The 135,596-nt window shown below is 36.3% G+C and overlaps 6 protein-coding genes and 1 long non-coding RNA gene across 10 annotated transcripts; 2 read left to right on the top strand and 5 right to left on the bottom strand.

Moving 5' to 3' along the window:
• Positions 1–24,250: 24,250 nt before the first annotated feature.
• LOC121323420 (homeodomain-only protein-like) lies at positions 24,251–32,204 on the bottom strand. The gene is made up of 3 exons (XM_041264486.1): positions 32,060–32,204; positions 31,411–31,587; positions 24,251–25,559 (listed from the first exon to the last, which is right to left on the bottom strand). The coding sequence occupies exons 2-3, from the start codon at positions 31,582–31,584 to the stop codon at positions 25,482–25,484; spliced, it is 252 nt and encodes an 83-aa protein (XP_041120420.1). The 5' UTR covers positions 31,585–31,587; positions 32,060–32,204; the 3' UTR covers positions 24,251–25,481.
• A 12,237-nt stretch (positions 32,205–44,441) lies between these two features.
• LOC121323413 (gonadotropin-releasing hormone II receptor-like) lies at positions 44,442–50,251 on the bottom strand. The gene is made up of 3 exons (XM_041264475.1): positions 49,700–50,251; positions 45,507–45,711; positions 44,442–44,922 (listed from the first exon to the last, which is right to left on the bottom strand). The coding sequence occupies exons 1-3, from the start codon at positions 50,249–50,251 to the stop codon at positions 44,606–44,608; spliced, it is 1,074 nt and encodes a 357-aa protein (XP_041120409.1). The 3' UTR covers positions 44,442–44,605.
• A 6,061-nt stretch (positions 50,252–56,312) lies between these two features.
• Positions 56,313–91,832, top strand: LOC121323396 (ubiquitin-like modifier-activating enzyme 6). Of its 3 annotated transcripts, none has more exons than XM_041264453.1 (33): positions 56,313–56,399; positions 57,390–57,462; positions 63,468–63,562; positions 63,877–63,905; positions 64,541–64,635; positions 66,254–66,365; positions 67,413–67,493; positions 68,504–68,626; positions 69,241–69,364; positions 70,104–70,207; positions 72,388–72,450; positions 72,938–73,014; positions 74,805–74,871; positions 75,208–75,351; positions 75,526–75,593; positions 76,401–76,479; positions 76,579–76,659; positions 77,128–77,205; positions 78,789–78,970; positions 80,491–80,596; positions 81,195–81,284; positions 81,376–81,456; positions 82,336–82,464; positions 82,616–82,667; positions 83,910–83,973; positions 84,353–84,422; positions 84,857–84,928; positions 86,038–86,158; positions 86,740–86,933; positions 88,488–88,615; positions 89,483–89,570; positions 89,698–89,792; positions 91,044–91,832. In XM_041264453.1, the coding sequence occupies exons 2-33, from the start codon at positions 57,422–57,424 to the stop codon at positions 91,174–91,176; spliced, it is 3,066 nt and encodes a 1,021-aa protein (XP_041120387.1). In that variant the 5' UTR covers positions 56,313–56,399; positions 57,390–57,421; the 3' UTR covers positions 91,177–91,832. The 3 variants fall into 3 exon arrangements, with proteins under 3 accessions (XP_041120387.1, XP_041120378.1, XP_041120395.1); XM_041264444.1 differs by having other exon boundaries at positions 86,035–86,158; XM_041264461.1 differs by lacking the exon at positions 63,468–63,562 and having other exon boundaries at positions 86,035–86,158.
• Positions 91,833–92,354: 522 nt separating this feature from the next.
• On the bottom strand, positions 92,355–96,644 carry LOC121300309. Its single transcript, XR_005947511.1, has 3 exons — positions 96,263–96,644; positions 94,185–94,220; positions 92,355–93,022 (listed from the first exon to the last, which is right to left on the bottom strand). It is a non-coding gene; the product is annotated as an uncharacterized LOC121300309 (long non-coding RNA).
• A 3,002-nt stretch (positions 96,645–99,646) lies between these two features.
• Positions 99,647–115,728, bottom strand: LOC121323384 (signal-transducing adaptor protein 1-like). 2 transcript variants are annotated; one of them, XM_041264422.1, is made up of 9 exons: positions 115,577–115,728; positions 112,698–112,769; positions 112,464–112,580; positions 109,998–110,054; positions 106,188–106,345; positions 105,102–105,233; positions 104,932–105,001; positions 103,943–104,045; positions 99,647–99,962 (listed from the first exon to the last, which is right to left on the bottom strand). In XM_041264422.1, the coding sequence occupies exons 1-9, from the start codon at positions 115,685–115,687 to the stop codon at positions 99,733–99,735; spliced, it is 1,050 nt and encodes a 349-aa protein (XP_041120356.1). In that variant the 5' UTR covers positions 115,688–115,728; the 3' UTR covers positions 99,647–99,732. The 2 variants fall into 2 exon arrangements, with proteins under 2 accessions (XP_041120356.1, XP_041120365.1); XM_041264431.1 differs by lacking the exon at positions 115,577–115,728 and adding an exon at positions 112,860–113,009.
• Positions 115,729–116,429: 701 nt separating this feature from the next.
• si:ch211-175m2.5 (uncharacterized protein LOC568697 homolog) lies at positions 116,430–123,476 on the bottom strand. Its single transcript, XM_041264410.1, has 5 exons — positions 123,333–123,476; positions 121,779–121,949; positions 121,123–121,222; positions 119,780–119,910; positions 116,430–118,406 (listed from the first exon to the last, which is right to left on the bottom strand). Exons 1-5 carry the CDS (start codon positions 123,399–123,401, stop codon positions 118,128–118,130), a joined length of 750 nt encoding a protein of 249 aa, XP_041120344.1. The 5' UTR covers positions 123,402–123,476; the 3' UTR covers positions 116,430–118,127.
• Positions 123,477–125,539: 2,063 nt separating this feature from the next.
• smim19 (small integral membrane protein 19) lies at positions 125,540–131,219 on the top strand. Its single transcript, XM_041264399.1, has 3 exons — positions 125,540–125,755; positions 128,245–128,369; positions 129,929–131,219. Exons 1-3 carry the CDS (start codon positions 125,625–125,627, stop codon positions 129,982–129,984), a joined length of 312 nt encoding a protein of 103 aa, XP_041120333.1. The 5' UTR covers positions 125,540–125,624; the 3' UTR covers positions 129,985–131,219.
• The last annotated feature ends 4,377 nt before the right edge of the window (positions 131,220–135,596 follow it).

Below are 135,596 nucleotides of genomic sequence, written 5' to 3'. Positions count from 1 at the left end.
GAGACCGCACTGGGTTGATCCCCAGAGCCAGCATCACAGCCGTTGTGTGTGCTGCTGCTGCTGATGCGCTGGGGAGGCAAAATAAGCTGATCCTTGGAGCCAGCATTACACCTCAGCAATCAACACCAGACAGAAGAATATCTACATTATCAGATGGAAAGCAACACAAATGGATGGAGATGCAGATGGATCACATTAGTTTACTGTAAAGCTACGTTTTAGTTGGTGCTTATCTTGGAGAGAGCGTAAAGTTTAACATCTACTCTCATGTAATGGAAATCAAGAATAGATATCATGGAACCAAATAAAATCATTTAAAATTCTGTTTAAATTCTCCTTTTAGTACGTATGCTGATAGTTCCTGTTATTTCCTGTTAATACGCACGCACCACAATGGCACGCAATGGTCTGTGCTGCACATATTGCGTACTCGTAGCCCTACTTCTTCCTGTTTGAACTTGACCTTGCTCTTTATTACTATAATTTATGCAGTATTACGATGGCCCGCGCTAAACACTCATCAATTTTACTTAAGGACAAACTGTGCATTATTGGAGAAATCGTAAAGGGACGAAAGCAGTCAAATTATGTTGTCAAAGAGCTCAAGTTTAAAAAGCAGCAGTTGCTGAGGCAGCCCTGTCCACATTAGAGCAAAAAAAATGACAACCAAGTTAAAAAACAATTTTCCTGAACTCTAGCCCAACAGTGTTAAAGTGTCCAGATTGTCGTAATGAAACTGGGTTAGTTTAACCTAGCTGTTGTTGAAAAAACACTTCGCTGGATGGTTGTATCCCAGAAACCAATGTAATGTATACATGTTTTTCTTTTTCCCCTTCGTAAATGTTGTTTTTTTCATTAAACGGAGGAGTTACGAGAAAGTGCCATTTTAAGTTTTGTGTACTACAGTACATTAACATATCTGACTGTACCAATGGAATATGACAAGAATAATTCGGGCTCGTCTTTTCTTTACTCTTGTCTCATGTAACTAGGGGGATTATGACAACGTACTACCACAAACATTAGGGGATATAAGAGGATACTGTGTAACCAGACTTGAACATGATTCACTTCCAGATTACAGTTAAACCAATTTATCTAGCCCAGTTATGCCGACAACTGAGTTCAAGTGAGTAGGTTTCAAACTCTGTTGTTGAACTCAGTTATGAACCGTGTTTATTGTGGATACAAATTGATTTAAGCACTGTTAAACATGTTTTGAACCCTTAACTCGGTTCTAAAATGCTAATGTGGCCACGGCCTAAAAGACTTCTTATAATAGCGTACAGGCAATGGTTACTGTACTGTACCTGAACTGGCAGATTCTATGGTAATGATTATTGTTATTTTTATTATTATCAGTTTTATTATTTCTATAATTTATTATTACAGTATTGTATTTTTTGTATTCATTTATTTGACACTAATTATGTACATTAATTACATGGGTTTTTTTTTTTGTTTTTTTTTTTTAATTCTTTTAGCTGCTCGTGACCATCTTTATCCAAGGCAGCATAGCATTATTGTATTAAATAATTAAAATACAGAATATTCCTGTATAGTAATGTACAGTACTAGTTACATGTTACACTGTTTTATATTGATTCTTCTGTAATAAACCTGTAAACTACATGCATTGTATATGTACTTTAATCAATTTGTACTGTACTAGGTTTAGATTTTTGTGCTGGTTTGTCGGGTATGTGCACGTATCTGGTTATTACATACCTTGGTTATAACATACTGTTTTTACGGTCCCAAGACAGTACGTTGTATCAGTTTCAGTGTGTGTGTTTGTGTATATGTATATAATGTACTTATTTATTTATTTATTTATTTATTTTAACTAACCAGAGACCTCTGGTGGGTACATTTGCAATTACAACCCCCTGCTACATATAGTGACTTGATGTTTTCAAGTTTTGCTACATTGCCCTAGCAGCATAACAAAAAAGTTAAATCTGTAAAAGATTCAAAGGTTTTATCTTTTGTTCATGCTACACTACCTGGTGATTTATCAGCCTACCAGATTTTTGTAAAGAGAATCAGCTGGTAAAGGTGATACAGCAAATAATAAATTCCCTTTCTGGCAACTTCTGTGTTTGTTGTACTTTTATTTAAAAATGTGTGTTGATATTTTACTTGTTCTGTGACTGATAAGTCAGATGCTGATTTTCTTTTCCTTAGAATACCTATTTGGGAAGACAGCCCAGTCATGCCTTCATGACACAATAAAGTCCAGCTGCTACAATACTGCTGTAGCAACAAATGTGGGTGTAGAAACTAGTAAAATTACCAGATATTACACAAGAGATAACTGACATCTACAGAAGCGAAGGGAGGGCAACCTTAATGGACCATTTCTTGAATGCATGCAAGCCCTGCACTGTTGTTGCAAGCTGTTAGTAAATTAATAATTGGTGACTGAATTCAGATGAATGCTTTAGCACCACAGTAACCAACACCTCCATGTTGGTCAAACTATTTATTTACATATGTAATAAAAGGTTATATAAAATGTGTAGTGTCATTAAAGCACCCCTACAAGATGGCAAATTGACCTCTTCAATGGTAGGGTGCATATTAAGACTGCTCAGAGTTGTCAGGCCTGTAGGTGTACTTCAAGCTCCTGGGAGCTTGCTTTGCATTAACCCTCAGGTTTCAGTTCCCAAGGAAACACCCCATGTGATCAGTTGCTAGGTCGTTTTACACAGAATGATCACAGCCCCTAGCAACAGCAGCAACATTATTACCAAGGTGTACTTCATCTCTGCAGTTGTTACTTTATTTGAAAGACATCTTTCTTTGGGTATATAATGGCAACAGGTAAGCATGTGTAAAAATGATCTTGCCTGAATGAAAGTAACTGGAATATTTACATTTATCAGCACTTTTTCTTTTTCATTTTATTGTTTGCTTTTATTTTTCATTTCTATAATTCTGTTATTTCATTCATTTTTTAAACATTTCTTACAGATGGTTAGGTGTTAGAGATATAAATATACATATTATATTTAATGCTTAGCCTTAGTGCAATTTGCACCTTTGTTTTAATGTAACAAAACTGTTAAGAATCACCATGACTTTGATTTTAATTTGTTACTAGTTTTGTAACATTATTATTTTGTAACAAATCATATCTTTTGTTATTATTTTGGCAGTTGATTACAACAGACCATGCCCAAGTTCTAGGTATAGTAATTAATTCTGTCTTTTTGTTAAGCATGCATTGATGTGTGAAGATCCATACTGTGTATAGTGTCCAAACCAAAATATATTCCTATTGGCTGACGGGTATTTATATGTCTACTTGAGAAATAAATAGTTTTGGGTAAAACATTATATAAGAGGAAAATGTTAGCAAATGAACATGAATGCTGCCCCATAACAATTTTATAATAAACTGTAAAGTAAGCACAGAATCTTTTTTGTAATGTATGTTATAACCAAAAATTGTGGTTTGATTTTTGTATGTAGTTTTATAATTTCTATATTTGATTCATGCCAGCTACTATTAATATACAGTGCACTCCATTTATAAGAATCACATCCGTCCCAGATGACTTGATTCTTATAGACGGTTGATTCATAAAAGTGGACCAATATGATTACAATTAGCAAAAGCATGCCTCCAAGCATCAGCAGTTTAAATACAGTATACAAATGACAATGGTGCTCAGTTACTGAGGACCACACTTCAAAACAATCAAAACAGTCCTCGTGGGTAAGCAGCTTATTATATGATCACGATTATGTTTACTCGAGGTTGCGGAATCCTATTTTACTACAGCATACTTAAGAATCGATCGTTTTGTGAGGGTGTCTAGTTTTACTGTCGTGCAGTGCTACGTGTACTGGGCTTTCAATTAAATTATTCAAATGTTCACTAACACAGAACACACACAAAACATACCTGCACAATGCAGTGGCACAGTCATTTTTGATTACAAACAATGTAGTGTTTTCTGCATCATTGCATGATCCATGTTGCGTATATACCTAATCAGGCGAGATGTGATCAAATTCAAAAACAGCTTTATCAGCTGTGCATGTCATTGCACTTGATACAGTACTGTATTACATGTAGTCAGTTTGCCCCGAAATGATTCTTATAAGCAGAAGATTTTATATTGGTTGGTATAGGAATGATTTTGTCCCAATGGTTTTGATCACTATATGCAGTTGATTATTATAGCAGTGATTCTTATAAACGGAGTGCACATATTACCTTACGAAATATTTTAAAAATAAATGGTGGTAGAGTGGTTTAAATGTTCTTTGTACGATACCTTTTTTGGTACAATACAGTTTGTCTAAATTACGTTTGATATTGATCATTTTTGCCTCTGCATGCCAAGCAATGTTTGTTCAAACATTGCCTGCATAACTATTCATGAGATGTATATTAGTGTGCATCAACACCCTTGTTGCTGTGATGTTGTATATTTAATTTTTAAAAGAATATGATAAAATCATTAATGATTGTTTATTATTAGGATACCAGAACTGGCCAGACCAATAAAGTATAAAGAAGCATGTAAAGCAACAAGGCCTTGGTAAGAACTGGTAAATAAACTTCTTATGTAATTCATATTATATATATATTATATATATATATATATATATATATATATATATATATATATATATATATATATATATATATATATATATATATATATATATATATATATATATATATGGGAATTGATTGTTTTTCCTGTTTCTAAACATTGTGCTGTTTACAAGCTCTACGTGTCTCTGTCCAGCAACCATCATGGGGTAAAGGGTTATTCTGTGAAATACAGAAAATGCAGCAATTTATATAAATACAGTGAAACCTGAATACAGGGTGGTTGTAATATTTAGAATGGCTTTCTATTACTGTCAATAGGACTAAATGTGGAATATAAAAAGTGACCATAATTGCAAAGTTTTGCTGTCCTAACTTTCTGACCCAATGAAAAAGCTCTACTACATTTTGTAACTGCTCAGTGACAGTAAAGGTGGCTACACACCAGACGGAACGCGATTTTTCATCAGACACCAAGACTTTCGCAGTGACGATCAGACACACCAGAAGCGACACAGATGCGATGCATTTGAAAACTGCCAGATCTTTAAAACCATTAAAATTGCTATTCACAAAGCTATGAATGAGACCGGTACATATTCGACAATATGCTGTGGAAATGATGAGTGTCTTCTCTGGCAATAAATCACTAGGCTTATCCAGTTCCTTAGAAATGGACTGCCATATATTATCTTTCATCTCTGTATCTTTATAATTGCTACACTCTGTCATAAAGCTCTGGGTATTTTTCAACGGCAAGTATTATTTTTTCCTCCATCATTTTGGATATGCTTCCCCCTGGTGGACACCGTGCTTTCGAGCTGTTCTGGAATCCACAATTTCCTAGTTGTTGTGCGAAGAAATTGCAAAAAAATTGTATTCAATCCTATTTATTTTGCATTGCTCCAGTGTCACCCCAGTGTTGCCTGTGGTGTGAAAGATGCTTATCAAAAATATAGGTTATATTCATATATGTTGCATCGCTACACATTTTCGCTTGTTACATTTCGTCTAGGGTGTCGTAGCCTTAAAATGGGAGGATTCAAATTTAAAAAATCAAATAATCACCAGTGTAGATTTCAAAGAATGTCACAGTAATGGTGATTTATAACGATTGTTGGTAGCCTTAACAGTCATTATTTTAAACTCAGATGTTACATTTGAAATGCATTTTTACAACAAGACAATGTTTTTCTGTACATTCAGGAGGAAGCTGGTGTGGGGAAACCAGCAATCAATATGGACTATCAGTAGAGCTGCTAAGACTGCAAAGCCAACAGAAAGAATGTTATACCTTGCTAAACCCACGAAAAACCACCATGGGGAATTAGTACAGAACAGGTATCGTATTTTTAGATTTGTATGCTTTTTCTTTATTGGTATTATAATAGGATAAAAAGTGTTCAAATAGTGTAATTTTTTAATATGTTATGAAAGCAATGTTGCAGTTGAAACACACTACATATCTGAACACCCTAGAATGTGTTATTACGCTTATAAAATGGCACCTCCAAGTCTACCCCACTCCTGCCAAAATGGTTGTCAAGGTAATCTAAAGAGGTTGAAACACTAGTTAGCCAATGAGATTGCTCCCTCTATTCTTGCCATTTGATAATGACTAATTTAAAGTTTTTGCCGTCCTTTACTATAGGGTTTTAATAGTTTAAACATTATCAATGTTTAATCATTGTCAAATAGAGTGTGCATGTCAAATATAAATGTTCTGAATGGTTACAAATATTGCACATATGTTTCAATGTTTAAACATGTTTAGGTTTGAGAGTATTTAAAATGACTAAATGTGAGGGATAGGTGAAAGCCCACATGTACAAATTAACTAAATAATAAATATGCATTTGTGCATTACATTGCTATGGAAATACAAAAAACAAATATTCAATTGGCAACTGCAGTTTATTCCATATACAATAGAGGGAGCATAGATATTATACACCAACAGAAGTCATTTAAAAAGACCTTGGGAAATGACAGAAAGGTTAAACCTTGCTGTCATCACCATGCCATTATAAATACAAAGACACATGATACCGGTTTGTATTCCGTTAAGGATTAGGTGTGGATGGTGGTTGAATACACTAACTAAATGGTCTTCAATGGACAATGAAGGATTAGCCATTGATGGAATGATGAGAACATTCAAATTGCATGACCTGCCAATGGCATTTAATGATAGGAAACTCCACAGTGTCTGGTAACATTTTGCAATTCCATTGTACACCATATCAGTACCAGTGAGCTACTGTGTCAGGACCCTAAGTAATCAATTGTAATGCCATCTCTGTAATATTGGGGTGCAGGTAAGTGTTAGTGGTACAGATAAGGTTTCCTTGGGATAATACACTGGTATGATAATTATATCTTAATAGTGAGTTCTAATCATAATAATGTGGAAGGGCTGTTCTATAGATGGCATGTCTTGTTCTTTCCATTTTAAAAAAGCTACTTTTCAATTAAAAGACTAATTAATAACAGCTTTCCTGTATGTTTTGGTAGATTCAGAATAAGATATATAATATATAATATTACTAATGCAGGGGACTTATTATTGCAGAACTTTTCTATAATAACTTGTGTGTGGTATTGTTTTAACAACGAGTTAATAATGAAGCTGTTATTTATTGCTTATTAATTAAACATTTTTATATTTAAACAAAAAAAACAAACAAAGAAATGTATATCTGCTGCCTGGAAATCCTCTACCTTTTCTCATCTGTCTGTTTTAATGAGCTAGACCAGAGGTGACCAAACCACAGCTCACAAGCTGTATGCGGCTCTTGGGCAGTTCAAGTGTGGTCCCATTGAAATGCTCGGTGACACTCACTTTGCAGCTCGAATGAACTGAAGGAATAATAATAAACAAAAATGAAGAGAGAAAGTAAAAATAAACTACTTATTGCAGAGTGCTGAAAATCGGTAAACTTGTTGAGGGATAGTCCAAGATTAACTTCTGTTCATATGAAGCTGATAGGTTGTGTGGTATAGCGGCCATGCTGCATGATGTCAAAATCGCACAGTACAGACGATAATTACAAACTACAAAGATCTTCTTCTCCCAAACTGCTAGACTGATTGAACCAAACATTGGCACATGTGATCCTAGTATGGTTGTGTGACAAAATGGCTTTAGTGGTGACGTCAGACCAGAAATGAACACACAGCACTGTGAATGAAATTGTGAATGAAAGCGCTGCTCCGCGGTTTATTAAGTATGGAAAATAAAAGGGTTGAACAGACACAAAAACACTTTGTAAAATAAAATGGCACAGTAGCCAAAACGAACAGACAATAAAAACAGACAGACAAACGAGTGGACGAAGAGACACAAACAAGTACTGTGCTGGTTCTCTCTCTCTCTCACCTGTTCTCCACACACCGAACACTCAACCCTGAATGAGTGAAATGGTGCCCCTTTTATGTAGCTGTACTGAGACTCAATTGCTAATCAATCATTCAATTGGAATCTCGGTACATCTGCACATTAACTAATTTATGTCCTTCCTGTGCTTCCATACAAATACCCCTTTAATTAGCATGTGAAGTAATTTGTGCCATCCTCATGTCTAATTACAAATTACACTTTATATCACCTGTGCTCATAACCCACATTATAACCTGTACAATTTATACATAAACACCAACATTTACACGTTACATACAACATAAAACATAAGCATACACACAGGGGCGGGGCATATTGCCACAGGTTGTCTTTTAAGATTTGGTCAAGGGCAGTTGCTACAATGAAAAACATGGCGGCCAAGCTGGATGACTTATAAAACTGGCTAATAACTCCTTAGCGAGTGCAGATAGTGCTATGGTTACTATGGAACACATATATAACCCAGGTATGCTCTATAAAAAAATGTAATTGCCTGTGACCTTTGACCTCTCCTAAAGGTCAAATGTAAAACTGGCTTAGAACTCCTGACACAGTGCAGATAGGGTCATGGTTCATATGTAATAATGGCATTCTACACTATTTGCTAAAGTGTTTGGTACTGTTACTGGTACTGGTACTGGGAGCCGTAAGGTTTCTAGCAACTCTTATTATTATTATTATTATTATAATTATATTATTATTATTATTATTATTAGGCTTCCAAGCTTTTTTTATTATTATTATTATTATTATTATTATTATTATTATTATTATTATTATTATTATTATTATTATTTATTCCCAAAACTTTAAACTGCTGCTGCTTCAAAGCTGTGTGACTGATTTGGTTCTGACTTGACAGGTAACAAGCTGAATACATTGGCTGTCAAATGCTGAAAAAATTTTGATGCTGCGTCCTTGCAATTGGTGCCATGACACATTTTTCGATAAAACCTTTCAAAATCTTCTTCTTGGGAACTGGTGAAGCGATTGCTCTGAAACTGAACATATATCATTAGCATCAAGTTTGCGAAGCAGAAGTTGCTGTGATAAATTTTCATGTCAAAATGGCTGCCACAAATCTTATCAAAACGCGCCCCTAACAACAAACTGCTGCTGTTTGAAAACCATTTGTCCAACAAACTCCAAATTTGGAAGTTATTGTCCCAGTAACAATGGGATACAAAAATGGTGATGTTCTATAAAACAAGATGGCTTCCACTTATATTTTTACATTTGAAATTTAAACCTGCGTCAGTTGACAAACAGTTTACTTGACTAACTCCAAACTTCACAAGCATCTTCCCTGATACGGTATCAATATAACTGACTTTTAAAAAATTGTGTTGACCGGAAACCAAAATGGCCGTTTGACGCCTTTTTTTAGAAACCTTTTGAAATCTTCTTCCTGGGAACCGGTGAAGCCATTGATCTGACACTTGGCATATATCATCAGCATTCAAACCTGCATCAAGTTTGCGAAGCAGAAGTTTCTGCGATAAATTTTAATGTGGAAATGGCTGCCACAAATCTTATTGAAACGTGCCTGTAACAACAAACTGCTGCTGTTTGAAAACCGTTTAACCAACACACTCCAAACTTATATAAATGAGACAGAAATTCAAAATTGTTCTTACCTTCCACTATATGGAAGTGTAGTTGTAGAATACAATATAAAAACAAGGGCTGTTAAAGGTAGACTTCTGATTAAGACCAAATAGTAACCACGCAACTTGTAGTTAGCAAGTCGAGTGATACTTGACTGGGGTTTTATCTCTGATTTTATGGCGTTTTTTTCCATTTAATACGTCAGAAGATCCAATTATATCTAATTATTTGCTTTGTTTTGACAGCTCTTTGTGTGAATAATATATTTTTAAAAAAGTACCGGTGACTCCCTTTTCAAAATTAACTGAATGTGAGCTCATGGTTCACTATCTTCCACCCCTCCTTTCCCTAAAAATTAGATGAACTGGAGTTCACAGGGTGCTTGCTACCAAATACAATACAAGTATATGTGTATATATGAGATATGTTTTTAATATGTAACACCAGTTCTATCTGATTATATTAACCTAGGTCAAAAATATATATTCCCTCTTAGCAGCATATTATGTTACCTTTTCAGTGTGTTCTCAATGTGTTCTTAGTGTTCTCATACAAATGTGTGTTAACAAAATATTGGACAAACACTGTAGGGGTTTATCATACATCTTTCAAATAAAACCACTAAGCATACTGTGGCCACTCCAGTTATTTTCATTTTTACCGGTACGCATACCAGCTCATACTGCCTCACTTTAATCCCTGTTTATTATGTATTGATAATACATACCGTGGCCACTAACACAGCACATAGACCATGTTTGGCACACAGAGAAGAGTGTTTCAACATGCAGGTCATACAGCTTGCATAACGCTTCATTGGGCATGCGCCGGTATATCTGAGAGTACATGTGGAAGTCAACTTTTTTGGCTCAGCAGAGGTCCTCGGGAAGTATGATTTTGGACATTAGCAGTGTGGCATATGCAGATGTTTGGGTGCATACGGATTATTATACAATGACCAAATACATTTGGAACAGCAAGGTGGGATAGTTTATGTTTTATTTTTCAAGTAGTACTGATGTAACCATTAAGACTTCTGTTGTTATTGCTATGTTTATTACACTAAAGCTCCAAACAGACTTATTAGTTCAAATATTCTGTTTCTTATTAGATCAAAATACTTTTTTAAACCTTAGTTGCAATAAAACCAAATAGGTATACATAGCTTTTTTTAGTTTTAAACATTGTTTTGTCTAGAAAGGGTTAATTTTTCCTTTTGTTAATTTGTAATACCTAGCCTCTGTGTTTAGTTCCCCAAAAACTCTGACTTAATTTGCAAGCTATTTAATCCAGGTGTCTGCTTCTGCCAATGCTATTTTTTTACAAACTCGGCATGGATTGATCAGGAGTTGTCTTCATTATTATATACATGCTTACACTATGTAGAATGTGACAGTCATGAACAAAAACAGAATTTTTGTTATTGAGCATTAATATCCTTTTAGCAAGCAAGCATGCATTCCTAGTCTTTTGTTCCTGTCTGATGGGTATTGTAAATTCCCAGTGTTTCAGATATTTAAAGGATACACAGAGGGTCTGGTGAGTATCAGTCAATAACCACCAAGTTGATTAAACCAGTAGGGTACAAACTCTTTTTTTATTGATCTTGTTTCTCATAGTTTTACCTCAGGCTCATTACTTTTGAAACTGTAATTCCCTCTTGTTGATTAATTAATTATTACCTGAAGAGAGAATCAAAGCTGTGTATCCAATATTCTCTTTTTGTTCAAAGGGGAAACTTTTTGCCTAGCTGTGGTCAAAGGTCGTCCATTTGGAAAATTCCTCCGTCTGCTTTAAATTGTAAACCATCTGAGAGATTGGAGAAGCTGGCGAAACCAAAGAGTTTCTCCAATTGTTATCAAGAAAACAGGTAAAAGAGAAATTGTACATTTGTGTCTGGTAACAAAACTGCTATACATTTAACCTTGTGATTCAGAAATTACGAAAAAAGTAAATAAAAATGATCTGATGGTTGATCTAAGGGAATAACTGTCTCCCCAGAGATTAATCACCAAGGTTGTTTTTAAGGTGTTAATTATTTAGCCTAGCAAAAGTCTTATTGTTTCCAATTAACCTAGCATACCGGTTAGCTAGCCCTGGTCTTAGGTATGTCTCTATATATTTTTTGTACCATGTATTTCCATATACACTATTTCATTTGTTATTGGTACACCAGTAATGCTTAAATTAATTTCATGGCATGACTATACTTGGTTCCTGTGGAGGAGTAGCATGTGTGTATGTCAATCCAATCCTGGCAGCATTGACACATAGACCTGATCAGCCCCTGGATAGTCTGCTGTGGGATGTTTGTCCACTCTTCTTGTACAGCTGCAGCCAGCTGGCAAAGGTTGGCTGGTCACAGTTGTCTCCTGTGGATGGCACTGGCGATTTGGTCCCACAGATGTTCTATTGGACTCGGGTCAGGAGAGAAAGCTAGCCAGGGAAAGACCTCGACATTATTCTCTTGAAGTTGTGCAATTGTAATCTAACACTATGTGATCTTGTAATATCCTGCTGGAAAGTCGATCCTTCTGGATTGGCTGCATGAATGGAAAAAAACTGTTGCCTCAAGGACTTTGTCAATGTATCGCCGAACAGTAAGGTTGCCCTCAATCTGCACCCCAAAGGCGTTCTTGTGTTAAAAATTCCTCCCCACATCATCACACTTCCACCGCCCCACCAGTTGGCTTGAACAATGCAGCAGTCATCATAACGCTCCTGGGCTGGTTTGGTGACCCTCTGCCTTCCAGGACGTGGCCTGTCCCTCACATAGCCGGTTTCCTGATTTCTCTGGATTAGTCTGCAGATAGTTGAAAGAGAAAATCTCATTCTCCAGACATCTTCTCTTACAGACAGGCCACCTTCAATAATGCCGATAGCAACCAGACGATCTTCATTCCTCAAACGGGTCATGGTCATGTCTTTCACTGTTCTTGCATTAATTCAAATCATGTATTTTCAAATGGCTATTTATCCAGTGCCTTAATCAACTCATTTTGTCAATTTTAACTCAACTCAAATACCAAACACTGAGCACCTGGTGTTTCTATGAAATCACATGACTTGAGCTCAGTATTTCATTATCCCAAGGAACAATACTACTCAAATAATCAACAAACCTATCTGCTCACTATTTAAAATGTAAATAACATTATGTATATGCCCAATGAACTAGTGATGTAAAACTTAGGTTGTTTTTTCATTGAGCATTTGTGTGTGTGTCTAATATATATATATATATATATATATATATATATATATATATATATATATATATATATATATATATATATATACACACACACACACACTGTATATAGTGATGGATTGCCCTCCAGTCACACATTTTTCTTCTCCAAATGAATGCTTTAAACACAGGATGTCAGGAAACGCCATAGCGTGTGTTTATTGTTTACAACAACAAAAAGAAAAATAAACAAACCAAACCTAACCCGTTCTCGGGCCCTATCTAAACGGTTCTTTCTCTAACTAATAACAAGGCAGGCTAATCCTGTTCCCTCGTCGTCAAAACCCATTCACAATCCAAAGCCGTAAACCAAATACCTTTTCCCATAGTTCGTTTTTCCACTCTCACAATAATCCACTTGCTCTCCAACACTCCCAATCAAACTCCTATTATCACCCACCCGAAACATAGACACTCACACCCTTTAAAACATTCTTAATTAATCTGCTAATTAGTCTAAATAAACCTGGAGTTGGTCCCGACTCCTGTAGCCACTACCGGGTCCTAATGCCCCCAATGTATTGTCTCTGCACAATAACAACGATTTATTTTAAACCTGATTTAATTACTTTTAATCTCCTTTATTTAACAAACCATTATAAATTAACAGTGTATTCATTAACCCATCTTTAGTTTTGATCCCAAACACTTTATATTAATTACTTTGTTTACCAACTAGTTTGTTTATATTGTCTTTTCCATTTTTAAATCTACCAATCCCTATGTCTATATATATATATTATATATATATATATATATATATATATATATATATATATATATATATTATATATATATAATATCTGTATGTGTGTGATGTGACTATTGATACAACGCTCTCTATGTTTGAACACATAGGAAGGAAGGGGCCTGAGGATTAATTTTGGGAAAGGTCAGAGTAACCCATGCAACTGACTAGGGTAATGGGGATTCCACTTTTTATAAAAGTGACCTTTTAGTTTGATTTGTTTCTTGAATACAGGCCTGCGTTTGATCTAGGATGTAGTCATGGCTCCATCATATGGCATGTTAGTCCAACAGCCCTGTCCTATGAAACCTCTCCACGTGTATTACACCTGGCACATCCAAAAACATGTCATTTAGAATTCAAGTATGACAAACAGGTAAATTAATTAATACATTATAAGTTAGATTAACACAGATAATAATGTTCAATGCTTAATTTATCTTTACATAAATAAGTTTTCTCCTTATTTACTTCAGGTACAGTTGAATTTACACAAGATTATTGCATATCAAGCATTGATTGATCCAGTTATGTTACATGTTTGGATTATTGTGAATAGCACACCAGAACAACATTGACATTACCTTAAATGTGTGTTAACATAACCTGCTGCCACCTTTCTGTGGCGCTGTGGCAAAGTGTTTTTCAGTGAGCAGGTGTATGGATGATGAAATGCTCAAGACAAGGACAAACAACAAAGTACTGGTGAAATGATGGTTTATTTATAATCCAAAGTCAACAGTAAAGAATAATGAGAACTGGCAATACACTATGATGTGTATTGCTCAGTTAAATCCACGGGTTCAGTCCCAAAACATTAAACATGGTATTTAAACACACACAGCTCCGGATCGTGTTAGCCCTCTAATAACAACAAACAAGTAGATTTTAGACAAGTCAAAACAAACAAAACACGATAACAATTACTTTCTTCCGGTTCAGCATTAACCATGCAAAGGAACAGATCACCTGCTACGTCCCCTTGTGTACCATCAATCACGCCCCCTTCGTTAACGATTGCAACCACTCCTCCAATCCGCAGCTGCCACATCGCTCCCCTTCCGGGTCGATGACTTACATAGCTCCGTCCTCTTTCTAATTGGCTCACTGACTTTCACCTAACCCTGAGAATGAATTGTCTAGCCATCCAGTCCAGGGCACTCTGTTTTCTCTACACAGCGCCCTCATAGGTAGGTAGGGAGATTTATCACCAAGAATCATTCTGTCTCTGTCACAGGCGGCAATGTCCTTTAGTATATATACACTCTGAAAACAGCATGACTGGGTCAATACAGACGTCCAATAACCCTTGCTTTAGGCTTTGTATATTGAGCCCACATTTCCTATTGTTACAGTGCCACCCTTGGCTAAAAAGTATATGCCTCATTCTTTGCCTGCTGTGTAAAAATGAATGAAAACTCAATACAATATAATATAAATGAATACATTTACTTTCAAATAACATCTATTCATATGGATTCCTATCCAGGTCATTGTTCATAGATTAATGCCAGTCATCCTTTGACTATTTTAACACACTGATACATAAACTAAGTATTTGAATACTTATATATACTGGTGCGTCTCATCAGTGTCTAATTAAGCTGGTCCTACTGTGGGATATGATCTTTCTGTAATAGCAATAGTGATGTTCATCAGTTGCTTGTCTTATTCTCATATTTTCAAGGTGGAGACATATATCTCCCTTGGTACAAGAATGACAAGCAGTACTCCAAGACTGGAACGCCTGTCCATTCCAAAGATTAAAGAAGACAGTCACCTGTACTTTGATAGGGGTCAACCAGAGCAGCCCATACGTCCAGTAAGAGTTTGTTAAGTTGTGTTTGATTTTAATTATTGATAGAATGGGGGTCAAATGCAAGGGCTATGATGATATTGATAATGATAAAGAATGGAATCATCATGGGTAGTATTTCATCAAATAAACTTTAGTCATAGGTACATGTTCCAGTCTTAGTTATTTTATTATTATTTTAATGTGCAAGCATTGGCAATGTTGTAAATAGTTTATTTTGTTATTTTTTATGCTTTGTTTCTGTTATTAACAATAAAATAATTTTAAAAAAATGATCCAAAAAAAAATAGGTGCACGTTGCAGTTGAATAATAAAATATAAATATCCTCTTTTGATACAGGTCTCAAAACCTGCACGCAAAGCAATGGCTACGTCTCGAATTTAACAACTAGCTAAACAAAAAGAAATTCCTAGTAACTATTTGCCTGAACGAGATGTCATGTGGGTAACTAGTGGTGCTGGAAATTCATCAGCATCCCCAAGAACAGAGGAACTAGCTAAGCCAATAATGAGGTGGGTACAGTACAAAAAGGATACACGGTTCCCAATATAGAAACTATTTCTATGATATGTAGGATGAGAACTATTTTCCAATATTTTTAAATGATAACAAATATATGTACTTTACTAACAGGTTAACAAATTAAGCATTCGGACAATAAACCCAATTAGCATTCCAAGCATTTTTGAGATTAATTTCTATTAAAACTGTAAACTTTGAAACAATGTCAAAGTGCCTTTAAACAAGTGTGTTCCAATGTCAACAATATGATCAATATGGAGTTGATTATACTGAAGAAGGAAGTATATTTTCATGACAGTATGACTGAAGAAAATCCCAGAGTGTATCAAAGAGTGGTTTTCTTATATTATTACTAGAAACAGTATTACTGGTCCAACTTGTTCTTATGTATAATATGTTCTTATTTATACTTCAGTTTGGAATATGCAAGTATTTCAAAAACAACACTGAGGTTTTCCTCTCTCAACTGTAAACACGGCTTGGTTGGCAGGTGACAAATAGTGAAATACAGCATTTAAAAATTTTTTTTTTAAAAAAATACTTTGCAAAGTAACACTTGGGAATAAAATTGAGAAAATGTTGCTTGTGCAATCCTGGCGATCCTTGATGTGAAAATAATATTTGTAAGGGAAGATAAACTGTATTGTTTGTCATGAAAATGAACAAACGGGAATGCACTGTTAACCATTTTATATATGTGCACACAGTACCGACACAAATTATGAAAACAACAAAGCACTTACAGAATTGGGGGTGGGGATTTTATTGCCTATTTTTTCCTCACTCAGACCCGTTACTTGCAAATAGCTCAGTATCCTGCAACAGATAATCATCTCCACTTTAAAAATACAGACATATGTTTAATGAGCAAGACATATCACAAGTAGAATGGTACCACAAAATATTCTGCTTTTTCTAGAATAGCAGTTCACCTAGGGATGGGGAGTTATTTGCCAGATAACCTCACTCTTCACTTGTTCACTAAATGTCTTAGTATCCCTGAATAGATAATTGTCTCATTTTTCATAAGGATTTGCAATCCGTCTCACAAGTTCAGTGGTACCCTAAATATGCTCCATATACGGACAATTTGTTGTCTATTTTATCCCCAAAAAATGATTTTCTGGAGTGATGACTGCTAAGACTGGTACAGCATTCAATGCAATGTTGTCCTTAGCCATGCTCAGTCAGAAACCTATTTGACATAAAGAGACAATGCCATATCCAGCCATTCCACATTGGTAGTAAGTGGGTCATATTTGGAATACTACAGCACTTGTTGGACAGTCTGCTCATTAAGTCATTTGCCTATTTTTAAAGAGGAAATGATTCCCAATTCCGGTATAACAAGATTGTTAGTAAGAAACTCGTCCGAGTGAAGTTATCTTATATTGCTTACCAAGAAGAAGGAAAACATTGTGGGTTACTTTATACTCTACTTGTGAGATTAATTGTTCATTAAAATCTTTTGCCTATTTTTAAAGAGAAGACAATGATCTATTGTGAAACCAAGGTATTTGGTAAGTAAGGAGTCTGAGTGAGGAAAGAATGGCAATACAACGTCCACCCCTAGTCTTGCTGTAAATCATTTGTTGTTTCCATGTATGTGTATGTACAGCATTCATTATTTTATGGTCACACTTTATATCGGTATCTATTATATATATATATATATATATATATATATATATATATATATAATGTGTGTGTGTGTGTGTCAATCAATGTTTTTTATATAGCCGCTTTCATAGTGGACCACCATCACAAACAGTTTTACAAGATAGTGAGGGAACAATGCAAATATATATATATATTATATATATAGCACATATTCTAGAGTTTCGGAGGACAGCTGTGTGTTCTTCTTCGTCGCTCACAGAGTCAGCACAGGGGTGGTAGTGGTGAGCTGAGCCTAAATAATTATTGGCCATTTTAAATAAAAATTAATTTGCATTTACAAATTTCTAAGATATATAATATATATATATATATATATATTATATATATATATATATATATATATATATATATAGTGAGAGTCAATGAGAAGTCCCCACAAGTATAGGAATACAAACGTGTGTGTGTGTGGCTATATATATTTTTAATATGTATTATTTCTTAGACAGTCTATGGACATGCTTCAGTATGACATAGAGGCCTTTAAAGTAAGAGAAGCAGCCAAGAAATCAATGTGCACACAGAGGATCAAAGAACTTGCTGAACCCCTTCAACGATGACCTGGGCGTAGTGTACTGTGTAGTGACGGAAGGAAGTAAATTCTGACTGTGTAATCTTTAAAAGAAAAACTGTGGATTTCTGTGTTTTTTATCTATGCATGTATATGGTTGGTTGCTGCGGTTCTGTCATGTTATACAGTAGTGCTGTCACAAGAACATTGTCAGCTCAACTGTACTGTAAGGCTAAAACCTAATAGGACAACAGCTACCGAATATATAAAGCCTTTATAAATCATGTGGAAACCAAGTTTACAATTTAAAGTATTTTGTTGAATAAATCGTATCTGTCAGGAGGTTTTTTATAGTGCACCTGTACACAGAACTATAAGTCCTCTCGTGAAGTAAATGCAGAGCTCTGATCATAAACATATGATTTATACTGTAATGATTAAACCATGAATTTAACTGGTACAGCATTTATGTTTGTGGTGTTTTAAAACTTGAATGAATCTGTGGCTAGATGACCACAGCTCCCCGCTTTAGTGAGACTTTGCTTTCATTTAGTTCTTTAAAATCTATATTGTTTTTGATGTTCATGATTTTAGGACAACATCTTGGGTCAGAAAACATAACTGTGACAGCGGCCAATGAATGCAGAATAAGAAACTTGGTGTAAAAGCAAACAGCTGGAACTAAAAGGGCAGGGTGACAATGAAGGGAGGGGTACAGTAAAAATCCTTCTGGTCTAAGTCACTCAGTTAAGAAAGATGGGAATGAGATACTGCAGAGGGTAGGAGAGGTTTTTTTTTTTTTTTAGCCAAGCTCACTTACTATTATAACGATACTTGCCACCATGTAGCCAGGGACTCTCAATTCAACAGGGACAACAGATATATGACAAAGAAAACAATTGCAGCCTTTGTAAATGAGATAGGAAATGCTTATTGTTACAGCACAATGGAAAACAGGCCTGTATTACATTGCAAATCAGTCGCTTTGTCTCTTTGTGGTAGATTTATGTGTTAAGAATTACATTTGTATCCAAAATGATCCATCAACACAGCACCTTTGAACAGTCCATAATGCAAGCCATTAATAATGAATACACTTCAATAAATAAACCCTTCTGGACACTACCAGTTGTTTTAATGGTAATATAATTAAAGTTGTTGGTGCAATAAATACTTTAAAAACATATAATTGAATGGACAAAATATTGTTGCTATTTCTTTTTTAAGGTGGCAGGGGGGAGGGTCAGATTCCTCCCTGCCTAAAAACATGTGTAAATGCACTTTTGTTTAATTTAATTGTTAATTGTTTTGTTAATTATCCCCTGCACCTGGAGATAATTGTAAATTGGAACCAGGTGCAGGGTATTTAAAGAGTGCAGCCAGTTTGTTCTGGGCTGCTGCTGTGGAGTGAAGAGCCTGACTGGAAGCTGTAAAAGGTCTGTTTAAAATGTTTTGGTTTGTATGTCAGGTAAACAGCTTAGCTAACCTGCACGTTAGTCAGGGACCTGCATGTGTTTAGTTAATGCTCCATGGGAGCTGGGTTTTGTTTGTTTTTGTGTTTATTTTTGGTTGTGAATAAGTGTGCATAAGCAATGAAACTTCAAAGTTACTTTTATCTTTTAGACTTCTACTTTTAGACTTCTCAGTCATGGTTTTTAAAGGGGCACGGATCCAAACTATGGCCTAGCCTGTTTATACTATTAACGACGCATACAGATTTGCATTTTTTTAACTTCATTTGTTTATAAACATGGGGGAGAGAAAGAGAAATGCATAATATAGGAACTATGTTCCACAACTTGGCACAGTCACCTGAATACTTTGTGATTATGTTCGCCAAATTTAGTAGACATGAGTTGCTGTTCAGGTAATTTGCAGGTTGCAATCAAAATTATATATTGTTTCAATATTGCAAATAATGGCAAGAATATTTAAGAATGCTTTACAATATCCCCCTGATTAAACATTTACAGCTAATTCCATTGGGTAACATTTTAAAGTGACACTGAGATGATCCAAACTGAAGTCTCTTCCAATGGTATCCAAGCAAACACACAAATTCTAAGTACAAGGCAGCTGATGTCATGCAAATTAAAAGGAAAGGTGAGTGTGGCTATTCAAATACATTTAAATACAAACAAGCTTAAGTGTCTTGTGTGTATTTATTCCTTCAGTTAATTCACAGAAACAAACTAGTTGGGTTGGATGGGCCTCGGGTACCTGGCGGGCGTGTGAGGCTAGTAGAAAGGTGCCGGTTAGTCCTTGAACTCGTTTGTCATTATTTGTAAGGCCTACAGGTTTATTTTTTATTTTAGTTCACAGTATTTTGAACAGAAATGTACACATTATTCCCCCCTTTTTGAAGTGTGAGTGGACCCAAAGGCTCATGGGCCCTGGAACAGCTGCACCACCTGCACCTGTGATAGTTACACCCCTGGGCAGGTTCTACAAAGTGTTATCTATGAGAGCTTTCTTTAACTTGGTGTAGTGCCAAGTATCATGTTTTAAAATTAAACTACATTTGCTTTAATGTTTCTTTCAAAACTGCATGTTTTGCATTCTGTACTAGTGAACATAAGTGTGTAATAGGTGTCTATGAAATTATTTTGTTAGCTACAACCATTAAGACAAGTTTTATTTTTAGAAGTACTATCACAATAATATTCTATTTATAATATACACATTTTAAACTTCCTGTGGGGTTCAACATTTTAGCTGTTGCTAACAATGGTTCATTGAGATCTTCAAAAAAAGAGAATTCATTATGTCTTGCACAACATAATTTATCCCAGGATCTCTGGAAGAGCCATTAATTCCACTTCCTGAGATCATTTATCCCAGGATTTTGACAGTGCAAATTGTTTTGTGAAGATCATGGGCTTAACTAAATTATTTCAGGAAAACGGAAGCAATGACTTCCGTTTTCTCTAGATCCTAGGTTAATGATTGTGTGAGATAACAGAATGGTAATATAAGAGATGATGGGATAAATCCGATCACGAGATAAGGAAAGATATCCTGAGGAATGATCTTGTGATCTCCAGATCAAAGATTTATTTTTTTCCGATGGCCTCAACTAGCCACCATGTTTGCTTATTTGGATCTCGGAGCTCCACACTAAAACTGCACTGTTTCAGATATGGGGAAACATTGACTGCAGTATTTGCTATCAGTTGGTACTGCCAAATAGAATAAGGAAAAAATGAGTAAATTGTTGGTAGTCTACAGTATCTTCATTGCTGTGAGTCCTAGTACAACTCAACTAGCTAGTGGTTCCAGAATTAGTCACATTGTAGTGTAGGTGGCAGTCTAATGAAATAAAAATCTTAGGTGAGTACTAGATGCAGATAAGGAGGAGGAGGGGGGGGGGAATATCTAGGGAACTGGAATTTACAATCCCCATGGTACAGCTCTTAAAATGTGGCATGTTCCTCAGCACAGCACTACCTCTAAGAAAGATTATTCTGTGGTAAGTTTAAGAAACCATATATCTGTATTGTCAATTAGACTGCTTTGGCCTTTTTGAACAATACACCCTGTTTTACGTGAGCTATGAGTTAAACCATGCATCGCTGTGGAAATATATTATGAAGACCAAGAGAAGTTTTCAAACCAGACCATTGTGCATGATAACACAAAGACAATATGTAAAGTGTTGTGCATATACTGCAGATCGAGTGACTTGACACCAAAATGCGTACTTGTAAATGTCATTGGTTAATACAAAAACTAAAATACAGTTTTAGGGACTGAGATCATTTTTATATATATATATTTCTGGTCTAATATGTTACAGAGAATGTGTTTTAATACATAGTCGACCTTGATATTATATCTGATACTGTGGAAACAAGGTCCCATTGAAATTAGCTACACTATTACACATTTAAACTATATTATGAAATAATATATATAGTACCTGATGCTCTGTAAGATACAAGCTGATTTAATCCCACTCAAGGTCAGACCTGTTGTGGAGTGGATATCAGTTGGTATTGTGTGTGTATATGAACATGATTTAAAAAAAAAAAAAAAAAAAAAAAAAAAAAAGTGAATGAAAGCATTTTTTAATAAATGGAAAACATTGCTTAGCTCTTCATGGGGTATAGTCATAGATATAAAATACTAAATAATAAAGAAAGGTTATACAAATTGATATTGCAATTTAGTGTTGTATATTTTTATCTGTAAAAATATTAATGATTTCAGTATTCTAGGGGTGGGCTCTTGTAGAATATTGTTATTATGTAATGTACAAACAAATCTATAAATAAAATAGTGTCTGCTGTATGTTGTTCATTGGTGTGTACACAACATTGAAATGATCTGGACAAAATAACAGAAACACCTGGTCGGCAACTATTCTGTGTCAGGGGAGAACACATGACTGTTCCTTAATGATCATTTCTGAGTCTTTCAGGGCAGGTGTTGGTGCAAATCTGTTGTAAAGACTATAGTGTCATCACTTTTGAGACTGCGTCTGTAAAACATTCAAAAATTGTCCAATGACTGTGACAGAGAGCAAATGAATCCTAGTCAACACGCTCCCTCCGGACCTGTGAGGGCATGGTGTAACAGGAACAGCCTTCTCCGGACTGGATGGTTGGCAGTTCGTTAGTGTCAGTTGGAAGTCGGCCATCCAGAAAGGAGGCAGAGTCACAATACCAGATGTCGTCATCAGTGTCAGTCATGGATTGGAGGATACATGATTGCACTTGCTACCAAAGGTGGTGTGACTGAGGGTATGTCAAGGGATGTGGCAAAGTAATCTGTTTCTTAGTTATGGTTATGAAAGGACCCATAAAGGATTACTTTGTTTTAAAAAGAACCTGTGAGTTTTTGTGTTTTGTTTTGTTTCTCTATTAAACTGTCACCTTTGTCATTTATAGAAGGCTAAACTCCAGGAGATGTAGCTAAACAGCCAGCAAACAAACCCAGACTACACTTCACCATTGTGCATGTTTAAACTTGTAAATCACCACTTGTACTAAGTGCACTCACAATGGACTTGTGACCGTGTTGTGTTTGTGTGTGTCTTGTTTAGTGTCTTATTTCGGAACTGAACCCCATGGTTTAACTGAGCAATACACATTGGTGTGTAGAGCCAGTTATTATTATTTAAGAGTTGCAAGCACGTAACCCAGCCAAGTAAAAAGAGCTGTTTTTCACTGTGAACTTTCTTGTGTCTGTTATTACTGAGCACTGCATTGCCTCTACACCTGCACATTGCAAACCACTTTACCACAATGACCCACTATGGTTCTTCTATCTGTCAGATCTGCTTTGTTGCCCATTGTAATGAACATGTGTGGGATTTGCATTGTAAAATAATCAGTCCAGTGTTGGGTAGCCCATTTACACAATATTTCAATGTTATCAAAATACGTTCAACATGTATTTGCTCTGCCATTGCACAACCATTCATTATATAGTCTCAAATGTGCAGTTTTGAAATAAACACAAGTTTTAGCTAACATGTATTTTCATTTTCAAACATCTGGTACTCCACTATGTTAAATCTCTGTTTGCAAGCCATGCTTTTTAGTCTTGTACTTCTTGGGCAATTATCCCTACTCCTTCATTGGCTTATTTCCTATCAACCAGTCAGCTGCTTCCCCTATTGACTGACATGCTTTCATCCAGTAATATGCTTTAACTGAGAAGACGCTGCTGGGGTAAAATAACCAAGGAAATAAAGCAGTAACAGACTTCCTGGAAGGCAAGGCAAGAAAATTGAGCACTTACGTGAACTTAGTATTGCACCTGATGTCATGTTTCAAAATAATCAATTTTTTGTAATAACATGCATTTCTTTATAATCTGCACATTTTAGACCTGTGTAGATAATGGGAGTGCAAAATGGGGAAGATTTATGGAATTATTTTGTTAGCTACAATTACTTTTAACAGGGTTTTCAAATCCCTGTCAGTTATGTTTAATGTATTGACAATGTTTATAAAAGCTTAGGAAAGTCTTGTGTGCCCCATGCAATTATTTTTCTATACAAATTCTCTAAATATAATGCATTTGTGTAGTTGAGTAGAGTATTAGATGTTGTTCTGGGAGCAAATGTCTTCAACCAAAACTGCCTAGTTATAATACTGAAGGTGTAACACAGTAACCATCAAACCAAAGCCTGGGATACACATGAGCGGCGTGGAAAAAGCACAATTTTGCCACGCATATCGCTCACCATTTATTTCTGTGAGACTGAACTCGCATTGATGAAAAAAAGTACTGCAGCAGAAAAGTATCAAAGGGGCAGAATTTTAGAACAGCAAAATAATCGCTAGGTGAGCGATACTGAGACATTTTCCCGCAGCTGTAGCTCTAGTTCTAACCAATCAGATGGTTGGTTTGGGATTGTATGATATGTCATATCTGGACAAAATCTTCAGAATATCCATCAACAAGATTTTGTGATTAATACCTTATATATAGTACTTTATCACATACATAAGTAGCACGAACACGTTAATCTCAAATTACATTCCAAATATTTTGGCTTGGTTTTATTTGGTGCCTGCTAGGGGTAATACAGTTCTTGATATTTAATTCTGTAAGAACAGAAAGTTAAGGGGTAGAAAAGAAGCTTTCAGAAACAAAAAGCTTTTTTTTTTTTTTAAAGCATAATGAAAGGTTGCCCTACTAAATTAACAGAACTTTCATTGCCCTTTGTTTTAAATGTAAAAAAGAAATCTGATAAACACAATGAAGCAAGAAATGTACATTTCAATTTTGTAACGTTTAAATAAGCTCACTATTCATGAATAACAAGATAGCATTGAGCTGATGGGAAACACACTGTTGCACAGTACAATTCCTCCCATTTCTTTCCTGGTCCGTAAATAATATTATTTTCTTTAATAAATGAACTGCATACTGGACTTACACTGCTAAACAGCATATACTGTAATTTAGTTTGAAATTGCTCTTCCTTCTCATCATCACTGGAACGCCAGACCATAATTTGTGGCCAGTTTGGTTGTATTGGTAAGGCTTTGATTTACTTTTATGTATGTCCACCAATTTTGCAGTATCGCCCCTCTCTTGTCCAGGAGTTTCATTGAACCATGACACTAACCATTAATCTACAAAATTAACAGAGACTTTTAAACATAGATATGTCAGGCACTTTACTTGATCAAATTGAAGTTTGTAAATAGCATTATGTACATCATTTCCGAAGATATAATATTAATAAGGTTATACATTACACTGGCTTTTTAAAAATCCAATTCACATTAAGGAGACAGAAACAACTAGGGAGGCAGAAGAAAAAAAAATATGAATCTTCATAATTTTACAATGATAAATTCAATAGTTGAAGGGTAGTTAACTTTTCAGCAAAAGGAAGTTGGTATCCAAGCTGTAATTAATCTTTGACAGATCCACACATGGCAGGTAGGCCTTCTGATGTTCTCCATTTTGAATAGCGAAGTTTGAACCACTTCTAAAAAACAAAAAACAAACAGACATTCAGTACCAGGCTAAACGAAAGGCCTATGGCTGGGTAGGTGGCCAATAAAGTATAATGTTATTTTAATTAATCATGTCTGGATATCGGTTACTTCTTTGGGGTATGGAATGAGTCCTGCATCTCAAGGGGAGAAGATTATTTTACAAAATACTACATATAACACATTTTTTTTTTTTTTTTTTTTGTTTGGTGACACTAGCATTATATTACTTGTTCTTAACCCTAATTTATTCATCCCGCCACATACACCTGGATTACAAACAACCAAGAAGAGGCAGGAATGCCTACGTCAGTAACTACTGAACTTGAAGTAGCCTAGTGGTATTTTTGTTTGTTGCTTTATTATATAGGTTTTACTATCTAAAAAACTATTCAAAATATGTTTTCTATTTGTTATTCATTTCTGTGAGTACCGTTGCCGATATTGCATTTGATAAAGTAAACAGCAAGTGCTAGCCGCCAGTACTGCATGTATCGTAAGTGCACTGCACAAGACAATATCAGAGTGAAGGTTAGTGGTGGCAATCTTAGGTGGGAAAATAAGCCGTTGTACAACATCTGCCACCATTTTCTAGTCTCTAGCAGCTTCCAGTTGTCCTAGATTAGTTTTAGTTTTAACATCTTTTCTTGGAGGTTGCTCTCCTGAACAGAGGAATATTGCCGGAACTGGTGGTAACCTGTTGGTCTTCCAAGGCTAAGTCCAAACATTGCAGCACCTGGTCATGACACCAAGTAAACCGTCCTTGGCTAAGACCCACCTTACATCCTGTCAAAATGTGTCTTAATGTAGCTACTGATGAACACAAAGGGCACCACGGATTCTCTCCTACACATAGATTAAGGTTCTGTGGTGATGGGAGAACATCATAAGTTGACCTGAAGAGGAAACTGATCCGTCTCTGTTCCATCGTCCATAGATCTCACCAGCCGATCTTGCGCTGTTCCACATTCTCCCATCTCCTTTGCATCTTCCACAGCTTCTTCTGCCGCCCATTTTCTTCCAGTTTGCAACACAGGTGCTGCCTCCATCACATATTTGTTGTGTGACTCTACCAATGTAATTTCCAATCGAACCCTGGCACACTTAAATTCCTTGGTTAGCGCTGAGACTGGCAGCTACAGTATCCTTTACCTTACAGTCCCACTCTGCTGAGGCAGCATGGAACTCCTAACCATTTCCTCACTTATTAACTGATTAACGCTTATAGCTTCGCTACTGTTGTCAAAGAAACCTCATACAGAGTGAATGGCTGCTTAAAATTATCCCAAAATAAATCATAGTGTCACATTAACTCATTATGGATATACATAACCTTAAATATCTGCCATTTCAAATCGGTACAACGTCTTCCACCTATGCTCTCCGCTTTGCGGCAGCATTCAGCCAGCAGAATTTCTGAATGTATGGCAGCTCGTTATCTGTGTTTAACATGCTGCTTTGCATATGCAGACATCATTAATTCAATGCAAATAAGGCTGCGCTATTCCGCCCCTTTCATTTTGCATCCGCTAAATCCTTGTTTTCCGCACGGAAAGGGGAATAGTAAATAGGACAGGGACAGAACTGCACACGGGAATCAGGTTTTGCGTAGAGTATTTGTGAATGGCTAAGCCTAGTTACTGTTATCATTTTGTATAGCACATCTTTATACACATTTTCTTTCTTAATGAATGGCTTAGATTCTAATTCTCCCAATAAATTCAAATATACACTGAACAAAAACATAAACGCAACATGTAAAGTGTTGGTCCCATGTTTCACGAGCTGAAATAAAAGATCCCAGAAATTTTCCATACGCACAAAAAGTTTATTTCTCTCAAATTTCGTGCACAAATTTGTTTACATCCCTGTTAGTGAGAATTTCTCCTTTGCCAAGATAATCCATCTACCTGACAGGTGAGGCATATCTAGAAGCTGATTAAACAGCATTATCATTACACAGGTGCACCTTGTGCTGGGGACAATAAAAGGCCACTCTAAAATGTGCAGTTTTGTCACACAACACAATGCCACAGGTGTCTCAAGTTTTGAGGGAGTGTGCAATTGGCATGCTGACTGCAGGGATGTCCACCAGAGCTGTTGCCAGAGAATTGAATGTTCATTTCTCTACCACAAGCCGCCTCTTACGTTGTTTTAGAGAATTTGGCAGTATGTCCAACCGGCCTCACGCATAAGCTATGGACAATGAACACAACTGCATTTTATCGATGGTAATTTGAATGCACAGAGATACCGTGACGAGATCCTGAGGCATAATAATGCACGGCCCCATGTCACAAGGATCTGTACACAATTCCTGGAAGCTGAAAATTTCCCAGTTCATCCATGGCCTGCATACTCACCAGACATGTCACCCATTGAGCATGTTTGGGATGCTCTGGATCGACATGTAAAACAGCATGTTCTACTTCCCGCCAATATCCAGCAACTTCGCACAGCCATTGAAGAGGAGTGGGACAACATTCCACAGGCCACAATCAACAGCCTGATCAACTCTATGTGAAGGAGATGTGTCGCGCTGCATGAGGCAAATGGTGGTCACACCAGATCACTGACTGGTTTTCTGATCCACGCCCCTACCTTTTTTTTTTTCAGGTATCTGTGACCAACAGATGCATATCTGTATTCCCAGTCATGTGAAATCTATAGATTAGGGCCTAATGAATTTATTTCAATTGACTGATTTCCTTATATGAACTGTAACTCGGTAAAATCTTTGAAATTGTTGCATGTTGCGTTTATATTTTTGTTCAGTGTATTATTGAATTAACAGATTTGAGGTTTGCAAGTTTAGGATTACTTGACAGTAAAAACTGTATGTTGCACTCAAACTGACTGAACCATACTGATATGTGCAAGTCTCTTGCGCAGGCTTTCCTAAAGCTGATGCAACACCTCAAAAGGACAAGAGGAAAGTTAATCAGGAATACTTTAACACACACCAGGATTTGCTGCTTGTACCAAAAGTAAACTGGGTTTTATATTTAGAAAGATATGCAGCTGAAACAAACAACACTTACAGATGGGAAAATGGGAAATTTGGGAGATGTTTCTTTTATTTATATATTAGCTGAAGAAATACAGTGTAAATGAAAGAAATGTCAGTTTCTCCGAAAGTTGATTTTGCATAACACATTTGTTAGGCTCCTTGACTAGGGAAGCAGGAATAACCAAACAGTTTGAGCTTATGGGACAATAAGAGTATTACAATGTATGACAATAAAAAATATTACTATATATTGAAAACAAAAATATTGTATTGAAACATAAAGTAAAATATACATATATAACAATATGGTATGGATTAACAGATCAATTATGTGATATACCACGGTGTGTAATATGGTGTATATGATATATATAAATAATACCTAATTGTCTATTATATATATATACAGGCACCTGCAAAATTATTGGCCCACCCTGATATAAGATATATAACAACAGGGCCGTTGGACGTTTTAAATAACGGTGGGAACTATTTCTATACATTGTTTCCGACATATTTTATTTGAAATAAGGTTTATACTATAAACCTGCCAACTTTTACACGGCTGGGGTCACTGTTGGACGGGGGTATGGACCCCCAACCAAGAGTATTAATATAAGACTTTTTTATGTTCTCGAGGATATCCTAAATTTGACAACAGAATTGGACTTTACATGATAATTTAATTCTCTCAGTACTACTGGGAGAACCTACTGGTTTTGTTTTTACACCAAAAGATAGCCAGTATCTGGTTCTATTTAACATGGCCATCAGTTCAAAAAAAACTCCAACACTACTAAGAGTTATAACATAAATAACAAGATATGCATTTTTTTATTTTGGGTATGAAAAAAAAAAAAGAAATATGTGCTAACCTTTATGTTAGATGGAATTGACCTCAAATTACAAGATGGTTGACTTCCAGACAATAGAACACACATTTCAGTGTTAGTATCACCTGCCTGTGCCATCTAGTTTCATAGCTATGAGCACTGTGACAACCCACCCCGGTCTCCCCTTATATATATATATATATATATATATATATATATATATATATATATATATATATATATATATAGTATGTAAATCTATTGCAAAATATAATAACCCATATACGAAAAGCAGGAATTATCTGGTTATTGTTATGTACATTGCACTACATAACAACAAATATAGAGTGAGTAATTAATCCCAAATTACTTATTTATCTGACTTGTTTATATAAGCAGTTTTGCCAGTATAGAATATACAGTACTCTATAAATTTGAATTCTTAGTATTTTTCAACAAGGGTCATATTAAAATAAATTACTAATTTGTGTTTAATACATAAGAACATAAGAAAGTTTACAAACGAGAGGAGGCCATTTGGCCCATAATTCTCGTTTGGTTGTTCGTAGCTACTGATCTCAGAATCTTATCAAGCAGCTTCTTGAAGGATCCCAGGGTGTCAGCTTCAGCAACATTACAGGGGAGTTTGTTCCAGAGTCCTACGATTCTGTAAAAAAGTGCCTCCTACTTTCTGTTCTGAATGTCCTTTATCTAATCTCCACTTGTGACCCCTGGTCCTTGTTTCTTTTATCACATCGAAAAAGTCCCTTGGGTCGGCATTGTCAATACCTTTAGGAATTTTAAATGCTTGAATCAGACCACTGCGTAGTCTTTTTTGTTCAAGACTAAATAGATTAAATTCTTTTAGCCTGTCTGCTTATGACATGCCTTTTAAACCCGGAATAATTATGGTTGCTCTTCTTTGCATTCTTTTTAAAGCAGCAATATCCTTTTTGTAGCAAGGTGACCAGAACTGAACACAATATTCAAGATGAGGTATTACTAATGCATTGTAAAAATTTTAAACATTAATTCCCTTGATTTAAATTCAACACTTTTCAATATATATCTGAGCATCTTGTTGGCATTTTTGTTTTAGTTTCCCCACATTGTCTAGATGAAGACATTTCTGAGTCAACATAAACTCCTCTGTCTTTTTCATAGATTCCTTCTTCAATTTCAGTATCTCCCATATGATAGTTATAATGCACATTTTTATTGCCTGCATGCAGTACCTTACACTTTTCTCTATTAAATGTCATGTGTCTGCCCAGTTCTGAATGCTGTCTAGATCATTTTGGATGACCTTTGCTGCTGCATCAGTGTTTTACACTCCTCCTATTTTTGTGTCTTCTGCAAATTTAACAAGTCTACTTACTATACTAGAATATATGTCATTAATGCAGATTAGGAATAGCAGAGGACCTAATACTGATGCCTGTGGTACACCACTGGTTACCTAGCTCCATTTTGAGGTTTGTTCTCTAATCAGTACGTTCTGTTTTCTACATGTTAACCACTGGAATTAATCTTTTATGCGGGACTTTGCCAAAGGCTTTCTGTAAATCTAAATAAACCATGTCATATGCTTTGCAATTATCCATTGTCGATGTTGCATCTTCAAAAAAATCAAGCAGGTTATTTAGACACGGTCTCCCTTTCCTAAAACCATGCTGACTGTACTTGCCTAAGGGGTTTACTATGGGGTATTTAACTGTAAATAGTGGATAAATACATGGTTTTTACAAGCTTTATTATAGTGCATCCTAAAAAATAAAGAGAAACACGATTTTGCTACACAAATATAACAAAATGTATAGCAGCACTGAACCACATAAACATTCGTACATCTTTCTAATGCATATTTACTCATAAAATGTTATTTTTTATTACTATTATTTTTACATGTACAGTGTGTTATGAAATACTTTACCAGCAATACTGTCAAAACTTTTAAATACTGTTTACAGATACTTACTGTACGTAACAAAAACTACTCACCGCTGTGTCCTCCTCTGACAGTCCGCATTCAGCTGCGATCAGCATTAATGTCGCTTCATCTGGCTGTTTGCTTACTTTCAAAAAATTTTCTTCCAGCGCTTTGATCTGATCTTCTGCCAGGTTCATATCCTGCATAACGTCTCCATTTCTCGAAGATTCCATAGCTGAAGACATTTCCTAGCAAACAAACAAACAACGAATCCAAAACAGTATAATATCAAACTACTGCTACGCTTTGATCTGGACCCAATTTTCTCCGTGTGTTTTCAGAGGTTGAAGATTGCATGCAAATCTGACGCTCGTACTCAGCAAGCAAACAACAGTGTCTACTGAAACAGAAACGAACAAACAAATCCCAAAGCAATTACATTTGCTGTTATTTACTGTATCGTGTGAATAGAAAACCGAACAGCGTAGTTTTTGTCGTGGTGGGCAGAATAACCTGTAGGCTGTATCAGAAAATAAAGAGCGACACCCCCACATTTGGCTGGAATAATGTAACCATTTACAAAGCAAGAAAATCGACTTTCCGACCTGAAAATATTGGTATATGGTTTCGAGATATATAGATATATATATATATATATATATATATATATATATATATATATATATATATATATATATATATATATATATATATAATTACCTGATTTTAGTTCTGACACGTTTAACTGTAAATGTTAATCGTAGAAAGTTAAGAACAATAGAAATGTTGTAAACGATGAACAGTACATTCGCTTGATCCCCGTCTAGGTTATTTGGTTTTACCACACACCATCTTGTGTATGTTGTATTGGTATTATAATTGTACATAGTTAAACGTAGTTCCTGGGTGACGCAAGGCAAATTCTATTAACTTTCTGAAGTAAGCAGGTGCGCCTGTAGAACCAGTTTAAAAACCTTTCATCCACAGAAAATATGTTTGTAATTCCAAACATTACACCATCCCTTAGCCTTAACATAGGTATGTCATATCTAAACTAAGGGGCAGATCCCACTTGTTTAAGTAAAGATTGATTCATGGTTTTGTGTTAACTATGTGGTTTATCAACCAGCCAAACAACCCGTCAAAGAGCTCTCTATTGCCAGCTCATTATAGCCCACGTGTAAGCAGTGCACTATAAAGCTCTCCTGGTATCTTCTTTGATACCACTTTACCTTTGGGAAGCTTGCTACTGTATGCAAGACAATTTTCACATCAAGTTTGGTTAGATACAGAAAGGGGGGTTGTTTCCTATGGGATTGGGGGTTTCTATTAAAGTGATGTGGCTCAATGAATTAAACACTTACTCTAATGCAACATTTCAACACATTTTCTCCACATGGGGAATTATACAAATTAAGCAAGAAATAACAAAGCTGTGAATTATTTATTCCATTTAGAAATACAAACACAGCCCTCCAGTTGTGTTGTACAAAACCCCTAATCACACTATGCCTTCAATTTCCTGTTTATGTATTTAATACATGCTTCATGAATTATTTTTTTCAACACATAATAGCTCATATATAACAAGAGCAATCATTAACAAGTAGAGATGAGAGAAAAAGTTCTTATTTATAAATACAAAAAAATACATATCCTTGTTTTTCTATTGAAATGGAGCAGTTTCCAAATTTTTTTGTTTGAATCTTGTGGTCGACAGCTTACAGTATGAACATTTTTTTTCACTGCATCTTTTATAATTGCTTTAGTGTTATAGTCAAAGCACTTAATATCCCTCCTGACAATGTCACCCTGCACTTATTTTTACCACATTAAATTGTCCTGAGCAGAATTTAAAGGGAGCAAATGGGAAGGAGCTTCTGGTAAAGTCTTTGCTTATTGCTCAAGATGTCAGCAGAAAACGATTAATTTAAAATTATGTTTTAATTTATCGATTAGTGTGCTATAATGTGAACAAGAATACAATGTTGTTCTTTCATCTCTGCCTTGTTGTTTTCAGCTTATTTACTCTTATTTTACGAAAGGGTGCAAATACAATATGCTAATGTTGAAAAAATAGAAAATGAAAAAAAAAACTTTACAATTCACATACATTGGAAACCTATTTTAAAGAAAGTGCAAAGGTAAATGTTTTTTTTTTTTTTTTTTTTTCTGAGAGCAATACAGTTTTATTCTAGATTGCAATAAAAGCCATTGAAAGAAACTCTGCAAACATGTAATGATATGTGTAGTATGAAGGAACATAAAGTTTGCTTAACCATCTTGACCTTGCTGGTCATCCACTGAGTCCCACCAGCATCATGGCTAACCGTAGGAATATGGTCTCACTTCCAATGACATACCACCAAATGTATGTGTTTGTTCTGATACCCAAGGATACTTTCACTAGATAGCACACTCTGTGTCTGTTTCACCTGGACGGTATAACTCCTTCTATGGGACAATTTCAATACAGCTGGCCACTGTTCCCTAGAGCAGTAAACCACTTAATTAACATGTAACATCCTCTCTACTAGAAACAGGTGTGATCAAATAGTGGCTCCAACTAAATTATTTCCTGTCTGTAAGCCATTCTTTGCCTTTGACTGCATTTGCTTCAAAATACGACCCCTTGCAGTCTTTTACTTACTGCAATGTTTGGTTTTAGTAATGTTCTCGTCTGTTTGGTTATTGAGAGTGTAAATTGTCTAAAACATTTGAAGTCTAATAGTTAGAAGTTTTGTTCCTCAGTTGAACTGGAACTTGTGCCATTATAGACTCTACACGTGTTAATGATTCTCTGCTTTGTTTCTGTTACATCTGGAGTCTGCAGAAGAGTCTGTTTTTGGGAAAGTGGGTGATCACGTGAAGGGTATGTGAGCCTAGTCCCTGGGGAGCAAGAACATTTGGTAATGGAAATTGAAGTCACAAGAGTTTGAATGAGGAAATGAGGCATTGCGTAAGTAAATACAGTATTAAAGAGAAAAGTGACAAACTGTGGACTTCAAGAAATATTAAAGTAAATATTGACATAAAATATTAAAACTGAATGGTTCGCCAATATATCAAGTACATTTATTTAATATGGAGGAATTCATCTGTCAAAAGCTGTGAATTAATCAGTACTGAACTGGAAACAGTGACTATTTTAATAGAGAGGAAATTAAATAAGCGTTGTTTATGTTACATTCATATACAGTGCCTATAGAAAGTCTACACCCCCTTGAACTTTTTTCACATTTTGTTGTGTCAGTGCCTCAGAGTTTCATGCATTTAAATGAGGAATTTTTTCCACTTATCTACACACCATACTCCATACTGTTAAGGGGAAAAAAAAGGTTTTATTGAGAAAAAAAATTATATATTAAAAATACAAAACTGAAAGATTAAAAGTCCCTGCCGATGAGAAACATCTCCATAATACTGACGCCACCATGCTTCACAGTAGGGATGGTGTTCTTTGGGTGATGCTCTGTGTTGGCACCTTCTTGCCACCCTACCATAGAGGCCAGATTTATGGAGTTCTTGGGATATTGTTGTCACATACACACTTTGACCAGCCTTGACCATAAACGCCTGTAGCTCATGCAAAGTTGCCTCTCTGGTCAGTCTCCTTCTTGCTCAGTCATCCAGTGTGGAGGGACAGCCTGATCTAGGCAGGGTCTTGGTTGTGCAATACACCTTCCACTTCTTAATAATTGTCTTGACTGTGCTCCAAGGGATATTCAAGGCCTTTGATATTTTTTATACCCATCCCCTGATCTGTACCTTTCAACAACTTTGTCCCGGAGTTCTTTTGAAAGTGCCTTGGTGCTTATGGTCTTTGCTTTGAAATGCACTACCCAGCAGAGGGAACCTACAGGAACTGCTGAATTTATCCTGAAATCATGTGAATCACTACAATTTAACACAGGTGGAGGTCCCTTAACTTGGTGTGTGATTTTGAAGGCGACTGGTTACACCTGAGCTAATTTAGGATTGACATTACAAGGGAGGTGGACACTTATCCAACCAAGTTATTTTAGTTTTTATTTTTAATTAATTTTCTATAAATTTCTAGACTATTTTTTTCGCTTGGAAGTTGTGGGGTAGGATGTGTAGATAAAAGAAAAAAAAATGCATTTTAATTCCAGGCTATAAGGCAACAAAAGGTGAAAATTTTGAAAGGGGGTGTAGACTTTCTATAGGCACTGTAGATTATTAAAAGGACACATACATTTTAAAGTTAAATATAAATGAAGCAAAAAAATAATTTTGGCTGATGCCTTTATCCATTTTATAATAACACTGATGAAGTCTCGTAAAGTTGTATAGTACCTCAGAATTTGTAATGCAGTTTATGAAGTAAAGGTGGGATGACAATAAAAATGAGTATCCTGTACAATCTTTGTATATTGAAGAACAAAAGACTAAAGCCCACACAACATCAGGCAACTTTTTAAGAGATATTCTCAAGCTATTGTGTTGCTACAACTTTTAAAATAATGTACCTGTAATTGTTCTTTTCACTGTTCAGATCCTGACAACTTTTTAAACTTATAACTTTAAAGTCTGTTTCAAAATGGCTGCTCTAGTGTACTGGGATTTGAGATTCGTCCTCTAAATCACTGCAGAAAGAGTGATTAAAAATACATAAATGAAAAATAAAACATTACAAGTGCTCTGGATATTCTTTTCCATACCATATCATTTATCTTTATTGCTGTGTTACCTGTCTGACAGTGTGGAATAATCCTTACACAATCAGTGCACTAGAGCGAACATTTTTTAAAAATGAGCTTTGAAACACACTTTAAAGTTATAATTACAGGTGCGTAGCAATACTTTGGGACATGTAGCATTATATTTTTTGGAACCCCACTACTTACTCTTTAAAATCTTTAAACTGTGTATGGTGGAAAGCGACATATTATGTTGCTGTAGCCATTAGCCAAGCCAGGTTTTTATTGAGGATTTCCTGCTTGGAGATAACTTGGAGCACTTTTATGATGTCCATATGTTGTACTGTCTGTGATTGGGTAAAAAGCATCTGTTTCTACTTCTTTGTGCACGCAAGCTCTAAAAAAAATTAACTTGCTGACACCTAGAAAACGATTGTCATTGAATGTATTACGTTTCTTTTAGTATTTCTAAATATAAAGTGTTTAATAAAAACAAAAAAAAACAAAAAAAAAACACTTTATGATCTTTTTGGGTCATTGTAATCTTGCGATTACAAAAAAACAATCAAAAAAAAAAAAAAAATGAAGTTCATTCTCCAGTTTTTGAATGACCATTCACTTGAAGTACAAAAGAACTCTGTAATATGATTCCAAGTCCCTTCAGCACTCTTGAGTTTGTTGTTTTCTCATTGTGTAACATAAATGTCACAAGTGATGAATTTTACATGGGTTTTGTGAATTGCTGTTTTTTTTTTTTTTTTATTAGAATCTCCTCATCTCAACCACCAGTTGGTTTTATGTGTGTTGTGGCTGACTGTTGGGTAGAGCATTTCTGTCCCAGCAACAGGAAGTCCCACCTGGTTAGCACCACAGCCAATGGTGGTCCAGGCAGGACTTTATAAGGGGCTGGATTTGACAGCAGAGGAGGAACACGGAAGAGAGGAAGAACAGGAGGAGGAGGAGGAGGAGGAGGAGGAGGAGGAGGAGGAGGAGGGGAGTGAGGGAGTGAATGAGGGAGTAAGGGAGTGAGGGAGTGAATGAGGGAGTGAGGGAGTGAGGGAGTGAATGAGGAAGTGAGGGAGTGAGGGCAGGCAGGCAGAGCGTGCAGCCTCGGGGAAATACGATATTGTGGAAGATTTACTGCTTTGGATTACTTCGGGAAAATGACCATGGGCAACAAGAACTTCGTTTTGGGGACGGACCAGCACTGGGAAAATATTCAGGAACGGGTTTGGAGTTTTTTCTTTTTGTTGTGTTGGGACAATATAGGGTGGTTGGTTGCTTTCTTTTTTACTTGTTTTTATTGTGTTTTTTCGTTCTGTGTGGTTATTGTACACTACCATTGGTGGGTGACAATAGCTTCACTATTTAAGAATTTCACAAACACGTTTTTTGGATGTATAACAAACGGTGATTTATTTTTGCACACTTGTTTTTTTTTCCTTTTTTTTTGTTTTGCCTTGTTTTCCTTGGCAGAGCAAGGGACGGGTGTAACTGTTTTGGGTCCCAGTGTTGGTCCAGGACATTTGGGCCCTCACGGATCCTTGATAGGGGGCAGATCGTTTTCCTTGATGTCTGGAAGAGGGGAAAGGACAATTAATCGTTCATGCTAACTGTTTTGTTTGTATTACTTACCTGTATTGACCGGCCCCCTGCATCCCATCAGTGTGATTGAGGCCTCCAGTGGTTTACCTCCCTTGCCTTCAGGTATGGAGTCCAGCTTCCAGTCTGGTCCAGTGGTGGCAGACGGAATCGAGGCGAGGTCCGGGGAGCATGGTGGGAGAAGGATAGAAACACGGGGTGAAACACTGACTGAAGAGAAGTGACCAGAACCTCTGGGTGGAGGGTGTAGTACAGTCCATGTATTACAGCGAACTGTAATTGCATGTAATAAAGTGTTTTGATGTTCACTTTTTTGATTCCATAACTACACTCACTTAATTTCTATTTAAAGCTATGAATGTGCTTGTGATGTCATTTCCTACATAGGTAATCATGGAACGATCTACTATTCATTTCTATTTAAACTTTCCGGCATCATGATATTGAGTATTTATCCACTTATTTTCCTTTATTCTTCTATAGTATATAGCAAATGACATCACAAGCACATTCATAGCTTTAAATAGAAATTAAGTGAGTGTAGTTATGGAATCAAAAAAGTGAACATCAAAACACTTTATTACATGCAATTACAGTTCGCTGTAATACATGGACTGTACTTGATTGTGAAAGGGATACAAAGTCCAAGACACTTTCATACACAAACTGCAAGGAGAGGGAGAGAAAGCACTGTACTGTAACCTTATAGATCAACTTCATGTTGATACCAGTTGTTACCTAGGGGGGTTGACAGAATTCTGTAATGGTTTGACCCACCCAAATTCAGGTAATGTGAGCCCCGCGTTTATCAACCCCTTCTATAAATATACAATATCTATCTGAAGTGGAAACACAGCACTTCATGACCAAACATGTAACACTACAGGTTTATGTTCCATTCAAAGTGTATCTATTTATAGCACTGATAGGGTGGAGGTAACAGATGGTCTTGCCTCATCACAGGAAAAACAAACAAGCAATAAAAAAATAAAAGAATCGTACTTGGTGGCTCCTGCAAGCATGGTTATAATGCCATTCTTGGCTGGAGACCAGGAAAGAGCCTTTGCAATTGGCCTTTACACCCCCACAGTTTAAGCTAGGAAAAGTGTCTCGGTATAGTTTACCAGGCTGGTCCTGGCCTCGAGGGTTCAGTAGCTTAGGGAGATCTGTTGCTTAGGTTTGTGGGTAACAAGAAAGTTGTGTTGACAGTGTGAATCATTGTCCTAATCACTAAGTAGGTAAAAAAAAATTCTAAACAAATAGCTAAACATACTTACAGTCAATTGTTAAGCTACCATTTCCATGGGGGTGGCAGTTAATTAAAATGCACAAACACAAACAAACCCCCCCAAAAAAACATACAAGATTGAGGTTTGCTCACTGAAATATCTTTTCAACTATTGGTGAGGTTAGTTTTTTTTTTGCATTTAAAATTAGATGTGATCTCAGTGGAAACTGTTACACTTATAATGAGCAGATTTTACTAATTCAAACTATGTGTTGGAGATCCCAACAAGAATGAAGCAATGAGGTCTGAAATGCACCAAACCTAAAGTCTTTCCAATTAAATTACACTGTGCTTGTTTTTACTATGAAAGACTGTATCTTGTTCATACTTGCAAGCAGACTGTCCATATGAAAGTATGATACATTATACAAGAAGGACATTTCCAGGCTGACATTTAGTTGTCATGGTGCTTTTAGAACATCTTATCAGCAGTTCCTTGCTCGTACTCAGCCACTGGGAAACAGTGTAAGCTTACATAGAATCATGAACTATAATGTAAAAACTAAAATAACAATGGAACAGCCTCCAGCTTACATTACTTTTATGGGATTGAAAACACAGAAGCCTTGCAGCAGAGTTATCTTAAGCCTTTTCATAGGAAAAACAAACAGCCCAGATGGTAAAAGGGATACCATATCTTTTCTAAATACATTATTTAATTGCTTACCTGTTTAACCCTCACAAAAGTTTACCCTGGTATTTTTTATGGGATTTTTGCATTTTTACCAAGTTTTTCCCATGGTTGTACTATGCACTTACGATAGTTTACCCTGGTCTGCCACGTTCATTAATATACTTGACTACATTTCACCAGTCTCTACAATGTTTTCCTACGATTTTCTATACCTCAATACACTTTGCTATGCTTTTACTATGGTAAACTTTTCTAAGCGAATATCCAACTATGGGACTTGCTCATGAAATTACTATTCAAGGTTAATTGTGAGGAAGTGAGGTGGATAAATAACATTAGCATTACACTCTGCACTCTTAATTAAAGCTTTGTGCAGTTAAGCCAGAAACAAAGAGATTCATACAGAACATTCATAAAAGGGTAATAAAAAGGTAACAAATTGAATATTAGAAAAAAATGTACATGATATAAAGTATCAATTTAAAAAAGCTGTTAGCAGTACTGTATAAGCCCATAAAAATATGTAGTCCTTTTGATGGTTCCTATAAAGCATTTTATTAATGCCAAAAAAGTTCACCCCCTTTATTTGTTTTCTGAACTACAACAGAGCTTGCAGATATCATGTATAACTATCAATATTTCAATAGTCTATCCTGAATAAATAAATAGAACTTAAAATACAGTCGGTGCATTCCTGTATGACACCCCGAGTGACATAGTGGCAAGCAAGTTTCAAGGATAGCTCAAGTGTTTGTTTTCTGATAAAGAGGAGAGCACAGGATGATAAACTATCAATGGCAGACACCAGTTGAATTATATCTCTTTGTAAAACTGAAGTTGCTTGTTAAATCAAAGTGCATACTCCAGTCTGTAATTCTCATATTTAAAAAAAAAAAAAAAAAAAAAAAAAGACACAAACATTTAAATATCACCGTTATCCTAACTAATGTATTATTCTTTTTGAGATTCATTTTGTATATCATTTTCTGTTTGAGTCGGTGACAGGATAGTGGCGAGATAGAGACTCAGAAGCCAGGAAACTGCAGTACAAACGCTAAGGTGAACGCTAACTAACAAAAACAACACAAAAGTAGAAACAAAAAGGCACAAAGGCAAAATAAAGGTTTAAACAAAATCACAAAAACTGTTCAGGCTGGGCAGAGCACACAGGTTCACTCACCTGACTCCTCTCTCCAAAAATAGCCCTGGGCTTTCCTTTTATGGGGTGTGGCTGGAGCCTAATTAATAATTAGCAATTATCTAATAAGATTCCAGCCACATTCTAACGTGTTTTTGGCAGGGAGGAATTAACCCCATCTCTGCCAACCACCACCAAATACCAATAAATTTACATGGGCAGAGCTCTTGCTCTGCCACAAAGTCATTTTGAGAAAATTTAAAACTAAGAAGTTTAAATTATGTCTTCTCACAAAGTTCACTGATACATCAGAGCGTGACCATTAACCTGTTGCACCAGTGGATGTAATACATGTTTGAGAGTCAATCTGAGGCCACATGGGTGCTTTAAATCAATTAAATATTTCATACATCCACTATTGGCAGAGTGAACAAAATCTGCAATAACATTTCTGACATTCGCATTATGTTTTCACTATGAAATGTACAATTTTAAGGAAAACACATGAATATTTTGTAGAGTAAATTAATGAAATCCCAACCTAAGTTGATTTTTTAAAATCTGCACTGACCTATTACCTGATGTGAGTTTTTTTCTGTCATTCAAAACTTGTTTTCCTGTTAAATCACACTATATTTTTTAACCTGAAACATTGTGAAGCAGCTCAACATTCTTAAAGCATGCTCAACATTCCTTTACAGCTGGTATTTCTTTTGTGTGAGGATCACTGTGTAGCATGAAAGGGAGGAGTTAATTGCTGGTACTCACACACAATTAATTTCTGTTACTGTGTGGATGCACAAACAACCATGCTCCTGGGGAAGGCTAAAGGTTTACAATCCAGTAGGCTGTCTGAATTGACCTTTAATATAAAGCACAAAAAAGCACAGTAAACAACCAATGAAAAACAAACACCCAAGCAGAAAAAAAAGCACAGCAGCAAAACTAAGAAACTAGAACCATGCATTATGCTGGCGCTGTCACATTGTAGCAGGATAGTTTATTTAACAAACTCGCAAAACACAGGAACAAATTCACAAGGGCCAAAATAAACAAGTCTCATGTCAGACTGGCCATTTGCCTTCACCAAGTTACTAAACATTTTTTAGCGGTGGCAACATTCTGCTATAAAAGTCCATCCTATATTAAGGAGAACTTTTCCAGCAACACAAATAATTACTGCAATACTCAACAGGGCATTACCTAAATTAATTTAGGTGTACATGTATATGAGATTTTGGGAGGATGTAAGGATGGCAGGGATGGTTAAATCTGTCCCTGCCAGTAATCACAGGTGTGGCCATTCCCCATTTAAGTAATTGATTCTAACTGGAGAGTGGCCACATCTACAAAAAGGAAGTAAAAGTATTTGTTTGGGGGGAGTTTGGTGAGTCTGCACACTGTGAGTTGAGTTTAATAACTTGTTCATTGAAGACAAAAAGAAAAATGGACAAACTAGCAAAGGTGGGGGTGTCATTTGATGGGCTTGCCTGGAGTTTGGGCACCACAAAAAAGAGTAGCCATACGAAGACCCTCGCTTTATGATGGCGTATGCAAGGTATGAGGTGGAGTCGCCGGACGAGCGGCTCCCCCTTAAAGCCCAAGACCAGTTGCCTACTCGAAAGTCAGAGTCGGGCACCTCAGGACACCTGCCTGATAGAAGGGGAGGAGCGGGCATTCCTGGAGGCCAGCAAGGAGGTGTCAGCGAGGGTACTGCCTGCCCGAGTGCCAGAGAGAGTGCTGCCTGCCCCTGTGCCAGCGAGGGTACTGCCTGCCCAAGTGCCAGAGAGAGTGCTGTCTGCCCGAGTGTCAGCGAGGGTACTGCCTGTCCGAGTGCCAGAGAGAGTGCTGCCTGCCCCTGTGCCAGAGAGTGCTGTCTGCCCGAGTGCCAGAGAGAGTGCTGCCTGCTTGAGTGCCAGAGAGAGTGCTGTCTGCCTGAGTGCCAGAGAGAGTGCTGCCTGCCCAAGGTCGTGTATATGAAGCACTACAACTAGAGTAAACACCAATCTAAAAATTGACTTTTCTTCTATAGTTCTGTAAAATGCATTACTGCAGTGTTGCTTCAGGTTATATGAATGAATAAATGATGTTTTTCGGGGCAGTGTATGTTTTGTACATATTCTTCTGAATTTCATTCCTAAAGATAGGAAGTGACAATGCATTGAACTGAATGTTTCCTGGGCTTGGCAGCCCATATTGTAGCATACAATTATACTGAATTGCAATGAAACTCAATTAAATAATTCTTTGGCACAAGTTATAGCAATCTGGGGATGTGTTTAGATAAGCACTAACTCATTTTGATGAAACTTGCTAAAGGACATTCTTTAACACAAGTTACCAGAAGGAAATGTCATTTGGCACATTGTACCTGTCTGTTGGGGTTTGGCTGCAGAGCAACAGTATTTGTTTAACATAATAAAATGTTTACTTCAGGTGAACATTATTTCTCGCTCCAGAAACAGGAAATACAAGATTGTTATCTGTGTAAAAATGTACTCATGGTGTCCTGAACATTTTAATCTGGATGAATTTTATGAAGTTAACCTTTTTAAACAAGCAGTATATTTTGAAATATGAGGGATCCTTTTCAGTACAATAACATAACTTGCATTTAACAGCATACGCACCTCCAAAAACCTGAAGGTTTTCTACGTACATAGGAAGCTGTATGGGGTCAGGTGGGTCCCTGTTAAACAGGAAATGAATACGAAGCGGACACAAAGGATAGGATTTAAAATACAAAAGTTACAAATGCTATGTCAGTTGTAGTCCTTTTAGAACTGACCATTGATACTCTCTATAAAACTGTTCAGAAAATGTGTATTTTTTATTTTTTTATTTTGTGCAATAGCTACACTGTGTATTATAGTTGAAATGCTCCCTCTAGTGGCACTGATCATTACATTGCTTTCATGTAGCCAATGGAAAAATCCAGAGAACACAAAAGAATATTACTGTATGTAATTGTCTTCAAGATTTTGAGGGTTAAATGACGGCAGAACATTTACAAACAAACTTAATAGTATACATGTCAAAAACTATTAAAATCACAACAAAAGATGTTATAAATGTATGCCACTCATGTGTAGGACTGACTTTGTGTCTCTGAAAAAAGGACTGAAGACATTGGTAAAGACCTCTCTTTTAAATGATCAATAAGGTTAAAAACGTGTTCTTTCCCCTGGCAAAGTTATCCCTAGATAATTCATTCTGAGCCCACTAGAGTGTCATGATGCTTTACCTTGCCTGGCAGTGAAAATTGAGGTGCATTGTAAAGTTTATTAATAGAAGAAAAAAAAACATTAAAAACTGTACACAATTGAATACAAGGCATAACAAAGGTTAATCCAGGTTCCAAGCTGGGTTACAATACACTTAGTGCAATTTACAGAATAATAATATTAATTCAGTGTGCCATGCATACAAATACACAATAGCATAGTGCAATATATTTCAGAATAAGTTACACAAGTGCAAACCAGTACATCTAAATGTACCAGTTTAGTTAAACTACCTGAAATTAATAGGGGTTGGAAATAGGTATAGAAACACCTCCCAAATGGGTGTACCATGGATGGTGGGTCAGTAAGGTGTTAAACTGGATGCATACAAGAGCATTCCTCATTAGTTAGCATTGGAGATTACATTATTTTTTTTAAATCAATTCCATTTGCTAAATAAATTAATAAGCTGTGTGAGGGACAGGCCAGTTACAAAAAAGTGTGTGCTAGATATGAAAACATGTTACTTTACTTACTTCCAACTCCAGTATTAAAATATTTCTAACAAAAAAAGCTGCATTTTAAAATCCATAAATAAATACCACTGATTTGAGTTTAAACATATCTCTACTCATAATTATTATATTATGGTTTCTAATAATTGAAAAATTACAGAGTAACCTGTACAGCAAAATGTTTAGTAACTCTGAAAGGTTTCTTCATACATGCAGGCCAATTAAATCCTGACAGAAAGGGGTTTGACCCTTCTTGATTTTGAGATACCCTAACTGGCTGATTATAGGGTCCAAGAAACTGTTCAGAAGCCCAAAGATGAAAAGCACATGATTGATGGCTTCAGGCACTGCTTGAGTATTTATCATCTCTGGGAAAAAGCAATACCAGAATCCAAGGACATAGTATGGAGTCCAGCAGAGGATGAAGGTGCCCATCAGTACAATGGTCATCCGTAAGGTTTTCATTCGGACTTTGGGGGTGTTATCTCTTGTACATCTCAATGCTGCATGTTTACAATGCACTGCAAATGAAACATGGAAGTTGTTTGTTTTACCACTTATATATCAGATATACAGTGAACGGTACTCTAGTAAAGGACAGTACAGTTACTGTGTCTGTTTATACTACTCTTTGGACAAAAATGGGGAGGGAGGGAGATATAACCAGAATAAGGGTTAATACCATTGTAATATAAATGTGTACATTGACATTAGGAACTGGAGAGGTGGGGTAGGGGTTGAGAAGACCGTATCTGGGTAGTCTCTGATCTTTGGCATCATGCATGTTACATATGCATTGGGACATGTCATGTCAACTAAAGTCATTTTCCATGTATTTAATGCTGAAATTAGTTTTTTATTCATATACTTATATTTCACTGGGTTATGTGTACTTCCCCAAGTGGTAAAATGTGAATGCATTTTCCATGCTTTACTTTTTTCCTTGCTTACCTACAGTAATTTACAGCCATGTACACCTTAGTACCATAGTTACCATAGCTTTCGGGGCTTTACTGTGGTTGCCTATTTTATTAATAACATTTATGCCAGTCCATTTGTCCATATTAAACAACAATTATGTTTAAGAGTTTATTAATATACTTACTGTCTCCTGTATTCAGTTTTCTGGAAACAGTAACAAATATGCGTGTGTAACAGAAGACCATAACAACCAAGGGCACTAGGAAGAGCCCGGTGAAGGTGAAGAGAAAATAAGCCTTTTCTTGCCATGGTTCAGAGAAGCTGCCGTGGGTCACACACTGAGTGAAAGGTGCTGGCTGGGAGATCGAGACTGTGTGGAAGAGGAAAAGCTGTAAAAAAACCAAAAACACATTTCCTTTAAAATTGATTAACTATTTCAGTTAGAGGACACATGCTTTACTAAATATGATGTTGTAACGGGGGGAGATCTGTGCTGACTCTGCTGGCGTGTTCACAGTGTTGCAGGAAGAGGGCAGCAGTCGTCCAATACGCGCTTGTGGGTCATGGCAGTGACACGGGGAGGGGGGAGAGGGTGTGTGGGCTTTCCTTCTCTCTGAGTGGCTGAGAGGCGGGTCTTGGGGGGGGACTGCTAGACCTGTAAAATAACACTCTGCTGTTTCCTCAGTTCTGCCCTTTTAGGACGTACCGGGAAGTAAGTAGCGGGGAAACCGTGGGCAGAACCCCTATGTATTGTTATAGAAGGCTGAGGAACGGTCAGAGTAGGACAGAGACCCGGGCTGTGCAGGTAGCGACAGCTGAGGTAATGCTGCCGAAGTGCAGCACCTTTTATTTATAGTTTTGATTACTGTGTTTTCTTTTCCTTTTTCCTTTCGCCTTTGGTTTTTGGATTATTGTTTTAAGCACCTGGAAGTGCGTCCGCACTTGACCTGTGCCGCCTGTGGCATTCCCGTGGTTCTGTTTTACCATCGTTGGTAGGCAGACCATGGTCAACAGTGCCCTCTGCAGGCTAAAAAGTTAAAAAAAAAAAACACCCTGCAAAATAAAACTGGGTACCTGTGTGGTGTTTTCAAGTACACCTGTCTGTCTCCTGTGCCATTGAATTACCCACCACCCTTCCACAGATGTATTTAATGCAACTCTTAGGTAACGATTCTACCTTGGTAATTGGAGTAAAAATGTTAAAGTGGAACTCTCAGAAACAATATCATTTTTGAAAACAATAAGATGGTTATAAAGCAGAACAAAAGATGCCTATGCAAACTTATTCAGGTATGTATTTCATAACGCAAGTTAGAACACCATACAGTTTTTGTGTAATCAGATACACACATCATAATTTCTTCTGATACCTGAACTACTGGAAGTGCACTTTACATTCATAACCTCTATGAATTGCATTCCAAAAAAAAGTGGTATAGAAAATGAAATGGTTCAGTATATGGAATGAAAACAGTGTCCGTTGAGTTCACGGAGGAACAGTACATTAGGAAGGCTTCAGAGTGGGAAGAAGCTATAGCTGAAACACTATTTAGTGTAATATTTCATGTATTATGCACTTTCCACTGTATTTAGTGTACTATTTCATGTATTATGCACTTTAAACTGTATTTAGTGTACTATTTCATATATTATGCACTTTCCACTGTATTTAGTGTACTATTTCATGTATTATGCACTTTCCATTGTATTTAGTGTACTATTTCATGTATTATGCACTTTAAACTGTATTTAGTGTACTATTTCATGTATTATGCACTTTCCACTGTATTTAGTGTACTATTTCATGTATTATGCACTTTCCACTGTATTTAGTGTACTATTTCATGTATTATGCACTTTCCACTGTATTTAGTGTACTATTTCATGTATTATGCACTTTCCACTGTATGTAGTGTACTATTTCAGGTATTATGTACTTTCCACTGTATATTCCACTACTGTATTATGCATTTCTCTATTTTATTATGGATTTTCTTGTATTTACTGCATCTTGTAAAGCGCTATGTGATGGTGTTCCACTATGAAAGGCGCTATATAAAATAAAGATTGATTGATTAAAAAGGAGGTACTGAATACAGCAAATTTAGACCAAGAAATGTAATTTTATTATGAAACTAAACATACTTATTTTTAAATTAATTCTGGATTTGCATGCTATTTATGTTTTGGGCATTTTTAATACATATACTAGCATTATTTTACCTTTGTGGAATTTCTGCTATGAGGTGAGTCTACAAATGACCTTTAAATATATGCACAGGAAATGTCTTCCCTTGTGAGTCTGTTCAAGATTTACATTGTAAATCTTTAATAGGCTCAATGTTTACTTGTATAATTGCTTATATTTTGTTAAACACTTTGAATACTCTTTTGGTTTAATATATTACTACTAATAGCTGTCACAATTTAATTGTATTTATCTTTATGTGAAAGTGAATTGCAGCTGAACATTGAAAAGTACTTGTACATTGAAAAGTACTGTAGCTTCAAATATCATTTTAATTTCTTTTTTGTCCCTCCTTTACTATTTTAAGATGTCTGCAAACATTCAGAATGGTTCCAGTTTCTCTGATATTGAGTTATGACTTTTTAAAATATCAGCCTTAACCTGACTGGGCTGCTTTGAGCCTTTTCAAATGATCCCATGTGCAAAAGGTTAACATTCCATTCAAATCACAAGACAATTTAACCTTTCAACTCTGATTCAGCATTCCGAGACACAGAGTAGGCAGACCAGGTAATGTACACAAAGATATAAAAGTGACATTTGGAGTTATTTGCTCTTTAAGTATTGGGACAGTATTGGTACTTACTAAAGTTTGAGAGTGTTTTTACTGTGTGGGCCAGGCTTAGCAGGACCTTCCATTACAGAAACAAGTTGTCTGCTTGCATAAGGCTTGTATTTGGATATATGTACACAGTCAAAAGCCATCAAATGTCTTTCTTGAAACACAACTCAGTTGGGAAAAGGAACCGTCAGATTGTGTCCTTCATCATTGCATTCTAAGCAGCCTGATTCATCCAGTGATGTGACACTGTCCTTCACAAAACACCTGTGCACCAGTTCAGTGGTAGTTCAAGGTAACGGAAACACCCCAGGGCTTCCTTCAAATACTGCATACATAATGTATGCTTTTACAGAACCATAACTTCAATGTTTTAATCATGTTAAGAAATTACCTAAGTAAAAATAAATAAATAAATAAATAAATAAATCTGTTAAAGAGCCACTTGGTGTAGGTATGAAATATCACTGTTATTTTAGCTAATGTAATCTTTTTGTTTTGATGTGCACAGCATTGTTACTTGTTAAAATCCCCAGTGGCCTCCGTCATCTCTTGAAGTTAAACTGGAGTGTAATCATTAACCCGTCTCCAGCGGATATATAAGAAATAAATCAGCAATAAATACCTCATAGAACAATATCGAACAAGATATTTGTTGCATCCACTGAAGGGGGGTAGTTAAAGGACACTCATGTGTACCAGTTTACTACAGACAACACATGTAAGAGATCTTTAGAAACTCTTTAGAAACGTTTAACTTTAATTTTAAATTCTCCAGGATGTGATGACTGAAACAAAAACAAAAAAAATTATATTCGAAGTGATTCTAGAAAATAACAAGATTTCACTTAGATAACTGATATTTCATAGCTCAAAAGATAAATATGTGTGTATGCCAAATATGTAGGACACACACAGTGACTGGATATTCCAAAGGCTGCTGGGAGATGTTTTTTTTTTTTTTTTCTTCTATATTTCTTTGACCTTGCAAGCAAAAAACAATTACTATTCAACAGTCTCCTACTTTTTGTAGTTTTTAATTACCAGGAGAGGCAATTGGTCAGCTTAGAGAAGAAAAATCATTCATACAGCACTAATATTTAAAACATTGAACATGAGCTCCCTTTATTTGTTATTTACATTTTCAGCGGAACGAGTTCTTGCTTCCACCATGCTTCAACAATCTCAACTATATACGATTATTCCCACCCATTACTGTACATTAACAAATACAATATGAAATATGGGTTCTTTATCACAAGATGTTGTGTGTCCGTTGTAATTTATATTTAACGAAAAAACTGACCACAATTGTAAAATGTGACATTTTGAAATCTGACATGAAATACTGCACTACTATTGTGTCTTCTAGTTGACTTTTAATTTTGTATTTTCTTTGATTACATGATGTTAAAATATCTAAATTGTCTAAATCCTAAAATTCGAAGTAATGCAAAACTTTTGCCCATAGCTTTACAGTATATTATTGTCTGCAGACTTACAATATGTATCGTGGGGGAGCATGTTTTATATGAATAAATAAAAATTAAATTAAATTTAAAAACCTCACCTGAGGGACGGCGAACACAGTACTGAGTACCCACGCCACTGTCAAAATAATTGTATTCCTTTGATTAGCACTTCCAATTCCGAGGGGATGCAATATGACACAATACCGGTCAATGCTAATTACCACAGTAACGAAAGCACAGGAGTACATAGCGACCAACTTCATGAACATTAAGAATTTGCAGGCAATATTGCCCCCATTCCACTGAACTGTTGTGTTCCACGCTGCATCCAAAGGCATCACAATACCGGTGACTAGTAGGTCTGCACAGCACAGGTTTAGTATTAACGTCCTAATGTGGCTTTTCTTCCCTCTGTGGTTCCTCAAAGTTGAGAAGAGAACTGCTAAGTTTAAAAAGGCAGAAATTGCAAACAAGATAAACGTTACTGCCACCCGAATTTTTGAAGCGGTTGTAAAAGTCGGTAGTAGCAAGTTGCCTTCAAATGCGTCGACCTCACTGGTATTGGTCGTATTCTTGCAGGACTCTTCCCGTTGACTAAAGGTGCTGCCACTACTCGGTATCACTGTAACGAAAGGTTGATTGCTCTTCATTTTTTTTTTTTTTTTTTTTTTTTTCTTATTAAAGATGTAGTGTACGCCTGCACACAGATATCTAGTGATCTACCGCGACCTTGTCTGCGTGTAAATTCCAAATGATTCAAATTATTTACCCATATCGGAGTGGCGTGGTGGGTAACTTGGCACAGATTCATACATTGCAAAAAAGCAAGTTAAAAGGCACGTTTTATAGGTACCCATTCATGCCTTTATATCATTATTTGACTAAATTCAAAGGACTGTCACCAGCAGTTTTTAAATTCTCTTCACCTATGGGAATCGAAATGCAAGAAGAAAAATGTTGTATTACATGTTTGTTTTTTTACATTACATTTAGAGACTAGTACATACACTTAAAGTGTCCTATTATTTAAGACAGTTTAAAATAGGAGTGATGTCCAATGTGATGTTTCCTGTAATATGTTAGCAGTTCAATATAAATATAATAAGGAAAAATAAATAAATCAAAGTACTTTATAATAATTAAATTATACGGAAATAGACTTTTCCCTATTAATATATGAACAACCACTGCAAGGGGATCTCCAGACCTATATCATCAGGACCCTTTAATACAATCAGTCTAGATTTAAGTGCAATAAACTAGTAAAAATGATTTAAAACAAGATTTCAAACCAGAAACAACCTCAAGAGTCTTTAACAGGTTTTGGCAATGAATTTCACAAAGGCATTCATCTCTTTCTCCCCAGGAGCACAACATCTCTTGCACCTGCAACACGCCCGGGTCCAGAGAAATAAAAATTCAACCCTGGAGGTAGGGAGCAATTGAATCTGACCAACCTGTGCCTTTACAAGCTACTATAGACCATTAAAGATTGTATATTTGTCTGGAATGGCTGTTTTTACAAGCATCTACTGTTGTCCTACTGCTGCAAGTACAGAAAAGCATGCCAATCTGACATGGGAAGTGACATTGTGACAAGCAGGATTTAAGGTCAGGAAGCTTTTATCCCTACAGTGTACCTTTGCTGAATATAATCAGACTGGATTAGTACAGTGCAAATGTTAAAGTATGGAGGAAAGTAGACAGCTTGACAAAGGCCATCTGGCTGAAACGTTGCTCTGTTTTTAACTTTGTTCCTTTTTAAATAATAATACAGAATGGAAATTTGATCTACAATCTTAGAATGATGTTGCACCTCTACTTGCATCAGAGTAGAAAACAAAAGCCAAAACATTCTATTTTAGTGTCAGCTTGATCATGATTGTGGGATACTGCTACTGATAAATAAGGAGCACTCCCTTTGAGGCAGAACTGAACCAGTTCATTGTCGAGGGCTCTGTACTGTAGGCAGAACTGTCTTCTGGACAACATCTCATTGATGTCTTTTGAAGAAAAGCAAGGGCTCAAGCAAGTTCAATAGAACACAGACCAACCACTCTCGCCAGTTTTGCTCACTGTCCAGTTTGTTTACATTCCCCTAAGAGCTTTAACTTGGAAACTGCTTGCTAGCAAGTTGCACAGTAAGCCTAACAGGCTTCTGTGAATATTTGTGACAACAGGATGTTCCACACTAAATGACATCGTCAGACTTTGTTTGGCCTAGAAAGTTACATCATTTAAGAACAGGGCAATGCTTTTTTTATACTGAAATATTTTACATAAAATCTACATATCTGATATATAAAATATCAGTTTATAGCATATCAGTCTTCTTAAATAATGGAATTTACAATCAACATATGTACCTGAATTGATTAATTTGAGCAGAAGATTTTATTATATGTATTTGTGACAAAGACAGCTGTAGTGGGTGACGTCAGACCAGAAACAGGAACCAGGAAATAAACAACAGAGAGGTGGTTGGGTGGAGCTGAGCGATTGGTTTCGCTCAGCATTTAATGAGTGAAAGAACAGTAAATAAAAACGTTGTAACAAACAAAAACACAGGACACATCACTTTCGCCAAATTAAAGAGACAAACAAAACGGACTACACAGACAAACACGATGAGCTGATATTTTAACTATTAACTGTTATTATTATTATTATTATAACCTCCATCTCCAATCCAATTCTCCACTCACCGAACACACAACCCCAAGTGAGTGAAAACATGCTGCTTTTATGCAGCTGTACTGAGACTCGATTGCTAATCAATCGTTCAATTGGAGTCGCGGTACAACTGCACGTGAATTAATAAAGTGCAATTCCCTGTGCTCACATATTATTACATTTTACTTGCACATGAAGTGCTGTGCAATCCTCGTGCCTAAATACAAATATACATTTTAAACACTTGTGTTACACAGACCCGTTTATATCCCGTGTACCAATGACTATACACCAACATTAACACACAACATACAACACAAATTACACAAAGGAGCGGGGCACTTTGCCATAGTATTGTTTAACTATTTTACACAAACAATACAAAAGCGTCAACAAACTGAGTACCACCAACAAACTGGATGTGACCACAATGTCAAATGCAAGTTTTTTTGTTTTTTTTTTAATAGCTCTCTAGTACAAAGGATGTGTAGCTAATCGTATTGCTGTCGAAATACATTATCATAAATAAATAGCTTAGATATGACACACCATTTGTTGAAGATTTATTATTTATCTGAAAGGAATACAATTCTGTACAGTTACAGAGTTAGTTACGTAGAAGAAAAATAGGCCCCTTGGTAAATCTATAAAATGAGAATAGGTCATGAGAGTCATCAAGAATAGGCCATCCTCTGTCTTCGCCTTTCTTAAAATATGAGTATAACTGATGATCAGATCTGAAAACAGTTCTGTACAGTAATTTCTCAAGGCAACTTGTAAAAAAAGATGCCCTCCATCTTTCGCAAGGCACGGGTGCAGATGTTTTGATTGTGTTGTCTATGTAGAGGAACCGACTGCAGACTTCAGAATGGTACAGTATGTACTGTAGTACTACAGCAAACCCTGCTCAGCATGTGGACATGCTGGCTTTTTAGATTTGCATACCAGAAGGCCTTAAAAGATTACAAGTAACCTATTACATTAATTGAATTTCAAAACCATTTTAATATGTAGCTATAAAGTTAAAGGGCACGTGGGAATAGATGGACCTCTGCAGCTGTTGTGCTGATTTAATTCTGGGAACCAGGACTTTGTTCCACATGACTGGGTTTGTTCAAACACTGCGTACAAGTTGACTTATTAAAGGAGATCGTGGCATAGAGGGTCATTAAAAAAATCAGTTGCTGGTCTTTTTTCTAATAATGCCATTACCCATCACAATAAAAGGTAAATTAGTCTCAATTTTGCTATACCCTTAGACAGGATTCTTGGAGGGAAAGGGCTGGGTAGGATGGGGGGTGGGTGGGGGAATTAATTTCTATTTTAACATCCGACTAACTTTACATGGAAACATAAGACATTTTCTAAGAAAATAGTGACTACTATATACTAACAATATGATTCATCCCATAACTTGCATTTTTAAAATTCTGAATTTTGACAATGCTGGCATATTCACCATCTTACTACCCATAGTCCTTTTTTATACACATTTTTGTTTACTTGCTAGTGAAGGCCCTCAATGAAGACCAAAACTTTACACCTCTGCTGTATATTACTGACAAAGTGTTATCTACAAATGTCCATTAGTTTAAAGATGCACAGAACAGTATACCAATTAATACATATTAACTGTAATAATAAGGGTATCTTTTACAGTTGGCAATAAAATACAGTGGGACAGGTACATAAATACAATGCCGTGAAAAAAAGTATTTGCCCCCTGTCTGATTTTCTGCATTTTTGCATATTTTTGACACTGAATGTTATCAGATCTTCAAACAAAATCTAATATTAGATAAAAGGGACACTGAGTGAACAAATAACACAAAAGTTTGATACCCCTTTAATTTATTTATTAAAGAAAGTTATGCAACACCCAATGCCCTGTGTGAAAAAGTAATTGCCCCCTTAGACTTAATAACTGGTTACGTCACCTTTAGCAGCAATAACTGCAACCAAATGCTTCCTGTAGTTATTGATCACTCTCACAGCGCTGTGGAGAAATGTTATCCCACTCCTTCATGCAGAACTGCTTCAACTCAGTGACATTTGTGGGTTTTCGAGCATAAACTGCTCGTTTCAGGTCCTGCCACAACATCTCAATGGGGTTTAGGTCTGGACTTTGACTAGGCCATTCCAAAAGTTTAAATTTCTTGTTCTTCACCCATTCTGATGTAGACTTGCTTGTGTGTTTCGGATCATTGTCTTGCTGCATGACCCAGCTGCGCTCACAGACGCATGGCCTGACATTCTCCTGTAGAATTCTCCGATACAGAGCAGTATTCATGGTTCCTTCAATGATGGCAAGTTGTCCAGGTCCTGATGCAGCAAAGCATCTCCAAATCATGACACTACCACCACCATGCTTGACCGTTGGTATGAGGTTCTTGCTGTGGAATGCAGTGTTTGATTTTTGCCAGACATAACGGGGCCCATGTTGGCCAAAAAGTTCCACTTTTGACTCATCTGTCCATAGAACATTGTTCCAGAACTATTGAGGATCATCCAGGTGCTTTTTGGCAACTTTGAGATGAGCATTCATGTCCTTCTTAGTGAGCAGTGGTTTCCGCCTTGCTACTGTACCATTAATCCCATTTTTGCCCAGTGTCTTTCTGATGGTGGAGTCATGCACACTGACGTTAGCCGGGGTGAGAGAGGCCTGCAGATTCCTGGATGTTGTTCTAGGGTTCTTTGTGACTTCTTGGACAATTTTACGTCTTGCTCTAAGATTTTGGCAGTACGGCCACTACTGGGAAGATTCACTACTCGATTCACACCTGAAGATTGCATGTTTGATTACCTTGCACACCAAACAAATGAAAGAAGCACCAAACTTTGGTGTAATTTTTTCTCTCAGACTCCCTCTATATAGTACTACAACCACAAAAAATTCAATGTGAAAAATGTGCAAAAATGCAGAAAATCAGATAGGGGGCAAATACTTCTTCATGGCACTGTAAAATAAATATTTCAATAAAGATAAGATAACAAAGGCAATAAAGTACATCCTAATATTTACTTTCAATAATTTGTGAAAGGGTGAGCACAGTTTCACCCACCAGGTGAAATGACCGAGCAAGTTCAACACAAACTGATAGCATGGCTTGCAAACAGATTTGTATTTAACCAAGTGTACTACATACCCATGCACCATGTTTTACAAGAAAAACACAAAGATCACTGCAGTGTGTGTTTCTTTCAAAACTTGACAATTAAGATAATGAGCAGAAGTACACAACATTTAATAGTTATCAAATTATTTTGTTAGCTAGCCGATAATCACTTTAAAAAACAATTTAATATGGGTAGGAAATATGACAGTCATTTTAACCAAATGTATTCTTTTTCTTGTTTAGCTACGGTACACTAAACATAATTTTTTGTTGTAGCCATCACATCCTGGTGATTTCTTAACAACACCCATATGGCTCTCAAACATGTCTTATCCTTATGTACAGCTGGTTCAGACCATTAACCTGCCCCTGCAATACGTCTACTCTTTATGGGTAGTAAATAACGTCTACTCTTTATGGGTAGTAAATAACGGCACAGTGAAAAAAAAATAAAACAAATCTGGCATTTCTTACATCCACTAGGGGCAGAGTGTTGCAGGGAGATAGGTTAATAGTAACCTTCTGGTGCACGAGCTTAATTTAAAGATAAAACATTAGGATTATTTCACCAAGATGTAATTACTGTGATTCTGGGCACACAACTTCAAACATGCGACAAGGTCTGGTTTATTTTACAGTAGAGTGAACAAAAGGAAAAACTAAATTAAATATTTTATTAGAAAATTACTTGATTATTGGACATAATCTTTTTAATGTTACCGTAATGTGTTGATAATACCAAACCTGTTGAACTGTCAGTTTGACTCGCATTTGTGTTATGAAAGACGCTCACAGAAATATATCCTCAGAAACGAATGAAACATCAAGCCGGGGCACATGCTGTAATTCTGTTCTCCTTGCATCCGTGGCTCCTGCTCTGAGCATCTCCTGCAAGTCTGATGTGATCACATGGGCTCAGAGTGTTCACGTGATCAGACCCACTTGTAAACCGGAATTAATTGTGATCTCCAGTCATTCATTCACTGACTGTAATCTCCAACACTGACAGGTAAATCTCATTTTTGCACATTTAATACTTTTACATTAATTGTTAAACCCAGAGTGAGCCTGTGGTTTTCAGAGGTGAAACGATAGGCTATGTATGTCAACAGAGTAAGTTAGTACTTAAATGGTAGAGGCCCGGGGATGAGTGAGTAAGCAGTCTGCAAATGTATTAAAACATAAAATAATAATAATAATAATAATAATAATAATACATTTGGCATTCAGAAAAAAAGCAAAGGGTAAAACAGATACGAGAGATATTAGAGAAGCCCCCGTAACTTAAAACCACCGTGATCCATACTCACAAATTACAAGCAGCATTGCGGTATGTTTAAACGGGATACAGTACTACAGTGCAATATTCAATTAAGACATTCTTTTAAAAAAAACACAGTTGAATGTGTTTTCTTCGGCGCTTCTTCAGTTTGCCGGCGGTGATAGACGTGGTTTTGTGACAAATGTAAATACTTATTACTATTAATTATCTTTTTAAATTATGAAATGAGCCAACCTTGAAGAAAATTCTAACAGTGGCAGCTGGCTAGTAGTAACTGGTTGTAAGACACAATTTTTGTGGCTAGAAGTAACTGGTTGTAAGACGCAATTTTTGTGGCTAGTAGTAACTGGTTGTAAGACACATTATTGCACACATCATTGATTTGGTATACTTTGGCTCTGTAATACATAAAGTCTGAGAAATTAGTTGATTGGCTGGTGCTTTCTTATGCATGCTTGCGCAAATTACTGCAGTTTCACAAGGTTTTTCAAATGCAGTGACTGTATTTTCACCATTTTGGATAACAGACTTCAATGCACTACTTTACCACCTATTCTCTAAAATCACGGATTTCTGCAATATATGCAGTTTTAACAAGACACATTGAAAGAAGGGACAACTGTTCCTGTATGATTTTTGTTTGATTTTTTGTTTGTACAGTAATATTATATTAATCTTGATTTTTTTCTGTTTTATTTTGTTGTAATCATTTTGAAGAATTGCATTGAAGGAAAACAGCATACCAAACTATGGCTGCAGATTCTATGGAAATTGATGATACATTGTACAGGTAAGATTCCAGCTTAGGGTAATTGGATTTATGACAGAAAATTGCATCAACCCTTTCAGGTACAATGAACATATGAGTCCCACAAATAAAATTCTGTTAACTGTCTTATTTTTGCAACAAGGTGCTCGAAACAGGTTTTAAAACTTACTGACAAGTTGCATGTGGTCATTTTCCTTGTGATCACTCTTAAATGCAGTTTAAGAAGAAACTGTTTGAACAACCGCTCAATTCTTTGTGTACCGTAAGGGATTATATTGAGTACAAATGTAGGCAACCTGTTCAGTCATTCATAGCAAACAAAGTTGTACAATTATGCATTTTCAATCCTTTAAAGTGAATCTATTACTGAATGTTTACACAATTTAATTTGGAAGTGTAGCTCAAAATGTGTCAATACTGGATTCCACTTTTGTAGATGTAATAATGCTATATCTAGTGAAGCACTATGTATTTAGTTGTGGTAGCCAGTTTAAAGCGTACAAACAAGGATATGTTGTGTACATTGGTAATTTATATCGTGCACCAAAGCCAAATGCTTCATTTTTGTCTGAATTTGGTAATTTATTTTATCTTTCCTACCTTCCAACTGTGACAGAATTCTTCTGTTGGGTGATTCTAACATTCATGTAGATATCGAATCAGACAAGTACTCAACACATTTTTTTTAATTTACTTGACTCTTTAGACTTTCCAGCATATTACAGGTCCTACTCATAATTATGGACACACGTTGGATTTAGTAATTTTTCAGGCCTAAACGCTATGGACTTTAAAATTACAGTTCTTAACATTTCAGATCATTTTGCTGTTATTTTTTAGGTTAATGTGCCAGTACTTATAAATAAAGTGATACACACTTTTAAAGTTTTCAGAGGCACTTGGCATCCTGGTTCAAGTCTTATTTTTCTGATAGGTCTCAATTTGTTTTATTTGGGAATGAACAATCTGCATTGTCTGAATTAGTTTGTGGTGCGCCACGTGGCTTTTTAAGGTCCTTTATTATTCTCCATTTATATACTCCCTCTGGGTGATATTATAAGCAAACATGGAATAAATTTCCATTGTTATGCAGATGGCACCCAGCTGTATTTGTCTCTAAAACCTGGTGATGCCATTTTTGAGACCAATATAGTATCTTGCCTTACTGACATTAAGGACTGGATGTCTCAAAATTTCTTAACGCAGAAAAGACTGAGGTTTTGTTAGTGGGTTCATCAAACCAGCTAAATAAGCCTGAACCATTTGGCCTGGATTTAATCCGATTACCTTCTGAACCTGTACTAGAAATAAGAAATTTAGGTATGATCTTCGACCTACTCTTTTATTTAAGAAACATATCAAAAAGATTACAAAATCGTATTTTTCATTTGAAAAATATTACAAAACTTAGACCTGTAATCTCTACATCTGATGCTGAAAGACTAGTATATGCCTATAGACAAATTTATACAGTTAAAAGCATAGATAATCATGAAAAACCTGGTTTCAAGCAGGTGTACTCAAATTTTTGACTGGTACTGTGTGTATATATATATATATATATATATATATATATATATATATATATATATATATATATATATATATATTACACACATACACACACACACACACACACACACAGTACTGTGCAAAAGTTTTAGGCGGGTGTGAAAAAATGCTGTAAAGTAAGAATGCTTTCAAAAATAGACATGTTAATAGATTATATTTATCAATTAACTAAATGCAAAGTGAGTGAACAGAAGAAAAATCTAAATCAAATCCATATTTGGTGTGACCACCCTTTGCCTTCAAAACAGCATCAATTCTTCTAGGTACACTTGCACACAGTTTTTGAAGGAACTCGGCAGGTAGGTTGGCCCAAACATCTTGGAGAACTAACCACAGTTCTTCTGTGGATTTAGGCAGCCTCAGTTGCTTCTCTCTCTTCATGTAATCCCAGACAGACTCGATGATTGAGATCAGGGCTCTGTGGGGGCCATACCATCACTTCCAGGACTCCTTGTTCTTCTTTACGCTGAAGTTCTTAATGACTTTCGCTGTATGTTTGGGGTCATTGTCATGCTGCAGAATAAATTTGGGGCCAATCAGATGCCTCCCTGATGGTATTGCATGATGGATAAGTATCTGCCTGTACTTCTCAGCATTGAGGAGACCATTAATTCTGACCAAATCCCCAACTCCATTTGCAGAAATGCAGCTCCAAACCTGCAAGGAACCTCCACCATGCTTCACTGTTGCCTGCAGACACTCATTCGTGTACCACTCTCCAGCCCTTCGGTGAACAAACTGCCTTCTGCTACAGCCAAATATTTCAAATTTTGACTCAGTCCAGAGCACGTGCTGCCATTTTTCTGCACCCCAATTCCTGTGTTTTCGTGCATAGTTGAGTCGCTTGGCCTTGTTTCCACGTTGGAGGTATGGCTTTTTGGCCGCAAGTCTTCCATGAAGGCCACTTCTGACCAGACTTCTCCGGACAGTAGATGGGTGTACCAGGGTCCCACTGGTTTCTGCCAATTCTGAGCTGATGGCATTGCTGGACATCTTCCGATTGCGAAGGGAAGTAAGCATGATGTGTCTTTCATCTGCTGCAGTAAGTTTCCTTGGCCAACCACTGCATCTGCAGTCCTCAATGTTGCCCGTTACTTTGTGCTTCTTCAAAAGAGCTTGGACAGCACACCTGGAAACCCCTGTCTGCCTTGAAATTTCTGCCTGGGAGAGACCTTGCTGATGCAGTATAACTACCTTGGTGTCTTGTTGCTGTGCTCAGTCTTGCCATGGTGTATGACTTTTGACAGTAAACTGTCTTCAGCAACCTCACCTTGTTAGCTGAGTTTGGCTGTTCCTCACCCAGTTTTATTCCTCCTACACAGCTGTTTCTGTTTCAATTAATGCTAGTGTTTCAACCTACCTGTTTGGTATAATTGTTTAATCATACACCTGACTATATGCATACAAAACCCTGACTTTGTGCAAGTGTACCTAGAAGAATTGATGCTGTTTCGAAGGCAAAGGGTGGTCACACCAACTATGGATTTGATTTAGATTTTTCTTCTTTTCACTCACTTTGCATTTAGTTAATTGATAAATATAATCTATTAACATGTCTATTTTTGAAAGCATTCTTACTTTACAGTATTTTTTCACACCTGCCTAAAACTTTTGCACAGTACTGTGTGTGTGTGTGTGTGTGTGTGTGTGTGTATGTGTGTATATATATCTATATATAGATAATAATGTGTATATATATCGATATATTATATATATATATATATATATATATATATATATATATATATATATATATATATATATATATATAATACAAACAAACATACAATCAAATAAAAATAAAAAAACTAAAACAAATATATAGATACATACATTATAAAAATACCAGCTCAAATAAATATGTTTTTAGTCTTGCTTTAAAAATTCTGAACCAGTTGCAAACATGACAATAAACATTTTGGGATGCCAGAAAATAACGCATTACAGTAATTACAATAATCAATTCTGGAGGATACTATAAACACGTAATATTTCATTATATGATACGTGTACTTATATAAGCTGATAATCATAAGTGAATTGCATTCAAAAATTTAATTTTTAATTGAAAATGTAAATCTTGTCAATTTCAATGAAATGGTCACCCAAAGCAAGGGGATTTCAGTGTGCAGCTTCCACCTCCTACAGCAGAGGGAGAATACCTGCTGGTTCCACCGCCACCTCTGGGGAAACCCACTGGTGGTGTGCTGGCAGAGGGAGAATAACTGGTGGTTTTCCACCGCCACCTCTGTGGGGAGACTGGTGGCTCCACTCCACCAGCAGAGGGAGGTGGTAACGGTGGTTCCACACGACACCCTTCTGGACAGTGCTGGGACTGTGAGGACCTCCCACCAGCAGAGGGAGAATACCTGCTGTTTCCACCTCTACCACCATGGGAGGACTGCTTGTCACTCCCACCTCCACCAGCAGAGGGAGAATACCTGCTGGTTCCGCCTTCACCCCATGGGAGGACTACGTGCCGCTCCCACTTCCACCAGCAGAGGGAGCATGCCTGCTGTTTTCCCCAATGCAGCCAGAGGGGAAGGGGCCCCTACCGCCGTCGCTGCCAGAAGGGGAGGAGCCCCTGCTGCCTTCGCCGCCAGAAGGAGAAGACCCCTGCCGCCTTCGCCGCCAGAAAGGGAGGAGCAGGAACTGCCTCTGTCTCCACCACCAGGAGAAGAGCAGCAGGAGCTGCCTCTGTCTCCACCATCTCCACCTGGAGAAGAGGAGCAGGAGCTGTCTCTGTCTCCACCCCCGCTAGAGGGAGAGAAGCAGGAGCTGCCTCTCCCTTCAGCATTGGAGGGACCAGAGCAGGATGCTGTCAGACCTCAACAGCCCCTGCATAGGTCCTAAGGGGAGCATGTAGGAAAACCGCCCGGCTGCAGTAGCTGTGAAGAGGGCCAACCCCAGCACCACAGATAGGCCTGGCTCTCCTCCCACCGTTGCCTCCCAAGGGTCCGCTGCAGCCATCACCTCCCGAGGGTCCGTTGCCGCCGTCACCTACCGAGGGTCCTCTGCCACCGTCGCCTCCCGAGGGACCGCCCAAGGATGCCGGACTCGCACCGCCCAAGGATGCCGGACTCGCACCGCCCAAGGATGCCACGTCTGCGTCACTTGGGGCTGCCTGTTGCTCCTCATCGCCTGGGGCTGCCTGGAGACCAGGAGACCAGCTCCCCCAGCCGCACTTTCGCAGTAGGAAGTACGGTGGTCATAGGCCCACAAAGGGGAGCTGCTGGCCATGAAGAATGGGGGTTAGGTCAGGAGACCAGCTCCTCCAGCCGCACGTTCGCGGCAGGAAAAACAGTGGCTAAAGCCCCAAAAGAGGTAGCAGCCACGAAGTATTGGGGGGAGAAGGCCCTCCCACCATGGCCACCCCCATGGATTATTCCAGACCCCTCTTCCAGGACATTGAGACTGAGGGGGGAGGTGGCCCTTGGGGCCATGTGTGCGTTACACAAGGTTTTGGGGGGGGTGGGGGGGGTGGGTATGTATATGTGTTTTTGTTCCGCCTTCTGGCCTGACATTACCGCAATGCCATTTGCTCTTAACTGCATCCTAGCAATCACTATTTGCTGCTGTACCCCGTTTGTTTACCTGACATTCTGTAGCAATGAGGTGCACTCATGGAAATCAGAATACAAAACGAGGCAGTGATATGACAGCGGTTCTGGAAAGATTGAATAAACTAGTCAGTGTGCCTCAAGACACTCTCGCAATGACAAGTCACATTTGAAAAGATTGAATAAGCCATTTGAATTTATATTTGGTGATGATGGTGAGTTTCCAGGTTACAAAACAGTATTGTATTAGTTGTGAATGAATTGCTAGCGGTGCCAAATCTGTTTCACTACAAATGTGTTCTCTTAGGCAAAGTGTTCTTTTAGGAGGTGTTCCTATATGCGGAGACTACGCTAATAAACTTACCAGTTACTGTTGCTCTCTGTCTATTTTATCTTTACAAAATTGGTTTTAAAATAAATGGCTCAACTTTTTTCTGGTTTCAAATCTGGCTCAGGCTTCCCCCCAGTAGACATTAATCAATGTCACAAAAGCACCACATAATTCAGGACAATAGAAGTCTGCTTGAGAGAGGCCCATGCTGAATGACAGGGGTAGTTCAGGTCAGGATTGAGGTGTGCTTGCAGTGCTTTTGGCACCTCTAGCCAGTGCCATTGTCCTTCACCTTTCGCAAGTGTTCCATTCACAAATGCACAAACAGGTGTACAGGTGCTTGCATCCATATTCAGCATCTGCTCTGACTATTACAGCCATAAAACAAGGATGCAAAATAGACAGAACCAGGAAATAGCAATGTGTTTTTAGTTTATTGTAAAATAAATGATAAAAACAGTGAAGATTTTATGTGAAAACCTGTTTTTTTTTTGTTTTTTGTTTTTTTTTGCTGAGCTTCAGTTTAAGGTAATTAACATTGAAATGCCTGCTCTTTTTTATAGCCGTCAACGCTATGTACTGGGTGATAGCGCAATGCAGCAGATGGCACAGTCTCATGTGTTTCTCAGTGGGATGGGAGGGCTAGGTGTAGAGATGGGTAAGTTATATAGTATGATCAAATAGAATGAGTAAAAGGGAAGAACTTTAATGTATGCTGAACAATCATGACAATTTGTAAATGATTTTTTGCAGGTGGGCATGTTATACATATGCTGTTATACTACATTCATTCATTTTGTTATTCATTCATTTTTGAGTTTCTAAATGGTACAGGTGTACATAGATACAAATAAATACAATTTAAAATCTCTATGTATTTTTCGATTTTAGTCAACTTAACATTGAGGGAGAGACCACTCCTATATTTAAGAAATATATATTAACTGTGTATGAATTGTTTTGTTTTTACAGCGAAGAATATTGTACTTGCAGGAGTAAAGGTATGAAAACCATTTCACTTTGCCTGAAGCTCCAACTGCAAGCACTGGGATACGTGCACATAAAAGCATATTCAGAAAGCCAGAGGTTTACAGTAGTGGAAAATTATTTTTAGACTGGCTTTAAAAATGTTAACGGTCTCTGCAGAGAATACCAGGTTCTGAGTTCAGTAGTAAAGAGATATGACAACTGAAGGCCCTGCTACCAAAAGTCTTTACACCATCTTGGGAATGGCCTGTTGGCAGTGTTGGATGATTGCAGTTGATGGCCTAGACCATAAGGGGTGAAGGCATAAACTGAGTGTATCTGAGTCTGATCTTTGAAAGACACTGAGACAGCCACATCACAATTACCAGATTGAAAGAGTCCAGCTCCCATAGGTGCAGATTGGACAGCTCAATGAAAGTGATCAAACAAACTTTTCCAAACTGCCCTACATGAAACTAGGTGTAGACTTAATTAACTGAAATTCACTCACAATAACACCACTGCTTAATACACTAAATAATAAAAGTAGGACCAACCTGCCATTTGTCTTACATTAGACATACAGTAAGAAGTCTCTTATTTTAGACCAGTTCATCTTTGTTTTTGGACTCCAGTTTCACTTGCTTATATGTTTATGTCCCAATTGTAGGCATTGACTGTTCACGATACAAAGAAATGTGAAACCTGGGATCTCGGAGTTAACTTTTTTATTCGTGAAGATGATGTTCTGAACCAGAGGAAAAGGTAATCTTCACTTTTACAGAGCCATATAAATATCTACTCAACTGCAGGGGTACTCCGTAAGTGCAATGTCATTACAGGTTAATGTATAATTAAAAGTGCTTTAGGACCTGGTCCCTGTTTAATAATAATAATTAGGGACATTGCTGCACAAATGTAAGACTTCACAGGGACTTCAGGGTAAGCTGCTCTGGAATTCATTTTGAGCACAGAGCAGGCAGGCTGGAGTGTTTCTTAAATTAAAGGAGAGGGTTTCTGAGGATGTTTGATCCATATGCTGGTACCAGTATAGGTGCATATAATAGAGTTGAATTGCACAGTACATGTGTATAGAGAATATATGTACAGTCACCACCGCTTAGAACGGGCGTGTTTTGTGTTAAAGTGATTCACCCGCAGTAAGTGATGGATGGTATAAACTCCCACACAATAATCTGACATTCAAAATGTCCCCCAACCACCAGTTCAGAAATCAAAACAAACACTTGTGTATGCGGTTAAAAAGCTTTATTAAGACATGCATTACACTAATACATTTTTTTTTATTAAATCCTATGAATGTAGTAAAAATTAAGTATAGAGGTACAACCAGCTGATTGATCGATCTGTCAAGTTCTTACTACAATAAAGTGCTGCCTTTTTTATTGAAATCTATGTGACTGGCAAGGTAACAAGGTGAAAACAGCTGATTTCAGAGTTTTCCTGAAACATACGGCGTGCTTAACACGGTATAAACTATGTCTTTTTTTTTAAGTGAATCAGTTAGAATGGCAAATGGCAGACGCTGTTTGTCTGATATAAATGGCTAACCGCTATAAGCCTGGACGAAGTAAGTGGTGGATACTGTACTGTGAACGTACAGTGGCTCTAAAAAGTATTTACCCCCCTTGGACTTTTTCACATTTTATTGTGTTACAACATGGAATCAAAATGGATTTAATTAGGAGTTTTTGCCACTGATCAACACAAAAAAAGGCCATAATGTCAAAGTGAAAAATAAAATCTACAAATTGTTCTAAATTAATTACAAATATAAAACAGAAAATGAAGAGTTGAAAATTGCTGTTCACCAGAGGCCCCCATCCAACTTAACGGAGCTTGAGCAATTTTGCAAAGAACGGTCAAAAATTGCAGTGTCCAGATGTGCAAAGCTGGTGGAGACTTATCCAATTAAACTCATGGCAGTAATTGCTGCCAAAGGTGCCTCTACCAAATATTGACTCAAGGGGGTGAATACTTATGCAGTCAGTTCTTTTCTGTTTTGTATTTGTAATTAATTTAGAACAGTTAATTGATTTTTATTTTTCACTTTGACATTATGGACTTTTTTTGTGTTGATCAGTGGCAAAAACTCCTAATTAAATCCATTTTGATTCCATGGTGTAACACAATAAAATGTGGAAAAGTCCAAGGGGGGTGAATGCTTTTGATAGCCACTGTATAACCCAACACTGGCTTGACCAATGCCTCTCATTTACTTCTACAGTACAGTACATGGTATTATTGGCTTGTACAAAGCTCACCACCCAATATCCCTGAAATAAAAATCATCTAGTAAATAAATCTAGCTTAATTGATGTCTTTCAATAATATATTATACCTTTTAAAATCCTATCTATAGAGTGGAAACTGTTTATCCTCGCATTGCTGAGTTAAATCCATATGTCCAAGTCAACATGTCAACTGCACCCATTGACACAACAGCTGATCTGTCGTTCTTAAAGCAGTATCAGGTAAGTTGATGTACTTGTGTAAATGGCCCTTCCACCTTTGTACGCCACTGTAATTGTGATGGTTGGTTGAAGGAGTATCAGTAACTGCTCTTACCAGCCATAAACCAGTCATAAACTTTACTAGAACAGAAAAAAATGAAAATTTATGCGGACAGAGCCAGCAGAGGTTGTGCCAGGGGGTTGCCTGAAAATTCAGGAAATCTTTTGTTCAACAATAATTATTTTTAGGGTCCTTATTCAAACTAATGCCCCCCCCCCACCCCCCCCACCACCCCCCACCCCCCCCCCACACCACCCCCCCAATGTCTGTCTGACAGACAGTGTGATAAGACTGAACTTGATAACTGTCAGATTTTGCACCAGTGTCTTCAAATTAAATAAAATGTTTTGTAACAAAATTGCACTCATGCTTTATTACTTTAGCAGCCCAATATGCAATTACCTCAGGTTATTTGTAATTTTGGAAGTAATTTCCATTTTGTCTTCGTGGAATAACATTGTAAATCCTACTTTTATACAACAGTCAAAACGACAATATTTAAATCCCCAATGTCATTAGACACACGTATATTTTAGTTTTTGTATTTAATTACTTTTTGTTTACAATGTTTATGTCCCATTGATTGTATGGTATGTTGGTGTGCATGTACATACAAGTTATTTATTTTTCCTATTAGACAACGTTTTAGCCCAATGTATTGTTCCTTCACTTTATATTAAAATACCTACGTAGTCCATGCCTATCAATGTAATGAATCTACTTTTAAATTGTTACATGGATAGAATCAGTGGTGTGGTTTAAATGCAGTTTAGAGACTACGAATTCTCTATCCATTATCGACATAGCTTGCATATGTCGTGCCCATTCCTCATGCTGTAGGAAGTACACGGCTAAAAATGGCGTGTAAATCATTCCTTTCTGAAGCAAAGATATACATATTTTCACCCAAAAATATTGAATGAAATATGGTTAAAAAAAAAAAACCTTTGTTTTTTTTTTTTTTACCTTACCTTCTGTGCTAACCATTTTTTTAATGTAATTACCAGTGCGTGATCCTAACTGAAACCAGGCTTTCTCTCCAAAAGAAGATTAATGAATTTTGCCATTCACAACAGCCTCCAATTAAGGTAAGGTTTAGGCTTTGAAACCAAAGTATACATTAAAAGGTTTAGTTATCGGTAGAATAATTTGCTGTTGAGGAAATTAAAAGGGTGTTATCTTTTTCATCAATTGTTGCAATTTTTAACCCTGCTCTAATTATATATTTATACTAAATCCAAGATAAGCTGTCCTTTTATATAGTCTATTTGGGGACCAGACTTGTTTGTAGTGTTCTGATGGACACTATTTTCCAATATGTCATCTCTTTTTATATATTGATTGAATTTCCAATGAGAGTTGCTGGTGCTTATCACATCAGCATATTATTTGTAATTATAGCTGATGAAATCATTTGGTTCAGTTTTCTTTTTCCTCCTGGTTGTACAAACATGTATAGATTTTGGTTTGTTTTGTTTTTTGTCAGGTGCGATGGAGATAGAGGTAACTGTCTTATGGCTCATTTAAATATGTATCAAATACATGTGCTGGCCGTTAGACATGCCATAATGACGTGATTGGTCTTCCAGGCGTAATCAACTATAATCTGTTGCTTTAGCATCCACAAAGATCTAATTACAGTACACTTTACAGCTTGTTCATACAATACTAGGGTACATTGCACAAAATAGTTTCCCATACCGTACCAAGATGTTGTAAAGTGGTCGTTGTGGAATTCCATGTTTCTCCTGTTAAAACGACAGCCTCATTGCTGAACATCAGAGGATGTAAACAGATTCTTTTTGTCTGTCACTTAGAAGTCCAAAGTCCATATTCAACTAACATTTAGCACAAAATCCTAATATTGGAGCAGAACTTGGAACTACTTGGAATAATTGCGAACATTATAAAAGGGTGCTATTGGCCTTCTTCACAAAGCTGCAACTTGCAGGTTATTTAAAAAATGAAATAAATCCAACAGTACAGATTTTTGAAAAAGTATGAATAGAACCCTTTGTGGCATAGCAGGCTAAATGAAAAGTTTTGAAGCTATTTATTCTTGAAGTTGAATTGCTGTACTGTGCTTTGTACTTTACAGTTCATCAGCACTGATGTATACGGGATTTGCTCTCGTGTGTTCTGTGATTTTGGAGAACAGTTTGAAGTCTCTGATCCCACCGGAGAAGAACCTAAAGAAATCTTTGTGCAGAGTATAACACAGGTAAAAACAGGAAAATAACATTATTCAATTTCGCTATAGAACATTAGAAGCAACTTTCCATCTTAAATATCGGCTTTACAGTTGATCTGGATGTGTGTGTGTGTGTGTTTTTCTTTATTTATGTATGTATGTATGTATGTATTTATTTCTCACAGTGCATACGTCTCACTTTAGAGTTTCAACACATTTGTATTAACAGTCCTCTATGTAAAACTATTTGTGATAAAAATTGGTTTACTTAGTTAAGCTTTAACCATATACATGAGAGACAAGTTACTTGGAGGTACCGTCTTTAAGTTTGGTACACGTCTGTGTTCTAGAACACTCTTTAAACCTTTTATTATTGGCAATGCTCCATAAAAGTGACCGCCATATTTCAGAAGTTGTTGACGTTGAGTAATTCAATATACGTCTTACAATGTACAACCACTTTTTCCACATATCCATATTCATATTATTTTTTTCCTCCAATAGTGGTTACCAAACATTCTTTCACTGCTGCCATTGCTGTTTTTGAAGGAAAAAAAAAAAAAAAAAAAAAAAAACCTAGTTAACCATGTCTAGTTAATGAATGCATTTGAAATGCATTAACACGGGCTAATGTTGTTCTGCAGTCAAACCCTGGTGTGGTAACCTGCATGGACAATAGCAATCATGGACTTCAGTCAGGACAGCTTGTCACCTTTCGGGAAGTCAACGGGATGTCCAAATTAAATGGAACTACTCGCCAAATAACAGGTAGGAAAATATTTCCATATTTGTTTGTGTGCTCGGGTCCTTTTTACAATTAAAAAGAAGTACTGCTTTATAGGACGTTATAAACATTCCCATATCGATCAGCCCATCAGCCTCGTTTCTGGTTGAAAAAAAGATTTGGTAGTTAAGAGGTGGGATGATTTGTGCATGTCTGACACTTTTCCAGAAGCTTCTTCCAAAACTCATACCTTACAAATTGTTGTGATTGTGAGATATTCATCACATTGACGTGTACAGAAGCTCAATACAGTGTTATTTGCATCACTCATACCAATGTATTATACAATTGGACACAGTGCATTTTAGAAATAATACAATAATGTATGATAGGCATGAAACCTTTTTATTTATTACATTTACTGGTACAAATGTGGCCATTGTCACCACGGTTTATGCAAACATTGGTTTCAGTTTGGGAAAATCATAAGCAATGGGTGTCACACCTGTCGTCTATAATTCTCTCTGTCATCCTCATATTTATTGTGGCCATATTTGTTTTAACCCCCTGTTTATTTCAGAAACTGTTAACAATTATTTCAAACGTACAGCACTTCTACTTTATAGACATTATTCAGGGATGGTTGTTAAAAAAGGCCACTTTCTAGTTACATATACATTTGTAGACAGTTAGTTTATAATTGTGATTAAACACTTGAATATGTAGTACAGTTGGTTAAGTCGTATGTATTCAAGTTTAAGTCGATGTATTTGTTTATTCCAGCACTGTCACCCTATACCTTCAGTATTGGGGATACATCACACTTGGAAGCATACACCCATGGAGGAATCATTGTTCAGATAAAATCCCCCAAGACTTTCTGCTTTGTAAGTATATCAGCTACTTTTGTGATAAATCAATGCAAACACACATTCAAAGTTTTGGTATTTAATGACATAAATGAAGAATGTCACCAATAATGTCCTTAGCCACTGTACAATATGCTGTACACTAAAAATAATCATTCTGAGGATAAGGCAGCCCCAGATGTATCAACCTAATTAGGCATCCCTATGAGGGCAGACTTAATTTTTTTGTCAACCTGTCACTGCAGCTACAGTCACTGCTGACTTATTGTAGTATTATGAAAATTGGATCCTTCACTTTGAGTTGCCATACTCTGGCCTTGTGACCTTTTGGTTTCCAGATGATAGACATACTGAGATATTGGTGTCATACTCTGTACAGAGCTATTCTATGATTCGAAAGTATTCTCTGATTTTATAGGTGTCATGCAAGAAAATCTAACCCTGTTGGTAATTTTTTGAAGCCACCACTGTGCTTTGTATATCTAAAACCATTAAAAGCAGGAACTTCATATAAACCTTGCATGCCAAATGCATTATTTCTAATAATATTGAACGCTGATCTAGAGGTCATGTGACTCCTGGTTTTTGGTAGACATTGTACAGTTTTACACCAATTGTATTATGTATAGATAGATACCTATTTTACTTCATGCCATTCCTCTTACATTATGTTTCAGGGGAATCTTTGGGGCAGTTTCCATGGAAAAATAAAAATAAGTCTCACCTTTTTCTCACTCTATTTTAGTTGTACTTTTGGGTTGTGTGTGTTTCCATGGAGTTTTCTTTTAGCCGTTCTCATTCCAAATGCAAATAACCTAATTAATATTAAAATATGGGAGAGTATATTTAAATGTTTGTGTCTGAGTTCCAGTTTGGCCTTTTACTGATATTATACAGCTTACTTAAACTGGGTTTCCACAAAATTTTTAGACTGCCTTATTTGGCCACCAAAAAAAATCAAAGACAACAAAAAAACGCAAAACCCAGACATAACAATAATAATATAATAATAATAATAATAATAACAACAATAAAAACAACATTCCATAAGAGAGCGCTGTGTACTATACTTGTATTTTTGGCTAAAAATGTTTTGACTGTACATATATATTTATTATAAACCTAGTATACACATAGCCTATCTATATAATATATACACACCTTTTCCTGCAGAACTGTAGTTTCAGCTAAATACCAGCACTTTAGGTCAATTATATAAAAATGACCGTCAGAATGCTTAGTACAGCAGATGTTGTAAATAATGGTAGGCTACCCCACTCACCCACATTTCCCACTACATAATATTCTTATAATAATACTAATGTACTACTATATAACAAGTGCTGAATTGACAGTACCCACACGATGCCCTTCTCATAGGGGATGAACCTGCTCACTACTACTACTACTAATAATAATAATAATAAATACCTGAATCAGAATTCCACAGGGACGGTGGACTTTCCAATTGCATTATGTCTTACTGCAAGCTAATGTTTTTTTGAACAAATTCGTTGAACAACATTTTTTTTTTCTTTTTCATGTTTTCATTCTTCTAAAACAAATCTTCCTCAATGAGTTAGGTTTAAGAGATTTTACTTCAACAGTAGGTGGACGCTCAAGCCTGGTGGTGTCGAGAGCCCGCAGCCATAATAAAGCCACTGGCAACGAACTCCCAGCTATGCTAATTTAATACAAGGATGAACAAAAATATCATTGTGCAGTGGGCTTTGTTATTTTATTTAGTTATGTATTGCAAAGGATTGCTTGGTGGTATGGCCTTTATGTATAGTAGAAAGTTGATTAAGTTTACGTCAAAAGCAGGATTTTGAGTGCTGAAGTCTCATAAGCATAATGTACGACTTCCAGACATGTTTCCATGCCGTTTTTGTTCAATTGTATGGCTTTTTAGTGTGAAGACGATTTACCCATCCCTTAAAGTTGTTCAATGTTTTAGATGCGTGTGGAGTGTGCGTGATATGTGCTGCTAAATCACATAAATAATGACTAGAGAGAGAGTGACGACTTTCTAAGCTGTGCGGAAATGCGGCCTTTGTTTTTTGTTCACTGTTTAGTCATTTTAGTTCTGTTGAGCTTTTGTAAAGGGATGTCTGAGAATAATTCAGTAGTAATGTAATGGGAAGGATTTGCCTTTTTATGAGAAAAGTTACTCAACTATATATTTTTTAACATTTCAGGAAAAAATGGAGAAGCAGCTTTCTGACCCAAGTTGCCTTATAGTAGATTTCAGCAAGCCTGAGGTAAGATGTTTTAACATCCTTTTATTGTCCTAAATTAAGTTCAGTAAGTAAGTCATAGACAAGACATCTACTGTAGAAAGTTCTGTATTTGCTGATATTGTTCCTTTAAGACACTCTCAAGGGTTATGTCATGTTCATTCTGTTACTTGTGACATTTTATCAATAGCTGTAAATTGGCTCAAACATAATTATCCATGCATATTTATTTATTTGGCAGACACCTTTATGACATCACAAATGTCAGGGATAGCCAGTTGTGGAAGCACTTAAATATACACATATAGCTCAAGCAGTGCTTATCCAACTGTGATAAAAGTTGGTTGCATCATTCTTTACCTCAGGCTATTGAGAGTTCCCCAACCTGTCTGTATGCACACATAATACCCTTAGATTTTTACATGTGCAATAAAGAACTTATGAGCGTTGTGGTTTCAGGGAAAACTAACTGAATATATGTTTTTATTCATCTTTTTTTTGCCTCAAACAGGCCCCTCTACAGATTCATGCAGCCTTGTTAGCTATGGACATGTTTCAAGAGCAGCACCAGCGCATGCCAGGCATCGGGTAACTGATCCCCTGGATTGTGATTTAACTCTCTAAATGTCATGAAGTCAACAAGCCTTGTATATGAAAACCACTTCAGATATGCAGTTGCACCAAAAACTATTCAGGCGTTTACTGTACATTGTACAGTATATTGTAGATTTAGATTAAGTTGTGCAAACAGTTTCAAAGTTTCTTAAGTCGTTTGGTCAATGAAGATAATTGTTAATAATAATAATAAAATATAATTTACACATTGATGCAAATAATGTTTTTGATTTAGGTATGATGTAGCAAACCTAACCCAAAGGACGTTTAGTACTTGGTAAACTGAATAGTGTAATTTGAATAATCTGTCAAGCTATATTTGTAAGGCAAGATTCAGGGGTAAACCTGTACATGTAATTGGCAATAAAAATATAGTAATATGGAGGCTACATCTTTAGAGAAGATACGTTGTTTACACAATTTATCCCAACCAAAATATGATGTGTAAAACAATTGCATTGAAAACTTACTGTCTAAATAATTGTTGTATGTGGAGTAAGATTATATTCCTTTATTGACAAAAGTCTTGACAGAAACTCATGATTGCTTCCCTTCTGTGTTTTTCTTTTGTTACGAAAGGTTTTACATAACCACGTTCATTATAGCGGTTTGTTAATCCAGACTCTTCCAAAGTGCTGGCCTTTAATAAACGTGGCCTTTAGATTAATCCTCACATTTAGCTGCCTGCAGTTGAATCTTTACCATGGAGATTAAACACAAGGCTTCAGAGCCACTCTACTGCTGTAGCTGCTGCTGTGATTGATGTCTTTAACATAACTGTGACTTGCACACTCGCCAGCACAGCTGATCCTTCCTAGTTCTATTTGTATGAAATGATAAACAAGAGCTCTGCAATTACTGTAAGACCTGTATTAACAGTCATAAGCTGTATTCGCACAGAAAATGCAGGGTCAGTGTCTGCACTGATGCCGCATTTCGTTTTCTAAATTCACCTTTTACACACAACAATATTGCCAGTTCAGTGTCCGCAATTTGTCGGCTTACCGTTTTAAATGTTTGTAGTAAATTCTCCTGCACAATCGTCTGATTCAGTCGTCCTTGTGATGCACTGAAGAGAACATTAGTACTTCTGTTACAAACTACAGTACTACTTTAAGGAGGATAACACTTTTTTTTGTAAAAATGCTGACGACGACAGCTGACAGCGAAAGTGCATCCCTTACTTCTTTTCCGGACCAATTACTGCCTGGGTCACTTGCCATTTTGTTGGATTTATTACTTCAGTCAACATGTGACGGAACAGGAAATTGCGTTTAATTGGCAAAAAATCCACCTTGAATGCAAGATGCGGTGGCTGTGACGGCATTGTAGTTTACACTGAAGGTAATGCGCTTCAGTACCTGCACTGAACCACCTCGAGAAATGGTTAAGTGGCGGAATAAAGTGTGGCTGCATTTTACCGGCATTTCCCATTTACACGTAAAGTGACACCGCATCAGTGCCGCCACAGTCACGGCAAATTGTTTCAGTGTAAACATGCCTTTAGTGCTCTGTCGAGACATGAAAGTCCAGTCCAATTGTTAATGAGGCTGTTATTAGGAGGTTTTAATAGGTTTGTTGTGTTGGTATCCCTTGTCTTTACGGTCTTTGGCTGATCCCATTAACTAAACCGCTATTACCAGTCCTCCAACAAATCGGAAATTACTATAGTTTGATGGACAGATTTTTCTAACGGCAAAATGCCCAATGATTATAAATGTTAAATAGGAGTAACATATAATAATGTTGTTTTTGTTTTATAGGTGTCTTCAAGATGCAGAGCTATTATTAAAGCTGACAGAAGAAGTCAATACAACTCTGGTAAACAAAGTGAGTAATGCTGTCTTACTCTTACCTTTGGGAATCTCTTTAGTTCTCCCATAGGACCATGCCTTTACATAATATTTTTCAATTTCTCGTTTACAGAATAGCATTTTTTTCTAAGGTAACATATTCCAAGATTAGTGCAAATCGAGCCTTGTAAAACCAGCTGTGACAGTTTGAATTAACCTGCCTAGTTTTCTTTGGGAGATGTGTAATGATGGTTTTGCCATTCTAATAAATTTAGTGACATGAGCAACACTGGGTTTATCTCTACATATTCATCCTAAATAGAATAAAACAAAGAACAAACTGTAATAGTTCATTTTTTTGTGTGTTTCTCAGGCCGATGTTAACGAAGACCTTGTGAAATGGGTGTCCAGGACAGCGAGAGGCTCTTTGCCCCCTCTTGCTGCTGCAGTAGGTGGAATTGCAAGTCAAGAAGTCTTGAAAGCACTAACAGGCAAATTTGCTCCGTTACAGCAGTGGGTAGGTGTTTCCAGTTTACCATTATTTATTTGCAGATGTGTGGGAAGTTAACTTGGGTTTCCAATTACAATGTGCTTATTTGATCTTGTATATTATATTGTAATAATAATCTGTGGTTTAGAGCAGTGCTGTTTGCGCGGTGCATTTGTGTAACCCTTTTTTCCTTCGCATTAGTTCTATTTTGATGCACTAGAAGTAGTGAAGGCCCTCGAGACAACCACATGTGAAGAGTTCTTCCCAAGGTAACATGTCTAATTTGATGAAAAAATAACATTTGACATTAATTGTGCTTATATTTCCTTTGGTTATTTAATATTTATTATGCATTAATTTATTAACCTGGAAGAATTTAGTTATTGAGCCCAAAGACCCTTTTTAAAAAATACTTTTTCATATGTTTATAGTATTTGAATGGTCTCTCTTAATAGGTCAGCATGGAGGAAGGGATCGCACAAACTCGAAAATGCAGTTTAGAGCCTGTGGACACTTGCATTCCCAAAAACACACACTAACTCAGCTTCCCTTACATTATTAGCATTTTCCTGCAGAGACAGCTGCAGTCCAGGACAGGCAATTATTATTTTTTTGTTTTAAAATCATGTTTTAAATCAGATGTTTTCCTTTTTTACATGATGCAATATGATGGGCTGTTTTGTCAAATGGCAAAAATGAAATAAGATTGGCATAGTATGTGTTCATACCAACTATAAAACACACTTGTTCTTCATTTAAATCATTCCAATAGAAACAGTATATTTTCTATTACGATACAATTTAAATAATGAATTTACAACCCTAATGCTAATGAATATCAGGTAAGCTTTACTAATACCTATAGAGAATGTACCTTAACTGTATATTGCAATGTTTGAGCAATATAGGACAAATAAAATGTTATGTCCAATAATGACTTTCATGGTCAGTGTTGTGAACTGCAGAAACCCTGTACTTGATTGAAGCAAACTGTCCACACCAGTAAGTTTTCCAATATCTGTTGCAAATGTATTTGTCTGAGTGATTTATTTTATGTCTGTCTTTTTTCTATTCAGAGGAGATAGATACGATGCCCTACGTGCCTGCATAGGGGAAACCATGTGCCAAAAACTACACCAGCTGAAAGTGTTCATAGTAAGTGTTTTTTTTTGGGGGGGGGGTCCTTAAACACTTAAACACTTAAACACTTAAACAGGTATTCTAGCTCATTATGTTATTTCATTTTTAATTCAGGTTGGATGTGGTGCGATTGGCTGTGAAATGCTGAAGAATTTTGCACTTCTTGGTGTTGGTCTTGGCAGCAGCTCAGGAACGGTAGGAGTTTCCTGTTCTGTTCAGTCATTCAAGATGATTTATGCATCCCTTCTATTTGTCTGTTGGCTCATACTGGTGTCTCATTATTTGTTGCATGGGCATAATTTATTCTAGCAAATCGAATTTTGTTATACAGATTTGCTTAGAAACCCACACTTTCATTCTTTGTTAATGTGAATTGAAGAATAAGTGACACGTTTATAAGTTATTGTAAACATCTTGCTTGCGAAGGATCTTCTTTAGCACTAGTGATATAATCTATAAAATCTCTGGGTATACAGAGTATTTTTGTTTGTCAAGTTGTCTTTCTGTCATTTTATAGTTTGTTCAATAGTGGAAACTGTCTGTCTGCTTGGACAAGTGATAAGGGATAAGTGTCACTGATGTGCATGTTTGTCAATATATTTATCACATTTTTGTCTATTGTATTTATTAATATCTTGGGGTTTTTTTTGTTATTTTTTTCAGATTGCTGTTACAGATCCAGATTTAATTGAAAAGTCTAACTTGAACAGGCAATTTCTTTTCAGACCTCATCATATACAGGTAATTGTAATGTCTTAGAGTAGGTGAAGAAGTAGCAACACTCATTACTGCAAAATGTGTCTTATGTTTTCATAGCACCTGTCTAGTGAATGAGCCAACAGTCACATGAATAATGTGAGAGGCTTTTTTGAGCACAGCACATCTCATTGTAACAAAACAAAACAAAAAAAATGGTGATTTTAAGTATGGGGGGTATTTTCTGCATATGAAAACATTGACCCTAATTATAACCATTATAGATGGATCAAGGAGATTTACTAAATCATCATCATTGTGATATAAATGAGTTTATAAATGTTTCATTGGCAGAAATCATGATTTGACCGTGTGCTTTCTGAAACAGGAGATTTCATGTTAAAAACCTAAAGAAGCTATTTACTGATCTACTGCCTGAATTCCGTGTTTTTACTAGAGGTGGTTTTTTTTGATAGTATAATTTTTTGTTGTAAAAAAGAACAATGTCAAGTGCTATTTTGTTGCCATATCATACAGAATACTTTAATAAAGTTACTTGAGGTATTAGGTGATTTTTAGCAATTTTATAAACATAATTTTTTGGTGCTTCTAAATTTTAATGCATTTGAAAGGTAAGGGATATTTGTACTGGGTACAATAGGTCACAGGAATAGCTAATGTCACCTGAAGGCTAAGTTAAGACCACCTAACTCTAACTTTTGACTTGAGGCGCATTCAAATCTTTGAAATCGTAAAATGCTAGTGAGTTACCCTGCTGTGCCACATATTGAAACTGCTGCTGTTTTAGTAAATGGAAACTATAGGCCCAATTTGGCAATGAATGCAAAGCAAATGTTATGAAAGGAATAAAACATTTTAAATGATATAGTAGTAATAAACAGCTTAGTTGCATCTAGAAGCAGTTTTATACTGTTAAAATTCCTATTTGAAAATGTGCTTTTGCACTTACACTTGTAAAAAAATAAAAAATGCCAGACATTATGACTCCAAAGTGTAAAAGGTAATATTTTGGAAAGTTTAGTCACAGTCTATGTGCCCTTTTTCTGCTTTACGTAATATTTTTGTCTATGTAGTGGTTACCTAACTGGGGTCCTGAAGATGGTTTCTGGGGGACCATGGAAGTATTCTCTCCCAAATGACCCTGAGCAATGTGTTTACATGAACAGTGTGTTAGATGCAGGTTATTTTGAATGCAACACTTACTACTTTGACACAACTGTGTTGTATGTTTTTCTAATATTAATTTCCCTTGTCCATACTAACATGTTGTACTGTTACACAGCAAAGGGGTGAGGATTGTAACAACACAACACTGGAAGAACAGCATTTTATACTGCAGTGGAATCAGGATGCCTAATGTCACGGGGGGGGGGGAGGGGGCGTAAGCCAAGAAAGAAACCCCTGGTTTAGACGATTCACTAATTTTGTCTTTTGGTACATCTTTGTTGAAGTATTTGCTACTGTATTTTTACCTGATGCAGTGGAATATTTGTTTGCAGCAATACAGATTCAATGAGCAGCGTATGGTTTGCTAATGAATGAGAACATTTGCTTTTGCAGTTTTATTTGTGAAAACCACACCCATGTTTCTTTCTGTATTTTAACAGAAACCAAAAAGTTGTACAGCTGCGGCTGCAACCTTGGAAATCAACCCACAGATAAAGATTGATGCCCACCTTAATAAAGTGTGTCCAGCCACTGAAAATATTTATAATGACGAGTTTTACACCAGACTGGATGTCGTTGTAACAGCACTTGATAATGTAGAAGCCCGGCGATATATTGACAGGTACTAAAACATAATCTAGTATTTAAAAAGAAACTCATGCATTACATGTATGTTCAAAAACAATAATGGATGTAAAGATGCCATGACAGGGGTGGGGAGATGATCAAGGAAGTGCAAAACCATTTAAAAACAGTTTTATTTAACTTAGGGCCTGTCCACACTTTATAACCAATCTCGAGAACTGTACTCGAAACCCTTCTAATTAATCTAGCTCATTGCATCCACACTGAAGTATCGTTTCATGTTTAGTCTAATAGTTTGGCTACAGTTCCGAGCAGCGCAGTGAACAGTGTAAATTAATACAGTAGTATCCCACCATGCACTGTGTTTTATTTTAAAATAATGTGTTGTGCCCCATATTAACAGATGTCCATTTGCTAAAATTAAATATATAAAAAGTATCTTGGAAAAAGTAAACGCGAACACCCACACACAAGTAGGGCTTGACATTTTTGGGTTTTATTTTTAATCAGGTGACATCCCTTTAAACAAACTGAGCTGATTCTGTTTCATAATTAAACTCGGAAAATGCTGTTAATTACAAAACAATCTTTTGTTTTACCTTCATATCTTGCTGAGCATAATTCGGGCCCCCTTAATTTTATTTCAAACAGAACTGACAAATGACGTGAATTGTTCATCCCAGATCCTATTTTTAACCCGCATTTCATTTTTGCAGTCGCCCAATTTAACGATGTGCTTTTGTTATTTTCCCCTGACTAGTTTAACAGAGGTGTCCTGACAGGTATTTTATTTTTTACGCATAAGAAATTACCTAGTGCGGAGTGTACGCTGATAGCAAGTCCTCCAAGCGCCAGTATTTCGCCAAACACAACACAAAGCATTTTGGGATATTGGAGGATAAACAAAATTTTTTAGTTCAATATTACAGTGTCCACACTTCTGACAAACCGCACTACCTGATGCCATCTAATTTAGAACCGGACTCGAGACCACCTCATGAGGTGGTTTCAAGTCCGGTTCTCGAGTATGGTGTTAAACACTGTGCACTGTAGACGCTAACTGTATTTAGCACTTTTAATCCGGTTTAAAAGCATAGTGTGGACAGGGCCTTAGTGTAGTCATGTTTTAACATTAAAAATACTTTTACTGCAACATGCTTCCTACAAAATTACACATTTTTTAGTTCGCTAACCATTGGAAGAGCACAACAATAGTCATGTTAAAGCTGCTTTTCATTTAGGTGGCCAACATCTGTAGTGAAATCGGTGGCTTACATGCTTCTAGTCCATTCAGTGAAAATGGTTCACCATGATTTTAACGCTCATGTTACAGAACTGAAAATAAACAACAAAGTGCATGTTAACTTAGCATGGTGGTAAATGTTAAGTACAAAATGAACAAATACCCATTTTACCAAAAAGTCAAGTTACCAATTAAAAAAAAAAACATTACAACAAAAAGAAAGGTAACTAGCTTGCCCTATATTACTGTATGAGAAATTAAATGTTAAGATGTTTCTTTATCTGACTGTTAATTTTGTTTTTTTAACTCTATAGCCGGAGTGTATCCAACCAGAGGCCTCTGCTGGACTCTGGGACTATGGGAACAAAAGGACACACTGAAATCATTGTACCGAATCTGACAGAATCTTATAACAGCCATGTAAGTTTGCTGGATCTAGTGTGTGTGCTCGTCTGTATGTATCTAAAGAACTGGTCATCCAGTTGGGATTAAACTTGGTATGGGCATTTATTAACTTTTTAGAGTATCATAAACGATCATGAGTTATGACTTGTGATTTGTTGGACTACCTAAGGAACTGGTCAATTAAGTCATAATATAAGTCATGATACCTCTGTTCATTCTGCAGTCTGTATATAGAATGTATACTGTGAAGTATATATTCGGAAACACTCAGTTTAACCTAGTTTAAACATTCTTTACCACATGTTGAGGTTCTCAGAGTACTGGTTACCCTAATGAAGGTCATTATCTTGGTAGATGTTTGTCTACATTTAATAACGTTATATGAATATTTGTTTTACTATGTTATTGAACATAGAGAGTATGCGTTCTACTTTTATACACTTCTTGGTTCACAAATAAAAATTATGCTTTTGATGTAATACACTTTCAGTAGTTATAGCTACTGTTTTCTACTTTTTAAAATGACTTTGTTTTCTATATGCTTGGACATATGTTTAATCCAAATGTGGCTGTGGGCACACTTAATCTCTTAATTCTACACATTTTTCTGAAGAGAGATCCCCCTGAAGAAGAAATTCCTTTCTGTACGTTGAAATCTTTCCCAGCAGTCATTGAACACACAATACAGTGGGCGAGAGATAAGGTAATCCTCATCTCTGTTGCTTTGTTACATTCTTCAATGGAAATTATTTTTAAAAGACAGTTCATCTAAATTGCCCTTTTCTTTCTTTTAGTTTGAAAGTTCTTTTACACACAAGCCTTCAATCTATAACAAGTTTTGGCAGATCTATTCATCTGCAGAGGAGGTGCTGCAGGTAAGAATACAAATACAGTGGTAAAATGTTATGTCTAACCAGAGTAAAAAATAAAATAAAAAATTGCTATGTATAGCTGTCTGGAGTTAGTGTTTCTTATAGCTTGGTTATGATGTATCTTTGCTGTAACCTTGGCTGCTTGTATTAAATAAAGTACAACATAATTGTTAGTATGTTAGTTTAATAGTTAATTGGTTCTATTGCCCTGAAATGGATAAATGTTTCATCTGCCCCAACACAGAAACAACATGTGTCTTCTGTTGCCGGAGGAACATCGTATGGTTATGCAACAGTTATCTTAACTTAATCTATTTTTTTTATTTAGAATCACTTGTATATCTTATTTCTATTTAAAACACCCATGTGACCTCTTTAAAGCCCTTCAGAAGTATAGCTGGTACACAACAGTATATCTATGGACTTGAAACATTCTGCCTACTGTGTTATATACAACAAGAATAGATTAGTTAAGATTTGCCCGGGGAAATTCAATATTTTATGCATGACAAATTGGGGAATGGTACCAATATGGTTTCCTATAAGTTCGTATTGGGTGTTGTATAATGCGTTCAGACCCCTTTCCCTTTTTTTTAATTTTTTTTTTTTGCTATTTTTTTTTTTTTATTATTATTATTTGAGTTACATGGCTACTGTAGTGATCCAGCAATGGGGTTACTAAATAAAGTACCCCGGGGGTCAGAATTTTGGATCCAAACACAGCCCTCGACCTTACCTAGGATGAAAGAGGCAATGCAAAGTTTGGTTGCACTGGTTCCTGCGGGGTCTGAATGCATAAAGAAACAGAGACAGACAAACTTTCTTATTTAAATATTAAGATAACTGATATTTTATACCTGTATTTCTGAATTATTTTTCCAGAGAATGCAGTCCAGAGAGAGCTTGGAGGGATCTTTTCAGGTTGTCAAATTACTCAGTAGAAGACCTACACACTGGTCACAATGTGTTACACTGGCAAGATTGAAGTTTGAAAAATATTTTAAAAGAAAGGTAAGCTGTTTCCTAATGTATAGTATCATATGCTGTAATAAATGTAATATGCATTGATATTTTGGTCAAAAAAGTCTGCCTCCTAAGAACTTTGTTTTATACCCTGCATGGGATGTGACATAACCTAAATATCCTCTAACTTGAATTACAGGCTGTTCAACTGCTGCATTCATTTCCTCTTGACACAAAGCTAAAAGATGGGAGTAAGTAAACACATTACATTAAAAACCTGTACAAAAAAAAAAGTAACAGAGGAACACATTTGTTGGTATGATGTTCCTTTTAAAAGATGAAATAAGGATATATATGGAGAAAAAAAAAATCACTCAAAGCATGTTCATGGTGAAAACGTTTTCGCACAGATTCTTTCTTACCATTAGAATTCTACTGTGATTAATTAGCACCATTCTTACGGAAAGTGGCATGCATATATATAATATATATATATATACACACATACCACTAGCGTGGGATCATTTTTTGTTCTCTCGCTCGAGTGGGATGACATGCAGGGACTAGTTTCGAACGTGTCTTTGTTTACATTCTAATCCAGTGGTGTACTGCACTTCAGTAGTTCAAACAATACTGCCACCGATATCTATTGTTGTTTTGATTTGAGAACGAGTTTAATAAAGCAATGCCAGTTACCGACCTGCCTGCGTCTGCTAATGGCTGGAAACAACAGAGAGGTTGCAGACTGAGCTCGAGGTTTAGCTAAAAAGACAGTTGCAAAGAGGCCATAAACAGGGTTCTAAATGAATCTGCGTACATTCAGTATCCTCTATTAATGCACTCAATGTACAATGTATGTCACTGAAAAAATACATTTTAATGAATAAAAATGAAAACATATTTATAATTATATAAACTAAAGCAGTAAAACCTACTTATAATTTAATTTTGCCCAGCGAAATTTAAGAGCTGCAAACTTTTTAATAGTTCCCTTGTAGTCTGGTATCTCTTGGATCAGCTGTTTCTCCATTGACAGCATTGCCAGTGCGTCGATCGTGGCGCATTATGTTTGTATCCCCTTTAGAGTAGTAACATCTCTTGGATTCCACTGCTGTCATGGGTATTGTCATGGGAATTCGCAGTCACTTCACCGTCTCTGAAAATCCTGGAGATTGTTTTCAAGAAAAAAAAAAAAAATAGCGCCATAGCACCACTAGCACCATGAAATTCTTGCTTTCCCTATACAACCGAATCTCATTGTGCTGTTTTTCTTTGTTTGGCATTGGATATACTTGCACCCTCAATGGACTTTGTTGATGCTACTGACAAACTCGGTAGTAACTCCCTCACATTGTTTTGTGTAGAGAAAAGTATAAATAAAAAATAAAAATACAATTTTGGTTTACACAAAGCATTTGGTTAATAAGATTTTAAAATGAATATTTAAATGTGAGATTTAAAAATATATAGTAAATTATTTTTTTTATTAACAGGCTTATTTTGGCAATCTCCAAAAAGACCACCTTCTCCAATATCGTTTGACATGACTGATCCATTGTAAGTAACTGATTAATATAAACAATACCACATCCACTTATAACATTCACCTCTTCTACATTATAGCACGACTGTCCCATGGCTCATTGATATGAAAGGATGACAGTCCTTGCCTTTCTATAATAGTTGTTCTCTCTAAAACTGTAACATCACAATGATGACCTTCCTGTCACCCTGAATGACTCTTGACATGACATAGCTGCATTTACCACTCGTTCTATACTGTACTTTAATTAGCACAAGGGGTTATTGAGAGAATCCGAGGGTATGTCACCAAAATGCATGTTTTAAAGAAAGTACTGAACAGGTAGGTGAATTTCATTACTTTTTTGTATTATTAACATTTAATTAAACCTGTAAACCTCTCTGTTTTGTCTAGGCACTTAAATTTTATAGTGAGCGCAGCAAGACTTTTTGCATCAGTTTATAACATCTCTTACACAGCAAAGGTAAGCTTTTGCATATATTGCTTTTGTTTTTATCTGAATCTTGGTTCAAGTGACGCAACCCCGGTATCTCATCAGGCATTATCTAAATGTTTGAAAAAAGTATATTGACTGATAATACTGTTGAAAATATTTAAGTACGCATGAATATTTAAGTACGTATGAGGTCTTTCTATCTTATGATCAGTTTCACTGGGGATTTTGGTAAAATGATTGTTTTTTTAATTACCAATTTGAATTTCACATGAGAACAATATTGACTTTATTAGCAGTGGCTTAATGTTCTCCAGAGCATTTGGGTATTAACAGTTTTCTTTCAAGTGACATTTGTATTAAACTGTTACACAGTCAAGGCTTCTCCTTTTGATTCCTATAAGAAGTACCTTTCTGATTCCCAAAGACACACTGGCTCTAAGTGGCTCTTATTTCTTCAACAGGACTTGTCACATGAAACCATCTTTCAAATAGTTTCAGATGTAAAGATTCCAGAATACAAGCCTTCTGAAAAAGTAGGTATTCATATATGATTTTATAATTAATGGTGTTAGTAGTTTCAATGTTTATTACACTTCAGACTCTGACCTTTTCTGTGAACTCGGACTCTACAGTTTGTTTAAAAACAGGCCTACTTTAAAAAGAGTAGGCAAAGCTGTGTTAGATTACCAGTTAAGAGATGTTTAAACTGATTGAATATAGTGCAATATGAAATTAAAACAAATATATTAATTTACTAATTTTACATTTGATGGCTGAACTTTTGATGACTGGTTGGGATTCTTGTTCTTCGTTATACCTGTGGGCTAAAAGGTGTTTCTGCCAGGCTTGTAGGAAGCATTTTGAAAGTCACACAACCGTACCAATAGTGATGATGTCACTGAATTTGGTCACTTTTACAAAAAAAAAAAAAAAAAAAAAAACACTTGAAATACTGGTATTTCTACACAAGCAAATAAAACACAGTGAGAGAAATGTGTCAGTGAATTGGATTTATAAATTCAACAGAACTTACAAAGTAGTTGTTAAAACCTGAAGTTGTAAAGACTGCATTGACAGCTCGCAGCTCCTGTCTTTCTGCAGCCTACCTCAGTCCTCTGCTTGTAGTAGACCCTGGCCATAAATGATTTAATATAGGAGTCCCAAGTGGCCTGCCTGATAAGAGCATGGGCACTGTACCGGTTCCTACAACCCTGGTTTTTGCATTCAAGGCCACCAAGACTGGTGCAAAATTCAGTGATATACTTTCCAGTTACCATTGCTGGAACCCAAAATATATGCACAAGAGAGTCATAAGAATAGCCACTATAGGCATGTTGTCAGAGTAAATATAAAAATACTTAATAGCTAAGTGCTCAAACAGATGTATTTAACCTAGTGTAGTACCAGATAATGGGGCCTGTACATACATATCCCCATTTCCTAATTTCAATGTGATTTATGGCATTTTGAATTGAAAAAGATAGGTTGTTGGTATAAGTGGGACTGAGGGTTAAGTGGGTTGAAATACTACACAGACCTACCCTTTTAAGACAGGGCAATGATCTGGAGGATATCAAATTGTACTAGAGGGGGATTGAAAAGCTTTTGCGAAATGCTTTTTAAAAAACTTTTCCTACAGAAGATTGAAACAGACGAAAGTGCAAGGAAGTCTGATCAGACCAAGCTGGCAGTGAGTAGTGAAGAAGAGAGGGAAGCCATCAGTCAATTGGAAAAAGCCATCGCTGTGGCTGCAGTCACAAAAGGTACAGACATTGTTTTGTTTTGAGTAAAGATTTGCCATACTATGTGGATTTGTATTTTACATTTTTAATGTATGTGTATAAAGTATATAACTGCTTGGCCACTTTTATAGGACATGCCTACTATTGCTTTTGGCAATGCCTTGGTTCCCTTGATTATTCCTGAAGGCCAAACAGATGTGGTAGGGTTACTTAAGCGTAATTGCATGTCAAATCCACCCAACAATGTTTGCCAGTTGATTCTTTCAAAACAAGACATTATATGAACGGTTTGAGGAGTCTGACTGAGAATCCAGGCTTCTTCCATAGCAACCACAGTCCCCAGATCTCAATCTGTTGAGTTTGAACAGTGCATTCGACATCAGAATCACCTGTCTTCCTCAGTTTTGTTGGGTCAAGATTGTGATCAGGTATATGTCCTATTAAACGTGCCAGGCAGTGTATATTATATTTAATGCTAAAGTTATATATTTTTTACTCATTGCATTATCCTGTCAAAAATGGTGTAAATGTCTGAAATAAAGTACTTTTGATAAATTGACCTGTAATATTGAAATATGTACTTACCCCCATGTGTGCAACAGATCACCTCCAGATGACGCCAGTCTCCTTTGAGAAAGATGATGACAGAAATGGACACATAGACTTTATAACAGCTGCCTCCAACCTGCGAGCCAGGGTGTATAACATAGAGGCAGCAGACAGACTAAAGACCAAGAGAATTGCTGGAAAGATCATCCCTGCCATAGCAACATCCACTGCAGCTGTGTCTGGATTGGTAAGAATGAAATATCTGCTAAGGGCTCAAATGTGAATAGACTGATTTTAAATTAGGAACAAAACTGGAACCCTGTTAATAAGGAGTGTTTACAGTGTCTCTTGTTGTTTTAAGAGATGCCATCTCGTGCTGTTTGGACAAGATGACCACAAAGCTGAGCGAAATGATTTGTTATAATAAGTGAAACCCTACACCCCATGTATTAACTTATAAATCACAAAAACTTAGATTACTATTACTAGCTATAAAAGAGTTTTTAGAACAAAGTTGTTCGTATTACGCACAAGGTGACATCTGTATAGAGGGTAATATTTACAGGACTTTAGATATACTATAACAGTGCCAGTAGGATGTGAGGTTCATCTGTTTAATGTGTAGTGTCGGCAAAGTGTTTAAAACAAATTGGTGGTATACGTGACAACTATGCTAAAATCTGCAGCCAACTCAGTTTACATGTTATTTGAAGACAGAAATGCATAATCTGCAAAGCAGATGGTATAATAGAGCTTGACTGTGTAACCAAACATCAGTATTACTTGTAAGAAAACTGCTATGGTAATCGGCGGAATAGCATCTGTTGGTAATACTATGCAGCAATCAAGTGTTTACTGGGTCACAGGCTTAGTTACTGTTGGGTATCACAGTACAACTGTGCATAATACACGTTTGGTGTGAGTGCTCCTTTGTCTTGACTTGAGCACCCACCATGCCACTTGGTCTCACTGCCATGTTCTTTTTCTGGGCACAGGATGTATATATTAAAGTGTTACAGAACACCCTGCAAAGTTTACAATAAACACTTTGTTACCTTTGCTGTGTCCTGTTTTTGTCTGTATCGATGTTATATTTTGGAAACATACTGCAAACCCATCACAGGTCATAAATGAACTGGGCAATGTATTTCTCAACATTTACCCAGGAGCTTTCTCCAGCAGAAGTCTTCTAAGGATCGTAGTGTATTTAGGTCATGCTTCCCCTGCAACAGTGCTGGTTTTGTGTTCCAACAATGCGTCACTCATTTATATAGTACCAGCATTGTTTCAGGAGGGAGGAAGAAAAAATCTAAAACACTCCCGCACACTATTTTTCCAAGTATTTTTTATTTTTTTTATTCTTTAAAAGAAAATAGAAACTAACATTTCAAACAAAATTCTCTTAGTGAATCTTCCTGAGTAAAAGTTGAAGAAAAAAATGAAAGAAAGAAAGAAAGAAATATGTGTATATATATATACAGATTAGATTTATATATATATATATATATAATATATATCATTAAGTATATATGTGTATATATATATATATATATATATATATATATATATATATATATATATATATATATAATTCTATATATATATATATAATATATATATATATATATATATATATATATATATATATATATAATATTTTTTTTTTTTACCTGTGTTCTGTGAATAACAAGATCTCAAAACAATGTGGGATACTGCAAAGGTAAAATAATTAATTTATTGTAAACACTGCAGGACTTGAACTTGAGAATGATATTTGTTTTTCACATTTGGTTCATTTCAGGTGGGACTTGAGCTGATAAAAGTCGTTGGAGGATACAGTTTTGATTCTTTTAAAAACTGCTTTTTTAACCTAGCAATTCCAATTATTGTTTTTACTGAAACAGCTGAAGTGAAGAGAACACAGATACGGTAAGCGTTATCACGACTAATTTACATTCAACGCTATAGCAAAATTGTCTGTTCAGTTACGAACAAAAACGACTCGAAAGCAGTTGACAATAAATTGATATTCTTCCTACATCGACCGCAGACAAAATGAAGACAAATGACAGCGACAGGGGAGCAGTATTAGCGCCAGAGAGATGTAGTTGGGGTTTGGGAGTTAAGAGAGAAAAAAAAAGCATACGGCTGAGTGGAAAAGGGATTTAGCTTCATTCAGTGGAATGCTACATAGAAGAATGTCCAACAGTCATGCAAGCAGATCATTTATGCAGTGGTAGCTTTTGTTTATTGCACCTAGCAATAGATTTATGTATTTATTTATTGTGTTGGAGTGCCAACCGTTTGCTATGAGTGCATGCTCTGTTTGAAATTAAGTATGTTATTGAAAGAGAAGACTGTCTGTTACAAACCTGGAAATAAACACAGCAGTATTTAATTTACAGTTAGTTCATTTGCATTTTGTAACGTGAGACTAATTTACAGCTTTGAAAACCAGCACTGTTGTGCAACATTGACATTTATGTATTTTTATAACAACATAGCATTACATTAAACTCATGGTACCAAATCCGTTGCCCCACTGCTTTGTGTTTGTGTTTTTATTTAGTTATATTTTGAGGTTAATTTTGCACAGCGACTAAACATTAATCCAAAACATACCTTTTAATATATGATGCTGTTTTAATTCTTGCTAACATTAAAAGATAGCACAGTAACTAAAACATAAGGCTTGAAAAATGCACTCAGAAACTAGGCTAAGTTTATTAATATGTATTTAGATTTTTGATTGTATTTTGTTTCAAGAATTTAACATAGTTGCCTGTTTTTCAACAGAGATGGAATATCCTTTTCTATCTGGGACAGATGGACAATTTATGGGAAAGAAGATCTGACACTCTCAGATTTTATAAATGCTGTCAGGGTAAGAGTTGAAATTTATACTGTATTCAAATACCAACCCATAAAAGTTGAGTCTGGAATGTTTGTAGTTAGTAGTTTTTACATGATGATGTTAAAAAACAGATTTAGACTTTGTTTTGTTTTTGCAGGAAAAATATGGGATCGAGCCCACCATGGTGGTACATGGAGTTAAAATGTTATATGTCCCAGTTATGCCAGGGCACAACAAGAGACTTAAGATCACGTAAGTACAGAAGAGATTATGAAAATATTAACCTACGTAAGACGATATAAAATGTAACTACTAATCTGTCTGATCTATAATCTGAACCATGCTATTATTATTTATCTATTTATTTTTGTACAAAGGTTTATTACTGATTTTTTTTTTTTTAAATGAGATATTAATTGGTAGGCAAGTCAATGCATTTTTAGCTATGATTACAATTATTTGAGTATTAATCTGAACAGGGTCTACTGTACTTGCTAAATGCTCATTTTAGGATGTTTTAAATACTGCTCAAATAAAAACTGGGCTCAATTCAGTCAAAGATTATTATCTTTTGATTTGAGTGTATTTGTAACTTTGGCCTCATACACACACAATGCAGTTGGCTTGACAACCGTATTTACAAATGGCAACCGTGGTTGTTTGTTGTACACAAACACCTTTCATTACTGAAGTGAGTGCACTCCCTGTTTAAACAAAGCACTGAACTCGGGCCATCATTGCATGCCGATCGTGAGGTTTTGTGTGAGAACATGGAGGCTGTGTTTTTGTTTGTGCTTTTGGAGGAAGGTACTGTATGGAATCGATCCAGAGCTTGTCAAGCGCAGCTATGCTCTTTTCTGCAAAACCAGCGGAGACGCAGTTTTGCTTTTTCTGCACTGCTAAATACAGTGGTGACGGTATGCAGTACCATGGCGGTAGATAGAAACATTTGGGCGATCTTCCGACCAGAAGGTTGGTGGGAACGACTTGAGTGGTTTCCAAATGACTGGATTAAGGAGTCGTATATGTGTCTTTGTCATTTACTGAGACATTTCCTGGAGTGCCAAAACACATCGGTGGAAAAACGAGTGGCGGTTGCACTGCGGCGATTTGGGATACAGATTGTCCCATATTGTTTTATTTAAGTTGTAAAACCAAAAATACAATTTTTTTTTTCTACAACAAAACATTATACAACTGTACTTTGATTAAATAAAAAAAAAAAGTATATTATATGTATGCAGTATTTACTGTTGTTATGAATTTACTATTCTTATTACTATATTGCTTACTGGTCTTTGTTCTACTTTATACCCTAAATTAATTAACGGAACCAATTTAACCTCCTTTAGGTTCAACTAATAGGTAGTTATTAAATGATCCCTATAAAACTTGGAGGATCCTAGCAGCCCTGGTGTACACGATGAAACTTACTTAATACATGTGGAAATGTCCGGTATTTTTGATACTTCAAGTCTTCAATTTTCTCCTTTATTGTTACAGGATGCAAAAACTCATCAAACCCTCCTCTGAGAAGAGGTACGTAGACCTAACTGTGTCTTTTGCATCTGAAACGGATGGAGATGAAGACTTGCCAGGTCCTCCAGTGAGATACTACTTCTGCCAGGACAACTGAACCACTTGTCAACCCTGCAGGCAAGGACCACTAACATATAGACTGCAGTATAGCATTCTTCTGTAAATACTTTTATATTTTACTGCATAGCTTTATATGCAGCTGCCTTAATGTGTGTTTAACAACAGACTTGCGAAATTATGAATTTATTGATTTCACTTTGTAAATGGCTTGGTTCAAACTGTTCATCCTGAAACATATTTCATTGTACTTTTAAGTGCAGTCTTTCACATTCATTGTATCTGAATCATCCGAACACCAAAGATTTTTAGAAATGTTGAACTGTGATCTCACAATAAACACTGAAAATGGAAAATGGGATATTCTTGTTTTTTATTTTTTAATGTGAACATTTTACTAGTGGCGATATCAGCTGATCATGGCAAGCACCGGTCTTATTTTCTTTGTTGATCTTTATTTCTAGAAGCCACCAGTGTACATTATTTAATATATTTTTTTTGTTAATATGTTATACAGTAGTTTGGGATAAACCCTCACAACACATTGAATCAGAATAACTTTGTAACGATAATTAAGTGACATAACATAATGAACATTAAGTGCCCACCACCTGGCAATATAACCTGGGGTTGTATTTTTCACTGCCCCTTCCCCCAGGGCCCTGCATTGCGCAATAGTTTATACCTAATTCTCAGTTTTACCCCCTTATATATATATATATATATATATTATATATATTATTATATATATATATTATATATATAAACCGACAAGTGGCTTTCAGAACTAAACTCTTAAATCCAGAACCTATTTTAAATATAATTATTTATATGACATCACTTGGATGACGGCTCATTGATTTGATCAAAAGTTTGCTCCACTTTGCTAGACAGTTTGTTAGCACCTTGGTATTAAAGGTTAATATTTTTCGCATAATATATACTGCAATATGAACATGATTTGTCTTCTGGTTTTCGTTCCAACTGAGCACTCATTTACTTAACAGAACTTAGTTGAACTAATAATTTACTTCATTAGACATCTTTTTTTCATCTCTTAAACAGTTTGAGATTTCAAGTTAACTATAACATGTTATAAGTAACTTAATCTACAACTTTTTAGGAGCTGAGAACAATTAAAAAGGTCAAATTAAGGAAATTATTAGTTCAGTTAAGGGTTTAAAAAGTCAAATTAAGCAAGTTCAGTTAAGGGTTTAGTGAAGTCACTGTGACCTCAGTTGGAATGAAAACCAGAAGACACAGGGGGTCCCCAAGACCTGGTTTGGGAAGCCCTGGATTATACTGTAACTAGATTTTACTTGTTTATAATGTGAAAACAGAATGATATACAAAAGCAAATGATTTGCCATAAATCACACAAGTAAATGTTATTTAATTTATAAATATTTAACAGCATTTTTCTCAAATACATTTCCCATAATATTATTTAAAGTTGTATAATTTAAATCATCTGCAAACTGGAAAAATATGAATTACTGCACTGCACCTGTATTGGTACAGTTCTTCAAATTGTTCAGGCCAGTTTTACTCAAACAATGCATTGCAATTAAAGATAATTTAGCAAAGAGTATGATCATTGAACCATTTAGTGTATTTCAGTAGACATGACATACCTTATTTCATATATATTACTATTCAGATTCTCAGAAGTTCATTTAGTAAAAAGGGCGTTATGTACTGCAGTACACAGGTTCTGCTCTGACCATGACACTTCTCACTAATTGCTGGGTTTGGAGCGTGATATTGTTTAGTGTAGATTTCCATCAAGCTTGATACATCCAGATACATTACTTGTTGTTAATAATCTCCAATAGCAGCTCTCCTTTTCTGTAATGCCTTTAAAAGCTCATCTGAAATGCCAGAGTCTGGGGGGGGGGGGAATAAATACATTTTAAACCGCTTGAGGCAAACATGTTCTTATGTTATGTTGGTTCTAGAACATAACAGGCTTTCAAGTATTTACAAATACATGCACTTATACAGTAGTGCAAAAAAATGCTGAACGATAATATTTAAATCTTTTTTTCAGTAACGTAGTTCACACCATCATGATACATAGACTGATATTTACTGTTAAGTACACCAGGGGGCTAGACGGTGTGGCTAAATGACTCGCCTTGTGGAGGCCTAGGTTAAAATCAAGCACAGGTCACAAGTGAAATTAGTTTAGTAGCCTCATTTTATATTTAAATGAACAATTTAAGGTCTGCTTGAGAGAAACCCACCAGGACTGAATGACAGTGGAGGTTCAGCAATGTACAGTACCTGACATTGCCCTTCCCCCTTCATGAGCATTCAATTCACATACTATAAATAAGTATGTCAAGAACTGTGGTTGTAGGTGATTCTTTCCCCTCTGTATAGTTAGCTATACAGGTAAAAACATGTTATATTGTCCCATAAAAGTCTGTCAACCTTAAATGGGTAATATTTCCCATGTCTAAAAGAAAACATTTTCTTACCATTCTCATTAATGTACATTTCTTACAAGTTGTATTTTTCTGTAGATAATTTTGTTTTCCAGGCTTTACTTAAAATGAAGATAATGCAAATATAAATATAGGCTGACATAAAATATACATGTGGTAAAGCCTATAAATTAAATCTTATTGATAATGGGATCTGTCATCTTGTGTTAAGCATTGATTGACCATCCTTGTATATAAAAATAAAACTGACTATAACTGTATGAACTTGGTAGCAAGGAATTAACGCTGTAACAGAGGGTATGTAGAAATCCAGTCTGCAGCTAATAAAACTCCCAGTGAGGTGGGATACTAGAACATGCTCCACATAGTGAATCTTTAAGATAAATAGGCTTCAGGTAATTCAAATTGAAAAAAAAAAAAAGTAATCTGGAATACTAAAATAAAGAAAAATAAGAGAATTGGAAGAACGTTTTAATGCCAGTGTGTAAGAACATTTTAAAACCTTGGTTACTGTGCCCTTTAATAGGCCTTCTGAACAATATCCATTAGAAATAAGAGAAAAGAATATAGCCATTACAGTAATTGACATGTTTAATACCTGGCACTGGAACAGACCGGATTAGAGGACGATCATCTGCAAACAGAAAAAAAAAAAAAAAGTGCTGTTTTCACAAGGTGGTTCTCCAAGAACACTGTCAAGACAGGGTTGGCTATGCATATCAAGTCTATGCACATTTAGTCACAGCGATTGTAGGATCTCAGTCCAATGCAGCTTGAACAACACACTCATAATAACAATCTTTTCAACTAAAAGGTGTTTTCATTATGCAGTTAAAAATTTACAAACATCAACAAAAGAAGATAACAACTTTTTCAAAAATATAAATACTATTTTGACTTTTTTTTTTTAATATACAGGTTGACTGAGGAGCCAAAAAGATTTAAGAAAAAAAAAAAAAAAAAAACATGTAAAATGTGTGTGTGTATACACACACATACATTTATTAACAATAACTACAGTGCCTATAGAAAGTCTACACCCCCTTGAACTTTTTTCACATTTTGTTGTGTCCGTGCCTCAGAGCTTCATGCTTTTAAATGAGGATTTTTTTCCCAGTTATCTGCACAGCATACCCCACACTGTTAAGGGGGAAAAAAGTGTTTTTTATTGAGAAAAAAACTATATATTAAAAATACAAAACCGAAAGATCATAACTGGATAATACTACTCGGTGGAAGCACCTTTGGCAGCAATTACAGCTGTGAGTCTGTTGGGATAAGTGTCTATCAACTTTGCACACCTAGATTTGGCAATATTTGACCATTCTTCTTTACAAAACTGTTCAAGCTCCTCAGGAGCGTTGCTGGGCAGCAATCTTCAAGTCGTGCCACAAATTTTCGATTGGATTTAGGTAGGGGTTCTGACTGGGCCACTCAAGGAAATTTACCTTTTTGTTCCTTAGCCACTCCAGTGTAGCTTTGGCTGTGTGCTTTGGGTCTTTGTCATGCTGAAAGGTGAACTTCCATCCGAGTTTCAGCTTTCTTGCAGAGGGCAGCAGTTTTCCTCAAGGACCTCTCTGTACTTTGCTCCATTCATTTTCCCTTCTATCCTAACAAGTGCCGCAGTCCCTGCTGATGAGAAACATCCCCATAACATGATGCTGCCACCATCATGCTTCACAGTAGGGATGGTGTTCTTTGGGTGATGCACTGTGTTGGGTTTGCACCAAACATAACGCTTTGCATTTAGGCTAAAAAGTTCAATTTTTGTTTCGTCAGACCACAAAACTTTTTGCACATGGCTACAGAATCTTCTGAGTGTTGTTTTGCGTACTTCAAATGGGATTCAAGGTGGGCATTCTTGATTAATGGCTTCCTTCTTGCCACCCTACCGTATGTGGAGTGCTTGGAATATTGTTGTCACATGCACACTTTGGCCAGTCTTGGCCATAAAAGCCTGTAGCTCTTGCAAAGTTGCTATTGGCCTTTTGGTAGCCTCTCTGATCAGTCTCCTTCTTGCTCAGTCATCCAGTTTGTAGGGACGGTCTGATCTAGGCAGAGTCTTCCACTTCTTAATAATCGTCTTGACCATGCTCCAAGGGATATTCAAGGCCTTTGATATTTTTTTATACCCATCCCCTGATCTGTGCCTTTCAACAACTTTGTCCTGGAGTTCTTTTGAAAGTGTCTTGGTGCTCGTGGTTGAGTCTTTGCTTTGAAATGCACTACCCAGTAGAGGGAACCTACAAGAACTGCTGAATTTATCCTGAAATAATTTGAATCACTACAGTTTAACACAGGTGGAGGCCACTTCACTTGGTGTGTGATTTTGAAGGCGGTTGGTTACACCTGAGATAATTTAGGATTGCTATCACAAGGGGGGGTGGACACTTATCCAACCAAGCTATTTCAGTTTTTTTTTGGATTAATTTTCTACAATTTCAATACTATTATTTTCACTTAGAAGTTGTGGGGTAGGATGAAATGGGAAAAACAAAACAGACAAACAAAAAATAAAACAATTTTAATGCCTTTTAATTCCAGGCTAAAGGCAACAAAAGGTGAACAATTTGAAAGGGGGTGTAGACTTTCTATAGGCACTATATAATTCATTACCAGTTTTCCTTGTCTGCATAAAGACTACTGAAATTGTTTCAGACAAATAAACTAACTTACCCTTCAAATTCTGATTTTTTTTTTTGACAAGTTCTAGAAAAGGAAAAAAAAAGTTAAGAATGCACAGTTATGTATAAGGGATTCTAAATGTGACTCATAGAAATATGTAACCCCTAATGGTTTAATAATGCTTATAATTATTAACTACTAATTGGTTCAAATAAGTTGGATGGTTGAAACAAAAATCTGGACTGGCCAGTTTAGGGCCATTACATATATTCACTTTGCCTGAAAATTCAATTCATATCACACTTCAAATTAACACTAAACATTACACAGCAATAAACCACAAAAAAATAGTTCCTTCTAAAAAAAGAATAAGGATCTTGAAACAATATCCATGAAGTACACACCATCTTTATACTTGTGCCTTCATTAAGCAGCGTTTATTCCTAGTTTTTTTTTTTTTTTTTTTTCCCCAACAAACTACCAATACAATGTAGGGATACCTTGCCCAAGAGGACTAGTTTTCTATAGTAAGCTGTCAGGAAAAGAATGGGAACATTATTGTGTTCCTACATACTTCTGACTGAAAGGCAGAAAGCAAACAACCAAACATATAGGAAGTGTAGTGTTACCAAGGGGAGAGAAATGTTCACACGCCACTTCTTCCATGGTATATACGTAGTGGAAAAGTATAAGTCAATTGTCTATGAAAACATCACAAGCCAATAAAAGGGAAATAGGATACATCAGGGCTGATGTAAGGATAGGCGTAGTCCAAACAATTGTGGCTGAAAAATCCAAATTGCCTAGCAGCCAGGCAACTATTTTGCACTGCAGCCTATATAAGCTTAAGAGCAATGCAAATTACTCGATATGTGCAAATGATGATCTGCAATCATGATAACAAGGGTCGCAATGAGTGCCGCCTGTGCACCGGGCTGTTTAGCGGCTGCACTTACAGCACAGAGGTGAGGTGAGGTGAGTTAGGAGTACAGAGAGCAGTAGGCTCTAAAACAAAAACATATGTCAGAGGAAAGGCAGCAAAGTCCTCTTGGCACACAGAAAAGGTTTTCTGGGAAGGAGCTGAGAGTCCTTATGGCTGAGGTCACTCAGCATGAAATGTAGTTATTTGGAAAAGCCTCAGCCAGCATCAGTTACTCTACCAGAGCCCATACGGTCCTCTAGTGGAGAAAGTCAATCCTGTCGGTGTTTCCAGGACAGACAACCAGGTGATGAAAGGGAGAGATTCAGCTAGGATGGATGCCCTGTGGAGTGAGACGATATCGCCATATCACCACCTCCCCCGGCATCCCAAACAAAGTGACCCTGGGTTTGAATATTCAGCGTCTTCTCAGTCTTCTAGGTTTTCCTGCCTATCCTCACCAACTGCCAAGCATTGCCTCACCAGGAAGTGTACCACAGCAACCACGAGGCCAACGACTGGTCTCTGAAGGTGTGTGCTCTTAATTACTAGCTTCTACAATGGTCTGCACCTTGTAAGAGAAGGTGCAAAGTTTTTGGATGTCAGCAATTGCCCATGTGCAAGGCAAAATCCTGACACCTGATTATGTTTTTCATTCCCTTTGCCTACACTGCAGAAGTTAATGTACACTTATTATTTTTGTTAATATATAGTACAGTATACTATTTATTTGTGGTAATACACACTACAGTAAACAATTTTTATTAAGAACTGTTTTCATTTGTTGTAGCATAGAACATAATGGTAATACACTGTACAAAACTGTAGTTTTGTTCACATTGTTTTTGTATGTATTTGCAGAACATAAAATATGTTGCACACTATAGTCATTTAAAAACTGTTTTGTTTGCATATAGCAATATAATAAAAAAGACAATAAAGATACAGTACTAGTAAGTTTTTTTTTTTTTTTTTTAACCAAACAAACAGTGCTATTCATTGTCTGTGTTTATAATAATTTTGTGGGTGAACAAAGCTAAGAAAGCAGGTGACATGCTCTTTAAATGCTGTTAACATGTGCACACAAAAGGATGTGTGGGTGTTTTTAACATATATAATGTATACCAGAACTGGTGGTTCACCCTCCACTAACAAGTATTATTCAACTCTTAAAAGTACTTAAAGGAAAGAGCATTTCTGGGTATGTTCCACCTCAGTTTCAAATATCCATGAGCTAAAATTTTGAAGAAAAAAAGAAAAGAATGCACAGTTGGATCGATGATATAAACTATAGAAATAAACAGAGAACAGACAATGATATGTGATACCTGTGAACACTGCAGCTTTAAGAGGGAAAGTGAACACAGAGTTCATGTTTCAGGCTATTACAAGTCAGAAAGAAAACTTGATTACTGCCATTAAAGTCCCCACAGGAACCCTAAATAACACGAGTGCTCACTGCTGTGACTGTTCAATCAAACTCCAGATGAACAAACAGGATGTAAGAAAAGTGTTGAGTGTAGCATTGATCATTCAGAGTAGGACGTCAAATAGGTACCCTAACTGCAACTCGTGAAGCCCTTTTCTCAGAATATCCAGTTAAGAATATTACAGGAACATAAACCTAAGTGCACTTTGTTACCATTATATTTTTCACTGCAATTGCATTGCAAACATATATATTTTTTTATTCTGAACTGTCATTTTTATGCAACTTGTATAATGTACAATACATATAATACTATAGTTTGGTCTATATAATCAATTTAGCCAAAAGTCAAAACAATTTGACTGTTAAAAGGTTAATATTTAATGTGGAACACTAACACTATTTTAACTTTATTTACAAACTGTAACTATTGTTTAGTGTTTGTGATTATTTTTGTTTAAACCTTTAGTTTTGTGCTCTGTGAGCAAGTGTTTGTTTGTTTAAATATTTTATTTATTTTTGTGTTATTTAAAATGGCGCAAGGCGAGTCTTTTGCCCTGCAGTACTGCCTCTGTTTTGCTTCCTGTATTCTGGCCTAAGGTCACCACACACGTCCAGCCTGTCACAAAGTTGAATAATAATTATTATTATTTTTTTTTTTTTTTTTACCAGACAACACCAGTAGTATAACTGAATAAATACCAAATATTAAGACATTAACTTAAAGTGTACAATCTCTATATATTAGAAACATAAAGATACCTGACAGCCATATTAGTTCAAAGGTTACTGTTGTGGTCAGGAATACATTTAACCCTGCAAATATGAAGTCACTCCCTCAGATGGTCTCAGAGAAAATATAGAATACACTTCAGTACTGAATAGAAGGCCAACATCTCAAAGTGCTACTTCTGGAATCCTAAAAAGTCATATGACAACAAATGTGCAGTCATCTATAAAGGTGACAGGTTAAAGTGAAGAGTGACAGAGATTTTGCTAGAGGTTTTTTCATATGTGAAAATATGATTTTGTAAGGGAGCCATTACAACTGTTATGAGATATTAACAGTTGTAATGGCCCCCTTACATGGATGCTTAAATCATCAGATTAAAACTCACTAGCTACAGTGGATATAAAACTCATCAAATTATTCCAGTTCATTTTCGACTAAAATTAACTAGATGTGTCCCTTAAGGAGATTTCAATATTATGAGTTACTGTAGCTTGCAACAGGTTTGCTGGTTTACCATCTACATTGATGTAGTTAACTTCAAGATATTCGTGATCAGAGCTTTGGCTTGGAGTTGGTTGAGGAGTTGGGTTTTGGATCATTGGAGCCACTACTGCCTGGGGGATTTGCCTCTTCTGCTGATGTTTTCTTTCATTGACCAAAACTGGCTGGTCTGAGGAAGACAAACAAAATACATGAGTAGAGGTAATTTTGTTAAGTTTTAATGCCAGTAAATTGCCCTGGAAAATCCCAACATGACTATGAACATGAATGGATTTGAAAGAAAAGTTGCACAGTGGTCCTGATAGAATAGGATCGTGGTAATCAGCTTGCTACATTTCATCCTACACTGGCTGTATCCCTTTATGACTTGCATTATTTTTGCTTTATGGTGCTAATTGCAGTCATAGAAGAGCAGTCATATTAGAACATCCTCCTGAACATAACACTCAAATGGGAAAAAAAAAATTCTTACAAAAATAAACAAAAAGCTATGTTGTAAAAGAAGATGCAGCTTCTCAACACAGCTACTTTAAAGACAGATAGAAGCATAGGTTGTTTGTCACTTTCATCAGTAAATATCTTCAGCCATTTTGCTTGACACTGTCAAAGTAATTGAAGGGAACAAAATAGTTCAATAAATGTTCTCTGCAATAAACATCCATTCATTATATAGGTTTCTAATGTGCAGTTTTGAAGAAACACATGTTTAAGACCACACTTGGTTAAAGAAATGTCTGTTTGCAAGCAACGCTTTTAGATTTGCACTTCCTGGGTTCATTCACCTGGAGCGTGGAATTGTCCCCACCCCTTCTCTGGCTTTTCTTGTCAATAATCATTCAGCTACTACCCCTATTGACTGACATGCTTTCAGCCAATAACATGCTTCTACAATTAAGACATTTCTGTGTTAAAACATTAGTATTTAGGCTTCACTGGTTACATTTCTGAATGTGACATTTTTATGGTACCAAATACGGTATTTCAAATACTAAATACCATTTAACTTATTTAATATATAAATATTTCATATATATATATATATATCTATATATATATATATATATATATATATATTATATATATATATATATATATATATACACACACACACACACACACATACAGTACTGTGCAAAAGTTTTAGGCAGGTGTGAAAAAATGCTGTAAAGTAAGAATGCTTTCAAAAATAGACATGTTAATAGTTTATATTTATCAATTAACAAAATGCAAAGTGAGTGAACAGAAGAAAAATCTACATCAAATCAATATTTGGTGTGACCACCCTTTGCCTTCAAAACAGCATCAATTCTTCTAGGTACACTCGCATACAGTTTTTGAAGGAACTCGGCAGGTAGGTTGGAGAACTAACCACAGTTCTTCTGTGGATTTAGGCAGCCTCAGTTGCTTCTCTCTCTTCATGTAATCCCAGACAGACTCGATGATGTTGAGATCAGGGCTCTGTGGGGGCCATACCATCACTTCCAGGACTCCTTGTTCTTCTTTACGCTGAAGATAGTTCTTAATGACTTTCGCTGTATGTTTGGGGTCATTGTCATGCTGCAGAATAAATTTGGGGCCAATCAGATGCCTCCCTGATGGTATTGCATGATGGATAAGTATCTGCCTGTACTTCTCAGCATTGAGGAGACCATTAATTCTGACCAAATCCCCAACTCCATTTGTAGAAATGCAGCCCCAAACTTGCAAGGAACTTCCACCATGCTTCACTGTTGCCTGCAGACATTCATTTATGTACCGCTCTCCAGCCCTTCGGCGAACAAACTGCCTTCTGCTACAGCCAAATATTTCAAATTTTGCCTCATCAGTCCAGAGCACCTGCTGCCATTTTCTGCACCCCAATTCCTGTGTTTTCGTGCATAGTTGAGTCGCTTGGCCTTGTTTCCACGTTGGAGGTATGGCTTTTTGGCCGCAAGTCTTCCATGAAGGCCACTTCTGACCAGACTTCTCCGGACAGTAGATGGGTGTACCAGGGTCCCACTGGTTTCTGCCAATTCTGAGCTGATGGCATTGCTGGACATCTTCCGATTGCGAAGGGAAATAAGCATGATGTGTCTTTCATCTGCTGCAGTAAGTTTCTTTGGCCGACCACTGGGTCTATGGTCCTCAACGTTGCCCATTTCTTTGTGCTTCTTCAAAAGAGCTTGGACATCACAACTGGAAACCCCTGTCCGCCTTGAAATTTGTGCCTGGGAGAGACTTTGCTGATGCAGTATAACTACCTTGGTGTCTTGTTGCTGTGCTCAGTCTTGCCATGGTGTATGACTTTTGACAGTAAACTGTCTTCAGCAACCTCACCTTGTTAGCTGAGTTTGGCTGTTCCTCACCCAGTTTTATTCCTCCTACACAGCTGTTTCTGTTTCAGTTAATGATTGTGTTTCAACCTACATATTGAATTGATGATCACTAGCACCTGTTTGGTAAAATTGTTTAATCATACACCTGACTATATGCCTACAAAATCCTTGACTTTGTGCAATTGTACCTAGAAGAACTGATGCTGTTTTGAAGGCAAAGGGTGGTCACACCAAATATGGATTTGATTTAGATTTTTCTTCTTTTCACTCACTTTGCATTTAGTTAATTGATAAATATAATCTATTAACATGTTACAGCATTTTTTCACACCTGCCTAAAACTTTTGCACAGTACTATATGTATCTCTCTCTCTCTCTCTCTCTCTCTATATATATATATATATATATATATACACACACACACACACACACACAGTACCAGTCAAAAGTTTGAGTACACCTGCTTGAAACCAGGTTTTTCATGATTATCTGCGTTTTTAACTCTATAAACTTGTCTATAAACACCTAATATTTCATTATATGATAAGTGCACTTATATAAACCGATAATTATAAGTGAATTGTATTCAAAAATTGAATTTTTAAATGAAAATGTAAATCTTGTCAATTTCAATGAAATGGTCACCCAAAGCAAGGGGATTTCATTCTGAAGCCCAAGTCAGTTAAAAGTCTGAAATGTGTATAACACGGTGTTAGAAAACTGGCCCATATATAAAAGTGTCTTTGTTAGATGTTCTCTGAGTTAACTAGCATGTTACCTAATGAACCTTTTGTCACCAATTATTGTCAACAGGTGAGGGTCCATGATTACTATAAATATAGGTAGCATAGGCACAAGTTTGTCACTCCTGAATGTAAGGGAGCAGAAAATGGCAAAAAAAGCTCAGTTAAGCTAAGAAGACAGTCTGTAATTGCTTTAAGAAATGAAGGTCAATCTTTAAGACCAGTTACAAGAACTTTACAGGTGTCTGTAACTGCTGTGGCCAAGACCATCAAACGATTTGAAGAAACTGGCACTCATGAGGACCGAACAAGGTCAGGTAGGTCAAGGGTGACCTCAGAATCAGAGAACAAGTTCATTCGAGTCACAAGTCTGCGAAACCGGCGATTAACTGCCCCTGAAATACAAGCTCAGCTGAATGCTACTAGAAGTACAGATGTTTCAACATCAACTGTTCAGAGGAGATTCCGTGAAGCTGGCCTAACTGGAAGAATTGCTGCAAAGAAACCATTGTTAAGAGTGCAGAATAAGAGGAAGAGACTTGCCTGGGCCAAAAAACACAGAAACTGGACGTTTGAGGAGTGGAAAGTCGGTCTTATGGACCGATGAGTCAAAATTTGAAATATTTCAGTCCAACCACTGAGTATTTGTAAGAGAGGGTGAGCACATGAGTTCTGCATGTGTAGTTCCCACTATCAAGCATGGAGGAGGCAGTTGTTTAGTGTTTCATTTTGAGGAATCCAAGATTGAGACAATTTTCAATTTTCTTGAACATTGCTTTGATACTCATGTTTTGTTTACTGTAACATGTTTTCATTTTCAAGTATTTACAGAAACATATACGACATTAAATATTGTCAATTATGAAAAAAACTAGTTTCCAGTAAGTGTACTCAAACTTTTGACTGGTACTGTGTGTGTGTGTGTGTATATATATACAAAATGTGTTAGCTAACCTCTTCTACTGTGTTTTTTCATATTTTTGTTATTAATTTTGAAAACTTTAGGTGCATTTATCTACCAACCCTCAATGAGATTAAGCTTTCAAAAATCCAAAGAATGATTCATTAAATAAAATATTGTAATAGCATACCAATTCTGGTTGCATAAGTGTGTGGCTGGATGTAAGGTCTGAGATCTCCATTAGTCTCTTTTACAAAATGATCAGTAACGTCACAGAGGCTGCAAACAGTGACCTGTCAGAAAAAAATACTCCACTTTTAGCAAAAGAAACTGTGATTGTCAGACACATTTAGCATGCCAATTAACTACTTCCATCAAAGAACCCTGCTATGTAACACATAGGTCTATATACAGTATCTCCTACTGTCCCAATATATATTTAATAGGACTTGTACCCACAGTAATATTGTGTTTGTTAACAGTTTGCCCTGGTCCACAGCCTTGACACATAGTGTTGGAAGGTGTCTAGAGAGATGTAAATCAATTCAATCATGAATATTTCACATAAGTGTTGCAGAGGACAGTGCTGACTAATGTGTTGTTCATGTTCATCCCTAACATGGTCAATTGGGTTGAGATCCAGAGAGGGAGGTGGCCATGCTCCTGAAGACATTCACGCACAATTTTGGCACAGTGGATGCATGATTATGTAAATGTCCATCAAAAAAGAAAATGCATCAGGGGTCAGTTCACGTCCAGGCTGTGCAAAGAGGATGAACTTTGCTGGGGACCCCGAGTGCGGCGTCACATTGGCTCTGACGCTCCCGAGGTGGGGGATGGGAAACCGGCAAATATTTATTCTCCTCATCGCGCAACAGCGAACCCTACTGGCCAGACAATCAGCACATTTAGAGTGGTTAAAAAGCACGGCTGGTTTCTGTTCTCTGGGATTGGTAGCCCGCCCACCTCTGCTCTGGATTGCTTCGCGTAAAAGCGATTCTGGCTTTAGGCTTACTCACACGCCCTCAGAACATCTGTGCTGTGCAATCCAAATTGGGGGAAAATAAATCAAATAATAATTGGTCACTCAAAATATTTATTTATTTATTTATTTTTAAATAAAATGCATCATAGGAAATATTAAGTAAATAAATAAAAACATAAATAAATGGAACTTACAGGAGTATCAAGCGCTATGGAAAAGCCGTTCTCTACACACATCACTTTGTAATGCTTTATCGATGGTCCACTGTAATAAAATATTCAGGTCAATCATGGGGTATCCATCGTTCACATATTCACTTGGGAATGTTTTTTAAATGAAGCTCATGATGGCTCTGTATACATACTCTTTGAGCAGCTGCCTGACTGTTACTGCAAAACTCATCTTTTCACTGCCTGGTCTTAAGATCATGTTTCCAAACTCTGGGCATTCTGCCAGCATTTCCATGGCTTTGTTTCGAGATACGGAGTAGAAACACCTACAGCAACAAAGAATGACAACTGTTTAGTTGATACAAAAACTATTTAATATATGGTGAGTATAGCCACAAATGTTGAGAAAGATAAACACAATATTACAAAGAGGATCCTATTTTATACACAGGTGTAGTCCCTGTATGTTTTTCCCATCAATGTGATTTTGCAATCTTAAAATCCTGATCTGTCTCACTCTACCGTAAATATGAAACTGTGAGGAAGAATGTGCCGACCAGTTTTTAGTTACTGACATTCCCTTTAAAAATAACAAAGCGGGTGTCCATTTTCTGTGATTTTCTTTCTTCTTTTTTTTTATTTTTACATGTTTTCTCCCCAGTTTGGAATCGCCAGTGTGTTACTATTGATCCCAGTTCACCGCTGCAACACCCCGGCGACTTGGAAAACGGAGGTCGAAACACGCGTCCGCCGAAACGTGTTCCTGCCAAGCAGTCATTTTTCACACTGCGGATCCACAGAGAAGCCACCAGACCTATAGCGCCGGAGGACAACAGAGATCTGAATGGCTCCACTGTGGACCCGCAGGCTCCCTATCAGCCACAGGGGTCACTGGTGCACGGTGAACCATGGATTGCCCTGCCGACCTAAGCCCTCCCTACCCGGGCTGTACAATACAAGCAACACCACTTCAGACCTACTTTCAAGTAGAAATATTTTATAATATGCCTCTCAATATCACAACAGTCCTGGAATCTAAAAATCTACCCACTAATAGATAACATTGAATTTTTCTTGACCTTTTTATTATTGAATGTGTAAATAAAGGGGCAAGTTACATTAATTATTAAGAAGGAAGGTCACCCCAATAAATTATATGATTAGACTTCTCTCTGCTTTCTCCCACAACATCAATAAATTAATTAAACAAATTAACATGTTATCCATCAACTCCTTCACCAATCACTGGAACTACAGCATAGTATATATAGGTTGCTTACTGCGGAACATTTGTTACTGCATCATCAGAAGCCTCAGTCGGTCCTTGCTCTTTTACAGGCACGGGCTGTCTTGCTTGTCGTTCCTTTTCTTCTTTCAACACTTCCTTCAGTCTTAACAGTTGTCCAGGAAGCAGCTGAAGCTTGCTAGGAATTTCCAGCTGCAATAATAATGTATATGTACTAAGGCGGTCAAGCAATTAAAAAAAATGAATCGCGATTAATATTGCGATTTACATTTTTATCTTAGTTAATCTTGGTTTTAATCACATATTTAATTGATACAATTACTGCTTCCAACTCATTAACTTGTTTACTTACTGATGCTATTATTATTATTATTATTATTATTATTATTATTATTATTATTATTATTATTAAGTTCTTATTACCATGGTTTTGGACTTTATTATCTTCGAGATCAGCTGACCCCATATGCCCCTGGTCGTTCCCTGAGATCCGAAAATGCTAATCTTCTTGACAATCCCTAAAATTTATTTGAACTCTGTTGGAGCCATGGCATTTAGTTATTCTTGTCTTTGGAACTTGCTCCCGATTCATATTAGGAATGCAAGCACAATTGAATCTTTTAAAAACATATTTATTTGAGTCTGTTTATTTGTAGCTGGATTATATTTCAGACTCAGGCTTTTTTTTTATTTTTTTAATAATTCTTTTGTAAAGCACCCTGGAATGCTTGCATGAAGAGTGCTATGCAAGTGAAATTATTATTATTATTATTATTCAAAAAACAACCCACCATAAAACAACCTGTTGTCTTATTTCTATATTAATATTGTTGTCCCTTCTGTATAGTATTATACTTAATTACACAGAATTATGCTGGAAAACTCCAGCATTTGCTGTTAAATTGTTTTGACTAAATGCTAAAGCACAATGGACTCAGTTTATTACTCACCTTAATGCATTTCAGATTATACTGTGTACACACACACACACACACACACATATATATATATATATATATATATATATATATATATATATATATATATATAATATATATATATATATATATATAAAATTATAGTAGTCATTAGACAGATCATAGGCATTGCTCTCTGTTTCTTGTGCTGGCTTGCTGGCATATTATAGAACACTTTCTTTGACAAATCCATAAATGTTTTATATCAATCTGTAATCAATCTGTAGGTATGAGCAATCATATGTATATATATATTTATATAATGTATATATATTATATATATATATATATATATATATATATATATATATATATATATATATATATATATATATATATATATGGCGACATTGGCGACATTGTTAGGTTGAGATGAATTGTTAGGTTTTCAGATCCTGTTGTAGTGTTAGCGAGTGGTACATCGTCACACTGTGTTACACATACCAAAACTTGCCCCATATAATGTCAGAAAGTGGTACGCTATCACATTGAAAGTTGTGTGCTGTCAGATATTGGTACACGTACAATCAATTGTGATCTGATCTGTGTTTTCCTATTGTCGAACAGGGGCACATTTACCATTAATTATACTTTTTTTTTTTTTTTGCTGCAAACTTAAACTGGATATAGACAATCAATTTCTCTAAAAAGAAAAAAACAATTCACAAGAAGTCCACTGCAAAGTTGTACAAGAAAAAAAATAAATACATAGAAGACCCAATGTATTGCATATGATACATATTTGCATATTAATTTCTAAATGGTGGAAAAATATGATAAGTTAAAAGTAAAATGATGTAAAAGACCGAAAACAGCCCACCATACCAGGGCGCTTCCCTGCTTTCTTAGCGGCAGTTGTTTAGGCATGAGTGAGCAAGCGCAGTGCACTTAGTACCACTTTTTATAGCATACCTGAAAATAACACTACACCTGTAAAGTATAGACTGTCAGCATTAACATATGTTATAAACATTTTTATTCACTGATATGTAAATATATAGGTATGTATTAAAAAAAAAAGTACCTGCAATAGGAGTTGAATTTCACTAATGAGAATAACATTCTGTATAAAACAGATGATGTTACGTTTTGTTTGATTATTTTGTTACATCGCATATCACTGCCTCACATCAGCGGTGAGAGAAAGAGACACTTATTGCAAAGCTGTATTTTTTTGTTTGTTTTTGGAAACATGTCCCCACCCCTCTGTTACCAGGGGAAGTCAGGAAAACCAGTGTAAAAAAATATAAGCTTAAAAAAAGTAAACGTCAAGAAATATAAAAATATTTAATACAACTTTCTGTGGTATATTTATACTTAAGCAGCGAGACGAATTAATCTGAGAAGTTTGGTTTGATTTTCTGCAATGACAGGCTTCTGCTGTCTGAAACGCAGTAATGGTAGGTCCAAAACAGGTTGTTTTGCATCTAAACAGACAATTATTCAGCTTGGTAACAGGCAGAAATGGAATCTAGACATACTAAGGAACAAAATTATACTAAAAAACCTGTCTGACAGTGGGTGAAGCCAACTCAAAAACTAAGGGCTTTCTGAGTTATGACTCATGGACTATAACTTTCTATGCAAGTGCCGAGTGCACTCAGTGCTGCATTTTCATAGGAAATGTACTTCACTTGTTAACAGGATTATGCAAATATCATCTATGCAATTCATTAGAATGCACTGTACTTGTATAATTCTTAAACCTTAAACCACATTAATGTAGTTTTTTCTTCATTTTACAGAATATATAGGCACTGACTATCACAACACTTAAACACTGCTCTTACAACTAAATGTATTACCTCTGCAACAAGAATTAGGCCTCCATCTGTGCCTCTCAATCAAATTCTATGTAGCACAGACTCAATGTGGGCTTAGGAGCCCCAATACCTGCTGCACATGAAGTGATCTTATACTGGGCAGTCAAAGTAAATCTAATGTCTGCAGAAACGCTACAGAACTGAGCGGTCCCAGCTGCCAACTGGCATGATGTCACAGCGCATCCTCCATCTTAGTAAAGGCAGGATTTGCACAGTATGAATAAATCTTAGGGAACAAAATGTTTTCAGACAGAAAAATAAACCTTTAGAAAATCCTATACCTTTAAAAAAAAAAATAAAAACAAACTCTGCCCATTTCTTCCCTCCATAATACAGAGCAGAAATGTACAACCTCTAGAACTGGAGGGAAAACCTCTGACCTGGCAACACTGACTGCACTCATTGCACTGCAGGCGCTCGAGTACTGTGTATTAAAATGATGCCGCAGTGAATGAATTGTGGAATGAATTGTGAAATGCTAAGAGGGTCAAGACAGAGGACTGCGATTAACAGACAGCCCTTATATGTACAGGTAGGTGTTACATTAGCTTTTCAAGCAGTACAGGAACATGTGACAATGTCACAGTACAGGCATGTGACATTGTTGACATGTCTGGGCAAGGAGCATAACATATTGAATTTTAAAAGGTTCTCCAGGAGTCAATAATCTAAAGGAATTTACACAGAACCTCTGCTGATCGCTTCTAGGCAACCTTGCAATATGAAAAAAAATAATAATAACAATCTAAGATGCAAAGCCATGTACTTCAAAAAACACCTTTCCCCTCACCACACACCAACAAAACAAACACAGTTAAATTATAACCACAACACTATAACAACACACTTAGTGTAAATTAATAGTTATTTTCCAGATCAAAGGTTTTACTGATCTGTAAGAGGAACTTACTTAAACCTCAGTTTTCACTTCTCACCTAAATAAATGGTCTTTGTGGACTCAAAATATATACACATTTGTGTGATTTAAAATAAAAACAGAATGCAGTACATACTGTATACCAAAACCACATCTATAAAACAAACCTTAGCCACTGTAAGAATAAACCCTTTCCATTCCTCTCCAGAATCAGGATTTTCAATCTGAAATGGAAATAAAAAAGATAGACATAAGATGCCATTGTTTGTAATACTAAATACCAGATTTGTTGTGCTTTTGCAATGTGATATTGTGTAATATGATATTTTGTAACAACTATAAAAGTCGCCCTGGACAAGGTTGTCTGCTAAGAAAGAAAGAAAGAAATAAATAATAATAATAATAATAATAATAATAATAATAATAATAATAATAATAATAATAAATAACTTGCAGTTAGACTAATAATTTAAAGCACCATTAGGCCTATCCGTTGTAAGGGTTATCTGGAAGAGAACTCTCACTTGTCCAGGTAGCGTTTTAAAAAATGCACTCACACAAAGGGCATTTTAGAATTACAGAGCAAAGATGCAAATATTATACTACAAACATAAGGTCTATTTACTGTGCATAAACCTTTTGGGTCCCATATCACTCAACAAGAACCCTAACCCTAAGTAAACAGTTGTGTGTAAATATAGGACCTACATCTCAGACTGTGGCTATTCTAGAGCATCGGATACAGCGAGGCACCATGAGGGCCCCAATTTAATTATGGAGAGGTTCTACAGTGTTTCTCTTCTACAGTATTTTCACTCAAAACTTAAAGTGGAAAAAACCACACACAGACACAATTGCTACAATTTAATGAATTCTGAATGCCTTGAATCTCCCTAACTTTAACCTTGACACATTTAAAAATATATAAACAGCAATAAAGTATTGAGTAAAATAAATGTATAAATAACATTAAAAAATACTTTAATGCTGAAAGTAAATGCTGGGTGAGATTGCTGACTATGCCTAGAGAAGTACAAGAAATAAGAACACTATCAACATAAATTCATGATTTAAAATGATCGTCAACCATATTTTCCTCTTACCAAACTACAAATCTAATATATTGTGAAAGAACGGAATGGACCACAAATTATTTTCTATATGCATCATATCATATTGTAGCGCTGTCTTCGTGTCTGCAAGTGAAACAGGACTCGGGGAGACCAGATTCCAAACTTGCAGATTATTCGAATCCCTGTTTGGGCTGGGTTCACACCAAAATAATAAAACTCTCTCTGTCGTTGTCTCACTCTCCCTCAGTTGCTCTTTTACTCACTCTCACTTTCTTCTACCCACTCTCACACTGTTTCTTCTTCACCGCACACTCCAGACTTCCTTCGGGGTTCTTGCTGCTTCACGGGTCAGGCCCTCACTTTCAGCCTCTCATTCTGTCCCTCACCATCACTCAGCAACCATTCACTCTCAAGTCTGTGCGCCTTCTCCCGCTCGTTGCTCGATATATATACAGTTGTAGTCAAAAGTTTACATACCCCAATGGAAATTTATAATTTCTAGAAATTTTCTCAAACAGATTTCCAATAAATCTTTTGCAGCAATAGTTTTGCTTTTGTGGATGAGGAAAAAGATGAAATAGGAAATAGATCTCTACAATTATTTATTTCAGCATTTTTTTTATTTTTATTTTTTTTTTGCAAAAAAATGTTGTGATATCGCAAACAAGTATTTTCATTTTAAAACATGACATCTACACTAGTGGAAAACATGGATCGAGAATTGATTAGCAGTTTGCTACGCATGTGGACTGGCAGAGCTATACTGGTGTTTTTTTTCTGAAAAGAGACTAATATTGCAGATAGCAGACTGTTTGGTTCAAATTGCATGTACTGCTTACAATTGATAGAGACGTTGCGTCTACAAGTTTCTTGCCCAACATTGAATGCAAGCTAACGAGATAACAATGCTGTGGACTAGAAGGGAACAGGCTCTAAAGACTTCAGAGAGATCAAAAGAGATAATCCCACTGGCATCAAAGGGGGTCGCAAGGAGATAACAAAAGGCAGATGTATGGACCTTTTGTCTCCAGGAGTGTGAAGAATGCACTGAGTTCAGAGGTTGTCACACTAGACTACTCACACAATAAATTAAATTACCTTGACCATTGGTTAAGTGTCAGAGAAAGGGGAGGTGGACCATCTATACAGAAGGGTATTTAATGTCATGCAAACATTGTAATGTTGAGTATTCTGTTTGTCCTGTACCTGGGACCAGACTCCCTGCATATTTCAATAAACCTGGCAACTGATTGAAGAAAAGGACTCTGTGCATTTTCTTGAATCTACTTAATTACCATCATTTTTTGTAAGTTACTTCAACTAGGTATAGAAAAGTTCTCACTTCCTGGATCATTTTACCTCGGCAACGTCTTCAGTTCAAAGCATCTTACTCACCACTAACCATGTTGACCATGTGAAGCAGCTGGTTTGTTCTTTTGTACCATGTGTAATACCAGATATTTAATAAAGACAACACAGGTTTGCTATCAGAACTACACAACTAGTTACAATTACTTTAAAGTATTACAGATGGCTGAAGATTAATTAAAAAGCACTGACCTTCAGTCGAACTTCCTCATTCAGCAGTGTAAGAGTAAACTCTGCAGAGATACACTTCTCTTTCAGATTCCAAGTATCCAGTGACTTCAGGTTCTGTAACTCAAGCTTTTCAGTATACTGTAGAAGGATTTAAAGGAAAAAAAACATTTTTATTATAAATCTGTCTGAACATTCAACATGTTTCATTCAAAAAGAATGCTTGAAGCTATCAAGAGAATTAAGAATGTATCTTACCGTGGCGTTTTTCTCATCTGAATACAGGAAAATTGTGGACCCTCTGAGCTCTGCAAAATATCTCTTGAAATCCTGTAGAAAATACAATCCAAACAGTTAAAAGCAAAAGAAGCAAATTAAAAAGTGCAACTTGCTGTGGATATGAAATATCAGTTATCTTACCCAATGCATTCTTCTTCTTTAGAGTCCCTTTGTTTATCATTTTCTGTTTCACCATGGTGACTATAACTCAAAAAAGTAAAAGCACCTTGGTGGCTCTCAATGTCTCATCTCTGTGTACAGCTGATACAGACCATTAACTTGCTCTAGTGGGTGTAAGAAATGCAGTTCGTAAGTAAAGAAAAAAACACAAAAGGGCAGTGGCTGCTTTGGGGTTAATAGTACATTCTGGTGTACAAGCTGTACTTAAAGATGAGGCCATAGGGGTGCTATAACCTTCTGAGCTGTAATGGCTGCAACAGAAAATGATGTATAGTGATTCTAAACAGCAAGCGGGAATCATTCATTAAGGTAACTTATTTCAGACCCATACAAAAACGCTCTCTACCAAACTGCTGAAAATGTGCCTTTTCACATGGGTATAATTTTTAAAGAAAACATTGTGTACCATGTCACTATATTGTGATATGTTTTAAAATGAAGTAACTGATTCATTACCATTATTGAGTGCTAGCCAAAACCATCAATTTACATGCCATGATACTGTCGCAGTGTGGCAACGTCAAAATTTTGTAGCTTTCGGTTCGAGTCCAGGCTATTCCTTTGACGATAATTGGCTATGCGCCGCCCGGGGGGGACGGAGGGTTAGGTCAGCCAGGGTGTTCTCGGTTTACCGTGCACCAGCGACCCATGCAGTCTGGTTGGGCGCCTGCGGGCTCTGACACTGTAGCTCTGGGTGGCTGCACGGTGAGTCTTCAGTGTGAAAAAAAGCGGTCGGCTGACGGCACACGCTTCAGAGGAAAGCTTGTGTTCGTTTTCGCCGCTCCCGAGTCGACGAAGGGTTGGCAGCGGTGAGCTGAGCTAAAGAAAATAATTGGACCCTACTAAATTGGGGAGAAAAAAAAAAAAAACTAATTGGCAACTACTAAATTTAAAATAAATAAATAAATAAAAATAATTTGAAATTCTGTTTTTTTCTGACTGCCATTTAATCAGTTGCACTTCACTAGTCCTGCCACTAGGCGACAAAAGAGCGGAAAATGCATTAATCAAAACAGCAGGGCACGCTGAGGACTTAAAGGCTGAGCTTTAAAGACAATCGTGTGTTTTCTCAGAGTGCAGCTAAATTGTACATGGTTTAGAGTTATGTTCTTCTGTCAATTGATTGTTTACCCTTGTTCAAATGGAAGGAGTTATAGTTACTGAACTAAACTTAATATAGTAGGCTATATAAAAGTGCTCAAGTATAAATACCCCACAAAACAAGAGCAAGAGTCTGAAATGATCTGCAGTGTCCCTATTAATGTAAATATGCATTTTATACTATCGGTACAGTACTTGTACACTTCCAACTATAACGATTAATTACTCTATAGCAAACTACCATACAGTCCTATTAATTCTGTAGTTGTTAACATATGCAGGAAAAGTGGAACAAATTAAGTTGTTGAACTTAATTCACTGAAGTCCAAAGATAGTTGAAAGCACAACAGTTAATCGTTTAAGAGGACACAGATCTTGCTATGTAATCCGAATGTGGAAAATCAGTGTCGCACTGTACACGTCACGTGCATTCGTCATAACTTCTGTTTTATGAAGATACAGTTGGTCAGCGATTTATTTTTATTCTAGTTTAGCCAGGATGCATTTAATGTGTCCATTGCCTCTTGGGCAGATCAGGGGAAAAAAAAAAAAAAAAAAAAAAAAAGCAAGGTACTAGAGGCTGCTGAAATGTAAATGTACCGCATGTCACAGATAATAAAGCTTATCTATGATTTACAAGAAGTAAAAATGTAGACAAATAACTGTAGTTTTTATGACTTGTCTTTGTTGATTTGTGTAATTTCAAGCTAACTTACAATCACTTGTTATACACATATGGGTCTATTACTATTCTAAACAGTGGCGGATCTTCATACAGTCACCATAGAATTTATAAACCTGATTTTTGCATCTCATTTCACAGGAATTATTACAGTAATATTAATACGTGGGTCAATAAATCCCAGCTGGATTAATATTTAGAGTGGCAGCGTTTAGACTGTTTATATCATTACAATGGATCCAAGCTGATGTGAATCTGTCGCTTTTCTTGCTTTATTGTACAATCTGGCAAGCAGCCAAATATAACAATTGGCACATGAAAGGAGAGGTCATAGGAAAGACAGTTCTTTTAAAACACCCAGTTAAAGATTAACCCTCTTGTTTGCTTAGCGAACATGGAGAACCTGATAAAAGTTTACCATAGGAAAAGCACAGCAAAGCCTATTAAACTATGACAAATGCACAAAAAAAAAAAAGACACCGATAAACTAAGTAGAAATCAAATATTCCAACCATCTATTTTACATAGTTATGTGCAGAACCAATCAGCTTGTTGTATAAGAGCAGGTCTATCCCTTGCACAGACGGCTCTGGACTCGCACAGGGGAACAGCTAAAGATTGTTTTGATGTAGTATCTAGGAAATCACTTATCTAGTTATATTTCATTTTTATAACAATAATGTATGTTCACTATTAATATACAGCAATGCATATAATATTACAATTACAAATAGATTATAAAAATGTCCTACGATAAAAGCCTTGCAAAGTTAAAACATACAGATCTATGGTCATGTTAAAAGAACAGAAACATAAATATAAATATGGTACTAAACAATAAACTATACAGCAAGAGATTAAAACAATTACAAAATACATTTTTCGATGAAGTTACCTTTTCTCCTGTATGTTTTTTCAACACAAAGCCATCACAATATAATGGTAAACCCGTGATTTTCCCTCGTTCTTTACTGATAAATCTCGGAGTGGGTTTTGGCGCAGCCATCTCAAATATGATTCCGTTAAAAAAAAAAAAAAAAAAAAAAAAAAAAAAAATAATGAGAAGCTAGTCAGTTATAAAATCATCCGAGTTATTCACGATCAATTGAAGGTTGAAATCAATTCAACATAACGCTACATCCAGAACAGCAGTGACTGAAGTAAAGTGAGTGTTCAGTTTAGACTGCAGAAATGAGGAAGTGCTACTCTTATGGAGACCAGGGGAAGCCCCATAAAAGTTACTTGTAGAATTGGACCTTAACCTTTCCCATTGCCAGAGATTGTCCTAGCTGTTTGATAATGCCGTTCACTGATTTATGACAGTTTAGTGTGGATTACACATATTCTGGAAAGAGCAATCTGTATTAGTCATAGGAATGTAAATAAAAACAAAAATCCTACTTCTGTTATATGAACAGCTGTCTAAGTGGTTATCTTGGTTCCAGTTTTTAACAATGCACTTTAAATAATGGGTCTTAATTCTTTATTGTTGAATACTTTCACTGTAGAAATTAAGACACGACATACAAGAATCAGAACTCTACATCAAATAAATGTTTGTGTACTGTACATTATATTAAATAATTCCCTTTAAAATCAGTCAAACTTGTAGTATATTTACCATAACCCTAATCTAAAAAAAAAAAAAAATCAGCCTTTACATGTATTTAACTTCGCTGAACTCGAAATTTGCGTGCTTCTCATTTTTGAACTTTAGTTAATAAAATAAAACAAATGAAAGACAGTTGTGCGATACAATTTTTTTGTTTTTTATTGATTTATTTCAGATGTCAATTAATGCAATGATTTCAGTCTGGCATAATGGTTATACTAAAATCCGATACTTCCAGAAAAAAAAATGTTAATTTCTGCCTCTGCAGACATTTCATGCGTCTTTGTTCGACTAATATTCAAATAGTAGTCCATGCACAACATTCATAATTGTGAAAGCTAAACCAGATTTATTATAACCACCATTTACAGTAAATAAATTGCTTAATAGAAGACCCATAATGCATGGCATTTTAAATGTTTAACAACTTTATGCAATTATAAGCCATACAGAACACAAGCAAAGAAATAAAATTCCACAAAACAAGAAACATTACTCCATGTCATAACCCTATTACATCAAATACACAAATCCAAACTGCAGAGCAGTGGTGTTTTTTTTTATTTATTTATTTTTTATTTTGGACAATGGAATACAAACACCCTAGTTCCCTAAAATGTTGTTGGGGACCCAATCTCAGAGGCTATTCATTTGACAAATTGTTTAAATTAGTACCAATATCAAAAGGCATGTTGTTATGGGGATTAAGGTTAAAATGTAAATTAGGCCTCTTATTTCCAAGTGTTTTTCCAAGGGGAGATAAGCAAGACCTCATGTACATGGATTTTGAGAACAATAAGATTATAAAATAACTCCACAAAATTTAGCTGGGCTTTTCTCAGTACATTATATTTTTACATTTTGTTTTTAATTTACAGTACATCTGTGGAAGTTTCACTTTTTGGTAGGCGTTCTATTTTGAATGACATATTATAGAGAGAGAGGAGTATAGTTTGTTATAATGACTAACAATGTTCTTTTAGAATCAAAAGTTTCTTCATAATTCAAGGCAAACAGATAAAGTATCAAAGCGGACACAATGCAGCACACAAACATGTACTTGTATAGACAAACTTTCTACTGCATATTTATAGATCAGACTTTCAAAGAGGTGATTAGTGCAAAGTTTTACAATTTTGCTTTTCCAAAACAAAAAAAAAACAAAAAAGAGGAAACCTTTGCACAAGCTTCAAAACCGTGCCACAGCAGAGAAGCAGGGTTATCCACTTAACTGTATAGACACACCTCCCAGTATGGGCCAGTAGAAAATAGGTCTGCTGTTCTGACAAGCACTGGGAGAACCCCCATCTACAGTAGCAATGTTTCACTTTACCACTCAACCTGAAGAACAACAAGCATGGTGAACCTGTTTGGTTACTTCCCAGCTCATTATATATCCAAATGATAGTCTGTTGGTTATCAAGAAAGTTAGAACTCTTCATCCCATCCCACCCCACCTTCCACCCCGCCCCCCCCGAATGCTTTTCAGTTCTATAGATTTCATAAATATACCTTTCACGGCAAATAAACAACTGATAATACTAGTACCCTAATCAAAGTCTTGAAGAATTGGTTCTCAGTCACAAGAACATTACTTCCTTTTAACTACATGAAAAACATACGCCTTTGGTTGAATTAGAAGCCTTTTTGACAATATTCAAAACTGACAGCAAATATCCCAGCAGGGCTGAAAGCCTCCTATTTCCTTAGATTCAGCTCTGAGAAACATTTCTGTACCAAAACTCCTATGCAGAAAGTCCACTAAAAAGAAGCTTGTTTTGGCAGTGCACTGTAAATAAATGAAGGACCAAACATACCATTTTGATAATTAAATTCATTTCCTGGGCTCTCCATCTTTCTCCCTAGGCAGTCTGCCCATGCTATAAAACTCTTCATTGGGGCGCATGTCTGTGAAGTGAGCAATGCGGTTGGACAATGAAAAAAAGGCAGCAATTGCTGCAATGTCCCACGCGTCTTCACGGTCAAAACCATGGGCCTCCAGCTTCTTAAAGTGCTCCTCTGTGATGTTGTCGCATCGGCTTATCGCCAAAGCGAAATCCAGCATCACCCTCTCACGGGCCTGGAGCTCAGCCACTTCGTAGTTCACAGACACCTGTCACACAGAAAGAACAAAGATCACAATTTGGAATCAAAACACGCAAGGTAATTGTATTTGGGTTCACTTTATACCACTACATACAAAATGCATGGTGGAACAACAAAGATCGCTTTTCCAAAAGCAGCCTGCTTGGCCAGAAGCACATTAGGCATCCCGGCAAAGTTAGTCCCCAGTGAGCGGGTTTAACACGGCTGGGCAGATTGTAAACAAGCTCCATTCCTCTTTAAAAGAAAAGAATGTGGATGCTATCCTGTTTCTTGAACTAAAGAGAAGGAATGGATACCAAAACGCATTACCTTTTTTGTAAAGAAGTTCTGTTGCCAAAATTGAATCACCCGTTACTTGCTTAATTATTCAATGGATTATTTTTGTACTTTTACCAACACTTGGCATAAATCAAGCTGAAAATAAGGTCATAAGGTTTTTTTTTTTTTTTTTTTTTTTTAAGGCGTTATGCATAATCTGATGTAATTTAATTGAAGTAACAGTTTAATAATTTAGTAGCTATTTGGTGTATTATCAGTAGCTCAAAATGTATTACTTCTGTTAGTTTTGGTGACGTTCTTTTTAAAGGACATTGATGTATCAGCTGTGTTGGAAAACGATGCACCCATGGTAAAAATAAAAAAAAGGGGGGGGGGGGGGCGCATCATCCCAGCCTTAGTTTGTATGGCAAGTACTTCACTTTACATATGATCTCTGTTTGCAACACTGCAACTGTTTGCCCACCATTTTGCGTTTCATAAATACTAACAGAAGCATGGGCTCTGACACCTTTCTGACTGAAAAATAGCAACCAATGCAAAATCTTTAAAAGCTTTGAGATATTTCAACATGAACCAGTATTTTATTAACAAACAACCCCACTACAGCTGTAAATGCAACATTAGACCTATCAGTATCATTTAAAAACAGATCACCAGGCCTAAAAACGTGCTATGCTGATGCAAAAACAGTGTGACACATGTACATGGACAGGCAGGGGATTCCAAATTCATGTTCTACTCCTGGTGGTCTGCTTTGTATGATGAGGAATAAAAACTCAATGGTAGAGTATTTTGTAAAACAGAAATTTTTAATTAGATCAGGAGATTATACATTCATACCAACAATAAAGAAATTAAATGTATTTCGCATTTAGTAAACCATTTGACAGATTAGCTGAGTAATTCAGTTGGTCAAGTATCACAATACATACAAATATCTCCTCTATAATACAATGTCAAATGCTTTATTTCAATGAATCGATGATGAATTGTTACATCCCGAAAACAAATCAAAAGCAAAATTAAAAAAAAAAAAAAACTAACAAGTATGATCGTAAATATTGTAACTTCAAATTAAAAACAAACAAAAAAACAGCTTACCTGGTCGGCTAAAGTTGGGTTTTTAGAGTAGATTCGGTGCAGAGCACTGTGAGAAATCACACAGTATAGACAGCGGTTATTGATACTTGTAGCCACCACTATAAGTTCTCTGTCGGCTTTGCTGAGTCGGCCTAGAAGAAAAAATAGCAAATGTAAACTTATTGGTTTTTGTGATGAAATTCCCAATTTTTTTTAACTCCAATCTACATATTTGGTAGCAATCAATATTTAAAGCTAGAACAGCTCAGATCACACATTACTCAGTTTTAGGGGTGGGACAAAAGATTAAAACACATTTTATATCATCAATACGATGTACAGAGCAGCAAAGGCAACCAGAATAACACTGATTTGATGTGGCAAACCTGGAGGGATTGCTGATCATATCTTTATGAATACTGCTTTTGGGACAGGGAAGGGAGGAAATGTGCAGCAAATCATGGTCTCCAGATTGGCATCACTTTAACTATTCCTTGTAAACACAGAATCTAAGCTTACTTAGTAGTTAGCACATGTGCTCCGAAGGTCAAATATCTAGGCGCACACTGACAAATATATACTTTTTTAAAATATCAATCTTATTTCAAACATAATAACTTTCACAAAACATTGCTTAACTCGAGATGCAAACGACAACATTTTGATTTCTGATCAGTGTTTGACATTGAGAAAGCATTGGTCACACATGTGTTCCTAAAACAACTTTTGGTGTTGCACATGCAACCAAACTGGGCACAGCTCAGAGCCCTGAAACGTGAGCATTCTGTGTTGTCCCAGACAACCAACTGAGTGCTATCAACCCTCAGTCAAAGTCTGTCAGATGTGTCATTTTACGCACTGAAACTGACTACAGTCATAGTGGTGTATATTTTGTGGATGCTGAAGTATGGAAGTAACATATACCCCCTGCCACAGCTGAGAATAATTTGTGATGTATTGGAATATAATATTCCCATCTAATTAGAAAGAACAATATGGAATAATAAAATGATAAATAGTTTAATGCAAAAGTGGATATATGGTAGTGAAGACTGACAGCATTAGGTAAACAAATGAAGTTATTATTAAGCAAGTTATTAGTTCAATTAAAGGTTTAGTCAGGGTTGGAAAGCCCTGTGTTAGTCATGGTGAAGTATACAGTATGCGGAAATAACTTATTGTGTTCTTAAAGCTACAAGTACACATGCACAGCAAGTCTAGAGATGAATGTGCACCTCCATATATCACCTGAATTGGATACTATTCTATTACAAATACAAGTGGACAAACATATGAACAGACAGCCATTCCCATATATCTCAACAATACAACCATCTTACTAATGTAAATACCAAGTTTCTTACCGGTTTCTTTATTCATAAGAGCATTGTAATAGGCAAAGAAAGCTCTAAACTCAGCAGGTCGATGTGACAGTACTTTAAACACATTTGGCAAAAATCCACTCTGTAAATGAAAATCAAAGTTAAATAGTGGCACCATGAGGTTAAAAACAGGAAATGATTCACCATCACTTAATGTCTCTGAGTGCGCTGCCATTCTTTCCACAGGTAGGTTATTCAAATGCTATTAAATTTGAACAAAATTTGAGATGTAAGGTTGACAGAGACTGATGTACAGAGGCAGTCCCACAATCTAATACTTGCAATAACATCCATACCATTCCTTAAGGAGGTAGCTTATTCACATGCTATTAAACTAAAAAATGTGACTATTTTAAAACACAGCAGTGTTATGTGAGGCACTGTTACAAATACTACAATTGAATCAGTTAATGCAGTGGTTATGACAAGCACTGGGCAACCACAAAGCCGGTCACATGTACACCTGAATTACCGAGTAACAGTGAAAGGCTAAACATTGGTAGCTGCGTAGTCAAGGTTCTTGTCTCATCTACTCATACTGAAAAAAGAAAGTTCTGCGGAAACCTTTTAATTCCTGTGCCTGCAAAATGCTTAAAAAAGTGCATCACATACAATCACATAATTTCATACATGGTTACCTTTGTTTCCATTTCTTCCATGAGCTCCACTATGTCATATGGAAGATCCTTCTTATAAGGAATAGGGTAGCGCCCGATAGGACTTGTAGGTTTGGTGCAGTAATTCTTTTGGACTATCGGTGGGAAGATGGCTCTTGTCCAGTGGCATTGAGACAAGAACCCAGGTAATGGCTAAAATGGAAAATAAAAATGTTTAACATTTTATTTACAGTAGTTTAATACATTTGGTAATATCTAAGATACTTTTGTGTTCCAACAAACAATTTTCACACTTTCCCGTGCTTCCTAATTATTAAAAATGAAAAAAACAATGAAAGTTCCCATTTATTTTGAAAAACATAACAGCGTTTTTTTTTTTTTTTTTTTTAACTCAAAATGCAAGTTAGACTTGAGTAAATGCATTCATTTTCTGTATTTGGTCTAATACTACAAATTGGATGAGACAGTCACTAAATGTAAAAAAATCAAGTCCCAGATTCCTAGACAAAGTGCAATCTTAAGAGTTTAGCACCACAGCCTAACCATAGCATATCTGTTGGGAGAAAAGCCCTGCCCCTAGGCTTACACAGCCCCAGAATGACTGATACATTGGCTAGCTAATCTAACATATAAAACTATATTATCTCACTATCGTGTGACTCTTCACACTCACGTCAGATGTTCCCTAACAGTCTGACATTGATATGCTTTGGCAACAGCAAAATAAATTCAATTCGTAGAATATTTTAATTTCAGTGTTTCCTTTGCTTTTACAAGATGGCCGACTCAAAGTTGAGGTGACGCCAACAGTGATGCGTCGGTAAAGTGAGGAGTACCCCAAGGGAGGTGCAAATGATTTTACACATTATGTAGAAAATAGTTTAGAATCGGATACGGAGGTGAAGATGTTATTAAGAAGCACTCAAAGTTGACAAACTGATATTTAATTTTTAAATGATATTAAATGTAGTATTAAATATGTATTCCCACAGCCGTTTTTGCATTTTTTTAAAAGGTGGTCATCCTATTTAAATACAGGGGTGGCCAAAGATGGCCCTTCCACTCACGGTCCTAGTTCACTATTCTAAATGTAAGTCAATTAAAACTTCACCCAGACCCTGAAGTAGTTATTCCTTGCACATGATAAACCGGGAAAAGAAACAGCTAAGGAACATAATAGTACACCCCTTCCTTATCAATTTTGCAGTGTGACTTGTTATGGAGTCCATGTTATTAAAAAACGCATAATAATAATAATAATAATAATAATAATAATAATAATAATACTTTCAAACAACTGTTTAGCCGGGATTCTAAATTAGTTAAATGTCAGACTGGATTAATTTACAGTAATCGATCGAGCAAAACTAAGTGTATGTCTTAAATGTCTTATTTAGCCTATACTTTATTGTAAAAACAATACAAAAACAGTCAACTTATCTAATTTGGCAACAACCGGAAGTATACCGATAACTCACTTGCCCTGCATTTTTCCTATAAACGACTTTGTTGTAACAGACGGGGATGCGCCGTGTCTTTGAAACAGAAAATGGCAAGATAAATCGGTTTGCTTACAGGGTGTAAGAGACGGCGAAGGTTGAACAAATTTAGCATTCCTTTCATGGCGCTTCCAGAACTGGCCATCTCTTCTGTTTAGATATAATCCAGGAGCGTTTGTATCCCAGTTCACGGGCGGGGGTTCACGTCCCTTTTGACCATTCACAGATCAGTTGTTCGAGACACACCCCCCTACATCTGTCCATCATTCTCAATGTAAACCAATAACAAGGGGGCTTCAAAGTACCACCTATCACAGCATTTGACACATATGTACTGTGTTGCAGTTTTTGACTCGCTTTGAAAAGTACCAAGGACTGTATAATCGGACAAATAAACGGATTTATATATATATATATATATTATATATATATATATATATATATATATATATATATATAAATCAATGCTTCTTTCACTACTTACAACGCTGTTGTATAATCATGTAAACAATTTTAGTCTATGCGGGTCAATTGGGGATGATCCGTGGTTAGTACGCAGCTCCTTAGCTAGTGCGCAGGTTAAACACCAGCTGTAACGAGCTTGGCGGCTGCAGTGATCCCCAGCTGCACATTTAAAGGTCTAAATTGTAACGAACCCAAAAATAACTGCGGCTGCTCTGTAGACGATACTAAGTAGTCTACTACTCTAACCCTTCTATAGACTAACAATTTATAGTACTATACTAAGTTTCTTGACATTATAACAATACTGAAAACGATACCCACACTGATCAAACCGCTACCATGAAGAAAAAAGAACGGCAAAATATTACAATTACGGTTGAAAGGATTTATTGCAAATATCATGAATATATTTAAAACCGTACAGTAATTATGTATTACCCACATGGAACAGAATTGCAATATTTAATATATGAGTAATATGTTTTTAAGTTATATATAACCGGCTATATGTATATGTGTGTCAAAGTATGCTTTTATGCTACATATTCATAGGCTGTAGTATGCATCGGGAAGGAGTCAGACCTGGTGGTATGTGACGCAACATAATAATCTTGACACACTCGTAAAGGGGTAGTTGTGCAGCGGATCGGCGCTGTAGCCGCCGTGCTGGAAGTGCTGGGTTACATCTCTGCATGTGCAATGCATGCATTTTCTTTTTTCTTTCTTTTTTTAAAATAATTAAAAAAATATTCATTAATGATCCCGGGATAGTACCGTACTAGCTGGTACGCAATTTAGTACGCACCTCCGTACTAACTCTGCAAGTTCGTTGCAATACGGGTCAATTGCAAATTGCAAACTCGTCTGAAGACTACTTGCTATTGCTCTTGTGGTTACGCTATTTTATGGAAGAGATTAAACACAGTTTGAACGATAACATTCAATGTCCTATTAGGAACCTCATATTGATCAGGGAAACGAAATCTCTGATCCATGTTCTGATTATACTGTAAATGTCAAGCCTTCATGTTGTGAATGCCATCTGGTGGATGGACTTGGAACATGTAGTTGCGTCAAATTTATTTACCCCTATATGGAACGTCTCAGAAACAGGTAACAGTATATAATTTTTAGACATTTCCATCACAGCTTTGAATTCCACCGTTACCAATTTAAGACAGATGTATATGCAGTGATGATCAACACTTTTTAAAAAAAAAAGTAGTAAGGAAATGTGCGGGGTTTTTGGGGTTTTTTTTTTTTTTGGATCTTGTGGTTTTGCAGACGAGATAATCACTAAAGCTATTAAAAAAAAAAAAAAAAAAAAAAAAAAAAAGTGTGTGTGTGTGTCAAATTATTTTATCCCGATTTTCTCCCTAATTTGAAATGTCCAATCATTCTCCCCCTCGCTCCTGCATTTGAAAATAGGGGAGTTAACTGAACCAATTTGAGAGTGGCACCAAACCTATGAACAGGAAGAGGCAAATAGTGCTGCTCTGAAAGCAGACTGTAACAATCACAGGCAGACAATGCTGTGTTTTGCAAATTGTAGCTTTTCAATAATAATATGCATAATAATATTTTATATTTTGTAGTACAGATATGGTTACAGAGTCCTTTTAGTGCAATATGTAATAAAACATATATATATATATATATATATATATATATATATATATATATATATATATATATATATATAGATAGATAGATAGATAGATATAGATAGATAATATATATTCCTCCTCGTCGCTAGAGGGCCCTCTTGATATTGTACATGTGCTGGACAGTTCGAAGCAAGGTTCTTCTTTAAGCCTTTCTCGCTCTTTGGTAAAGCGTGAACTTACCCATTGTTTACATAGCAAGATGCTCAGTAATTGTAATAGATTTTAAAATTATCAATATGGCCGGTTATGGAGTGATGGCCGATGAAGGAACCATTGATTACTCTGTTCATGAAGCTTGGAATGAAGCTACAAATGTCTACCTCTTGGTTATTCTCGTCAGCTTTGGACTCCTCATGTATGCCAGAAAGTGAGTAGTACAGACAGGCAGTATAGTCTGTCATTTAAAATGTGCACTGGGAAGTAATAATATATAATGTTTCAATTAAATATGCTGGGCTTTAATCTCCACAGCCGTTGTTTTCTACAGATAGACGAGTGTTGTATTTCGTAGTCTGCCCTGCTTTATTCTCAGATACAGCTCTCATAATTACAAAGTTCCTGTGAAAGATTACAATTATTTGTAAAATCGAGTGTTTATCGTCTTAAAGCCAAACGCATTTTTACGGTACACTTAACTCATACACTCAAAAACACAAAATTCTACCAAATGTCTCATCCTTGACCTTAATAAATAATATAATAAAATATAGTATAACACAGCTGTATCATTATAACTTAGTTATAGTTTACCGACTAATTAGGAGTTAGCTTGTTACAGTAACATGTAGAAAGCAGCTAGCCTGCAATTGAAAATATTTATAAATATGAATATATTAATGGATACACTTTCAAGTACAATTTGCCCATTTTTCGCAACTGTATAACCTATTTGTTTGCAGTATAAAAGTACAAATAACATACGATAAAAAAAAAAAAAAAAAAAAAAACTTACAAAAAAAAACTGTTCTCTCTCATCGAATTATTGTACGTCACCGGCTCAGTCGGTTACTCTCAATGAGCTGGCAAATGTGATAGTTTATCAATATGTTTATTAGCGATATTATATATTTATTAAAAAATATACAACTCCATACCATTTTTCAAAAGATTTGACGTCTCCGAATCTACAATTACATCGATAATAGTATCTCCGTACAACACAGACTTCCACAGTGGGAGCGGGCATTTTGGTTTTGCTGCAGTTCCCCGACTCTCAACCCCGGTGAATCCGCTGCTTCTGCGGGAAGCACCGGTGAATTTAACAACTGTTTGTTGCGCAACTCCTGGTGAATTTAACAACGGTTTGGTGAGTCTGCGTATTTAACAACCTATGCGCTGTTTTAGTGTGACATCACATCCGCGGTGATTGTTGCTAGGTGGTTCCAAACAAACAGGTGAGACTATAGTAAAAGTCATTGGTGCGTTTTAAAACATCCGTAAAACTGTATGAAGTTTTTTTTTTTTTTTTAATTTAGTTGTTGCCAATTATTTTTATTTTCTTCCAATTTGAAAATGGCCAATTATTATTTATGCTCGGCTCACCGCTGCCGCCCCTGCGCTGACTCGGGAGCGGTGAAAACGAACACACGCTGTCCTCCGAAGCGTGTGCCCTCAGCCGTCCGCTTCTTTACACACTGTGGGTTCACCATGCAGCCGCCCAGGAGCTACAGCATAGGAGGACAAAGCATCTCCCCGGCATATTCCAAAATATGGCTAAACAGAAATGATGCTTACGGACGTGAAACGTTCACGTCGGCTCACGAACGTCCATCAAGCATTTTGTCTCGCTAGACTTGGGTCAAAGCATGTCAACCCATGTCCTGAGGTGGGTCGCTGTGACAAGGGTTAACCCAAGTAGGACCCAGGTACGTGGTTTCGCACTACGTGGGATTGTGACCCAGTTAGCCAGGACCCAGGTCCGGACCCGGTTAGGAGTCCCAGTGTGAAAGGGGCTAAGGACAAAAACAAGGGAGTTTTCATGTTCACCATGAAGTGCGGAGTGTGAGGGTGCACATTTTTCAGTGATGTTCTTGACTGTGTTATTGTGAATGTACTGGTTCTTATGTACCGTTATATCACTACATCCTTACCATAATTAGCAAACTGGTATGACAACCCAGTTGTAGTGAAACTTGAGTTAGACATTATTTAACTTGAGATTAGAATCTAAGTTGTGTTGAACTACTGTACAGTTCTTACCATTCCAGGTAAGAGCAGGATTGACAGTGATGGATTAACAGTAGGGTTAAGAGACTTAATTCTGATTGCATAACTTGTTAGTATTAATGACAATTCGAAAAAATACTGTAAATATTCTAGTCAAATTAAGAATGCATTTCATTTTTCATCTCTTCTGTCACAGGGCATTGTACTGTGTTAATAACGATGAGTTTAATGGTTAGGCTAACTCAGGCTATATCTTGGAATAAGTTCTCGTGAATTTTGTTCAAACTTTGCATAGTACAATTATTTACATTCATGTACTGCTAATACATTTGCCAAATCGTTCTAAATGTTTAGCACTGGTGGCCCATATCCTGCTAGTTCTAATTTCATCTGAAGAACCAAGCTGAGGCTAATAGTTATTGTTCTGTAGTTGATACCATGTAGGCAATACCAGATTAAGCATAGAAATCTATTTTATTCAGACTTTAAGTTTAATTTAGAGTCTTTTGATTGTTCACGGAGGCAGTACACCCAAATTGATGTGGGTGTTTTGTCTATGCAAACCATCCAGAATTCTAAGTAGGGAAAATATTATATAGCCTTTTAATTTTATTAGCATATTGGTTGTATTTATTTTCTTTGATAAATCTCTTGCCTTTTCTTTAAAATGTCACATTTCTGTGCTTTCAGAAACAAAAGGAAGATCATGAGGATTTTCACAGTGCCTCCGACGGTTGAATCGACACCAGAACCTAACTTTTATGACAGCATTCAGAAAGTTAGATTACGGCAACAGTTAGAAATGTACTCCATTGGTAAGACTAATGCTATACTTATTTCAGGTTGGTTTTAAAGCATATTGGGGGGGGGGTGCTCCTGAGTGGCGCATCCGGTAAAGGCTCACAATTGGTTGGGGTGGGGCTTAGGTTGGCCATTATGTCCTCAGCTCACCGCGCACCAGCAACCCCTGTAGACTGGCCGGGCGCCAGCGGGCTTGCCTGTAAGCTGCCCAGAGCTGCATTGCCCTTCGACGGTGTAGCTCTGGGTTGGCTGCAAGGTGGGCCTGCAGATTGAAAAGAAGCAGTCAGCTGACAGCACACGTTTCGGAGGACAGCGTATACTCGTCTTCGCTGCTCCCTAGTCAGCGTGGGGGTGGTAGCGGTGAGCCGAACCTAAATTACAATTGGATATTTCAAATTTGGAGAAAAACAGGGTAACATCAATTGGCAACTATTAAATGTATAAAAAGTAAAAAAAAAATAGTAGTTTGTTTTTCTTCAAAAAAATAAAAAAAATGCATCAACAATTTTTCCTTGATTATCCTGGAATTACCGATAAACATGTGTAGATGCAGTCCAGGTGTATTCTCTAGTCAGAAGAAAGCGCTTAACAGCCGTGACATATCCTGGCGAGGTAAAGGTTCATCATATATTTCAGCTAGTATTTAGTGTATTTCACTTTTCAAAACATATACTTGACTTACGGGTCAATTTCATCAAGTAATACCCTGCTGGCATAAGGCCATCCACCCCTACAACCTGGATTTACGAGAGCATTTTACAATACTGGGGAGTCATCTGGGATTGCAAGAACCACCTCCCTGGTTGTCCAGGGATTGCCCCTAAAATTATTTGTTTAATGCAATTGAGGGGGTGTCCCTGGGGGTTGATCAAATCGACTCCCTAGTTTCTTAAAGTTTTCTTTTACATTTGCTGTGAAGGCAGGGACCTCCAATTTTAACAAAAAAAAAAAAAAAAAAAACTAGGCATAGCAAGTAAAAGTCAAGATTATGTATGGAAAGAATAATATTTTGTCATGCTTTCCAACATTCATAATGGCAGTTCTTCATACTGTTAAGAACTTCAAAAGCTTTTCTTTCATAACAACAAGAAATATGTTGCAGAGAAGGCTTTATATAAAGATAATGTTAAAAAAAAAAATTTCAACTGCATAAGATCTGTTCCTTGCCTTTCGGCTTTGTCAATTTCAGTTTAACGATAACTGCTTTTGACTAGTTGTTCGAAGTACATGGAGATCTACTGTAACAAAATTAGCTTTTTAAATTATTTTTAGGATTTACTTTACCAGAATTGTATGCTATAAATGTTGTTCACAAGCAACACTCTTAACTGATTTAGGAATGTACAGTAGTTGCAACTAATAAGTTCTAATGGGAACACAACTTATATATACCATTAGTTTAACAAATTTTGTGATTTGGTGTGCAGACAATTTACACAATAGTGTGTACTGCATATCACTGGTGTTTTGAATTTGTTCTTTCTTTTTATGTGAATTATGATTGTATATCTTCCTGCATATTAATTGTAATAGGATTATTAAATTAACACTTTGCTTTTATTTTCTCTTCTAGCAAGGAAACATGATCAGCAACAGCAGTCAGACAGTGTTCAGCTCTCCATGGAGTAAACAGCGGAAGCAGTTTATTGTTCAGTGTTCTGCAGCATTAAACTTTATTCCTATGCAGTATAGTGTTTTATTTATTTAATATTATGGTGGACTGAAGAAGATTCTGTTGTAATTTGGTACAAAATAATCGTAAATTCTGTTTTCAAAATGTTACCTGATAGCTGACCGTGGTGACAGGTGCCTGGAGTTGAAGGTAAAGGTACTTGGTGAAAGACAAGGCTAGTTATCTAGATCTAACGGCCACTGCTAAGGATAGTAACGCTATTATAATGTGTATGAAGAAATTAAAAACATGTTTTTAGGTTACATTGACTGGGTCGCTGTTTAAGGGCAAGGCTGTAAAATAATGTTAGTTTTAATGTGTTTTGGATGAATCTGTTTGAATTGTGTTTCTGTGAATGGCAATCAAAACATCAAGAAAAGATACCTGTGGGTAGACTGATGTGAGCAACACGGCCTTCAGATACAAGAGACAGTAATGGGTACCTGTATGGCTCCATCCTGTGCAAACCTACTCCTGGGAAAACTAGCAATCAAACCTTTGGTTTTGTGGCAGTGCATGGATATCTTTTGTGATTTGGACAAAAGGGAAAAATTTGCGTCTCCGTATTCCAACCTGACAATTTCTAAGAAAAACATGTACAGCAATGCCACTATTTTATTATAGATTTTAACTCCAATGTGCAATCTGCATTTTTTTGCCAAAGGAGAAAAAGTGGTTAGTCCACCTAAGTTGTGCTTTAGTTTTGTAACAGAACTAGCGTGTTTCTTTCACAAATTATCCATGCTTTTGGTGAGATTTATCAAGGCAATTTGTTCCTTTTTTAAATGAAAGTAAAACTGTTGATTTGGTAATGATCAGTACTTGTTTTCATACACAAGTGTATTAGGTAATGTTTTTAAACCCAGCATAGATAACTTACCTTCAAAGTTAAGTCTTAGTGATCTAAGTGAACTTGCTGCCTGTCACATTAGCTTACGTTACTGAGACTATCGGATTCTGTAGATACAGAATATCCATTCATCCATTCATATGCACATACCACTTATATTTTTGCATTAATCTGGAGAATAATTTTTACAATTAAACATGTCATTGTTATTCTATACTATTCTAGCTTGATATGTCAAGGTTATCGATTTTCTCTGATTAAATAATTAATTGGATACTACTGAGCATTTTGTGTTTTGATAGTTGCAGAGTCGTAAAAATGTAAATAAACAAAATATTGTTAAATCTTTCTTGAGGTGTCTGTTACTTTGACAGTTATTTTTATAAAATTTTGAGGTTGAATATTTCAGTCCAGGTTTGACAGCACTTGGGAGATCCTAAAACACTCTTCATATTCTCTTATTAATATTTAAATCCAGAATAAATAGAATTCCAAGTTTTTTTTAAAAAAAAAGCATAGATTACTGTTGGAAGTGTTTTTATTTATTTCTAAAAACTCTGTGTTTACAGTTACTAAAATCATAGACTGAACAGCAAAAAATAAAGTCATTGGCTTTCCAGAGCTGAAGAACCTTTTAATTTCTAAGGACAGCAGCCACTGGCCGTAACAAAAATATATATATTTCCACTATTATGCTACTATTTTCTACTTTCATAATTGGCATCTCTGCTTCTGTTGGCACTTCAAGTTTGAAAAAAAAAAACATTATTGTATTGAGTACTTATTTTGTGTGTACGTAGAGGATACATCGTGGAAGTTCATGGTGTGCGAATGAGTCCCCATGGTCATTAACAATCCACTGCTAGAAAGTACATCTCAGAATTCAGTTGTTAATTTTGGTCGAAGCATACTTTAGTTTCCATGTATTGTACTTATGTAAACAAGACACTATGAATGTTAATAGTTCTATGTTTATTTAACTCATGAGGAGATGGGCGTAACCAACCCTCTCGTCCCCTGGTTTTTCATCCAGTACACCACAAAATGTAATGGTTTATCTTCTCTGCCTCTCTGTAAAATAATATTACTAGCTTTAGTTCATTTACATGTTCATACTTTGCTCACACAGATTGAGGCTTATTGCTGACAGTAAACACTTTGTCAAAACTGCTAAACAGAAAGCGTAATTTAAAATGTTCATCATACATAAATATACATTAAACGCAGCAGCAGTAAAATTACATGTTTTACACAATATGCGCAACAAGAAAGCCCAACCATCAGCAATGCAAACTGAAGTGCACATCCACAGCGTGAGGCTGTAAGTACAGGAGGTCATGCAGATAATGTTATGGACACAACTGCCTGTGCAACTGAATTGATCTAAAGTAAAGTGTGTGGTAGCACATCCATCAGTTCCACTATATGCTTCTGTTGAGTCCTGTGGAAAAGTAATTTTGAGTGAATCGGAGTTGAATGATGATGAATGTGACACAAGCTGTACATGTTGGTTGTTTATTATGTGTATTTTTTCAATTAAATGGTGTGTGAAGAATGTAATTTTTTGTATCATTAATATTTCTAAAATGTATTCATTAACACATAGTGGTATGCTGTCAGCTACATGATATATCAATAGCACAGCGTGAATGAACCTTCAAAGGTTTAAAACTACCTTCGAATTCCTGGCTAGCAAACTAACCTTTGAACCTTCGAACACAGCCCTACTAGAGTTATGTAGTGTTTTTAAAGTGGAATGTTTTTAACATGGGAGCTATCAGATTCACTTTAAATCTGTCTTCTTTTTGGTTCGTAAAATTGTGTAACAAAACTTTTTTCAATTGCTGCATCCATGGCTCGGGCAGTTAGTTTTCCCTGAACTTCTATTACTGTGGGCATCTTTAATACATTCCCACAATCCCCCAGTGACCTAATTATGCAGGACAAGAACTTCCGTATTTGGCCACATAGGAAAAAACATATAAACTCGTTTCTGTTGGCCTGGGCCGGTCAGCACCAGCCCCGGCCTGCAATGGAAACAAGGCATATGTAGGACATTATTATTCAGTGACGACCCACATACATAGCAATTTCCCCCGTTACAGTGCGTAATACATATTGCAATACATGTCACATTTTGTCCAACAGCTATATCAATAGACATAATTCATTTGGAAATGTATGTTTTGGTTAAAAGTGTATTCTTTTGCATTATTTTTAAGACCTAAAACAACATGCTGTGTATTCTACATATCATGATAACCGTTTAAAATGTTATTAGATACTGACCTATTATGCATGTATACTTTAACAGCAATAACAGATTACTTTTTTTCATTTGTTGTTGCATTTTGTGACCTAGGCCTGTACCAAGGTTTACTTCACAGCTGTAACAATGTTAATGATGTGTAGATGGTACAGATTTTACATTATAATTATCTGGGGGGAGGGGTTTGTCTCCTAAGGCAATGTTTTAATGGTCTTCCTGATCTTGACAGCTATGTCTGATTTGCAACCACATGCCTGATTTAATTTGAGGAGATAAAGAACATTCTTTTGGAGATGTGACAGCTGTTCCCTTGGCTTTGAAGTGACAAAAGTGTGTGTCTGGTTACCTTGTTACGATACAGCTGTTGGTGAAGATTTTAAGTAAATACCTCCCACCGCAAACATGTGGCACACTTATTTTTATTGACGTAAGCAGTCACTATAAACACAGTATGTGGTTCAGGCATACAAGTGGTCTGTAATGCTGTATTTATTTCCCAAAATATATGTAACATTTAAGGCATCTCTGGGGTATTTCTTTAATGTACAGTTGTCATATTAGCGATGTGCTTTAATACAAAACTAATCTTTCCAGTAGATGGGGATAAAAGCTAACAGAAGGATATGTTTGTATAATTGGGCCTTGAACGAAAAATTATTGTAGTGCTTGGACACAGCTACTTACTCTTTAAAGACACTAAATACAACCAACAACGTATTTACAAACTTTCACAGGCCATACAAATATGCGTTAATCTGCTTCCCAGTACATTCTGGACCACACAGTTCACTGTAGATTTTGGCAATCAAAATGCTTTGGCTATGTTACAAAGGGATTTGCCATTCTCCCTCAGCTAGGCCAGTTGTGTACATTTGCAAGATGAGCTCATTATTTTTTTAGAAAAATAAAAAAAAATCACACACACTCTGAAAAGCACTGGTGTCTCTTCAGTTATTCTATGCGTTGGCAGAAGTATATACCCACACTTTTAAAATCACTAAATAGGACCATCTCTGGCATTTAATTTTTTTTTGCATACAGAAATGTTATAAAGAAATTTGCAAGCACTTAGATGTTCGGTTGTTTTGATTGTATCTCAGTGGTGGTATTTAGACCAGCCAGTCTTTCTATCAATTATGTAGACCTCATTTCCATACCTTTCATTAGCAGAGCAACATTCTGACAGATCTCCAATATGTTTGCTACTGATATTTTTTGGTTTTCTAGACTTAGGTCTGAAATGTACTGAAATGTTATCCTGCCACAAGACTTAAAACAAGATTAATGTAAATAAAATATAAAGTATTTAACACAGTACATATCTAGAACACCTGGAATTCAATTCCCTCAGTGCTGCTTACTGTCTGATAGTTAATTTCCCTGTTTATAAGAAAGTGCTCCATTTGATTTGCCTATTGAAGGAGCCAAACAATTCTGATGTCAAAAAACCTGTGTATATTGATGAAGACAAGCAGCTGACGCCAGTCAGGTTTATTAGCAATTTAGCAGACAAGCAGGAGCCTTGTACTAATCAATGGGTAGAATCACTGAACAGGGGTGAGGCTCATTTCAATGTGTCTAGCTTAACCTATTCATTGTCACAGTATGTAGAATGGTATACCACGTGGTGTGTCATGTTAAAAATTGCAAAATTTTGGTTGAAGATTTATACAACAAAGTACTGGTACCATAAAAGATCAAATAACATTTTCTTCTTCAATTTATTCAATTTTATATACTTCATATTTTATATCTTTCATCATATACTGTACATATGTAATGCATGCCAGATCAGAAAACTGTCAGCAAAGAACCAGCTCCATCTAATGAACAGATACCTGTTGACAGCAATTCAAAACTAGATGGTGCCGACTCTTACACTTACAGATGCTTTGCGAATTTGTCCTATGCTAGATGTGTATGTGGTGAAGGAGTGGCAACTACAACTATAGCTACACCTGAACTTGGGTCAAAGCACTGTGCTACAGAGTTTATAAAATGTAATTGAACACAATAGTTGATTGCATTAAGAACCACTCAGAATGGTACAGTAGTCCAGTTAATTAGGTGATCTTTGTCAAGTGGAAACGTTCCTGTGGGAGGTAAGTGTCATCAGGTACGTGTGGTGTGGAAACAGATACAAGGTCCAAACAGTATTTAACAGTATTTCTCCCAAAAATGTCTGTGTTTATTTAAATAATAACAAAAAAAGCTGCCCCTCTACCAGCGATGGTACTGAGGGGTACATGGTACGCGGTTAACTTGCAGGCCAAAACAAAACAATAGCAATTCACAAATAATCCTCAATCCACAGTCCCGTGCACGAAAGTGTGTGATCCAAACAGTGTAGCTGTGGTGAGTGTTCTGGTGTTGTGAGGTGAGGACAGTGCTCAGTGAGTTGGGCTGACTCTGTGGCTGCAGCCCCTGGCTCCATTCACCTCCTCTATAAT

Source organism: Polyodon spathula, chromosome 1 (assembly GCF_017654505.1).
Source record: "Polyodon spathula isolate WHYD16114869_AA chromosome 1, ASM1765450v1, whole genome shotgun sequence".
NCBI classification, from domain to species: Eukaryota; Metazoa; Chordata; class Actinopteri; order Acipenseriformes; family Polyodontidae; genus Polyodon; species Polyodon spathula.
Note: the sequence above shows the minus strand (reverse complement) of the source record. Positions and strands in the feature narration are given on the sequence as shown.

Coding starts and splice junctions, on each gene's coding strand:
- LOC121323420 (XM_041264486.1), bottom strand. CDS start 31,584: ATGTCTTCAGCTATGGAATCTTCGAGAAATGGAGACGTTATGCAGGAT. Junction 25,560..31,410: donor TGTCAGAGGAGGACACAGCG/GTGAGTAGTTTT, acceptor TTTGTTTTTTAG/AAGTGGTTCAAACTTCGCTA.
- LOC121323413 (XM_041264475.1), bottom strand. CDS start 50,251: ATGAAGAGCAATCAACCTTTCGTTACAGTGATACCGAGTAGTGGCAGC. Junction 45,712..49,699: donor CTGTGTTCGCCGTCCCTCAG/GTGAGGTTTTTA, acceptor GTTTTTTTACAG/CTTTTCCTCTTCCACACAGT. Junction 44,923..45,506: donor AAAACTGAATACAGGAGACA/GTAAGTATATTA, acceptor TTTCATTTGCAG/TGCATTGTAAACATGCAGCA.
- LOC121323396 (XM_041264444.1), top strand. CDS start 57,422: ATGGCTGCAGATTCTATGGAAATTGATGATACATTGTACAG. Junction 70,208..72,387: donor CCCCCAAGACTTTCTGCTTT/GTAAGTATATCA, acceptor TTAACATTTCAG/GAAAAAATGGAGAAGCAGCT. Junction 76,660..77,127: donor TTGGCAGCAGCTCAGGAACG/GTAGGAGTTTCC, acceptor TATTTTTTTCAG/ATTGCTGTTACAGATCCAGA.
- LOC121323384 (XM_041264422.1), bottom strand. CDS start 115,687: ATGGCTGCGCCAAAACCCACTCCGAGATTTATCAGTAAAGAACGAGGG. Junction 112,770..115,576: donor AAAAACATACAGGAGAAAAG/GTAACTTCATCG, acceptor TATTTTCTACAG/GATTTCAAGAGATATTTTGC. Junction 106,346..109,997: donor TTATTCTTACAGTGGCTAAG/GTTTGTTTTATA, acceptor TTATTATTGCAG/CTGGAAATTCCTAGCAAGCT.
- si:ch211-175m2.5 (XM_041264410.1), bottom strand. CDS start 123,401: ATGGCCAGTTCTGGAAGCGCCATGAAAGGAATGCTAAATTTGTTCAAC. Junction 119,911..121,122: donor TCTTATGAATAAAGAAACCG/GTAAGAAACTTG, acceptor TTTTTCTTCTAG/GCCGACTCAGCAAAGCCGAC. Junction 118,407..119,779: donor ACCCAACTTTAGCCGACCAG/GTAAGCTGTTTT, acceptor TCTGTGTGACAG/GTGTCTGTGAACTACGAAGT.
- smim19 (XM_041264399.1), top strand. CDS start 125,625: ATGGCCGGTTATGGAGTGATGGCCGATGAAGGAACCATTGATTACTCT. Junction 125,756..128,244: donor CTCCTCATGTATGCCAGAAA/GTGAGTAGTACA, acceptor CTGTGCTTTCAG/AAACAAAAGGAAGATCATGA. Junction 128,370..129,928: donor GTTAGAAATGTACTCCATTG/GTAAGACTAATG, acceptor TTTCTCTTCTAG/CAAGGAAACATGATCAGCAA.